Source organism: Dipodomys spectabilis, unplaced genomic scaffold (genome assembly GCF_019054845.1).
Source record: "Dipodomys spectabilis isolate Male_0828 unplaced genomic scaffold, ASM1905484v1 ptg000019l, whole genome shotgun sequence".
NCBI classification, from domain to species: Eukaryota; Metazoa; Chordata; class Mammalia; order Rodentia; family Heteromyidae; genus Dipodomys; species Dipodomys spectabilis.
In genome coordinates this window covers 23,567,140-23,711,318 of record NW_024870696.1, presented here as the reverse complement: position 1 = coordinate 23,711,318, position 144,179 = coordinate 23,567,140, and the positions used below count along the sequence as shown (strand labels likewise).

At 45.5% G+C, this 144,179-nt stretch overlaps 1 protein-coding gene across 1 annotated transcript; it reads left to right on the top strand.

Annotated features, from left to right (window-relative positions):
• Positions 1–33,209: 33,209 nt before the first annotated feature.
• On the top strand, positions 33,210–137,103 carry Prdm6 (PR/SET domain 6). Its single transcript, XM_042674501.1, has 7 exons — positions 33,210–33,850; positions 41,775–42,082; positions 102,861–102,988; positions 106,663–106,787; positions 119,576–119,918; positions 127,744–127,920; positions 136,585–137,103. The coding sequence occupies exons 1-7, from the start codon at positions 33,253–33,255 to the stop codon at positions 136,697–136,699; spliced, it is 1,794 nt and encodes a 597-aa protein (XP_042530435.1). The 5' UTR covers positions 33,210–33,252; the 3' UTR covers positions 136,700–137,103.
• Positions 137,104–144,179: the final 7,076 nt, after the last annotated feature.

The window sequence follows — 144,179 nt, the reverse complement described above, 5'->3', positions numbered from 1 at the left end:
TGCATTGTTTTTCAAATCATAATACAATCTTGAATTCTGGACTGTCCAACATAGATTTCCCCCACACACACCCCATTTTTTTTGATCCTGGGGCTTGACTCAGGGCCTGGGCAGTGTCCCTGAACATTTCTGCTCAAGGCTTGTGGTCTACAATTGTGTGAGTCACAGCTCCACTACTAGTGTTTTGATGGTTAGTTGGAGAAAAGAGTTTCTCAGACTTTTCTTCTTGGGCTGGCTTTGAACCATGATTATCAGATCTCAGCCTCCAAAGGAGCTAGGATTACAAGTGTAAGCCACTGCTACCTGGCTTGATTGGTCTTTGTATATATTACATGTGCTTTGCTGAGGTATTGTTGTTGTTGTTGTTGTTATTATGTGCCAGTCTGGGGCTTATACTCACGCCTGGGAGTGTTCCCTTAGCTTTTTTGCTGAAGACTGGCATTTAAGCCACAGCTCTACAACTTGAAATAAGAGCCTCGTGGACTTTCCTTTCTGGGCTGACTGCGAGACTCTATCCTCTGATTACAGCCTCTGCGTAGCGTAGCTAGGATTACAGGCATGAGCCACTAGTGCCTGACTTATTATTATATTAACAAACTTCCTGGACACCTATAACCAAAAGGCATTGTTCATTCCTGACAATGAGGAAAGAAACAGGTATCCCTCTGGCTTTCCAGCTAAAAGCCAGGTGATCCCCACCTGACATTTTCCTGTTGCTAATCTAATGTTTAGGATAGTTATGTAAATGGAAGCATTAGACTAGGCCTAAGTTTTCCTGTCCAGGAATTTCTGGTTGGGTTTTGCACTGGTGTTGTCCTGGCTCATTGGCAGGAGCTGTCTGACTGAAGCCAGGATTGCAGGGCTTAGCAGGGGGCTGGGCAGTAGGGTACCGTGGTTCATACCTATAATCCTACCTACTCAGTAGTCTGAGATCTGAAGGACTGCTGTTTGAAGCCCATGCCGATAAGTCTAACAAGGCTCTACCTCCAATTAACCAGCAAAAGGCCTGTCTGGAGACCTGGCTCAAGTCAGCCCAGTATTGAAAAAAAAAGAAGTTTGTAAAATTGTTACGTCTCCCTTCAATGCTTGGTAGAAGTCATTTGGGCTTGTAGTTTTCTCTTCTTTTCTTTTTTCTATTTCTTTTCTTTCTCTTCCTTTCCTTCTTCCTTTCTTTTTGTTTTTTGGCACAAGTACTGAGACTTGAACTCAGGGTCCAAGCACTACCCCTTAGCCTTCACTCAAGGCTGCTGCTCTACCGCTGGAGCCATAGCCATTATGGACACGGAACACGGAAATCTGAGGATGTGGTTCAAATCCAGCCTGGCAGGGAAGCCTACGAGATTCTTCTCTCCAGTTAACCACTAAAAAGCTGAAAGTTGAGCTGTGGTTCAAATGATAGAGTGCAAGCCTTCAACAAAAAGCCACGTGAGAGTATCAGCTCAGGCCCACCACTGTCCCTGCCAAAAAGAACAGCAAAGAGAACAGGTAGACATGGCTCTTGCATCTTAACATGAAACGAGCTGAATGAAACGTTGAGATCACTCAAGCTTAAAGGAAGTTTCTTTAGTCGGGCGGGGGCGGGGGGTGAAGTCTCATTGTGAAGACGTCTGATGATTCCACTTCATGCAGCATTGATTAGAAGGATCCAGGAATGTTCCTTGACAGTTCAGGCAACCCTGGTTTTAATTCTTTGGAGACAATCTGTTATTAAATTGATCTGTGTATTTATGTTCTGTCCTATTCACTGTTATTTACTGTTGGCCAAGGCTGCCAACTTTTAAACAGTCGTGGTATAAATGTTTGTGCCTAAACCTTTGCTGATAGATGTGTTTTATGTAACAGTTACAGAACCATTAACATGAGGCACTAAAACACAAAAAGAAACTGAAGAGATTTATAAGGACATGAAATGCCCTCAGCAGAGACAGTTGAAATAATAAATCCAAAGTCAAAGGAACATTTGCTAAGTCACCACGAACAGATTTATCTACTCTAAGTCCTGTTTCTGGGACTGAATCATACGATATATTGTGTTGAAAAGGTAAAATACAAGTTAATTCCTATTGGTAATGACTTTCCATTGTATTAGAGAAAACTGTAGAGTTGTAGAAGAGAAAAACCTTGAATATGCTATGTGAGCACTCTATCACTGAGCTATAGTGCTAGCTACATTCACCTTGGTGTGTGACAGACAGAAAGAGAGACAGAGACAGAGAGAGGAGAATAGGGATTGAATTAGGATCTTGTACTTGCTAGATAAGGTTATATCTCTTGAGCTATGCTCCTGCTTCTCCAGTCAACTTTTTCCTTCTTTGTCTTTTCTCTTTTTTTTCCTGTACCAGTACTGGGCTTGAACTCTGAGCCCCTGTCCAGCTGTCCCTTAATTCTTTCACTCAAGGTTGGTGCTCTACTACTTGAGCTACACCTCCACTTCTGGCTTTTTGCTGGTTAATTGAAGATAAGTTTCATAGACTTTTCTACCCAGGCTGTCTTTGAACTTAAATCCTCAGATTTCAGCTTGCTGAGTAGCTAGGATTACAGGCGTGAGTCACCAGCATACAGCTCTGTCACTGCCTTATTAAGAGAAATAGCCTAAATGATTTTCCTTTAAAAGTTGGAAATTTGGGGGGCTGGGAAGGTGGCTCAGTGGTAGAGCGCTTGCCTTGCATGCATGAGGCCCTGGGTTGGATTCCTCAGCACCACATAAGCAGAAAAAGCCAGAAGTGGCGCTGTGGCTCAAGTGGTAGAGTGCTAGCCTTGAGCTGAAGAGCTGAGGGACAGCGCCCAGGCCCAGAGTTCAAGCCCCACAACTGACAAAAAAAAAATTGGAAATTTGGGAAAGTTCAAAATATCAGTATTTCCAAATGACTTTAAGATACTTCCAGGGCTGTTGTTTTATACAAATGCCCAATCGTAAGCCCTGGTGGTAACAGTAAAATCTACATACATTTTTTTTTTCTTGACTGCAACTTCAGATATAATTAGTATCCCCAGAAACAACTGTCCCCCCCCCCCAACACCACCCTCCCAAGAAAAAAGTTGGCAGAGCAAAGTGGTGGCATCTGTCTCCTCGTTAAAACATCAGATTGACAAAGTCCATGTACTCTTCTGTTTCAAAAAGTTCCAGCTCTTTTAAACATTGACATTCTTATCATTTCGCATGCTTTGTCCTGGTCACTGGCTTAACAGCATCTGTATAGCTTTCCTTTGAGTATCTTCCCTCCATCTACTGATAAGCAAGTCTCTCTTGGGCTTACTGGGGAGGGCCCAGCTTAAGAAAGCAAGCAAGTACATATTTGAAATTGCTGCAGGAAAGTCCCTTCTCTTGAGTTTTGTTGGCTTGTTCTTTTTTCCCTCTATTTGAAGGCTCTTGAGGTTCCAGGTAGAGAGGGTTGGGGCTTTAGAATGGCAGCTTAAATGCTTTGCTTGGAGGGAAAAGACTTTGGTTTGTAAATCCAATCCGCGTTCACTATCACAGGTTAATCTGTGGCCATAAAATTAGAGTGGGCTGCAGGATATACTCCACAAGTCTTTACAAACAAGCTAATGAGAGTGAAAATGAAATTCTCAGTTGCATGAGACTATTTGATCAGTCTTTTAAAATAAACTTATTTTTCCTGTATGTAACATTTTTTTAAAAGCTTAGAACTAGAGGCATGGCTCACGTGGTAGTGTGCAGCCTTGAGTATAAACAGCATAAGGCTCTGAGTTCAAGCCTTTATATATTCAAAGTAAAATAAAATAGCCTGGGTGCTGCCGGTTGATGCCTGTAATCCTAGCTACTCTGGAGGCTGAGATCTGAGGACTGCGTTGGAAGCCAGCTCAGGCAGAAAGCCCGAAGTGGAGCAGTGGATAAAGTGTTAGAGCACTAGGCTTGAGCAAGAAAGCTCAAGGACAGAGTCTGGATCCTGAGTTCAAGTCCCAGGACACACTCTCTCTCTGTCTCTCTGTCTTTCTGGCTCTCTCTCTCCCTCCCTTCCTCTCTCCCTCCATCCATCCCTCCCTCTGTCTCTCTGTCTCTCTCTCTCACCCAACACACACACACACACAGAATAAAATAAAAAATCTTTTAAAAGAGTAAAATAAATAAAATTTTAAGTTCAGGAAGGAATATTCTATTTTCCAGACTCCTCAAATAAACACTACTCATATTTTTGTGCTTCCCGTTCCATTCTTTGTTTGTGTTTGATTTGATTTGAATCCAGTGACTCTCACCGAATTAAATTACTATAATTTTCTGACATCTTTTATGATGAAGGGAGATTTTTTTTGAAGCTAGTAGATAACTTATAGAAAAAAATTATTTTCCTATAACAAAATTGTTCGTTCCAAAGGTTTTTACAGCTAGGCACTGGTGACTCATACCTGTAATCCTGCCTACATAGGAGGATTGCAGTTCTGAGCCGGCCTGGGAAGAAAAACCCTCTAGATTCCATCTCAGCAAAATGCCATTGCTCAAGTGGTAGAGCACCAAGCAAGCTGAGCAAGCTGAGCAAACGTGAGACCCCAAGTTCAAACTCCAGAGCCAGCAATAATGGAAGAAGGAGGAGGAGGAGGAAGAGGAGGAGGAGGAAGAAGAGGAAGAGGAGGAGGAGGAGGAGTTGTTTTCCAAATCCCATACCACACAGCTGCTCTGCAGAGTCGGACTAAATGTAGTGGGGAGAAGTAAAAGAATCTCCACCTGGATAGGGCAGGTTTAGGGAGAACCAAGGCCCCCACCCCACCCTCCCGCTCTGGGGCACGCGCAGAAACATTCCGGTCAGTGGTGTATGCACAGAGAAGAATGTGGCACGAATGCCCGGCCCCATGCAGCCTGACGCTAGAGTCTTTCCAGGAACAACTGCAGCCCAGAAGCCCTCACTTAACGAAGAGAAAGCCGAGGTCCAGGGAAGTGAGCGGACCCAGCCCGTGTAGGGGCAGCTCTGTCAGCAGGCGGGACACTGCAGGGCCACTTTGCCTCCCTTTGCAGGTGGAGCTGCTGCCCCCAGCTGCCCCCACCTGCGGTGGCCAGAGGCAGTTGTGCAAGCAAAGGCAGAGAGAATGTTTTTAAATAGGGGTACGCTTCTACCTCCCTTGCTTTCCTACCATGAGCGCATCGTAAGTTCATTTGAATGATTCTCATGTGTGTGGTTGCGTGCGCGTGCGCATGGGCACGCTAGTACACGCTCAAGGCTGGTAATCGACCACTTGAGCCACACCTCCACTTCTGGCTTTTTTTGCTGGTTAATCAAAGCTAATATTCTCACAGGTTTTGCTGCCCAGGCTGACTTTGAACCTCTTCCTCAGATCTCAGCCTCCCGAGTACTTAGTATCACAGGCACAATTCTCCAGCACCCAGTAGCTCATTGGAATTATTCTGAAAAGCCTTGGTGTTTTCCACTCAATGAAAAACGTACCAGACACATTTGAAAACTACCATTTTCAATAACAAGACTCAAGAGAGAACTGCTAGACTTCAAGGCTTGATGTAAATCCTGGAATTCTAGATACCTGGGCCTGGAAGGGTTTCATAAAGTCCGAGCATTTAAACTATAGTTTAAAACAAAACAACCAAACAAAACCCCCCAGAGGTTATGAATCCCATTCCCAAGAGCTTTTGTTAAAGTGATGGTAAAGTGCACTGTCCAGGCACCCAAGTAACCATCCCTCTGTGATGCCTGCCAAGGATTTAGAAATTCATGAAAGGGGGAAAATATACCACACACACACACACACACACACACACACACACTCATACACACACACACACTCCACATTGTATTGCTCAGGATTTTTCAGAGAGGCAGAACCAAAAATACATATGCACATAGATAGGTAGATAGATAGATAGATAGATAGATGGATGATAGATAGATGGATGATAGATAGATAGGTTATGTTCAGAGACATTTCTCATTAGGCAAGATTCATCATGATGTAAACGTCGCCTAAACAAATTAAGAAGGCTTGCTGTCACTAGATGATATGTACTGTGTTTGAAATGTCATTGTATAATGCAAGAGGTAGTGAGAAAAATCTTGAGGTGTGCTACTTTGATAACAAGGCTTGAAAGAGGGTGGAGGGGACAGGTGTCTCAGTTCCCAAGCTACAGGCGAGCTGAGAACAAAAGACCATTTCACTTTCTTGAAGGTGAAAACTTTCTCTTAAATGCCCTAGCAACATTGTGCTTCCAGCCAACCAATCCAGACCAACAAAAACACCTGAAGGACCGCCCTCCCACCCGAACCCACCCTCGTGGCTAGTCCCGCCCCTCTCATCTACAACCTGTGAGGGTGAAATGCAAAGAATTTCTGTCTTCCTTCCCAAAATGCCAGTGATTAAAAAACACACACACACAATGTTCCTTGCTAAGCTCCATCGGAAATATTTCCAACTGCTGCTGCACAATGCTTCTGGTAAGTGTGTAGCAGGTCACAGAATCTGCTCCATTCCCGGCTAGCGTGAGTCAGGGCTTAACAAACGCAGTGATTTCAGAAATCTCTGAGGAAGGGGTTAGTTATATGCAATGTGTTTTCAACTGTTGGTATTTTCAGTTTATAGTGAGTTGGAAAAAGCATGTAATCTCATCCCCAGTTGAAGAGATCCGAACATTATTTGTGCACTCATAGTAATCCCTGTCTGCCATGTCCTGTTTAATATATAGTATTATTATAAATGGATGTATGTTCTCCTGTGATATATAAAATATATATCCTGGGCTGGGAAGTGTAGCTCAGTGGTAGAATGCTTGGCTAGCCTGTGCAAGGTCCTGGGTTCAATCTCCAGCACCACAAAAACAAAACAAAAAGATGTATGTGTATAGACAGGTATGAAACGCAAAGATGGAGAGTTGGTGCGGGGGGAGGTAAGATGCAAACGTGGAGGCCTAGCTCCAGTTGGGGACTGCAGAGTGCAGCTGCAGAGACAGGACCAGGATTCGTCGGTGTGGCTGTGTTCCATGCGGGTCACCCTCCCTTAGAGCCGGCACCAGCTCCAGCCTGTGGGGCTTCCTGCTGTGGTGGCCCCCTCTGATGCCCAGCCTGCTTTGGGTGGGCCAGGAACTCCCCCACGCCAGCACCCTGCTGTCCAGACTCCCAGCCACCGGCCCTCGGATGAGGGGTTTTTCATACCACGTGAGATATGGAAAATGGCCTCAGTTAACATCTTTTTTCAATTGCCCATTTTCCGTCCTGCTCTCTGAAGGACAATCTCTGGTCCGCAGTTAGCCCACACACCGGGTTTCCTTGCCCAAAGAAGCTGTGCCATTGGAGCCCAGGATGTCAAGCCCAGGATGCTGGCGGAGACACAGCAGATCTGCCAGAGCCGTGCGGTGGCACTGGACTTCCAGGAGCCCCGGGGCTGGAGATTCCAGAATCCGAAGCTCAGCCATCTAGCCTGTCCAGAAGTTTCTACAAGGAACCCAACACCCCTTGAACATATTGTCTCTGCTTCAACTAGCTGCCATTCAACTAGCTGCCATAAATCTGCCTTTGGCAATTACCAGTCCCGACCACCACAGATGCGCCCTGTCCCTTGGGTCCCGCAGCAGCCCGGGAAGCCCAGCCTCCGGACACGCAGTCACTGCAAGGCCATTTCCCTCCCACCCCATCTCCAGCTTCAGCCACCGAGCAAGGCTGGACAAGCAACACAAGCCCAAGGGATAGCACAGGCTGACCCCTACACATAGTTCACAGAGGCCTCGGGCTGTTAGCAGAAATAAACCAGAGAATCCACAACCAAGGGGAGCCAGGATACCCGGCCCAGACGGAATTGCATCGGTGCTTGCCTGTCATCCCTAGCTACTCAGGAAGCTGCGACCTGAGGATCGAGGTTCAAAGCCTGCTCAAGCAGAAAAGTGTGTGAGACTCTTCTCTCCAGTTGTCAAAAGGCTGACGGCGGACGTGTGGCTGCAGGTGGTAGAGTGCTCACCTTGAGTGAATAAGCCGGGGAGAGTGAGCAGCCCTGAGTTCACGCCCCAGTCGAAACAGAAGACAGATGGAATTCGTGAGTACCATCTGGCCAACTCAGTACCACTGTGAAGAACGCTGTCCCTCGCTGCAGGAATATTTGTCTTAATCGTGTTGGACAGGACAGTCCTAATCATTCCTAGGACGTGCTGCAGCATGCAGCCCCAGAGCTGCTCCCCTCCCCCTCCCAGAGAAGGAGGAAGTACTATCTCCAACCCCCCCCCATACTAGACAGATAGGATCATAATTCTTGAGAATGATATAATGAGCATATTAAATAAACTAATGTGAGATCACGAATATATTTTGTTTTAAAATGTAAAGTGAATCAGGGGCAATTTAGCTCAGTCAGCCAATGTAGCATAACAATATTTTAATTCCAAATACTGCTATGCTTTAGTGTATTAACTAATAAGATAAATCAAGCCAAGAGGAAATTGTAAAAGCAAACCAAAGTTAGGTTGCTGCCTCCTCTGACCAGCACCGTCCAGGGCCAGCCTTCCTTTGATGGACAGATGGAAGTGTGGGTGGGGACTAAGTTTTGGTGGGCGCCAAGGAAGGGAGCTGTTGCAGGCACTGGCTGCTTTGGGAAGCAATCCCATTGCACTCATGATGGGACCAGTTCAGGCGGGTGGCCATTGGAGAAGATCTTTACATAATGCCTTTTGAAGGAACAGTGCCCAAACCTGGAGAATTTCTTTGCTTGGGGCTTTAAAAAAAATCCACTTTATTTGCAACCATGCAAAGAATAGACTTTAGAATAAAGCTCTGGGGTATTGTAGCTTGGTGGTAGAGTACTTCCCTAGGAAGGCACAAGATCCTGAGTTCACCACAGTTCTGCCAAAAAAATATAAAGAAAAACCAAGTTGGGTGCTGGTAGCTTATGCCCGTTATCTAAGTACTCAGGAGGCTGATATCGGGGGATCATGGTTCAAAGCCAGGCCAGGCAGGAAAGTCTGCAAGACTCTGAGCTCCAATTAAGCACCAAAGAGTCAGAATTGGAAGGATGGCTCAAGTGGTAGAACATCAGCCTCGAGCGCAAAAGCTAAAGGACAATGTCCAGGCCCTGAATTCAAGCCCTGGGACTGGCACGAAAGGAAAATAAAAGGGTTCATCAAGGTTTGGTTATACAATCCCACATACATTATCATAGGCCGGTATTACTATACTCACCAATCTCAGATTTTTTTCCCCCTGTTCATTGTATGACTTCAATTTAAGGAAGATTTCATTCTCAATTTTATTTTCTTTTTTCCCGAAGTCATTTGTATTTTCTTTATGACAGCTTCTATTTGTGTGCCTGATGTATACCTCTGGCATTACTCTTGTGGCAAATGTTCTTAACTGCACACCTTACATGTTTCTAAATAATTCTTCCAACATCATATTTTGTTACATCCAACAAAACAAAATAAACTAAGAACGCTTTAAGCAGGAATAGTGGCTCACACCTGTAATCCCAGCACTGAGAAGACTGAAACAGGAAAGGGAAAGGTCAAGACCATTTTCTGAAACAAAACAAACTGGACAAATAAAACCTTTAGGATTACCTGACCATGCTTAAACACACAGCGGTGGGTGGCCCGCACAACTTCCAGTCACCCCTGCACAAGTACAGTACCTTCTTTGGGGGTGCAAGTCTTGGGACCGTGGACAGGAAGCTAATACCAGTGGTGCAGTCGCTTTCTCTTGTCTAGACCAGCTTGTTTCAGCCAGCACTTGTAGAACCCGATCTTCGCGCGTGATGGATTCGTGACCCAGGGGGCTGACATAGATAACGTTGGGCAGCACAGGCCCCGTGGCGCCTCTGACCGACACAGTCTTGGCAGCTCTGGTGCACATCCTGCTGACATGGAGCTGCGATCTTCAAGCCGGGATGCGCATGCCCTGCAATGCAAGGGTTGCTGATTGTCCCAGGCTAGGTCGCTGAGAAATGGAAAACCTGGACATAGACATACGGCGCTCCAAGCTCTTTCTCGCTGGCCATGAAGCTGAGCACACACGCAGGGTACCGCAGTTCCTGCCACAACCATCCCTGTCTCGTCCAGCTCTATAAGAAAAGCATGTTGAGTGAATTTCAAGTGAAATTTTCCTGACTTAGAAAAGAGCCAGACTAATACAGAGAACAACCTTTTGCTATTGGACAGGGAAAGATTGGATCACATATGTGTTCAATGAAAGCAGGCATGTGGATAATGATGTAATATGTCTTAGGCTTCTATATTTAGCAAGAAACAAAGGGAAGTAAAAGCAGAGCATCATGGAGATTCCAGTTAGGGGTCAATATGCTCCTTGTTCAAGGAATAGCCGCGCAGTCTCCTGATGCTCAAAAGCATTCCCACACCTGACAGCAGTGTTCACACCTGTAATCCCACCTACTCAGAAGGCTGAGATCTGAGGATCGTGGTTCAAATCCAGCCTAGGCAGGAAAGTCCATGAGATTCTTAGCTCCAATAATTCCACAAAAAGCCAGAAGTGGAGCTGTTGTTCAAGTGTAGAGCATCAGCCTTGAGAGAAAAACTAAGAAGCAACTGAGTTCAAGCCTGTACCTGCACACACACACACACACACACACACACACACACACACACACACACACACACGTTAAAATGTCTCTTAGAATGTCTTATTGGGACATGCCATGCCAGATTCTTCCTGTGCCCCTGGTTTGCATGTCATGAAGTGGCGCTCCATTGATGCTGTACAATATGAAATAAATGAAAAGGTAATCCCACCAGACTATTGCAGTTGGACTGCCAAAGCAACCTTCCCTGCAAGGCTGCATCTCAGTTTCTCTCTCTCCCATAGAGAAGCTCAGAGCCCCAAACAGAGGACTCCTTCTAATTTGCCAGCCAGATCAGGAATTTTCTCTTCCAAAATCCATCACCCAAGACTATGCCTCTTACTCTTGGAATCGACCCTCCATCCTATGCCACAGGCTTCTGTGAAATCGTACATCTTCCAGGTTTCTGTGAGAATCAAACTTTTTTAAAGAGATTAATAAGGTACTCCAGGAAGGTGACTTAAGTATTTATTGCATCTTGCTCCAAATGAATTAATATATTACTTGGAACTACATATATAAAAATCGTTTTCACTTTCCAGGTCCTTCTAGTGAAAACTAAACTCGCATGAGCTTTCCCCTTGTCTTCACGTTCTCGTTTATTTGAACATTGGGTTCTCCATTTTGGGGTCTTTGAATTCAGAAGGAAGTCCCATGGCTTCCGAACATTGGGGTTCCCTTAGTCTCCCCTTCCAGAACACCGCTCTCCACTAGCTTCTCTATTGGCACATTGCTTGCCAGGCCTGAGCTGTTCTTTCCTTCTTAGTCTTGCTCAAAAATCCCAGCTCCTGCTGCCAAGTCCTTGATGGCTTAGACCACCTGCCTGAACGGAGAGCAAATATCAAATAACTGTCCATCTGTGAATCAGTGTGGCCACTTGTATAATAGCTCACTGCCTGTGGTCTACAAGGAAGCTGGGACTTTTGCAATCACCCACATTAGATTAAAAGTCTTTGTCTTCTTCTACCTCCTCCCCCTCCTCCTCCTCCTCCTCCCCCTCTTCTTCTTCCTCCTCCCCCTCCTCCTCCTCCACTTCCTCCTCCTCCTCCACTTCCTCCTCCTCCTCCTCCTCCTCCTCCTCCTCCTCATCTTTCTTTCTCCTTCTTTTGTGCTGGTCCTGGGGCTGGAACTCATGGTCTGGTCAATGCCCCTGAGCTTTTGTGCTCAAGGCTAGCATTCTATCACTTGAGCCACAGCATCTCTTCTGGCTTTCTGATAGTTTATTGGAGTTAAGAGTCTCATGAATGTTCCTGCCCAGGCTGGTTTTTAACCACAATCCTCAGATCTTAGCTTCCTGAGTGGCTGGGTGTGAGCCACCAGCACCAGCTCTTCTCTTTCTCTCTTCAGCTTTGTTTTTTAAAATTCAGAGAGTCTAGTTTTTACTATTTTATCTGATATGGTTACTTAAGCTTTTAAAGGTGGTTATTTATGTAGGTATCACAATTTACATATATTCTGGGATGTGTGTGTGTGTGTGTGTGTGTGTGTGTGTGTGTGTGTGTGTTTGTGTGTGTTGGTACTGGGGCTTGAACTTAGCCTTTTCCACTCAGGGCTGGTGCTCTACCACTTAAGCCACATCTCCACTTCTGACTTTTTGCTGATTAACTTGAGATAAGAGTCTTTCAGATTTTACCACCGAGGTTGGCTTTGAACTTTCACCCTCAGATCTCAGCCTCCTGAGTTGGAGGAATTACAGGCATAGGCCACCATGCCTGGCCTCTCACATATTCTGGAATTACATACTTCATACAGCAAGCATAAGTATTTATAATAGAATTTTAAAAATCACTCACAATAGAACTTCCTAGATAAGGTTGAACACATTTGTCTAATTTAGCCTTGAAACCCAACTGTAAAATAAAGGTAAATTCACCAGGACAAATGAACGTGACAGAAATTAAGAACAGTACTGTAAGTTTCAGAGTGGGTGGCTAGGACACATCTCTGCAGAGGCAGGAGACGGAGTTCTAACCCTAGGCTGGGAGGGGCCACGGAGCAGCCTATCTGACTTGCAAGGTCCCAAGAGTCTCATGGCTTGGCAGCAGTTGGGATATCTGGAAAGGGGTTGATGAGGAGCAAAATAAGGAGACCCAACCAGGTACTGCTGCGAAGGCAAGCGGAGCTTCCACTGACTGCCTCTCCTACCCGGGACTGTTTCCCCTACCTGGGATGTTACTTCCCTGCAGAGAGTACGAGAAGGATATTTGGGCTGGACATGACCAGCCTTAGATTAGACTGATACCTGAGATTGCCCAAACCCTTTAGTCTTGCCAGGTCATTCAGAAATGAAGTTCAACCCTGGGAAGCCTAAATGAAGCACACGGGAGCTTCAACCAATGGGGTGTGAGCAGTGTCACGAACCTAGAAGTTAGAGATCAAAGTCGATCAACATGGGAAAATGGAACTAGGGAGCAATCAGAAGCAAAGCAAGAGAATGAAAGGCAAAGAAGAAAAAAAAAAAAAAGCAAAGATCAAGAACTTCCTAAATGCAAAGAAATGATTTTTGGAAATTAACAGCATAATGTCAAAAAGATATGAGGAGTGGAATTTGAAATGCTGACAAAGTTGAATGAGTCTTGTAGATTTTAGAGAAAAATAAATGGAAACTAGGAAATGAAAAGAATAAAATTAGGTAATGTATATAAATGTTTCGATTATAGGAGCTTTTTATATTTCGGAGAGAGAAATTTGTTTATAGAGGACATAAGAAAATGAAGGATAATTTGTGGAGGGGAAGGGGAAAAACAAGTCGTTTAAATAAGGATACAGGTGGACCCGTTGCAATAATGAGAAGTACAAGTTGTCATGTTGAAAACGAACTTTACAACTTTGGTGTGGGGTGGGGAGGAGGCTGGGAAGGGATGTGAAGGGTAAACAGGGGAGGAGGCTGCAATGCTTGATAAGAAATGTACGCATTATCCTGCCCATGTAATTGTAACCCCTCTGTACAGTATGTTCACAAAAAATAAAAATAAAAAATAAAGTGAAGGAAAAACATCAATTTAGTATTTTCAAAAGTTTCCCAGAACTGCAGAGTGTGATTGTAAACTAGATGGGTCTACTGGAATCAAAACGTCCCCCACAAAGCACATCACCTTAAACTTTCAAAATAAGATCGCAAAAGTCACCCCAAAATGCAAGGGGGATGGGGGACAAAACAAGTCACATCCAAAGGAGTCCAAATGGCTTTAGACTTTTCGATTGCATCACTGGAAAGAAGCCACAAAACAATGCAAGAGTAGCTCCAAATTTGGAAGAAAAATTGGTTCCAATGTAGACTGCATCCCTAGCCAAGGCACTGGTCAAACATAGAACAAAGATGTTTTCAGATATGAAAGTCTTAGACACTTACCTTCCACGCACCTGTTCTCAGTCAGCCTCTAGAGACTCTGCTCCAGCAAAGCGAGGGAGGAGGTAAGACAAGGAAGAAGATGCATGAGTCAGCAAGGAGTATGGACCAGAGTCTATAACACACTGGCTGAACGAGAGTACTGCATGAGTGAAAGGCTTTAAGGGCTTGAGTGGCCTGGGATTGTAACTCAGACACAGGGTGTATGTTTTACAGGTGCAAAGCCCTGGGTTTACTTACCAACACCGCAGAAGAAAAACAAAATAAAGCCAGGCGCCAGTGGCTCACGCCTGTCATCCTAGCTACTCACGAGGCTGAGATCTGAGGATCGTGGTTCAAAGCCAGCCCGGGCAAGAAAGTCTGTGAGACTCTTATCTCCAGTAAACCACTAGAAAACCGGAAGTGGTGCTGTGGCTCAAGCAGTAGAGCCTTGAGCTGAAGAGCACAGGGACAGCGCCCAAGCCCAGAGTTCAAGCCCCATGACCAACAAAAAAAAATAAAATAAAATAAACTAAGCAAAAAAACACCACCAAGAATATATGGTGTTGAATATATTTGATATAAAATTATACTGTCACTAGTAGATGGGAAGCAGTTGAAGAGAATGAAGTATCCTAACGGCACTGGGGGCTCACGCCTACAATCCTACCTACTCCGAGATCTGAGGGCCGCCCTGCAGAGCAAGCCAGGGCAAGAACATCTGGGAGACTCTTATTTTCAACCAACCAGTAATCTATGGCTTAAATGGTAGAATGCTAGCCTTGAGAAGGAAAAGCTACGGGACAGTACTCAGGCCCCAAGTTCAAGCCCCAGTGAGGGTGCATGCACGCGCATGCACGCACACACACGCGCGCACACACACACACACACAAATGAAATCTTCAACTCCCATAATAGAAAGACAAGGAAAAGCATCCAAAAAAGAAGCAGCAACAATACCATAAATTTATGTTTATAATTATTATATAGTATTAAGGAGGGCAGCATCGTGATGTTTAAAGGATTTATCAAAAATGTGTTATAATTATATATGGATACATAATACATAATAAAAGTGCGGCTAACAAATTATGACTTGGAAAAACTAAGAAGTGAAAAATAATTGAAAAATTAAGAAGCATAAGTGCTGAAAGCAATAGCTTAAAGAATTGTACTGTTGGTAGTGTCCTGCGGCTCACACCTGTAATCCCAGCTATTACAGCTACTCAGAAGGCCAAGATTGAGATGACCACAATTTAAGAGCAGCTGTGATAAAAAGTTTACAAGGTCCAATCTCAACCAACAAGAAGCCGGGTGAGTTGTGTGCCTCTGTTGTCCCAGCCACGCAGACAGTGTGAACACAAGGAGGTCCAGGTCAGTCTCGGTGAATAGCAAGATCCTGCGAAATAAGCAACAAAGCAAAAAGAGCTGAAGGCAGGGCTCAAATGGTACAGCACCAAACTCTAAGCTCAAACCCCAATATGGGAGGAAAAAAGTAGTATTCCCTAAAGCCAGAAAGCACAGTCAGAAACTGATGTGTGTGTGAATAATTTTAGTTCTTTTTGAGTTTTTAAACTATCTATAAGCCTTACTTGGATTACAAAGAAAAAGTGATTTAAAATTTTAAATAGGACCGGGTGCCGGTGGCTCACACGTGTAATCCTAGCTACTCAAGATCTGAGGATCATGGTTCAAAGCCAGCCTGGGCAGGAAAGTCTCTGAGACTTTTATCTCCAATTAACCTCCAGAAAACTGAAGTAGCACTGTGGCTCAAGTGGCAGAGCACTAGCCTTGAGCTGAAGAGTTCAGGGACAGCGCCCAGGCCCGGAGTTCAAGCCCCAGGACCGACCCCAAAAAAATTAAATAAAAGGGAAAAGCAGTACATTTAATATATGATGAGTTAATTGAGTGGGTGGAAAGGTGGTTCAGTGGCAGAACCCTTGCCTAACATGGGAGAGGCTGGAAAATAAACAAAAACAACAAAAAATCAAGACCCTGGATTCAGCCTCAACTCTGGAAGAAGCCGGCTGGTTCTGGATTACTGTGTGAAGAAGGTTCCTCTAGATGCCCAAGTTCAAGTCAAAGTTGCTCATACTCCATCAGACACAGGCTTACGGGTATTTCAATGTTGTCTTCTACTTCAGGACTTTAAGTGGCGGATGTGGAAAGGTTCAAAACCATTTCCAGATTATGGACGTTGGCCATTTTTCCCCCAAATTTTCATCTGTGCTTAGATTCCTCCTCCTCCTCCCATCAGCAAGAAAACATTGTATTCTAGGTTCCTAGTTGCCCATGGAAAAAAGTATGGAGCTTGTGGAACAAAATAGCTCAAGTATAGGATCATGTGGGGAATAATTTGGACTACATAGTTACACCAAAAAATCTCCAAAGTCATATTCACCAGAATTACATCCAAGAACAACGTTTTATTTAGCAACTAACCGAGATGAATAGCAGCTTCAGTAGCTCTAAGCAAAGGCTCTATTCATCAAATTTAAGGACACAGGCAAAGGAAATTGATTCATTTCTGGACCTGATTGAGTTTCCACAGTCAGATGCATTGGGTGTGGGGTGGGGGCGATGTCCTGAATGCTCCGATTCTGTGGTCATGGTCGACATGGCGTCTGGGGTGGAACACCCCGCCCTGGGGCCCCCAAGTTCAACCAGGTTCCCCACAGGGAAGCGTCTCTTATCTCGGAACTATTGGAGAATAAATGAAATCTATAAATGCCCGGGATCTTTCCGTGGAAATGCAGCTTTCCCTGGTGAGATACCAACGTGTATGAACTCGTGCATGAAGAAGAGGAAGGCCAGCCTGGCGTCTAGCACTCGGCATCTCGCCCCCGGCTCATTCCCCATCCATGCCTTATGAACCCATCGAAGGCCTCTTGTTAAACTCATTTGCCACTGCTACAAGATGAATTTTCAACTGGGCACCAATGGCTCACTCCTGTCATCCACGCTACTCAGGAGGCTGACATCTGAGCATCGCAGTTCATGGCCGGCCCAAGCAGACAATTCATGAGACTCTGATCTCCAAATAACCAGCCAAAAGCAAAAAGTGGAAGTGTGGCTCAAGTGGAAGAGCACCTACCTTGAGTGGAAAAAACAAGCATGAATACAAGGCCCTGAGTTCAAGTCCCGGCACCCACACCCACAAAGATATATTTTCTGCTTTTCCCCATCAACTTAAGGAAGAGTGCCCTTCCATGGTGTGTCCTCTCTGCACCTTCATAGTCTTTAAAGCCACTTCATCCCTGGCTCGGTGCTTTGCCCCATTTCTCGGGTCTAAGCTCCAGGCACCAACGTCAACAGTGTCTGCTTCACGTTGAACAATGCAGAGTGCCTTGTTACAAGATCATTCCCTGTTCCTGGCATCCAGTCTCGGTGCTGGCTTTCTATGTTTCGTTTGACATTCGGAAGCTGGTTGGTGCTAGCATAGTAAATGCTGTGTTCATGCATGAGCTGGGACTTGTAGGCCTTGCCATTGGAGACAGAAGACTCTTCAGTTAGCAGGATATGGTGGCCACCCGCCTGTAATCCCAGCACTTGGTATTTGGGCAAAAGTTTAGATGAGTATCTGCATAGTCCAATTTTTCTCTCTCCTTCTCTCTCTCTCTCCTTTTCCCTCCCCCTCTCTTCTTTCTCACTCTCTCTATTATATACACACGGTGTTACAGTATCTTACTGACCATCTACTGTATCAGAAGTCCCCAGTAAGCTTAGATTTTTTTTTTTGTCTACAGCTCAAGTAGACATATTAATTAGGGCTTCAGACTCTTAATAGTTCAGAGAGACAAATAGGGTTATTTTATTTTTTTGTTTGTTTTTGGTCGGTCGTGGGGCTTGAACTCTGGGCTTAGGCGCTGTCCCTCAGCTCTTCAGCTCAAGGCTAGCACTCTACCACTTGAACCACAGCACCACTTCTGTTTTTTTCAGTGGTTTATTGGAGATAAGAGTCTCATGGACTTTCTTGCCCGGGCTGACTTTGAACCATGATCCTCAGATCTCAGCCTCCTGAGTAGCTAGGAAGACAGGTGTGTGCTACTATGCCTAGCTTAGAACTTGATTTACTCACAATGACATTAACTAAAATGTTAAGTTCCCTTGGTAAATGAATCAACTTATTTCATGCTCATCATCAATCATTCTTGGACATCTTGTACTGTTAAAAATAGGGAAATGGATTCTTCAGGTATGTGTCTTGGAACGTGGAAATTCAGAGGCATGGAGCTCACGAAGTGCTCACGGTCACAGGAAGCCCTGAGGAGCCCTTGCGTTTCCCACTGCTTGCTTGGGGCCTGGCTCCCAACCCCAGAATCTTGTTGAGTATCAGAATCTGGGGTATGGGAAATTGTGGCCCATGCCTATAATCCTAGCTACTCAGGCAGCTGACATCCAGAAGATGTAGTTTCAAAGCTAGCGTGGGCAGAAAAGTCTGTGATACTCCACCTCCAGTTAACCATCAAAAAGCCAGGAAATATATATATATGTATATATATATATATATATATATACATACATATATATATATATAATTTTATTTTCTTCTTTAATTTCTAAAATTATCTTTACGTAGTTGCACAAAGGGCTTTCAATTCAACAGGCCAGTTTATGAGCACAATGCATCTTGATCGTGTCACCTTTTCCAGCATTTTCTATTACTTTTACATGACATCAGTACCCTGCAAGTCAAATAAGACATTTTGCTCCTACAATAATTCTGTGAAGTAGGTGGCCGGGACTGACACCCTGGGAGGGAGGTATGGTGCTTGACTCTAGTGAAAAAACCAGTAAGTACTTGGTGTCTGGTCCCTGCCAATTCTGAGTTGCTTTTTGTTTGTTTGGTTTTGGTTTTACCAAGTTGAAACGTATCTAACATGAGATTAGCCACTTAAGTGTGTACAATCCAGTAGCATGAGCTGCACTGTAATGGCCAGTGATGGCCAATTCCAAAAAAGCAAAAATCCCAAAGGTTGACTCTGTACCCCTTAAAGCCATCAGTGCCCCCTGTTCCCCCCCCCCCCCCATCCCGTTCCCTTTCCCAAACTGCTGGCAACCATGACATGTCTGGCAGAGGGAAACAACCGTCTCACCTCAGACTTAAGATAAGATCCTCGGGGTGGGAAGGGGCAGGAAAGCAAGGCCTAATGCAGGCTCCCTTGCCTTGATTTCCAAGAGAGCCTGAATTCAGCCTCCCCAGAGAGGGGCTGTGCTAGGGAGACCTGTGTCCCCTAAAACATCCACAAGCTAGCTCTTGGAATCTGTGCAGGTGCAGTGTTGCTGCAGGGGAGAGTGAGTGGGAAGCCTGAAGGGAGCTGAGAATCCTGGCGCCCCAGGCAGCCCGGGCTAGCCTGACTCCTTCCAAGAGGGGAGGTGGAGGAACAGGGCCTGGGAAAGGAGTCCATGGCGCTCCTTGGTAGATCTGCAGATGGAGGAAGGGGGCTGTAAAGCAAGGTCACCTGCTAGGGTGACAGAGGAGGCAAATCTCCCTCGGGACAGAGTCCTGAGGACACCTAGGTTTTCACCTGGAAGCTGTGTCTGTGACCATTGCCCTCTGGAACTGGACTCACCTGGATTTTCAACCTGACAGTTTGTGGTAGTTTGCTACAGCAGCAGTAAATGACCAGCTATGGGATCCGGGAAGACCACAGGTGTCTGGTGCCGGGTCTCATGGGTCTCTGGGTGCTGGGTCTCAGGGGTGTCGGGGTGCTGGGTCTCAGGAGTGTCTAGGTGCCGGGTCTCAGGGGTGTCTGGGTGCTGGGTCTCAGGGGTGTCGGGGTGCTGGGTCTCAGGAGTGTCTGGGTGCTGGGTCTCAGGGGTGTCGGGGTGCTGGGTCTCAGGAGTGTCTAGGTGCCGGGTCTCAGGGGTGTCTGGGTGCTGGGTCTCAGGGGTCTCTGGGTGCCGGGTCTCAGGGGTGTCTGGGTGCCGGGTCTCATGGGTGTCTGGGTGCTGGGTCTCAGGGGTGTCTGGGTGCTGGGTCTCAGGGGTGTCTGGGTGCTGGGTCTCAGGGGTGTCTGGGTGCTGGGTCTCAGGGGTGTCTGAGTGCTGGGTCTCACGGGTCTCTGGGTGCCAGGTCTCATGGCTGGGTGCTGGGTCTCCTGGGCCCACATCAAAACTCACAGCCGCAGCAGCAGGCAGCGGAGGGCTGAAGGGACACATGGGGACAAAGCTAGTGCCCTGTGATGACGCGGACACCTCCAGAAATGTCTGCCTGCCTGTCGCCATGAGAGGGTAGGGTGAAAGCACGCTGATGAAGAGTCAGATGAAGCGTCAACCGTTTACCCTGAGAGCAAGCGCTGGTTCTAGTGCTGTGAGTTCAGGGGCTGAAGCGCCCACTCTCCACCTAACAATGGCTTCTCCCGGTTCTCAGGAAGGGTCTGCCCACTCTCCACCTAACAATGGCTTCTCCCGGTTCTCAGGAAGGGTCTCCGTGGTGACACAGGCCTGCGCTGTTCATTCTCTCAGCCTAGCGAGGCAAATTCCAATCATCATCACTTTAATGTTTTTTTCCTGAAAATGTGCCAGATAGTGGGAAAGAGGCAGAGTCTGTTCCATTATTTTAAATATAAAAATTATAATGAACTCCAGGCTTAGTCAAAATTGCAATCAATTTGCTCCAAATACCACTGATCAGCTTAAGCCTCTACGGAAACAACCCACCGAGGATTTCTGCATCCTAGAAAGCACTAAGAAAACCAGTCATCTAATTATTAAACACATCAGTGAGCCGTTTGTGTTTGAAATGCAATATTATTCAGGACTCATACCAACAGCATTTTCCTTTTACACTGAAACAAATTCATGAAGACAAACATGTGTAGATGGTAAAGCCACACCACAAGTGCAAACAAAGGCTAAGCTCTGACCATTGCGCTCTCTGCCACATCTAGACCACGCTCTGCTGTGTATCACAAACTTTTCCTGTCATGCCCACAGCTTCTCAAAACCTGAGTAACCAAGAAAGTCCTGGTCAGTTTTTGTGGCCATTTGTGAAAGAGGACATGTTAGTAATTACATTGGACTCCAACCTGTTGGTACACATCTATAATCCCAGCATTTGGGACAGAAGGATCCCGAGTTGAAGACCAGCCGAGGCTCCCTCGTGAGACCCCACCTCAAACAACAACAAACCAGTATGTTGAAATAATGACTACAATTAAAATATCTGGGGCCATGAGGGACATGTGATCATTTTACTTAGAGCAGTTCTGCAATTCGGAGAAGTCAAGAAATTGTTCAAAATGGGTTGATGGATTTCTCAGACTATTTGATGCTTGGCTAGGACCAGTCAAGTTGCTGGTTCTTTCCTCTGTGTAGATTAGATCGCATAATGTTTTAAACTTAGATTTCTGGGCCCTGTGATTATACTCAGTAGGGTTCATTTAGAATGGCTCAGCCATTATCCTACATGAGATATGAGTGTATCTGCCTGTCCACAGACGTGCACTGGCATTTCCTATTAAAGAGAAAATGAACCACACATTTCTGGCTGTGCTACAAGATCTTAATGGGAATTATTAGACCAGAGGGAAAGCTTGTAAGAGATAATGGTAATGTGGTAATTTTATCAGGGTATTTCATTTGCAAGGAGGAATCTCTTAATTTTCCTTCCTTCATTGGAAGTACTGTTTATGAAGGTGCAGTTCAACAAATCAGACAGCTGAGTAGGAGATATGTACAGGCTCTGGGGCAGAGACTCCACATGCAGGAAAGAGTTAGGAGGACACTTGAGTTTGTAGCTTTTGCTTCAGGAAGTGGGTAGGCTCAGAAGATTAGGGAGGACACAGAAAACACTTCTAAAACACAGGGAGTGCACTCAAACTCCCTAGAGCACCAGCCCCATCCAGTTCTCCTGACAGGGTCTCTAAACATCGCGAGCCACCAGCTACCTTCGACTCTTGGTTTGGTTTCTGATAAGCTTTTATCTGATGAAGATTGGTCCCATTCATCCTCTATTTGCATATTGATCGAGGCACGTCCTTATCCACTCATTCATACACTGCTCCACCCTCTAATGCACTCACTCATTCCACGGTGATTCACCAAGTCCTTGATGCTATAGCGTCTATGTGCCTAACGGCATATCAACTACTCTATAATATGAAAATAAAGGCAAATCATACTCCCTGTTCTCCAGAACCTTATGGCTCGAGCTGAGAGACAAGCAGAGCACATACTACAGTTTTACATGATAGATGAAGTTCAGAGTGTCACTGCCCCAAAACGGAGCAGCTGGCGTGGGCTATGAGAGCACATGGGACGGTGAATGCGGGGTGGGAGCCATGGGGGATGTCTGGTCTGGAGGAAGAGGATTGGGCAGGATCCTGCAGGAGGTGGGCCTTTGTGAGCCTGATAGAGGGAGAGAGTCTCCAACAGAAAACACAGAAGAGGTCGTCCATCCTGTATGTTGATCTAGTATCCTGTGACCTTTTGCTGTGAGTTAATTCTAGCTTCTTAATGATCGGTTTTCATAGTTGTCTTGTGGATTCCTTAGCACTTTCTATGAAGATTAGGTCACTGATGGGTAAAGATTAAAGTGAAGGGAATTATATGGTGAATGGGAAGTTGAGCATGACATTGTCTTGATAATACAACTGTGGTTTCTTTTTCAAATGCAGTTCTTTTTCAAATCCTGCTAACTCCAGGATACCAAATAGGAAGTATAAAATCTTCTCTCTCTATATATATATATATACATATATATGTACATATTTGAATTCAGAAAGGGTAGTCAACACTAGTCTCAAGCTCATAATCCTCTTGACTCAGCCTCCCAAGTGCTGGGATTACAGGCATGTGCCTGCCTTTGAAATCTTTGTCCTTTCTTTCAGACATTATTGGTGGAAATGAAAACGAGTGCAACCACTATGGAAAACGGTGAAGCTGTCCTCCAAAAACTAAACAACAGATGTGTCTTAGGATGTAAACAAGAAAGATACCTGCTTACCCATTCTTACTGTATGTCTGTTCACAATAGTCAAACTCTGGAATCAGCTGAGGTGCCTAACGACCAATGAATAAAGAAAATATGTTACATATACATTATGAAGTATTCACAGCCATAAAGAAAAATGCAATTATGTCATTTGTAGGAAAATGGATGGAAGTGGAGAGCATCATGTTGAGTTCGATAAGCCAAGCTGAAAAAGCTTGGTGAATATTGCTGCTCATTGGTGGAATCTAGACCTACAATGATGATGGTGATGATAAATAATAACAACGGGGCATGAATGTAACGGGATCTGTTTTGGGGAGATTAGTGGGAGGAAGTGGGGGATACTGAGGAGTTAAGGGAATCAAAGTTTATTGCGCATACATATATGAAAGCAGAATGAAACAAACCAAACACTATTTGAAAAAGCAGGGGAAGGACATATAGACATATACTGGAATAGAGCCGGTGCAATTATTCACACTACGCTGTACACATTTATGGAATTATTACAATGAAACCATCTTACATTAATGTATGCTAATTAAAAATAAAATTTAAAAGCTTGTCTCAATTTTCAAAATGTTCGTGTACATAAGATGAAACATATACAATGTTTTCTGTTATGAGATTGTTTTCCTATACTACCATATTGAATATTCATAACACTAGGTTTCTACTTTTTTATTTAAGTGTGTGTGTGTGTGTGTGTGTGTGTGTGTGTGTGTGTGTGCATGTGTTTACTTGGGGATGAAGTCAGGGCCTCATACTTCACTTGACTCCTTTGCTCAAGGCTGGCATTCAACCACTTGGGCCATACCTCCACTTCTGCCTTTTAATCACCATTTAACTGGAGATCAATTGGACCTTCTTAACTGGGCTGGCTTTGAACCTCAATCCTTCTATCTCTGACAACTAGGTAGATAGGATTACATATACAGGCCATCAGTGCCTGGCTTCAACATCAAGAGTACAGAAATATTTCGTAGCTTACCTAATCTCACGAAGCCACTAATGTAAGTATTGGAGCCAGGTTTGAACCCTAATGCCCTGTCTTAGATTTATATCCATGACCGTGTGCTGACGGTCACAATTTTTGCCTCTTTTAGCAAGGATAGCTAAAATAAGGAGCCTCCAGGCAGTGGGTTGAATTAATACAACTTTTCTCTAATTGACATCATAAACTACAGAGGCAATTTACAGTTTTGTGAGATGGTTGAGCTCATATTTTGTCCAGAAGAAAATAACTATTTGTCTTGCTCAAGGAGTCTCGGGATTGGCAGGGGAAAGCAAGGATTACAACGTACATTTGTGTTCTAAGAGGAGGAAGAAGGGAAAGGGAAAGAAGAAAGTCAGAGGTCTAAAGGGCATGACAGCTATACTTTCTTCAAATCATTCTTAGAAGGAGCACTCAAGGACTTCTTGTATCTTATTGGCTCCTTCTAACAATCACAGAAAGCAACCAAAGAAGACAGGGAGCAATACTTGTCCTAAGAGTAATACTCGGTAAGGCTCTCCTGCTAGGAAACGCTTCTGGTGGGTTCCTATGGGGAGACCCGCCATCTATTCAGCCGGGACTTCTTGGTGGTAATGTTCCTTATTAACTGGGCCTGGTAGCTCTCAGCTCGCCCAGCCTTCCTGAGAAGGAGCGCCAGCTAGTTTCCGCATGCATCACCTCTCTTCCAGTAATAGCATCTTGATTTTCCTTTGGGAAACTGTTCCTGTTCCAATCTAAGTCTAGTGAACTGTGGAGACTAAGGTCTGTAACCAGCCAATAGACTCTATTCCCTTTGTCATAATTTCTCTAGGATCAGTAAGCTATCTACATTAGTTTGACAACATCTAATGAATTTTAGGAATTTTACTGGAGCTATTCAGAAACAAGTGATGTTTTTCCCCTGGAGTTGCAAGCTCAAAGAATTAAGAGGATCACTTAGAAGATTCTATGTTTGATTAAATTCAGAGGAAGCAGAACTAAGAGACGAAAGAAAGACAGATTTCATGGCACTGAACTCCTGCATCTATCTCTACCTGAAAACCATATCCTGGTTTTTTTTTTTTCCATAAGTGAGCCATTAAATCAGGTCTGTAATCTTACCTATCTACTCAGGAGTCTGAGAACTGAGGACTGAGGTTCAAAGCCAGCCCTGGAAGGAAAGTCTGTGAGACACTCATCTCCAATAAACTACTCAAAGGGCTGACAGTGGAGCTGTCACTCAAGTGTGCTAGCCTTGAGCAAAAACAGTTCAGGGATGGCACTCAGGCCCCGAGTTCAAGCCCCAGAACTGGCAAATAAAGATAAAAAAATAATAATAAGTAAGCAATGAAAAGGTTGCTACTAGTTGATTTAATTTCTGTCACTTAAAGATAAGAGTCCTCACTAATATAGGCAGATTGTATCAGCCCTGATTCTCATTACCATTCTCCAAAAAACCAGCCATAATCCTACACACATGAATGAACATATACACACAAACACACATACATAAACTTGAACCTCTCCTTTTTGTGTGTGCCAAGACTGGGGCTTGAACTCAGGGCCTCTGGTTCTCTTTTGGCTTTTTCACACCAGGCTGGCACTCTGCCACTCCCTCCCTCCCTCCCTCCCTCCCTCCCTCCCTCCCTCCCTCCCTCCCTCCCTCCCTCCTTCCCTCCCTCCCTCCCTCCCTTCCTTCCTTCCTTCCTTCTTCCCTCCCTCCTACCCTCCCTCCCTCCTACCCTCCCTCCCTCCCTCCCTCCCTTCCTCCCTCCCTCCCTTCCTTCCTTCCTCCCTTCCTTCCTTCCTTCCTTCCTTCCTTCCTTCCTTCTTCCCTCCCTCCTACCCTCCCTCCCTCCTACCCTCCCTCCCTTCTTTACTTTTTTCTCTCCCCCCTTCATCCTCTCCTCCCCTCCCTTTCTCTTCCTCTTCTCTTTTCCCTTTTTCCTTTCTTCCTTCTTTTCTTCCACCCCCTTTCTTTTCTCCCTCCCTTATCCCTCTCTCCTACCTGTTTAAAAAGAGCAAGTCCGGAATCTTAGCTTATACCATTCATCCAAACAGAGCCAGGACAGGCCTTGCCAGCTCACCAGACCATACTGCCGTGTACTGTCATGTCTGTGCTGACTTCCTCCTGGACCTTCAACTGTTCGTCAATGGCCTCCGGTGAGTGGACTGGCAGAGTTACTCATGAAAATATTTCAGATCAGAATATTCTCATAAAAGCATCTTGCTAAGTCTAGAGACTATGACTTTTGGGCCCCCAGGGTCATGGAGTAGGGGTCTTAGCAAGATTAGCTGGTGGGCTCTCCATGCATCTCACAGACTGAAGCAGAGGCTTCCTCTTCTGAACTCTGATGCGATTCATCCCAGTACATGCTGCTGGAGAGGAAAAGCTGGGCTCCTGAAATACCGACACAAGGCGAGCGCACTGGAGGTGGGACCCCGGCATGTTCACTCCCAGGTTGCCAGCCCCATGTCTTCATTCATGACCAAAGACGCGTTTGCTCATTCCCCAGAGGAAACCAGACACAGCTTCATGTTTGCTGACCGGCCAGTACACAGAAAACACAGGCTCACCAGAAACTGTCTCCAAAAGCAGCTTCGCTGACGGTGTCGCTCCAGCTCAGAGGACTGAGCTCAGGGGACAGTGTATGATCGCCTCTGTTCTGGGTCCTGCAGACCTCAGAGGCCTTGTGCCAGGGGCCTGGCTGCCTTGGGCTGTTCTTGGGAGGAAAAGCCCCGAGGCCCCTTAGGATGGGAGCAGTCGGAGGAATCACCAGGTGTCAGGGCCGCCAGGTCTCCAAATGTGACCGGATCGTGGCCGCGCTCCTAATTTCTAAGCACTGTGACCTTCCTGTCACATCTAGCATAACCTGAGGCCTAAGATAAACAGCTTCAACTGACGGTGGTGACCAGCAGAAGACGCTCTCACAATCTTGATGAACAGTGTCACAGATCATCCTAGAGATCCTGGTTGTGTGTGTGTGTGTGTGTGTGTGCCTGTGTGTGTGCGTGTGCGCGCGCACACACACACGTGCGCACCCATATGCAGGCTTGATCTCAGGGCCTAAATGCCTACATGCTGCTCTCCCTTAACCTTTTGATCAATGCTGGAGCTCTACCACTTGGGTTGCACCTTCTGGCTTTTTGCTGGTTAGTTGGAGATCAGCGATTCATCGCTTTCCTGTCCCAGCCGGCTTCAAATGTAACTTTCAGATCTCAGACTCCTGAGTAGCTTCTGGGAGCCACTGGCTCCTAGCTCTAGTATTTTGATTCTTATCAGTAGTTTTCACAGCACCATGAGCACTCATTGCTAATTATTATTATTATTGTATTATTAATGTTAATCTGTCCATTTTGGTTGGATTTTGACTCTTACAGACTCTTGGAAAAACAGAACAATTAAGATTTTCTAGCAAAGTGGTGGCTGAAAAGAGACAGTAAGGAGAATTCATGATTATTATCTAGGGGTTCCACAGATTGTTCTCTCTATTTACTTTTCTCCATCTAAGTCTTAAAAAAAAAAAAAGGAACTTCTTTTAAAAAATGAGACCAGTGTTCATTAAACCTTCATGACTCTGAACTGCCATAGATAAGTTTTTAACTTAGAAGGCCTTTGCAAAGGGCAATAGCTGATCTCCCTGCAAATGGAAGGGATATATTTAGAGGCTTTGCTGGGAGACTCAATTGGCCCCAGGGATTGGTAATGGACTATGTGGAGCCTTTCACCTCCAGGTCAGTAGGTCAAATCCAAATCAGGCCTGGAGTGGCTGAGAGGCTTTGTGTGAATGACAGCTGCTGGGTAACCAAGGTGAACGGAGTGTGTGTGTGTGGGGGGGGGGGGTCTGCAGCAGGGGCCTGCTCTGGTCCTGCCCCAGGATAGAAGCAAATGCTCACAAATAGCCTCTGCTTGGCCTCTTGGCGACATAGGCCATCTCTGACGTTGGAAAGGAAGGGGCTTGCCGTCCCAGTACCATTGTGATAAGAAGGAATTGAGGGGACATAGAAACTACCCGTGCCACTGAAAAGGTGGCTGTGTCCACGGAACGCAGGGCCCTGCTGTGTCCTCCCAGGGAAGAGCTTCTTCTAAGTGCTGAGCTGTAAGCTGCAAAGGGCTTCATGTGATCAAATGCAACTTATGGGCAGGTGCCAGTGGCTCACGCCTAATCCTAGCTACTCAGGAAGCTGAGATCTGAGGACCACAGTTCAAAGCCAGTCCAGGTAGGAGAGTCTGCGAAACTCCAATTAACTACTAATAACACACACACACACACACACACACACACACACACACACACACACACACACAGAGGAATTGTGGCTCAAAAGGTAGAGGAGTAGAGCTGGGAAGGTGGCTCAGTGGTAGAGCGCTTGCCTTGCATGCCTGAGGCCCTGGGTTCGATTCCTCAGCACCACATAAGCAAAAAGAAAAAAGCCGGAAGTGGCGCTGTGGCTCAAGTGGTAGAGCGCTAGCCTTGAGCTGAAGAGCTGAGGGACAGCGCCCAGGCCCAGAGTTCAGGCCCCACGACCAGACCCCCCCCCCCCCAAAAAAAGGTAGAGGAGTAGCCTTGAGCAAAAAAGCTCCTAGGTTCTGAAGTGCAAAAACAAAAGTAAGAGATAGTGCCCAGGTCCTGAGTTCAAGTCTAGTCACATATATACACACACCCACACACATTAAAAACATGTTATGGCTTTTTTTCCTTTTATTTTTGCCAGTCCAGAGGCTTGAATTTGGGGCCTGGGCACCGTTCCTGAGTTTTTATGCTCAAGGCCAGCATTCTCCATTTCTGGCTTTTTGATGATTAATGAGAGGGAAGAGGCTCTTGGACTTTCTTGCCTGTGCTAGCTTTGAACCACACTCTCCATATAATAATAGGATCACAGGTGTGCGCTCTTGGCACCTGGCTCAATTTGTTTTTTAGTGCACTTTATAAGCAATCGTCGCAGAGGCCCCAGGAGGTGAGATATAAAATTTATAGCAGAGCAAAGAAGGCAGAATTTGGTAGCAATTTCATGGAAAGCTTAGGATGGAAAGGCGTATTAGTTGCATCCCTTGGTTTGATCCTTGAAGAAAATGAGGCCCAAACACTTTGAAGTAGATCACGGAGTAGGGTCTCCTCACCAGCAGCAAAGCGTGTCATCTGACAGGAGCAGCACATGCTGTATGGAAGGCGCTCACAGCATCCTAAGTGAAGCTGGTGTGGCCTGTGCTTCGGGAGGCAGCTTTTTACCTGTATCCTTTGGCTCTATGTCCCTTCACATGTCACTTTCTAGGGAAAGCCTTCCTTTCCTTGGCCAGTAAATGGTCATCGGTGTCTCCTTCCTTCCAGCTGTGCATGCTCCCTTTCCCTCATCTTTCTTCCTTGCCCGGCAGAGCAACTATTAGTGTCTGTATCACTCACCATTTCCCTTTTGTCCCCATCCTTCTAGAATGTACATTTGAGGACCTGGACCGGGGAGGCTGGGTCATGCCCCACAGTGTGACTTCTGAGGGAGAGGACCTGCCAGAAGTTGCCTATCCCTGTAGGAAGGGAAGTTCCTTTCTGGGCAAATTTGGAAACACTTCCTTTGGGAACTTCTCGGCAGTGGGGTCTGGCTTTCCAGAGCTTGCCTTCCTTTGTTTGCATTCCTGGGTCCTCAGTTAGTTGGCTTCCCCAAAATCCCAGGGGGAGGGGGCTTTCTGAGCGGGCGGCTGAGCCAAGCTGGAGAAGCTGGAGAAAGGACCGGTGGAGGCCACAATCCCCGTGCTCTTCGGATGCCACATTCGCCACCAAGTTTTGCTAGCACGCCATGGGGCTCCATGCTGTAGTGCGGCGAGCTGTCACCAGCTTCTTCTCTTCCCCCATTCCCTCTTCTCTTCCCCCTCCTTCCACCTGCAGCCCAGCCCCCCCCCCCCATCCATTTCTCAGGAAAATAAATCTCTGGGTGGAGGCAGGGAGAGTAGATCTCAGAGAACCCTTCTGAATACATGTCTATATTAATGAATTATTAACTCAGCCACCCGTGACCTTAAACCTAGAAACAGGAGCAGGCTGGGCAGACAGGAGAGCCGCTGAATCCTTTATTGGCCTCCTGTCAGAGGCGGCGACCGCGCGTTCCCATCCCCCACCGGGAACAAATAATTAATATGAAAGGCAAACTTTTTAATTGCATGTCAAACGAAATCGCACAGGGGGTCCCGCGGCGGACAGGTTCCCCGGTCTCCGGCCCCTTCCCGCTCGGGCCTTTCTCCCCTCCTCGGCCCCTCCCAGCTAAGGATACAATAGGTTTCCTAAGGATAATTTTCGGGGTGTGCGTTGTGGGGGAGGGGGAGACAATGCTCAAGAACATGATGAATTTGGGTAGTTCATTTATCGACCCGGCCTCCGCTTCCCACTTGTTTTTATTTTAGAGGCCATTAATCAATGAAGAAAAACACCACCGCGCCCCCACCCCGCCACCCCCGTTTGCATTTGATACACTCGCGCTCCTCGCTTATTCCCGTGGAACAAATTCCCAGCAAATATTCACCCATCGATTCGGGAGCGATGGATTTACACACACACATACACACACACACACACACGTCCGACCGCTTCCTACGGGGTCCAAGTGATTTGTTCCTCGCGGGTCTGCGGGCTGCACGTCCTGGCGATCCGGGCACACCCCGGAGGTGAGCGCGCCGCCGCGGCGGCCCAAGCGCAGGCCGGGGTCGAGGGCGCGCGGCCGGGGCGGGCCCGGGCCGGGAGCCGCGCCACGCCGCGCCGCCCTGCGCCACGCGTCCCGGGTGTGCGCGCCACGCGCGCGCGCCCCGTCTCCAGCCTCCCCATCCGCGGGCCTTCCCAGGGCTCTCTCGCTCCCTCTGATTTTGTCCGTCTGCGCTCGGGGACCCGGAGTCGCCGCGTCTTCCGGCTGGGAGTGCTTGGGCGGGCGGGGCAGGGGCTCGAACCTGGGACTCCGTGGAGAGGAGCCGCGGGAGAGGGAGCCTTCCCCCACCTTCGCCGCCGCCTGTCCGGCCCGGGTCTCCGGCAGCACCACCCACCCCACCGCGGCCGGGCGGAGGATGGCGGGGAGGGGGGCGCGCGCGCGCGCGGGAGTTCACACCCGGCACCCCACGGACCCCGATCGGAATCGGCCTCCACCGCCCACGTCCTGAAGCTGCCGCGCTCGCCTCGCTCAGCCTCGGCGCCCCCCGGCTGGAGGCGCTGGGAGGTCGGGGAGACGCCTTTCCCCGCCGCTGCCGGGCGCACGGAGCGCGCACTGAGCGCCCGCCTCGCGTCCAAAGCCTCGTTAACCACGCGGCTCATCTCACTGAGACGAGAGGACACGCGCACGCACGCACGCACACGCGCTTCCCACGGTGCGGGTGGCAGGAGACTTCGAAGCCGTGTCTGCAGCCTGTTGGGGGGAAGGAGGCCGTGGGGGTCCGTGGGCTCTCCAGGTCCGGGCCCCGCGCGTGGAAGGGGCCGGCTCCGGGCAGACGAGAGGAGGCCGGGATGGGGGTGCGTCGCCGAGGCTCCCCGCCTCTCCCTGCGAGCGGTCACGGGCTGGCTGCGAGCACGCGGGGAGGAGGGGGGCGTTCCTCCCCCGGCCCAGCAGCCGCGCGTGCGGCGGTGCGGGCAGCAGAGGAGGACGAGGGAGGCCGGAGCCCGGTCCGCGGCCCTGCGCCGAGCGCTCGGCCGAGGGCGGCGTGGCTGCCCGCGGGCCCACGGCGGGCTGCCCTCGCGGGGGTCGCCGCTCCCGCCGGGGATGACGGGTAACCCCGTCGTGGGCACGCCGGCCGCGGCGCGCGCCGCCCAGCTCCGCTCCAACCCGGACGGAGGCGTCGCGCGTGGCCCCCCAAGTCGAAGCGCGTTTCCCGGAATCGTACCACACACGAGGGGAGCGAAGAGGAGGAAAAACATTAGACTCTTTATTAACCGTTTCGCGTGGCGACGGCTCAATAAACGTGTGTTCTGGGCGGGGTTGATCTGCGGCCGCCCGCCCGCCACGCGTGCCCGGGACAGCCGGGCCGGCGCCCGCCGGATCGTGCACGCCGCACTGCGTGGCGAGGGCGACCAGCCCGGGGCGGCGTGGGCGTCCCCCCACCCCCGCGCCACCCCCGCCGGGCGGAGGGAGCTCGCCGGTGACCCGGTCCCGGGCCAGCTGTGTCCAGACGCGGCTTTGAGTACCTGACTCGGGGCCTTGGCTGAGCTCCCGGACGTGACGACCCCACGGCGGCGCCTGCAGCACCCACCCCCGCCCCCGCGAGGATTTAGGGCAGAGGTGGTTTGGCCGCTGTGTGACTCTGACACCCCACCCCGCAGCACCCCGGGAGCATCGGAGCCGGGGACGACCCCCCCACCCCCCGCGGGCTCGGGCTCCGCACCGACTCTCCCCGCCGGCCCCGCGCGGACACGCGAGCGCTCGCGGGGACGCACGCCGCCGCCCGCGCCTCCGCGGCTTACGCGGTTCGGGCCCGGAGCCGGCGCCCGGGAAAGAGCTGGACGCACGGACAGAGGCGGCCGCAGAGCCCGGGGGCGCGCGCCGGGGAAGCGCGGGGCTGCGCGGGAGGCCCGGCCCACGACGGATCCGCGCACGAGAGGAGCCGGGGCGGTCCGTGGGTCCAGCCCAGTTAGCACTTCCTTCCCCCTCCCCTCCCCTCGGTTCAGCCAGCCGCCCGCCGCCTCCCCCTCCCCCTCCCCCCTCCCTCCCCGCCTCCCTCCCTCCGTCTCTCCGTCTCTCTCGGTCTCTCTCAGACACACACCGCACACGCACGCACACACTTGTATTTTGCGCTGTCGTAAAAGCCACGTGCGCGGCCGGGAGCTGCCAGAGCGGAGCGGCGGGGTCGGCCCGCGGCGGCTCCTTCCTGCGCCGGGGGCCCGCCCGCACCCCCGCGCCCTCCGCGGGGCCACGCAGCCCTCGCCGGGACCCCGCGGGAGGGCTCCCGGCGGCCCGATCGCCGCGGCGCTGCCCCCACGCGGCCCGGGGGCATGTAGCGCGCCCCGGACCCCCGCGCGCGCTCACGGCCGGAGTCCCCGGCCCACACGCCCGCACCCGCCGGCGGCCCGGCGGCTTCAGGTACGGGGAGGGGAGGGTCGCCCGGGGCTCGGGAGGATGGAAGTCCCGGGCTGGGGTCGGCGGCGGGGGCGGGGGCCGGGGGAGGCCCGGCGAGACCGACCCGGCGCCCGCGCCCCGGCCGGCGCTGCGCCAGTCCGCCCTGGGGTCGGCGGGCGGGCGCCGGCCGCGGGCGGGGACGGCGGCCCGCGGCTGAGCGGTGCGGGGCAGCGCCGCGTGGTCCGGCGGGCCAGGAGGGGGGACTGGGGGGGGGGGGGGGAGACGGGCAGCGCCGGGCGCGCGCCGCTTCCTGTGCGCGGCGCCGAGGCTCCGGAGTAAACTTTGCGCCCCGGCCGAGTTGTGGGCGAGGGCGAGCGGCGGACGCGGGCCGGCGGCCCGGCAGCCCCGGGGCTCCCGCCGCCCGAGCCGGGGCCCGTCTCACGCGCGCCCTCCTCGCCCTCCCCTCCCCAGCCCGAGGCGCCCGACATGCTGAAGCCCGGAGACCCCGGCGGCTCGGCCTTCCTCAAAGTGGATCCAGCCTACCTGCAGCACTGGCAGCAGCTCTTCCCCCACGCGGGCGGCGGCGGCGGCGGCCCGCTCAAGGGCGGCGGCCCCGCGGGGCCCCTGGGCGCGCCGCAGCCCCTGCCGCCGCCGCCGCCGCCGCCCCCGGAGCGCGCCGAGCCCCAGCCGGACGGCCTGCGCCCGCGGCCCGCCTCCCTCTCCTCCGCCTCGTCCGCCCCGGCGTCTTCCTCCACGGCCGCCTCCTCCGTGTCCTCCTGCGCCGCGGCCGCCGCCGCCGCCGCCGCCCTGGCGGGCCTCTCCACCCTGCCCGTGGCCCAGCTGCCCGTGTTCGCGCCCCTCGCCGTGGCCGCCACCGTGGCCGCCGAGCCGCTGCCCTCCAAGGACCTGTGCCTGGGCGCCGCCTCGGGCCCCGGGCCGGCCCAGGGCGGCGGCGGCGGCGGCGGGGACGGCCGGGGCGCCCCGCGCTTCCGCTGCAGCGCCGAAGAGCTGGATTACTACCTGTACGGCCAGCAGCGCATGGAGATCATCCCGCTCCACCCGCACACCAGCGACCCCAACAACCGTACGTAGCCGCGGGGCTCACGCCCGCCCGGGCCGCGCCGCCGCCGGAGCGGGCGCGGGTGGGCCGGGGAGGGATCGGCGGGGGTCCCGCCGGCCCGGGGGCGCCGGGGGCCGTCCTGGCGGGGAGATGGTGTCCCCGCCCGGGTCCCGCGCGCCTCTCGGGCCGATCGATCGCGGTGGCCAAAGTTTTCCGGCGTGGGAGGAGGAAGATGGGGTGGCCGCAGTGGCATCTTGGGGTTCGCCCTGTCCCATCTCTTGACCCTTCCTGCTCGCACAGCTCCGTAGGGATTGGGGGCGCTGCAGCCGCCCGTGGCCCGGCCCGGCGTCCGCCCTCCCGCCGCGCGGTGCTCCGGGACCCGCGGGTCACTGACCGGCAGCACGGGACGGGCGTGCTTCCCGGCCCCGCCGGGCCCGAGGGGGACCGGGGTGGCGTAGCGGACGCCGGGGAGCACGGAGATCGGCGATTGTTTCCCCACCCCGGGAATTAACTGTCAGGCTTGGTTTGGGGGGGGGGCGGCCTGAACCCCGGGCCTGGCGGCCCTCCTTTGGGTTGTCAGTGAGTCTGCGCCCTTCCCGAGGACAGGCCGCCATGCTTGGGTATAGTCTTAGCTGGAAAAGGAGGGAAAGAAGAGCGCCCGCTACTTCACCCCCAGGGTGTGGACGTCCGGGGCCGGGAGGGTCCTGCAGGACCCCGCATTCACCGAGCGCCCCGGTCCCGCACGCGCGTGCGGCCCACCGTGCTCCGCCTGTTTCTTTCTTTGCCTCTGAAAAGTTCCTGGTGACAGTGGTTTCCAGGAAGCGTCTTCTTCTCTGGCACCAGGGCATGGTAACCGCCTAACCTGAGATCCGGACTTCTGGGGGTCACAATCTTAAATGCTTGTCCCAAGTGCACTCTAGTGTGCTGTTTTGAAGCAGAACCCCCAGTGAAAACTCCAGAGTGTGCGTTGCTTTGTTTGTATCTGCTTCTCTCTGGGTCAACTCAGAAGCTGTGGCTTGTTTACTCCTTTTTTTGGGGGGGGGTGGTGGTTAAGTGTTACGTGTGCTTCCAGAGACCTGTGGGGATGGGGGTGAGGTCCAGGCAGGGAATCACGTTTCAGAGATCAGCCTTCCTTCATTTGTTTTCTCCAGCTCACCCTTTCGTCTGGCTTCTGTGAGGAAAAGTCATCACGAAGGTTTACTTTTTGAGATATTTTGAATAAGTTGTTTCTTGCGGAATGTCTGTTACTCCATAAATGTCTTGATTTTCTGCAGGAGAGGAGTGTCTTTAATTGGATTGCTTTGGGTTCCCAAAGTCATTGCTTCGATTCAAGGAAACCCAAACCCAAACACTGTCTAGTGACTGAGATGTATTAGTGTTTTTACAATGGTTGGAGATAATTTTTTGTGGTGGATAATAATTACCAGCAAAAAGAGCAAGTGTATTTACCCCCTCTTCCTTCTAGACTCTTGACGGTAAAGTACTGGTTTTAAATGGGAATTTCGATTCCAGTTTCCTGTGCAGTTAAGAACACTTGTGTTTCAGGGAGTCAGAACATTTCTTTTTACAATTATATTGCCTAGATAGATTTTAAAAAACGCTATTTCCTAATGAATCTCTTGCAGTTTTTGTTATCAGAATAGTTCTTTAAAACCTGTGAGATAGAAAAATAAAAATGCGTTGGAAAAGGCATTTCTTAGAGCAAAGGGAAGTAGTCATCGAAGGCTGGAAGTTTCTTATCGGGCTTGCAGTTTCTTTTCTGAATTAAATCTGTGTTGGAAAAAAAAATACCAGCAGCGTAGCCTCCACTTGAAGCGCTGGCTTTATGTCAAAGTATCTGTGTTGTTTATAATGCAGTCTTGAGGTTTAAGACATTTCGCTGAGGAGAGAGATGAATCAAGGAAGAATGAGGATGGATTACCAACTAATAGATGGCCATTGCGCCAGTTTATTACCTACGTTATCTTTTTTTCTGGATGGAGGAAATGAATTATTTTATTTAAATCACTCATATTTCATCCATCTCCTTTGGAGTGAACCAGTGTTCAGTGTTCAAGAGAAAAGATGGAAGGGAAAGGAAGTTTGGTCATCTTAAAGTTACACCTCAAGTTGCTCGCTAATTAAAGAGCTTTTAACAAAAATAAATAGAAGACTAAATTAGCTGTGGATAACATGGGAGACCAGGCCTCCCATTCTTCCAGGAACGTTTTTGAGCAAGCATACTTAGTTATTATTTTGAAACAATGGAGTGTGTTTTATTTATCAAAATGAAAAACGATTGAGTCTAACTAGGTACTTACACCAAGTCCGAAATGCAGAGACTGGAGAATATTTCCCTAGGCTTGGGAAGCTAGTAGGTGGGTACCTTGAAAGATTGAAATCAGAAGCAGATGCTCAATTCGTGTGTGTGTGTGTGTGTGTGTGTGTGTGTGTGTGTGTGGTGAGAGGCAGGGTTTGCGCAGAAAGGGGAGCATCTAGTTATGTGTAGATTTCACCAGTCTCCATTTCGCCTTTTTTTTTTCTATTGCTGTTTTGCTCTGAAAGAATTAGGTGAGTGACCCCTTTATTTTGTCACTTTTTATGTAAAAGGATGCTGACTTGTTTCACCTTTTCTTACCAGGCAGAAAAGTTCCCTCCACGGTTCCCCCTTCCTCGAGAAGAGTAACTTTGCCTGGGATTGGCAACACTCGATATTGTTGCTCTATAAGAAAAGAACTCTGCCCAACTCATTTCACTGGAGACTTGATTGGCATCCGTTGCAAATGTCACAGCAAATGATCTTGGTAGTCCTTGCACACAAAAAGCTTTTAAAAAACAACCCAAACTGCAAGTTAGCCAGAGTGAACTCTGTGCAATGATTTCTGTTATCTAACTGCATGCATCAACTTACTCGCTGATTGAGGGATACTTTCTACTGAGCTCTGTGAATGCTTAGTTGTTGCTGCTACCGTCTTCTCTTAAAAGTCAAGTGCTGTGCAGTGTAATACCTGGACAGGGGGGAAGGGAGCTCTCTTCTGGGTATTACTGCCCTCATTTGCTGCTAGGTTGCCTGAAGCCATTGATTCCCTCCGGCCCCTTCTTTTCGGGTTCTGGAAGCTGGTACCGTTGTATGAGACCTTGTCATTCCACTTAGAGGATGGAGAGAAGCAATCCCAGGAGCATCTGGGGTATGTGTGGAGGACCCGGATCTTACCTTGGCAGAGCCAATTAGCTTTTCATACCTTTGTGTGAAGTTCTTCCCTAGTTCCAGAGAAGGAAGCGTAAAAATTAAACCTGTTGGGGTGTCTTTTAAGGGGAGAGTTGGGGCGTGCAAGCAATTTCCCCAAGTGGGGAGGGGAGTCTCTAATCCCATGATGATTTAAGGGGATGCTTGTGTGCCAGAAACAGAGCCAGTGTGCACGGCAGTGTGTGCACGCCGGTGTGTGCACGCCGGTTTGTGCACAGCGTGGGTCGGAGGCTGGGTTGGCAGCAATGGTCCATTTGCTTAGGGGTTGAGAAGAGCTGGAGAGAGGAGAGCTGACCCAGGTTTGGGTTGGTTGTCTGTCTGGTTGTGGTGAGCCCTACTGTGAGATTTGGGAAAGAGACCTGGGGGGTTGGGGGGAGGCGAATGCTTTCTAGACCTTACCTTCCCCAGGATTTTCCCCTTCGGGCTGGGAAGAGGAGGTCCTGTTGGAGCAGCGTGGAGTGAGTGGTCCACCAGCCGGCCCTTCCCAGGCGCGGCCTCTGCTTCCCCCCAGCCCTGTCCAGGTTCCCTGCTGGCCTTCAGATTTCAGACCCGGCCCCCTGCGAGGAGAGGGAGTCTTTTGTGTCCTCCTTTCCCCTTTGCTCTCGTGTGCACACCCAGGACTTGGCTGTTGTGCATCGCCCCTGACCCCGCGCGCGAGTCCCCGCGTGGAGCCGGGTATGAGGGGCTAGAAGAGGCGTGACTGTGCATTTAAGGTGATAAAATGGCCCATCGGCAGTCATCCCATCGATCTGTGCCACCCGCCGTGAAGGATGAGGGGACGGGACACGGTTAATTGCCCCATGGTTTTGTAGGGGGCCGTGCAGCGGCCCAGGCCTGCTTCGATCGAGGCGCGAGGTCGGGGGCTGCGGGCCGGGCGGGGCCGGGCGGGGCAGGCCTGGCCGGGCGGGGCAGCTCCACCCAACCCCGAGTCCCCGCTCGCTCTCCACGTCCTTTATCAATACCGTCTTCCGGACGACCACACCGGGGGCTGCCCGCGATCCCCGAAGTCTGGGCTGTCTGTCAGTCCGTCCGTCCGTCCAGCCGGGACCGCGGCCGCCGCCCCGGGCTGCAGCCCCTCCCCTGACCCGGCTCTGCCTCCCGACCCCCGGCCCCGCCGTGGAGGAGGGCCGGCGGCGTGGCGGCTCCGAGGCCGGGCGCCCCCTCCTCCCCCCAACCCCGGGCGGGGCGCGCGGATCGATGGGCTCCGGCGGCCGGCTCGACCCCGGGCCCCGGGCAGCGACCCCGCAGGCGGGGAGGGAAGGCGGCCGCGGGCCTCGCGAGCCGGCTGCGGGGCCGCGCGGAGGCCTGGGACCCGGCGGGGACCCGGCGGGGACCCGGCGCGGCGCTGACTTCCCGTCCGCCCTCGGCCTCCCCCGCCTCACACCCCAGCCCCCAGGGCTTCACCTTTCACCTCTGCTCCCACCGCCAGAAGTGAAAGGCCAGAAAAGAGAAGCAGCCTGGGCACCTGTCCGTCCGTCTGTCCGTCCGTCCCCCTGCGCCGTGAACTCCACGCCTGTGCGGGGAGGATGGCGCGGGAAGCGCTGGCTGGCCTGGCCCGCACCGAGGCCCGCGCTGCCTCCCCCAGGGCCTCGGACACACGTCCTCCAGAGAGCTGGCCGTCCCAGCAGCCTCCCCGGGGCCGAGAAACTAAATCCCCTGTGAGGGGCAATGGTGAACTTGTGTGTGTGTGTGGGGGGGGGGAAGCACTGGTGTTTCTTTTTTAAACTGGGGATATTTACTCGACGCCTCGTTTAGGCTGGGGTGCTGGTGTGTTCGTCCGCGGGGAGTAACACAGCACACATCAGACAGCGGTAGGGATGTGCTTCGTAGTTGAGAGGATCTGGCCTGCTTTGTCATCAACCTTTCCCTGGCAAATGTCTGGCCTGCTGGCTAGAAAACGTGTAGAGTGCGTGTCAATCCCAAGAAACAAGCTTCTTCTGCTAAACATCTCCTAGCTCCCCTCCAAGAAACTCACTCGAGTTATATACAAGTACCTTATGATTTCGCACATTTATAAAGCAATGTTGTCCAGTGAGTGGCTCCTAGCTACTCAAGAGGCTGAGATCTGAGGACCAGGGTTTGAAGCCAGTCTGGGCAGGAAAATCCATGTGACTCTTAACCTTCAATTAACCTCCAAACAGCCAGAAATAGAGTTGTGGCTCAAGGGGTAGAGAGCATGAGCCTTGAGGAAAAACGCTCAAGGACCATAAGTTCAACCCCTGGGGTCTGCACGCTCCCACATACATGAATGCTGTAGTGTAACAGGCACTTTGGTGGCAGTTGGCTAACTTTTCTGGTAGAATGTTTTAATAGAGCATGAAGTGGTTCAAGGTTAAGACTCATATATTGGGAGGACTAATGAGTGTATCACACCTGTCTACAGTAAGACTTAAGGTACAGGTCATCTTCTAGATATTGAGAGAGCCTCCGTTTTTCAGTACTTTTTCAACACCTGAGAAATAATATTAAGCTTAAGAGGGCTTTGGAGGATTTCTTGGGAACAGGATTTAGCTATAGCTTACTGACATTCATTACAAATACTACTAGAAGTGTGCTTCTTGTCTGTGGGGGTACTGCTTGGAGTTTATTTCTCCTTATGTTATCACCCACACAGTTGACATTTCGCGTGGAGAGGATGGGAGTTGATGGAAGTCCTGATGCAGGTGGTTAGCGGTGTGAGCAGTAAATGCTTTTTTGCTTCTCATTCTTTTGCTTTGTTGAGTCTACCAGAACAGGGAAATTAATGGAGCAGTTCCTAGGGGGTGTTGCATGCTTATTTTCACGAGGAAACCACCCTTGATTATTGTCATTTGTTTTTAGCTATTTTTGCTGAGGTACTGAAAGGCTATTTCTGAAGTGAGATACTGAGATGAAAAATGACGGGCATTTTCTATTCACTTTGCTAATGTAACTTCCCCAAACCCGGGAGTGTGGGAAAGAGACGTCTCTGTAATTCAGTCACGACAGAGCACTTTTTGTGGCCTCAAAATAGTTCCATCAGTGAGATACTTTAATTCTATTGATTGAGCCACGCATCAGGGAATGAAATTCTCAGCGCTTTCATTAGTGTTCCTAAATCTGCCGGAATTGAAGGCTCGAGTCAGGCAGACCCAACGGTGATGAGCTCTTTCTCTGCCCCTTTCCAGCTTCCTGGTTCTTGGGCAGGTTACAGTCCTCACGAAGGCGGCTCGCTTGCCAAATCTGTAAAATGGGACCGTGGCACTTCAACATTAGAAGGGTGGTTGGTTTGGCAGCTGCATGCTATGTAGCTGGCCCTAAGTAATCATGAGAACGGATCCCCTTTCTTTCCATTCCCACCACGAGTGGAAGCTTGGAAGGTGACTGAGGTGTGAGTGGCCTTGCGCACTGCCCCGCGCACCCCCCGTCTAGGCCCGGGGGTCAGGCGCGGAGCCTGGGCGAGTGTTTCCGCCGGTTTGTGCCGCTGGCAGAGGGCGCTGTTTGTGCGGAAGGGAGCCCAGCCTCGACCTGCAGAAGCTGATCGTGCCGGGGGGGCCTCTCCTCGACGTCACAGCCCCGGGGCCTTGTGTTCTAAGGAGTGGACGGAGAGGCAGGCCGCGCTGGCCGGCCCCGCGCGCGCCCACAGTCGGGTCTCCCGGTCAGCGATCAGCAAATGGCAGGGGAAGGCCGTCCCCAGGCCGGGCCTGCGCTCCTGCTCCTTCACACCAAGCCCTCTCCGACCCGCTGCTTGCACACGTCGGGGCTCGTCCACGGCAATCCACCAGGCGGGCCTGTCTGCGACCGAGGCCTGGCACAGGTGTCTCCCACTGCCGCCTGGCTCTCACCGCCTTGGGGCTCCATGTCAGCAGGAGCCCCGGCCCCCGAGGGAGGCCTCGCGGGGCGCAGGGCGCGCAGACGCCGCGGCTCCGCCGGGCCCATTCATAACCCGGAGGGCGCTGCGGGCGACAGCGCGGGGGGCGCAGGCCTGCCTGGCTCCCCGCCGGCTCCCCACCCGGCCCGGCCCGGCCCTGCGTGCGGGGCGCGAGGTCACACGTGCGCGCGCTTCCCTCCAGCTCCCCGGGGTCGTCGCGGCGCCGGGGCCTGGGGGCGGCCGTGGGGCGGGGCTCGGGGCCCTCTCCCTCGAACCCGCCACGCCCATCCGGAAAGACCCGGGGCCTGGATCATTCCAATGGCTGTCCCTTCGGCCCGGGGCACGTCGGGGCGCACCTGCCCCGACAGCGCAGCCCCGCCCGTGCCCCCCTCCTCCGTGGGGCTGGAGTCCCCGGGGTGGGCGTGGAGGGGGCCCGAGGCTGCAGGCGGAGGAAGCCACGCGGGGCTTGTCTGGTACCTGCCTCGGCGGTCAGGCGTGCACACGCACACGCACGCACACGCACGAAGTCAGCCACCCCAACGCAGCACAGTCCCGCCCGTGCTGAATCCCGGCGCGCGGCAGAGGCGGGGGTCTTGGGGTGCGGGGTGGGCGGCCGGCGGGGACGCACGCGGGGCGGGAGGCCGAGCGCCCCGAGGAGGCGGCGGCCGAGGCCGGGAAGCCGCGGCTGCCCGGCGTGGAGGCTGCGCCCCAGCTCCGTTGGGGTGTGTGGGGGGGAAGATTCCGGGGTTCTGACTCCGATCAGGCCGCGCCGACGCCGCGGGGCTCACCGCTCGGGGGAGGGGGGCTCCCCCAGGCCGGCCGGCACACCCCGTCCCTGCCCCAGAGGCCGGGTTAACGCTCTCCCTTCCCCCCTCCCCGCGTGTCCCCCGCAGGTTGCGACATGTGCGCGGACAACCGCCACGGCGAGTGCCCCATGCACGGCCCGCTGCACTCGCTGCGCCGGCTCGTGGGCACCAGCAGCGCCGCGGCCGCCGCGCCCCCGCCCGAGCTGCCCGAGTGGCTGCGGGACCTGCCGCGCGAGGTGTGCCTGTGCACCAGCACCGTGCCCGGCCTGGCCTACGGCATCTGCGCGGCGCAGAGGATCCAGCAGGGCACCTGGATCGGCCCCTTCCAGGGCGTGCTGCTGCCCCCGGACAAGGTGCAGGCCGGCGCCGTCAGGAACACACAGCACCTCTGGGAGGTAAGGACCTCGCCGGCCCTGTGGCCACCCGGGCCCGGGCTCACTGGAGCAGGGGGCAGCGTTCCGGGGAGCCTTCCTTGGCCTGCCCCGGGGCTGGGGGTGGTGGTGGTCGTGGGACTGGAGAGCAGATTTTCCGGCTCTGGCCTGGCCTGTCAAGTATCCAGTCTGCAGCCCCGAGGGGCCAGGTCTGTCCCTACTAGCCACAGCCCAGCCAGGCATCCACAGCCACCGCAGTCCACCCCTGTTCACCCCTGTCCACCCCGGTGCCTGCCCGGAGCGGTTACACCCGAGAAGAGAAGGCAGCCGGGCTGTGGAGCCGAGGCGCCTGGGCCTGCGGTGTGATCCAGGCCTGCGGCCTTTGCAGGTGTTTTAACTTGGTGCCTGGAGCAGGAAGGGACCCAAGCGTGGAGAGGGAGAGGCCGAGTCAGGCTGATTTTCCCAGCCGCAAGCATCTTTCTGAATGTGGAATGTGAGACAAAGGCACGGTTCACGATATTCAGTCGGCCCAAGCACTTTAAAAATCCGAAAAAGAAAAAGATCAAAACATGGGAAAGCACAGAACTTTTGAATAACCCGGTACCGTGACATTATTGAAAAATAACGGATCTGAAAAAAAGGTTAACCAGAGAGTTCTTGAGCTTCCTGTCTGATGAGTGAGGTCCTCGCCTGAAGAGAGACACCAGTTTGGTCCACAATCTAGTCTGGAGGGCTGTAGATGCTGTAATGTTAAGGAAGGTGTAAATCTGACCACAGCCAGAATGAATGAAAGAATGAAGTAGAAATTGTCAGGGAAGGAAAGGGAGTTTGCCGGGACCTTAGGGGTCTTGCATCGGTTTCCTTGCCCGCCCTTCACACAGCTCAGAGCTTGTCAACACGATTGTTTGCACTCTGAACTGTCCTGTTCGAGTTGTACTACATAAAACTTATGACAGTCAACAACCCACTCAAGTGTACGCTGAATTCCCTTCCGGCCAGAGGTGTAGTAGGCTCTGGAGATTCAACATGAGGGAGACACAGATCAGGGGTCTCCCTCCCTCCTGTGATGGTTGGTGTTGAGGAGCTGAGGACTCTGTACAGCTTGCTTTGATGGAGGAGGGGAGAGCACCAGAATCCACAGCTCGGAAGCCCAAGGTGAAGATAGGGCAGCCCATTGGGCACCGTTCCTACGGGCATTCCTGGGGCCCCGTCCCAGGCTCCTAGGTTCATTTCATTTCACTCCTAAATTTTACTCACAGATTTAATTTCAGGAACGGCACAGGAGAAAAGTGACTTTATTTGCCATCCGTAGGTGTAGACGTTAGAGCTTTTGCCTAGGAAAGATGTCAAGTATCTAGTTTGACACATATCCTAGTTGCCTTTTGTTTCTAATTCATTAGTTGGAACCTCCAAAGTTTATAAAACACTTCCAGATAATTTTCATGTTCCAGAGATGTTGTTGGGAACTTTAATATCATGTAAAGATCTGCCAGTACTTTCCTGGGGGAAATTATCAAGCAGTTGTTCAAGTGGTCCAGATTGGTTCTGTGTGAAAGTGTTAAACTGAACACTTTGCTGATGCCCTGTGATGCTATTTTTAGGGTGCAGAGGGCAAAATGTGAACAAAATTCCATAGTTCATGTTCTTTCCTAGAAGGTTTTGAATGGTTAGGATATTGACAGGAGGCCACTATGTATGCACACAGGAAATCAGTATATATATATATATATATATATATATATATATATATATATACACACACACACACACACACACATATGTTCACATATACGTATATGCACATATACATATGTATATACTTTTACCTATACATACTTTTATACTTTTACCTATACATAATGAAGTCAAAATTCTGAGTAGCAAAGACACTGGGGGAATTTGCTCATTATTTACTCCTTTTCTGGATATTGCTGTGGCTATACAGTAAGTTTTGCCTATTGTCTGGGATATATGAGTTGTATGTATCAGAGAACTACAGAGCTGGTCCTACATTGAAAAAAATACTTGCTCAGTGTCTGCTTGGATGAGCTATAGGTCTTTAATTCAGGGCATCATTTTTATTTTTATCTTCTGTAACAACAATTAGAATAGAATTCATTTGGGGCCATTCATTGGGACCATTTCAGCCATGCAAAATTGTCTCGGGAGAGCATAAAAAAAGTGACTAGGGGTCAGGTAATTCCCTGCAAATGACTATGTGTAAAAAACACTTTAAAAACACATTTTTGATTTTTATTAGTATAATAGCTTTTAAGCTATGGAGTATGCATTTACTTTTATTTTAAGCATCGTGATTTATAAAACAAGACTACTTGAACTAAGTTACATTTATAACAGAAGATTTTAAATGTTGAATTTCTCCTCTTCTTTTAGTCTTTCAGGCCTAACTTCTATTGTGGAAAACTTTTAATCATTGTATTATTTATATTAGAAGGGATCAGTCATTGGAATCCAGTGTAAATACACTGTAAATCTATATGGGAAAGAGCTGGCAATGATTGTTTAATGACTCATGTAATAATTATCCACTTAACATATGTTCTTATTAGATATCTTCCAGAATATCAGAGTGACATAAAGCAGATTTTTTAAAAGAAAAATTAAAAGCAGTTGAATTGTGGTGAATTCATTTGAAAAGCCAACTGTAATTGTGTCTCTTCCTCATGGTCTTTCAAGTCCTTTGCTGATGAAGAAATGTCTTTATATTTAAAGTTCAATAGTCAGGTCCCGATAGATCTTACCAGGGTTACTTATCTTTATTTCAGCACAATAAATGGATCACTAATCTTTTCCTGTCACTGTTTCCAGCAGATGATGGATTTCTGCTTCAGTTCTTAGTCCATTGTTTTTACTCTGGTTGTATTTTATTATAAACATGAAGGCTTATTACAGAAACAAACAGATTCACCTTACTCATTGCTTTTGTTTAATCATTAGAATACTGTTTTCTGTGTCGAAGAACGGTGTTTTAATATCTAGTATACATCAATACATAGTGTCTGGCTGGTTTTGCAAGCATGCCATTCTTTTTTTTCAGAAAGCGAGTATTTGGGGGGTAGGGCTTCCGTTCTTTAAGATTCAGCACTTTAAAGAAAGTGAAAGATCATTTCACTACTTTAAATATATTTTGAATCTTTTGGGTATTTATGGAAAAAATCTAAAGAGTTTTTCTCCCTCCTCCCACTTTAGCAATTATCCAAGGTAATTCTGTTTTCTAGTTTAAGAAGATGAGCAAGCTAAAATCCAAATGAGTCATTTTGGAGGGTGTGTGTGTGGCAATTTATTTTAGAATCAGAATGTTAATGTGTTTTTTAACAGCAATATTGTAAAACAAAAACATTACAGGTTACATTAAAAACTTTTTAGTTCTATACATTTATGCAACAAGACTCAGTTGTATGATTCATTTTTAACTATTTGAATATTGGGGGAAAAAAGAAAACAGAATTTTTCTCAGCAGTTGGATCTTATTGATAAGAACAAGATATTTTTATCCTAATGTGCTTTCTAATAAAGAACTGAAAGGCACATTTGATTCCAACATTATGAAAATATTATCTCAGTTATTAATGTGTTCTTTTCCCCTTGAGATAAATTAATCTAGCTGTACATGTTTTCCCCTTCTGCTTAACATCAGCATTTAATGTGACTAGACCTTAGGAATGTACATAGTGTGTATCTAAAATTCTACTGGAATAATATACAGGAGTTTAAAATAAAGTTATAATTTAAGATTGCCTAGAATTATACCATTCAACTGGTGAAGTCTGGTTTGACAAGAAATGTTAGCAACAATGACAAAATAAATTGCATTTGTTTTCAACCTAAGAAAAGATTCCGCTAATTGAGATAATGTAGTTACTTGTTAGGATTATTGTCAAGGAACTAGAAAGATATTTAACTTTATAAGACCTGTCTTCTCTTTGCCTGAGTAAATTTGAATGTGTCAACCTAATTTGCACTAGGTGGGAACCTTCACTATTTTTTGTCAGAAAACCAATAGGGTAACATAATGTGGGCCTTTTTGTGGTTTGATTCTGTGCCATGATATTTTAGATTTAATAAGAGTTTCACTTTTAAGCAAATGGCCTATTTTTCATCATTACCATTTAGCTTAAGTCAAAAGATATTAATGAAAACCAATATTAAAAATATATTACCTACTGCTAAATGTTTATATTTGAAAGCCATCAGAAGTAATTGGTACTAGAAGGAAATAAATTGAGTTCATATTTTAAATGTGCTATGTGTATGGTTTTATAAATGAGTTGATTCCACATATACCATACTGAACCCATTTGTATGTATTTAGATGTTTAAAATAATATTAAGTTACTATTTAAAATCAAATTAAAATGATTGAAAATTAGTTTAGTGGTAGCCTTGTAATCAATATTTTGCTTTGTAGACTTTGTCTCATTTGGGTCTAATTTATCAAGACACCAAAAGATAGAATGCATGGCTGTCATAGTTATGCTGAAGGAAAAATTGTTTCCCAGCCACTTCTCATTTAATCTACAGCTCTGCCTGAAAGTTGGTCTTTGAACATGTCAATTTTATGAAATAAAAATAATTTCTCCTTAAACATAAGCCATGGCCTTGTTGCTCCCGCATTAAATTATGCATCGTAACAGCTGGTGCATCTCTCTGGCTTTGCCTCATTGAATTGGAAGATGTCTTTTATAGTGGTGCCCATTTGATAGAGTGTGACCATTTTGTAGTTTTACATAAACTCTAAAACCATCTGCTGCCTCTTGGAAGGGTTTCCAGCATTGTGTTAAAATCAAAACTTAGTGCTTGGAGTTGGCTTTGAAGAGATCTGTTGAAAGCCCTCGCCCCTTTTGATCAGGCTGCTTGTTGCACCCTTGGTGATCTAAGTCCCCACATAACTTGGTTTTAAACACACACACACACACACACACACACACACACACACACACACACACACACACACACACACACACACACACACACACACACTATCCCTGTAGAAATCTTTATGTTCGTGAGGTTTAATCCTAACCTGTCTTTAACACTGATGTACCTTAGGTGCAAGCATTTTATAAAGTCTGGTGTGTTTGGGACCAACAGGATTATTTTTTGTTGGTGTGTGTGTGTGTGTGTGTGTGTGTGTGTGCTGGTACTGGGGTTTGAACTCAGGGCCTGAGTGTTGTGCCTAAGGGTTTTGTTTTTTGTTTTTTTTGCTCAAGGTTGGCACTCTACCACTTGAGACACACCTCTACTTCCAGCTTTCTACTGGTTAATTGGAGAAAAGAGTCTCATAGACTTTCCTGCCTAGGCTGGCTTGGAATTGTAATGGACAGTCCTCAGATCTCAGCCTCCTGAGTAGCTAGGATTTCAGGCATGAGCCACTAGCCCAGCTCATTTGTTGATTTTTAAACTCATAACCTTTTGTCCATGTGAAGAAAATCTGCCTGACCACAGTCACTGCAGAAAGCGAGGGATGGAAATCCTGTTATGCCCTGAGAAGTGGCAGGAAAGCCTTCTTATGTATGTGTGTGATAACACTGTTTAACGGAGAGAATCTGTGTTGTTTCTTTGGAATCAGCGTGGGAAGGTAATCTTAGGGATCAAGGTTGTGATTGAATATGAAAAACGGAGTCAGGTCCCTTCTCGGAGAAAGGCTGGAGACACTGGCTGCGGGGGGGGGGGGGGGGGGGGGGGATGAGGAAGGCTGCATATAGAATGACTAGAGCCCACTTCCCTCTCTCTTTCCCTTTCTTGCTTTTTTAGACGCTTACATACTCCAGGATGACATGAATTCAGACATTCCTTGTGTATTTACACAAGAACTACAGATTCTGGTACAAGTACTTAGCATAAAAGCCAGAGAAACCAGAGCAGAATATGCCTTTCCCCGTAAGCATTTGCCACCTCCCTTAGATAAGTTGCAGAATTCCATTATCCAAATTGTTACACATGTGTGACAGAGGTTGACCTTTCGTCATGTCAATCCTTTCTGTGTAGGCCCCAGGCTCCAGCCTAATGGCTCAAACCCTGATTTACTCACTGTAATAAGGGCAGGAGGTCGAGCAATTGTCAGGCTGCCTGTTCCTACTCTTCTTGGAGCCTGGTTGAAGGCTGTTAACACAAAGCTTTTCAAAGTGAATTTACAACTAGCACCACTGACAGAGGCCAATCAGTGCACCATAAATGTCAGGTTAGTGAGATTGAGCAGTAAGTAAAATACTGACAGCACACTATTGGCTGGAATCAATTGGTCAAGGTTTAACTGCGAAGAACAATCTCTGTGTGGTGGGCTTGGGGACCGAGCTAATGTGCAGCCTGGGTGTCCAGGTGGACTCTGTGATTTACCTGGGCGTGGGAATGGAAGGTTTGGGACATCACACAATTTGCTTTAGCGCACCTCGTAGCGCCCGTGTTGAAGCCAGTCACTGCCGGGGAGTTCAGAGTGGCCAAGCATGCTGACTTAGGCTTGGGAGTTAAAAACAAGAAAAGAAAAAAAGGGGCACAGCATTTAATAAAAGGAGATCGAGAAAAACTGTCAGAATACGAGGCTGTGCGAACGAGGGGGTGCTTCTGCATTCCCGTTCATTGGCAAGGCATTTGTCTCCATCCCAAAACGAACAGGGTTTGCACAAAGATGCAGATACAAATCTGCTCGCTCGTTGGATCCTCCTGCAGCTCAGCACTGTGCAACTTTTCGTGGTCGTCACTAATGAGTGATTATGGGTTGAGGGTCTGAATATCCATGAGATGTGGTTTCCCAGCCGACGCGATGTTTTTATCATTTTGTGTAATGACAGCCCAGACAACAATTCATTTAACTCCGAGGGCATCAGCATTAAAGCGGAGGGATCCATTAAAGTGCTGTATGCAAGGATTTATAAATTAGGCAATTTTCTTGATTATTGCAATCATTTACAAAATTGATCGTTCCAGTGTGGTATAGACAGATTTCAGCAATGATCATTGACACAAGCGCATTCACTGATATCTATAGCTATTGGTCACGCCCCTCTCCTCCCCCCCTGGCTGTTCTAGCTCTCAAGGTCAGGCAGATGCTTATAGTGATGAAGTTCCATTTGCCTTCAGAAAAGATCCAGCTAGACCATGAGAGTAAGAGCAGGTTGTCCTAAAGGCTGTAGCGTCACTTTTCAATTTGAATCCTAGTTTGGGAGAAGGTATCGATAATATGGTGCTTCCGGTCAGCAGCCCGGATTTTGATACAGTGACAGTTTAAAAGGAAATAACATTTTCAAATTGCAGCTGTAAAATCTTTGTGTGATTGAATATCTAAAAGTCAATAATGTGTTTTATTTGTTGGTCCTTCGAGTTCTAATTATCCAATAGATATATCGTAGACTCACTGGATTTTAGGTCAATTAATTCTGGAAGGCATAATGAAGACATTGTTACAAAGTGTGAAATGCTCAAAAGGATGCAGATTTTCCTATACAAGAAGACACACGCGCGTGCACACGCACACACACACACACAACAAGTTCACTTGGTGCTTAGTCACTAACCACAAACCACAAAGTTGCCTTTATTCCTGAAATCACAGCCAGGGGTGTGCCAAATGTGTCCACAGGGCTCCATCCAGTGAAAGCTACCCGTGCGGTTTCCGCTTAGTACGAAATAACTGACTTAGAACATTTGTTTTTAATCATCATTTTGTTTTTAATCATCATTCCCCCCCTTTTGAAACTTCAACACAAACTGGAGCTCATAAAATAACAAACCTTTTGAGAATGCTTGGCAGTGTTGGTAGACAACAATAGCAACAAAAAGCCTGATTTCTGTCCTGATTGTGAATGCACACTACTTGGATGTGAAAGCACTTCTTTGATTAAAAGGGAAAATACTGTATTTCAGAAAGCCAAAGAACTTGGTGACACCTTGCATTTGTGTGGCTATTGGTGCCTACTAAGTCAGAATTATTATTATTCATTATTAACCAAAGCATTTTGCGGTGTGTGTGTGTGTGTGTGTGTGTGTGTGTGTGTGTGTGTGTGTACATTGGGGCTTGAACTCAGGGCTTGGGTGTTTTCCTTTATTTTCCTTGCTGAAGGCTAGCACTCTACCACTTGAGAGCCACAGTTCCACTTCTAGCATTTTGGTGGTCAATTGGAGATAAGAGTCTCAGGGACTTCCCTGCCCAGGCTGGCTTTAAGCTGCAGTCCTCAGATCTCAGCCTACTGAGTAGCTAGGATTTCAGGCATGAGCCACGGGTGCCCAGCCGTGGTATTTGTTGTTGTTGTTTATTTGTATGTATCCTAAGACATTAAAAACTATGTGGTAAGATCTGTCTTGGGTGAACTGTGAGTATTATTGATGTCCCTTCCCTCCCGGAACTCCTGTATATTTCTTTACTAAGCCAAATATACAGCATGCAATTGTGAAATAAATGATACTGGATTAAACCCATTTTGTTAAAATGAACAGTGTTTTTCACTCTCTCTGATCATTTTAAATTAATGCTGTCTCAGATAATAAAGTGTCTTCCATAGAAACATTCAGTGTAATCTAAATCCGTAGAACTTTCATAAGTGTTTTTTAATTGGAATCAAATTAAATGTAACCAAGTCATGTTTTCAGTGTCTTGTAAAGTGTTGTTAGCATACTTGGGAATATTAATGTTTATCACAAAAGTAACAGTTCTAAATTTTCAAATCTCTCTTCCCATTACAAATAGTAGATAGCTCCTAAGTGTATGTACATTTTAGGTTAGAATACAATGGTTTTGGACTCTTTTGCTTTTGTCTCAAAATAATACTAGTATTGGTATTTAATATAAAATACCATACTTCATATCTTTCCTGAGGGAGTTAACACTTAATTCCAATTTATTGAGTATAACATTTGACCCAGATAATCTACAAAGTATACAATTTCAGGCTTTAAAATGGTAGAAATGGATTTCCATATTAAAAGTAACTAATGTAGATCATAAGGAATTGAATTTATGTGGAAGTATGCACCAGTGTTGATTTTCACAATGACCTTTTCAGCACAACTATGTAATTTATTTCATTGTATCACCGTTTTGTTAAACGATGTTTGCACGATTACCTTGATATGCAAAAACACATTTTAAAGCAGCGGGCAGTAGGAATGTTTTCAAGAGGTGTCCTGCAAATGTTTAAATTTGACTCACCCTGGAATAGATTTTATGTCTAATCTCATTCTCCCCCCTCTACCCTTTCTCGGTGAGAAATGTAATTAACAGCCAGCAGACTCTATTGGTATTGTAGAAACACTTGTACTGATAATTTTCATATGCTTTACAGCACATGTCTTTAATAAAACCAGAGCCTTTCTCATGTCCATGAGGAGACAGTAATGACCCTCTAAAACGAAGGAGAAAAAGCTGTTTTCCTTTCTCTCTATAAAAGTTTTAACAACAAAGGATAAAAAAATTTAGGTTGGAAGGCATTATTTATCTTGGTATGTATAAGACTTTACAGAAACTACTTAATTTCTTTGTATTCCTATTTCTCCACATATAAAATAGTAAGATAGTAAATAGTTCCATAAAGAGGAAATAGTATGATTTTTACATAATAAATGAGAGTTTTTCCTCTGTATTTTTTTTTAGTGCTAATAGTAAATATTGCTTCTAGTGAGTTTGGTGTATAAATATGAAGACTTACCACTTATTTGCTAAAACAAAAGATTATACAGACTAGACAATGACTCCTTTGGAGTTAATTACTACAGAATCAAGTTTAAATAATATTTCAATGCAAATTTACCAGCATGGCTCACAAGTAAGAAAGATTCTGAGCTGAGGAGGTACTATACAATATGGAGATCTTCAAAATCGTGGGTGGCATTCTTTTTAAATTTTAATTAAAAATGTTTTGAATTGACACAGTTATAGATACTTATTGGGTATTATAAGATAATTTGATATGTACACATACTGTTTCAGTCACATTAAATATAGCTAGTTCTTCATTTCTCATTTCTTAGCATTAAAAACAGCCAATACATTTCTAGCTTCTTGAATTATGTATATACTGTATATGATTTTTGTTTATAGCCACTGAACAGTACCATAGAAAACCAGAACTTGTTTCTCTTTAACTATGTATAACATTATCAGAAAAGGAAAGTCAACTTGGGGGAGGGATGTAGAGGTGGGGAGAGTGTTGAACTCAGGGCTGCATGCTTGCATGGCCGGTTCTGTACCTCACCTGCCTGTCTCCATCGCTTTAGGCTATGGTTAGTTTTGGGACAGTGTCTAGGGTGTGTGTGTGTGTGTGTGTGTGTGTGTGTGTGTGTGTGTGTGTGTGTGTGTGTGTGTGTGTGTGCGCGCGCTTGCGCGTGTGTGTGCTGGTACTGTAATTGAACCCAGGGACTGGGTGCTGTCCCTTAGCTGTTTTGCTTAAGGCTGTCACTGTACCACTTGAGTCACAGTGCCACTTCAGGCTTTTTGCTGGTTAATTGGAGATAAGAGTCTCACAGACTCGACTGCTTAGGCTGGCTTCAAACCGCTATCCTCAGATCTCAGCCTTACTGAGTAGCTAGGATTGCAGATGTGAGCCACTGGCATCCCACTGTTTTGTTTTTTGCCCAGTCTGGCATAGGCCATGAGCCTGCCATTGGTAGGATGACAGCTACATACCACTGCATCTAGCCACCGGTTGAGAATGGTGTCTCGTGAGCACTTTCTCTGTGCTGGCCTTGAACCATTCTCTAGATCTCTACCTTCTGAGTAGTGAGAATTCCAAGTGTGAGCCATTGGTTCCTGGCTTATTTTAAAACTATGTATTTTGCTTTCAGTGAAGCATGGTGGCGCATTCCTGTAATCTCAGCCTTCAAGGAGGCTGAGACAGGAATATTATAAATTCAAGATTAGCCTCGACTGGCCGCTGGTGGCTCATGCCTGCAATCCTTGCTACTTAGGAGGCTGAGATCTGAGGATCACAGTTCAAAGCCAGCTCATGCAGGAAAGTCAGTGAAACTCTTACCTCCAGTTAATCAGCAAAAAGCCAGAAGTAGAGCTGTGGCTTCAAGTGGTAGAGTGTTAGCTTTGGGCAAAAGAGCTCAGAGACAGCACCCAGGCCCTGAGTTCAAACCCACAACCAACGAAACACCACCAACAAACCCCCCAAAATGATTAGCCTGGGTTACATAGCGAGTCAGCTGGAGTTGTAGAAAGCCCTCCTCCCTCCGAAAAAGAGCAAACAAAAAATCACAATTTTTCAGGGAGGATAATAGGAATTACTTAATTATAATTAGAATATTAACAATAGCTTAATTTCAGTAATATTGGGCATGTAAAGAACATTTCTTTCTTGGATGTACATGATTTCAGTAAGAATACCAACTCACAGTCTTTACAACAAAGCACTGGTTTGCAATGTGAAAAGGTAAAGGTAGTTCCAAAACAGAAAGGCCTCCTGAGCACGGGTCTCAAATTAGGAGCAGTTCAGTGAGGTGTTCTGACACTGGGTCCTGGACTCTGAGTAGAAAAACATCTCATTGTCAACATATTGTGACTTGTCAAAAAATACTAAGTGACAAAGCAACACAATTGCACAATTCCTCCATCCATAAAAATGCGTGCATAGATATGAACTGCTAAATACACATTCAGAGTGTTGGCTCTTTGAAAAGCAAGAATCCCACAAACTTCATAGACCAAGATAATGACAATTTGCCTTGTAAAGGTTAAAATGTGTTTGTGACTTTAAGCATCACTACCCTGCAATACTGTGGAATTTGTGACATTTATGTAATCACTTAATCTCAATTAAAAATATTTTTTTAAAAAGAAAGAAAGACCACCATGGACAATGCCAAGGAAGAGAACCACAGGCTGAATGGCAGGGAAACAATGAGGTTCGTGTCTCCAGTTCTCCACTACATACAGAAAAGAGTTTACGTTCCTCCCTGGTCCATAAGGATAAACCCAAACCAATAAGCTACTCAGAGATGCCTTTTACTCTTGGGTTGTAAGGATAAAGGGATCTACTTGGTGACACAGGAAGTTTAGGCTGAAAAAAGAAGTGACCTCTGTGGTTTGATTTAAATCTTTCACTTTTGAATAGTGGCAAAGAAGTCTGTGGGAACTACCTACCTGCAGCCAAGTGTTACCATGTGTGAAGGGAGGAAAGTTGTTAAAGCCTATGTATGTACTTTTTTTAAAGCCAGAATTCCAAGTGACAGACTGCAGCTAGATATTACATGAAAGAATAGGCACAAATGCCAACCACCATATAAAGGATAAAACCTAAGACTAACATTTAAGTCTTTCAAGTATATGTATATTCACATTAATCATTTTGATTGCAGTACCTGGATCCTTTTATTTGATGGCAAAGAATCAAAACAGATCTCAACCAACCCCTTACCTCTGCCTCATCTAAGTAGTTGAGTAGTGTCTGTGTTTTATGGCCTGCATGTCAGCTCTGGATATAGCCACCCAAGCTTTGGCAAAGCTTTAAGCAAAAAGTAAACATTGAAGAATAATGACCTATACAATGCATAGAATTTCAGATTTGCAAGATGAAAATGTTCTCGAGATAGGTTACAGAAGAATCAGACGATACTTCACACACCTGGAAAATATGCCTGAAAATGTTTATGAGGATAAATTTTAGTGAAAATTTTTAGTAAAGAGGATATTTTTTTATTGTGAAAATACTGTACAGAAGGGTTACAATTACATGGGCAAGATAATGAGTACATTTCTTATCAAGCATTGTAGCCTCCTCCTTTGCTTCCCCTTCCCATCCCATCCTCTCCCCGTCCCCCCCCAACCCTCCCCCCCACCAAAGTTGTAAAGTTCGTTTTTGACATAACGACTTGTACGTCTCATTGTTGCAATGGGTCCACCTGTATCCCTATTTAATAGGTTTGTTTTTTTCCCTTCCCCTCCACAAATTATACAGACATCAAATACAGTGAAAGCAGGGATTATACTGTGGGGGAGGGACATACAAAGCAATAAAGAAATAATCTTATAAATGTGTTAGAAACAATCTCATGAAAGAAAAAAAACATTTGAGTACATATCTTAGGGTTCATTTTCCTAACATCAACTTATCTGACCATTTCTGCTTGTCTCAGACATATACTAGTTTTGCAAATAAGGGAAACCATGGGACCTATGTTTCTTTGGGCCTGGCTTACTTCACTTAATATAATTTTTTCAAGTCTTTCCATTTCCTAACAAATGGGGCAATGTCATCTTTCTGATGGAGGCAAGAGGGTACATTTTATGTTAAGTGATTATAGAATTTTAAGAGAATCCATCTTTCCATGCTCTTCCTCTCCCTCAGTAGTTCTCCAATGCTGATATAAGAATCTCCAGCAGCAAGAGGTCATGTTCTTAAAATCTGGGGATTTAACTCAAATGCTTTTGATTCTGGAGTTCTGGGTTAGAGTCTGGCAATCTACTTTTCTTAACTCCAGGCACTGTTTCTGAGTTTTTTGTTTTTTTTGTTTTCAGTTTAAGGTTAGGGCTCTATCACTTGAGCCAGAGCTCCACTTCTGGCTTTTTGGTGCTTACTTGGAGGTAAGAATCTCATGAACTTTCCTTCCTCGGTTAGCAGGCTTTGAGCCTTGATCCTCAGATCTCAGCCTCCTGAGTAGCTAGGATGACAAGCGTGGTCCACTAGCATAGGACTCCTTTGCTATCTTGATCTCACCTGGCCTTTCTTCTTCTTCTGTGCCCTTCCTGGTCTCTTCCTGATCTTGGGTAAATTCTAGGCATAATTTTACTTCATCCCCACTATACTATTCCTTTTGTTGTTGTTGTTTACCACATTCTCCTACCCCTCAGATGTAGATAGATGATAGGTGGGTAGGTGTATAGATGGAGAGATGATAAAGAGAGAGGAAAATGGTATCACTATTAAAGAATTATGAACAGATAGCTAAAGGCGTCAGGGCTGCGTTCTGTCTCTCCCTGGGCCTGAGCTATGTGATCGCTTGCAGGGTACCCTAAGTCCGTGAACTCTCACCAGCCACACGGTCCTTCCCACGTCTCCTGCCAGCCTCTCTGTGCAGCCTGTGTCCTGTGGAGCGGCATATGCTCCTGACACTTGTCGCTCGGGCTCTGTGAACTTTCTATATGCCAGCAGTATCAACTGGTGGATCACATTCCCACGCAGCTTCCTGCCGCCGCCTGTGACTGGAGGTAGTCTGGGCGTGCACCGGCTCCTCCTCTGCTCTTCGCACGCGTGGGGAGCTCACTTGTTCTTGTGGTCCCGGTTGTTGCTTCTGAGCAGTGTGCCCTGACTCCGTTTCCTATGTGGACCTCTGGAGCCCAGTATTCTCAGTTGTCTAATGGGACATTCCCATGGGAATATGCCGGTGTTTCAAGTTGAGTAGACTAACTGGCCACGCCCCGTAGCTCCCCACGTAGGTATCTCCTTATCTTTATCTTTTAGTTTTTGGGGACGATGAGTCCAACATTTTTGGAGACAGCAGAGTGGCTTTCAAAATAGTTATATTTGTAGGGCTGAGTATCTAAGGAAGGAAGGTGCTTAATGCATGATCTGATGGCTAACACACTTGATTTGAAACCATGGGCAGGCACATTAAGAGCCCCGTGGTCCCTACCTTAACGCATCCTCCCGGTAGCTAAGGGCAGAGAGACTGTCGGGTGAAGGTTACAGGTAGCAAAGGTCGGAATTCCCCAGAGTCCTGGCAGCTAACCAGTCTGCTCTCTGCTGTCTGTCCACTTCACACGGTGTCCCTTCACACGGTGACGCCTCAGGACTTGGGCGCTGTCCCTGAGCCTTTGTGCTCTACCCCTTGAGCTACAGCTCTACCTCTGGATTTTTGGCAATTAATTGGAGATAAGAGCCTCAAGGACTTTTCTGCCCTGCCTTGCTTTGAACTGCGGTCTTAACATCTCAGCTCCTGAGTAGCTAAGATTACAGACATGAGCTACTAGCATCCAGATAAATGATGTTTCTCTAGAAAGAATGTGCTTCCTTTTTACTTGGGTCCTTTGGCTGAGGTGTAGCTCTCAGGAATCCTAGGTCTCCTCTATTTTCTTCCCGTCTACTCTTTCTTTGACAGCAGTGGAGTTCCCCTCTCTTGCTATTGTTTTAGCCTCTACTCCTTGGGTCAGTTCATATTTAGGATGCATTATGCTAAATATTTATTTACTGTATATCTGTAATTCAGCGTTGACCATATTTCCTGCCTTTTTTGCTAAATGGCACTGTATTTAAAACTGAGGGACAAGTGGGGACAGATGAATGAGGTTGGGACCGGTGAGGCTAGTGTGCCCAAAGCCTGGTGAGTTTGGAGGAGCATGGCGGGTTGTAACGTGAAAGAAGCCCTGGCTAGGTAAGTTAGATGGCCAAGACTCTGCCATTTATTGAGTGAAGTACGTTTTGCATGGAATAGTAGCACACGCAGACCTGTTTTAAAAGGCCCGCTCTGGGTGTGGTGTGGAGAGTAGGCTGTGGTGCGTCAGCGGTGGTGGTCAGAGGACCTCAGAGGGCAGGATATGGCTGGAGAAAGGTTTACTGAGTTGCAGGTGCATGTCTGTTGTTTAAAGCTGGGGAAGTCGTAGTCGAAGCCTTCTGGGGCTGGGGGTAGGCAGAGCTTAGATTAGGTAGAGGTGGGCTGTGGCGTCTCTCTTGTGTGCATCTCTGGCTTGGATCTCTAGACGACTGACCATGTCCTTAGGTGGCTGATGATTATATTGCTAGGTGTACTGTGAGTGCGTCTTCTCATTCCCTTTCTCTGCCAGGAAGAGAGCCATTTTTTTTGTTTTAATGCTCACTAGCATTAGTGTGGTGACATGAATTTTGTGTGTGTGTGTGTGTGTGTGTGTGTGTGTGTGTGTGTCGGTCGTGGGCTTGGACTCTGGTAGTTAATATTTTTTTAAAGGATATAGAATAAAAATCATAGAATTTTCAGTTTAAGAGCATATGGCATGTTTTCATTTATATATTTAAAGAAATACAATTGCAATAAGAAAGAATTATGGAACAAATTAATTATGGCTCCTTTATTTTTCTTTTTGAAGAATTTTTCTAGCCAGGCACTGAAGGCTCATGTCTGTAATCCTAGCTACTCAGAAGACTAAGATCGGAGAATCACAGTCTGAAATCAGTCAGGACAAATAAATCAGAGAGACTTATCTCTAATTAATCAGCAAAAAGCTGGTTAAGGTATGGCTTAAGTGGTAGAGTGCCATCCTTGAACAGAGTAGAAAATGCTGAGCAAGATAGTGAGACCCTGAGTTCAAGTCCCAGTTACCAGCATGCACGCGCGCGCGCACACACACACACACACCAACATCTTTTTTCTGCCTAGTCTAAATTTCCTTTAAAGTATTTCAACCTTTGTAATCTTAAAAATATTGGCTATACAATGGGACATGACAAAATACACAAAATTCTAGACACTCACTACAGTGAGACCAAAGAGGATATAGTCTTAGGAGAAAATCACAAAGGTGTAATACCCAAGCACCTTGTCATATGTTTATAAAATAGGATATATACTCAAACGAATTCCAAAGATATGGGAACAAAGGACTTTGTTCTTATTTTTTTCTGATGGCTCTGTACTCTTTACCTTATATATGGTGTATTCACGTGCACATCTGTGGGAGGGGGAGGGGAGGACACAGAATCCGAGGAAAAAGGGTGAACAAGTGCCGCAGAGGAGCGCACTGGACATGGATGAAAGTGAACTGTGCGACTCGTGGGTGGAGACGGGAGGGAGGGAATGGGAGAGAAGGAGGGAGCAGACGACACTGTGTGGAAGGAAATGTGCTTATTACCTGACGTTTGTGAAGGTGTCCCTGCTGTATATCTCCTCTGAAACAACAATAAAGTAAATTAGAGAAAGAGAAAACGAAGACATGCATGGGGTATTGGGCCATCGGGTGAAAATCCTCCCTGAGACCACGGCTTGTTTTGTAGAAGTGGTATGTTATATTTCTGGAATAATGCTGTTTCATTTGCTCTAAAATGTTATGCGTTTTCTGACTATATAGCTAATATATATTCAGAGGAAATTGAAAAAAAAAAGCTATAAAGGAACCACAGGAAATGCTGTGAAAAGTTAAGACAACAATGGGTTGGTGTGCATCCATATACAGTTGCAAACAGGTGTCGCTAGGAACAAAGGCTCTAAGTGAGATTTTTGGTAGAATGTTTAGGTTAACGAATTAAGTATCCCTCCAATTGGGAAAAGGTTCAGGGATAGGCTGTAGTTGGAACATATAATGGCTGCATGATTCGTATACGCTAACACATTTAAGAGTGTATGCAAAAGCCTAACTCATATATACTGCTTTTTATTTTTTTGGGCCTGGGGCTTGAACTCTGGGCCTGGGCGCTGTCCCTGAGCTCTTCAGCCCAAGGTGAGAACTCTACTACTTGAACCACAGCACCATTTCTGGTTTTCTGGTGGTTCATTGGAGATAAGAGTCTCACAGGCTTTCCTGCCCTGGCTGGCTTTGAACTCAGATCCTTAGCTCCTCAGATCCTCGGGATTACAGGTGTGAATCACCAGCGCTGGCTTTCATAGACACTCCTAATACGGTTTTCTGTTATTGTCATGTATTTGTGATGGTCCTTCTTACCTTCCTCCCTCTTTCCCTCTTTCTCCCTTTCTGTTTCTCCCTCCTCTTTCCCTTTCTCCCTTTTTCTCTCTCCCGCTTTCCCTCCTTCTTTCTCCTTTGATCCTTCCTTCATTTCTTTCCCTCCTTTCTTCCCCTCTCCCTCCCTCTTTCCCTCCTTCTCTCCTTTCTCTGTTTCTTTCTTGGTTTCTGTCTATCTGTCTCTACATTTTCCCTCACTTGGCAAAACATAATCAATTGATCTCATGTCCATGTTGGATCATGCTAGCCAAAATACCTTCAGGAGCCCCCCCCCTTTCCCCCAAGAAACTTTCTTTATAGTAAGACTACTAGGGGAATACTAGGAAGAACAGCGGACATTTGTGTACCACTTTTTAAATTACATGCAAATTCACAGCCAGCTCAGCGGCTGGTTTTGTTGTGCTTTTGCTGACGCGCGTGCGCGTGCTCTGGTGTATCTGAGCTGGGGCCGTGGTGGCTCCATTTTGCCTGTTGCCTTCCTGCTCTGAGCTGTAGGGTAGAACTGCCTTTTCTGCCCTGCGTGCTCCCGGGGAGCTTTCCATCTGTCCAGATGTCGGCTGGGCACTAAACGCCTCCACACAGTGCTAAAATCCCTAACCAATGTAGTGACAACGCTGAACATAAGGCCTTGATTTTTTTTTTTCAAATTGCTCGCGTTTACAGTTAATTCAGTTTGAATCGTAAGTCCCTTCCGTGTGAGTGACTCATGCACTCATTATCATGAGCTTTATTTTCAGAAGCGACCAAACCAGAGAGAAAGAAGTTGGGTCACAAAGTGTATGTAGCCAAGGTGCTGTTGAACTGGTTTCAAGGTAAGAAAGTTATTTCATGTCACTACGCATCTTGTGTGTCAGATCTTCCCTTCTCAAAGGGAACTGAAATAATTGTAAGACACATTGGATCACAGTCCGCAGTGGTTATCAGAGGGGATAAATACACAGACTAAACATAATTGTCCCACAAGCACATTTTTTTTTTTTCTATTCTAGGGCATTGCCTTTAGGCAGTTAGAACTCTTTTCTAGGAGCCGGGAGGGCAGGAAGACAAGGCATTGTAGATTGTGACCGTAGCAGCTCATACCTGTAATCCTAGCTATTCAGGAGGCTGAGATCTAAGGATTGCAGTTCAAAGCCAGCCCAGGCAGGAAAGTGTAAGACTCCATCTTCCATTAACTACCAAAAAACCTGGAAGTGGAACTGTGGCTCAAGTTATAGAATGCCAGCCTTGAGCAAAATAGCTAAAGGACAGCACCCAGACTAGACCCTAAGTTCAGGTCCCCCGGTACTGCTGCCCCCTTCCCCCAACAACAACAACAAAAAAGTGTGAGGGAATGTTTTCAGCAACAAATACTTTTTATACCGTATAAAAGACTGGAGGGAAACAGTCAGGAAATGTCCAGACAACAACCATATAAACAGATAATTGCTGAAATACTTGGATAATTTTGAGAATAAATACAGGCTAAATTTTTGGACAGTGAAATCAGCTTTCCATAATAACTCCGTCTCCTAGCCAGTAATTTCCTTGTTCTTCCTAATTTCCTTCACTTCTCTGTAGCTGGCAAATTCCTGTGTTCCGTACCTTGAACAAACTGGCTGTCCAGCGAGCAAGTTCTGTTGGGGGACTCTGGTCTCGCGTCTTGTTTGCTGCACATAAGCTGGGTTTTGCCACCTCGCCAGAAAACTCTGGAGCTTTGACAGAGCTTTGGGTTTTGTGATGACTTTTCCCAGAGGGCCTTCAGAGCTGTGCAGCAACCTAACAGTTCATTGAAGTTTGGATCCAAGTCCCGAATCAGTCGAGAGTTATGCAATGTTAACCATCTAGAGGTCTTAAAAGGGTTGTGTTTGGGTGCACGGAGTGAACGTCCTGATACCCTGGCGGCGGTCTCTGCTAGGGAGCAAATACTAATAGCTGGAGGAATCTCAGCCAAGGTTGGCCTGCCCTAGAAGGCAGGAGGCCATTTCAGGTCCCTTTGGTAGGCAGCATGCTTTTTCCTGGCCAAAGAAGAGGAGCAGCAGTGGCTTCTGCTTCTGAGAACTCCTCGCTGAACCGGCTGGCACCATGGAATTTGTAATGCTTTTCCCTTTGGGACACAGTGAGTTTGTGTTTGTGTGTTGAAAATAAAAATGGACCTTGTAGGAAGTGCCAGCTAATGAAGGAGCTGAGCTGTGTGGTCGTCTTGTCTTTGGAGCGCCTTCTCTTCAGGCTTGCTGCCTTCGCTCTCCTCCTTTTCCAACCTGGTTAGAATGTTGAGTTAATCCCAAAGCCATGATAGGGTTCACGCATCCGGAAGGAACTGTGCATCCTGACAGATCGCGCCCAGTTAAGAAGGACTGTGCCTTAGTGTTGAAATTGCTGGGGCTCCAGAGACGTCTCCGACTTTTATCATGGTCTTTGTCAGTTCAAATGAAAGGAAGAACATTGATGTTGTGAAAACATGTTTTCTACATTTTTGCCAGCTGGAAGCTTACCCGTTGGGGTCAACCCTGTGTCCTCATCAGCACTAATCGGTTCTCCTCGTTTCCCTCCTATGAGGTCATAGTTCTATTTTTACCTCAAATCTCCTTCCTGGCCAGAAGTCCACTGGTGTGATTCTCTTCTTAGTACTACCTCTCTTTGAGATACCCACCCTTCAACTCAACTTTGTGTGTGTGTGTGTGTGGGTGTGGGTGTGTTGTGAGTGTGTGGGTGTTTGCACATGTGCACACTCATCCTTGGGCTTGAACTCAGGACCTTGACACTGTCCTTGAGCTTTTGTCTCCGTTAGTACTCTATCCCTTGAGCCATGGCTCTACTTCTGGCTTTTTGGTACTTAATTGGAGATAAGCGTCTCATGGACTTTCCTGCCTAAGATGGCTTCAAACCACAATCCTCTGAGCTCAGCCTCCTGAGTAGCTAGGATTACAAGTATGAGCCACCAGTGCCCGACTTCAAGTCAACTTTTAAACGAATTCTTGCTTACCATTGTTCTGAGCTTTTGCACTCAGTGGGTTTCTTTTTGGCATCTCCATCACCTCTCCTGTTTGGTTAGAGTCATTGATGGCTGGCTTTTTCTCAGCTTCACTTAGCCAGGAGAAGATCTCTTGTGATGGGGGACCTGGTTAATCTTGCCATTTTAAGTTGCCAGGGTAAGGAGATCCCTTCAGAGGTCTGTGGATCCCTTCAGAGATCTGTGGACTTTGTCTCACAGCGGGGAATGTGAAGTCCTGGAGCGTATTTGCCTGGCATGTGTGGTGATCAGTATCCTACGAACCAGATGAGAAATCATGGAATTGTGGAAGGAGTTAAAGAGAAAGCTCAGTTGGGGAGGAGTTCATGGTGTCTCTGGGTTGAGCCATTCATTCAGTTCTTCAACTTCTACTCACAGAAACTCTCCAGGTACCGCCGTGTGTGGGGCTGGAGAATAGAGCTCTGGCCAAGGAAGAACTGATGGTTTATGAGCAGGGCATCAGAGAGCCAAACACATTAAATTCCTTCAGTACCTTAATTGACAACAATAGAGCACCTGATGATAAAGACCCAGAGGGTAATGAGGAGGTGGACAGAGGACATCGAAGGAGCCGAGTCATTCATTAAGCTCTTCAAGAAGTCCATTTGCAACCGAGCGTTCCAGAATTAGTGAACATGGAATAGTAGCTAAGAGGGGCGATAAAATTCACCATAAGACAGAGGCCAGTGTGGGATTCCCGAGTAAGAATTGGTTTAGCAGTTGACTTGGAGGGTAGGTATCTTTAGGAGGGGAACTTGAGGAGACCAAGTTACAGAGGAAGAGGACACAAGTTTGACCCAATGGGTAAGCTTTTAGCTGGTAAAAAAATGTAGAAAACATGGGTTTTCACATCATCAGATTACATTTGAACTGACAAAGATTATGATAAAGTTGGGGATGTCTCTGGATCCCCAGAAATCTCAACACCAAAGCATAATGCATCTTACCTGTGAGCTCTCTGTCACGATGCATGGTGCTTTGCGTTCAGGCCTTTTGCATAGTGTCATGGCTTAGATTGGGGATGTAACTCAGTTAACATTCTAACTAGTTAGACAAGGAGGAGAGGGGCAGCATGTTGGAAGGGAATGTGCCAGAGGGACTTAGAAGAATTTTTTGCTGAGTTTTTTTTTCTTTCTCTTTTGGTGAGGATCGTGGTCAAGCTGTTTGGTTATACTATCTTCTGCTGGAGCAGAGGGTGGCCTGGGTTTTGTGCTCCAGGCTTGCATCCTGCCACATACAGTATCTGTGTAGTTCTCTAGCAAGCAACGCTGGGCTATGGGTAAAGGAGGAGGAAACCAACCAACCAAGACCCCTCCCCTCCCCCAGTAGAACCTCAGAGTTGAAGGATGGAGAATTCATTCATGGGAAACGTCAGCAAACCTTAGAATGTGCTGCGGCAATTGCTGGGTGTCTGGGAGCATTGGCGGTTTTTATGGCCTTGATACCAAGAAATGAAAGAAAGAAACTAACTTCAATTAGCTACACGCCAATAAGAAAACTAATGACTATACATTTTCAAGCAAGTAGAGATTAAAGCAAGGGAAGAAGGAAAGGTCTAAAAATAAGTGAGAGGAGGGGTGGGAGAGTACAGTCATAATGTAATGTGCATATGTGAAGATGGAATCAGGCAAATCGAGGAGAAGGGTGTGTTGGATGACATGGGGTAGAATGATGGAAGGAATATCGTTGGCCAAGTACTCAGAAACTGACAGGTTGAATTGAAACCACTTCATACAAATACAGATAGTACATTTTTTTTTTAGTAAACGAGGAAACAAGAGCTAAAAGAAGGATGAAGTTTAGGATTTGAGATCTGGGCCAAAGGATGGCAGTTTCTGAGTTGGTGACTGTGGAATTCTAAGGGATGGGCTCAGTGGCAGAAGCCTGTAATACAAGCTGCATGGGAAGCCAAGATTAAGATGTCATAGTTTGAGGCCAGTCTTGAGGGAAGGGGGGAGAGAGGTGTGAGATTCAATCTTAATGCAATGGCCAAGTGTGGTAGCAAAAGCCTGTCTGTCCAGCCATGTGGGAAAGCAAAGATAGAGCTGCAATCCAAGGTGCCCAGGTATAAAGCAAGACCCTAGCTCAAAAAACAAAAACAAAACCCCAGAAGAGTTGACCGAGTGGCTCAAGTGGTAGAGCATCTGACTAATAACAAGTGTGAGTTCAAACGCCAGTACCTGGCACCTGGCTCTCCAGGACCTCAGGATGAAGTTTGAGCCGGCCGGCCACTTTCATGCCTTGTGTTCTTCAGGCCTGCTGCAGTGACCCAGCCTCTGCCTGCTGTCTGGCCCTGCCCCCGCTTGGAATTAGTGGAATGCATTTGTTTGTGGGCTGAAGATTAGAGTCCAGGCAGGACTGCTAGGAACGTTCTTTTTGGGTGGCCAGAGCAGACCCGCTTCAGACCCTACGCTGATTCTTCCAAACTTCCTTCCCTGATAATCTATATTATTCTGTTTTTAGAACTACATTGCCAGCGGTGTCAGAGAGACCCTTCTCCGATGATTCATCCCCTTAAAACTAGCAGTAATATCTCTTGTTTGGAAATTAAGCAACAGAAAGGAATTCAAGCAGGGAAGCTTAAGTGGAGACATTTTTTTTTTTTTTGTCAGTGGAGGGGCTTGAACTCTGGGCTTGGGCGCTGTCCCTGTGCTCTTCAGCTCAAGTTAAGTAGAGACATTTTGAATTTAAGGATAGCCATGGTTCTGCTACCGAATCAAACCATGCCAGTTTTATTCCCGAACATTCAACATGATTTAGAAATTGTATTTCATTTTATATCTCAACTTGAAAATTTTGAGTTAAAAAATTAAAAAAAAAAACAAAAACATTTCCCCCTCAAAATGTCTCCCATATTACTCTATATCCTTAGGTGGTGGTGTTTTTTTTTTTTTTTTAAATTATTGGTTCACTTTGAATATTTTTCATTTTATTAAGGGTGTTTATTTTTTTTTATCCTCAATTCACCTTGTTCTAAAAAAGATTTAAAATGGATCTTAGAAAGTTGACGTTGAGAGATGAATAAATATTTTGAGATGATGAAAATGGAAAATTTTAAACAGAAACAAATGTGCAGTTTGAAAATATTCTAGATTGTTTTGATGCCGGACTGTAATATCCAAATAAGAATTGTTTTGGCCCAGGTACCTGACATGGTCCTCCCCCAGGAGCTCTGGTGTTGGTTTGAGAATGGCCCTGGTGAAGTTCAGTCCCATGGATGGAATCCAGTTAGGCCTGGTATGGGGCATGTTGAAGACCAGCAGAGAGCAATGCAGCGTTTCTCTGTTCAATTTAAACGGTTTTGCTGTTGTTGTGTTTGCCTTCCTGGAGGAGATTCATGGTCATTACCAAAACTTCAAAAAACACAGATACTTTCTGTGATACTTAATGATAAATGTTCATAGCTTGTTACCAAATGTATTTTTTTTGGATCCGGTTGTGGGGCCTGAACTCTGGGCTTGGGTGCTGTCCCTCAGCTCTTCAGCTCAAGGCTAGTGCTCTACCACTTGAGCCACAGCGCCACTTCCAGCTTTTTTTTTTTTTTTTTGCTTATGTGGTGCTGAGGAATCGAACCTAGGGCCTCATGCATGCAAGGCAAGCACTCTACCACTGAGCCACCTTCCCAGCCCCACCAAATGTATTTTTAAACTAGAAAATTTTGTATGTATGTATGTATAGGTATTTTATATTGAAATCCTTTGTGTATGAAATTATTATAAATCTGTCTTAGTAAAATTAATATTTCTAATGTATGTGTGTGTGTGTCTGTGTGTGTTTGTCTCTGTGTATGTTTGTGTATGTATGTGTGTACCAGTAATAAGGCTTGAACTCAGGGCCTGGGCATTGTCCCTTAGCTTTGTTAGTCAAGGCTGGCACTGTACCATTTGAGTATATCTCTACTTCCAGCCTTTTGCTTGTTAATTAGACATGAAAATCTCACAGGCTTTCCTGTCCCAGCTGGCTTTGAACTGCTTGTCAGTTCTTAGCCTCCTGAGTAGCTAGGATTTCAGGCATGAGCCAACACTCTACTATAATTATGATTCTTTGTAAATATTATATTTAATATCCTACCAAGGTAATGAATAAGTCAGAAAAATTTCCTTGTTAGATATTTCACATGCAGCCCGTTAGTAGATTTTCATTATTTTACTGGCGATATTTGAATTAGTTACTGCTCTTTCTGGCACTACACTTTTGACTTCCATGTGTTATGATTTATTTCTCTTTTACAGGGTTATTGTATTGGAAACAGTAAATAAGGCAATATTTGATAAATAATAGGTGCTTAGGCCTATTTTCCTTAACATTGGTTTTTAACGGACTAATTTAAGGATTGACACATTGATACTTAGAAATATTAAGTAACTGGTGTTTGTGAAAGTGCTAGTTACAAAAATATAAGTTTCTTTAATTGATACAAGATTTAATTTATCTTTTACAAATTGGCTTTTTGACGAAAGACCTCATTCTGTAGGGGAGGCTGGCCTTGTTTGATCCTCTCTCCTCAGCCTCAGTGCTGGGATTATAAGCATGCACCGCTGTGCCCAAGGAAGAGCGCAGATCTTGAGAAATTGCTGTCCATCCTTGCTGTTTTGTAAGTGGAAAGCAAATGTTCTTTTTCACGGGGTGTGCTAGGAATCCAACGCAGTTCTGCCGCACACATCCTAGGTGTATTCTGCCGTGAGCTCCATCCCACCCTCTGAAACCAGGGGCCAGCGGTTTCCCAGCCACTCGGGAACTCCTTTTTTATTCAAACCTACTGAAAGGTAATATGAAATCATCTTATGCCATTCATTTATTTTTTTTTTTCTTTTTTCTTTTGCTGGTCGTGGGGCCTGAACTCTGGGCCTGGGCGCTGTCCCTCAGCTCTTCAGCTCAAGGCTAGCACTCTATCACTTGAGCCACAGTGCTACTTCCAGCTTTTTTTTCCCCCTGCTTATGTGGTGCTGAGGAATCGAACCCAGGGCCTCATGCATGCAAGGCAAGCACTCTACCACTGAGCCACCTTCCCAGCCCCCCATCATTTATTTTTGAATAAGTTTCTGTTTCCTCTGTTCTCGCCAGCTGTTTCTTCTGATTTGTTTTGGATTATTGTTTGTGGAGTATTTTAATGAAAAAAATCCCTGTCATTTTGCATATATATATATATATATATGTATATATATATTCATTATCCCTGTAAGATTAGGATTTAAAAAAACATACCATATAACCATATCATTATCAGCGCATCTGACAATAGCTGCAATAACTTTTTAATAACAATGTGCTTTTTTGGTCTCATTTCTCATTTGTTGAGACCGAGCTTCACAGATAGAGTCTGAATGCATATATTTTATATATCTCTACTGTGTAGAGTATGTGTGTGTGTGTGTGTGTGTTTATGTGTGTCCATGCGTGCATGCGCATATTTGCATGCCAGTACTAGGGTTTGAACACAAGGCCTTTGCTTTTGCTTCACTTTTTTGCTCTATCACTTGAGCCACAGATCTGCTTCTAGCATTTGGCCAGGAGATAACTTTCCTGCCCAGACTGGCTTTGAATTTAACTAGTGTTAGAGCATGAGCCACTAGTGCCTACTTTTTATTGTAGATTTTGATGGAAAGACAGCTTTGAGAATATCTATACAAAAGAGTAAAAAAAAAAATGTTGTGTGTGTGCCAGTCCTGGTGCTTGAACTCAGGGCCTGAGTGCTGTTCCTGATCTTTTGTGCTCAAGGCTAGTACTCTACCACTTTGAGTCATAGCACCATTTCTGGCTTTTTGGTAGTTGATTGGAGAAAAGAGTCTCACCGACTTTCCTTCCTGGGCTGGCTTTGAACGTTGATCCTCAGTTCTCAGCCTCCTGAGTAGCTAAGTGTGATGTCCAGTATAAAGGAGTAAATTTAAGACACTTTGAAATTAGTTTTCCATTAGGGGAATAAACTTTTTCAGATATAATTATCTTCGAATTCCCTAGTTTATTCCTTTTACGAATGTGACCCTTTCTTTGTCTACGGTTTCTTTTCCCAAGGTGGGACTCTTTCCTTAAGCAGATGATGACTGGGATGGGAAACTGTCAGCTACTTCCTACTACCTTGCCCTTTTCCTTCCGGTTGGCCTTGGTTATGGGCGATTTCAGTGTTTCCTGTTTTATGCTCTATTTAAATCCCTCAATCTTGGTTGTATTGTGTCTGTTTTATGCATCTTTTGCCTTTGCAATTTCTTTTTCCTGGTTAGAGAAGATGATTGTTACAGAAAAATGGATTATGTACGGACAGAGGAAGAAAATAAAAATCAATAAGCTTAAAAAAAGAAAACAAGTTTGAAATCTTACCACAAAATTCTTGTAACTTTCAAAACATAAGGTACTGTAGTTTCTTTTAATGATGAAACATTCTCCACCTCAAGTTTAATGGCTGCCTAGTATCCCTGAGTGTGGATTTTGATATTTGACTCACTTCAGTTTTTCCCTGGTATAAAGATTCTTGTTAGAACTTTTATAGAGCTTTTCTGCATACCTATACTTTTTTGTTCTTGGCATACATTATTGTTTCTGAGTTAAAATTTGACCCAGTTAACCTTCAGAAGAGGGCTTGTTTCTCTCGTCCCTTGTCCAGACTACAGCTGTTAGGTTGTTATAAATCATTTGTGTCTCCTTTACTCTTTATATTAACAGGTTATTATTATTATCATTATTATTGCTATATTTTTGTAGTAGCAGGGTTTGAACTCCGGGTGTGAGGCTTGCTAGGCTGGCGCAGTCCTGCAGAACTATGCATCTAGCCCATTTTTTTTTTTTAAGTTTCTTTTTTTTTTGGGTCCGGTCGTGGGGCCTGAACTCTGGGCCTGGGCACTGTCCCTCAGCTCTTCAGCTCAAGGCTAGCACTCTACCACTTGAGCCACAGTGCCACTTCCGGCTTTTTTCTTTTTGCTTATGTGGTGCTGAGGAATCGAACCCAGGGCTTCATGCATGCAAGGCAAGCGCTCTACCACTGAGCCACCTTCCCAGCCCCTGATCTAGCCTATTTTTCACTGCTGATGTTTCACTGATGATGCCCTACTCCAGGGCATGCTTGATCCTCATTCTGCCTACCTTCGGCTTTCCTGGGATTCATTAGGATTATTAGTTAGGAAATAGTTAGGCTTTCCTGGGACTCGTTAGGATTATTTGTTAGGAAATCGTTAGGATTTCCCTGGGATTGCAGGTGTGAACCATCTTGTCCTTCCAGCTTCCCTTCCATGGAGAAAGTCTCACAGACTCTGGGTTGGCCTTGAACCCAAACCCTCCCATTCTCGGCTTCCTAAATAGGTGAGATTACAGGTGTGAGCCACAGGTACCGAAGTTTATAGTAAAAGATTTGGTAGGGAATGTTGATTATGCTTTTGAGTCACATCATTGATGACTCAGGATTGTGTTGTTTTGACTCTTCAGTGTTAAGAAAATACCCAGAAGCCTGGGAAGCTACCTGCTGTTGGCTCTCATGAGAGGGATTCAGGATGATTAGAACCAGGTGGCTGGGTCTTGAGCTTTTAATTTAGTTGATCACTTTTAGATCTTGTATTGTAGCAGAGCTATTGAAATGTCGTGGTTTAGAGGGGTCTGTATTTTATCGGCTCATTTTAAAATGCATTCAGGTGCTCATCCCTATAATCCCTATAATCCTAGTTACTCAAGAGGCTTAGATTTGAGGATCCCAGTTCAAAGCCAGTCCAAGTAACTACCAAAAAGCCAGAAGTAGAGTTTGGGCCCAAGTAATAGAGCACATGCACCAAAAAACCCCCAAATGATCCCCCCCCTCTCCCCGCTCTCCCCACCCCCTTCCCCGCCATGCAGGGAGGCTGGGCTGGGAAAATGACTTGAACAGGAGGAGTTGGAGACTGCCTTGGCAGCCATAGTAACATCTCCATCTCAAAAGAAATTTTTTTTAATCCAAAATGAACAAGCCTCTGTTATTTTTAAGATCTTTGGGGTCCAAGTTTGCAGAAAAAAATGTATTTTACAATTGATGACATTGTTTCCATTCGTATGGTACTGTGTTCACTGATCTAAAAACGGGCAAAGGGTCTCTTGCTTCTTCCCTGCAATCTGGTACACCACTCTGGTGATACTGGAAACTTGGGTCCCCTGTGATCCAAGCCCTGAGACATGACCCCTGATGTCTTATTTGGCTTTTTTCTCTGCATCTTGTATCAGGTATGAGTTCTTTATGGGATATCCTTACAGGAAGACTGAAGACAGAATAACCTGGAGAAGAAAAGGAGAGATTTGAAGTGTAGGTAGGAAGGAAAGAGCTGAGCTATTTGAATATTTTGAAAAATTGGAGAAATGCATGGTTTGCAGTAGGTTCTATCCTTAAACAGAGCTCATCATGAGCTAGGCAGAGAAGACAAGAGCTCTGTCAATTTTTTTTTTTTTTTTGGTTGGTTGTGGGACTTGAACTCTGGGCCTGGGTGCTGGCCCTCAGCTCTTCAGCTCAAGGTAAGCACTCTACCACTTGAGCCACAGTACCACTTCTGGTTTTCTGGTGGTTAATTGGAGATAAAAGTCTCAGGGATTTTCCTTTCTGGCCCCGGCTGCCTTTGAACCGGGATCCTCAGATCTCAGCCTCCTGAGTAGCTAGGATTACAGGTGTGAGCCTCCAGCGCCCAGCCTCTCAAATTTTGATTTCATCAGTGGCAGGGCAGCTGAGAGACTGATCTACCCTGCTATATGGTTGTGTCAGTAAGAAGGCAGGCAGGCTGAGTTGTGAATATTTTTTTCCCCACCAGTGATGGGGTTTGGATTCAGGGCCAGGACACTCTTCCTTAGCTTTTTTGCTCAGGGCTGGCACTCTACCACTTGAGCCACAGCTCTATTTCCAGCTTTTTGCTTGTTAATTGAAGATAAGTCTCATGGACGTTTCTGTCAAGGGTTGGTTTTGAACTTTGAACCTCAGATCTCAGCTTCCTGAATAGCCTAGGATTACAGGCATGGACCCCCAGTGCCATACATAAGATTGTTTGTCTGTTAATATCCTGAAACAGAGCAACCGCACCAAAGCTCTTTACATTGGTGCTGGTCTATGCAGTATGATGGGAAGGGCCAGTTTGGTGGCTGTCTAAATAATTATTTCAGTTTAGTGGCCAAAAGGACTATTCAGACTCCAACAGAACTATTTTTATCTTAAATTATCCAGTTTAGCCACTCAGATTGGTAAAAATGCATACTGCCAAATTTCAGTTTACTTTTGTGCTGTGTAGACACACTTCAGCTGCTGCTTTGTTTTAAAAGACCTCAGAATGGTCTTAGGGACTAGATATGAGCGGTTTGGTTTTCAAGGGCAAAGGCAAAAATATTATCATTCCATTGATAAAGGTATCTGTTCCAATCTCTCTTTACAACAGTAGGCCAGCGTAGAGCCGGCATTCGGTGGAATAAGTCGGACTTCCACAGATGCTGAACGTAGAAACTGTTTGGGGCAGTCACACTGCCTTGATTGAAGCGGGACAGGAGTCAGGAATTAAAATGGAAGCAAGCAGACAAGTTTGACGAGGAAAAACAAGGCATTGCTGCATCTAAAACACTTGTAGTTCAGGCTAAAGAAGTCTGGAAAGTTGGACAACTATGTCACTTATTGGTTTATTAGCTTATGTAATGTGTTTTACTCCTTTTTGGTAGGTCACGGGGCTTGAACTCAGGGCCTGAGGGCTGTCCCTGAGCTTTTCTGTTCAAAGCTAGTCCTCTAATCCTTTGAGTCATATCTCAGCTTCTAGTTTTCTGGTGGTTAATTGGAGACACAAGTCTCACTGCCTTTCCTGCTGGGACTGGCTTTGAACCACAGTCCTCAGATCTCAGCCTCCTGAGTAGCAGATATTACAGGCATGAGCTACTGGCACCACACTTAAGTATTTTATTTTTGAGGACTGACCTGTGACCTTTGAGAGGATGTGTCTTCAAGCTTTGAATTTTTCTACATGCAAAATATGATTGACGTAGTTTTCTAAAAGCAAGAAAGGAATTTATTTAAAAGGTTTGCGACAGTGCGTCCAGGTCTGTGAGAGTGAGTTGCTGTGCTTACTCTCTTCTTTGCATCTCTACATCTCAGAGGTTTGATGTGAGAACTTCATGTTACCCTGGAGACTGATGTGTGTAACTTACACAATTGTACTTGAAAAAGTTTGTTCTGCATTTTCATGAAACCTCTTGCGGTACCCTGCTGAATCCGTGTAACCACCTACCCACACCCACACCCACACCCACCCACCCACCCCCACACATACACACCCACACCCACACCCACACCCACCCCCCTCCCCCCCCACACACACACCTGACAACAAAGCACCAGGAGCCACCCTCATCGCTGCTCACACAGCTGGGCTCACAGTACAGTTTACGTCTTGATAACTCATAGTCTATTTGTTTTGTTGCCTCATTTAAATTGAGGTATCATAAATCACTCTATTTTTTAATCATTTGAGTAGCAAACACCCCAAAGCATTAGAGTTAAACAATGTTAATGGGATTTACTTTGGATGCCATTGTTTTAATATGAAAGACGGCCATACATCACGCTGCGTAGCACAGTTTATTTATGCAGACATAATTAGGCCTTTGAAATGAAGTATCCAGTGAACCATTTGCCAGAAACGCAGTGTGCTTGACACAGCCCTTCCTCCAAACTTACTCCTCCATGACCGAGATTTCTTCAAGTCTCCTTGTAAGCTAGAATGCTCTTGGTTTGGGGAAGTTGCCACTAGACTTATGGAAGAAGTCAGCTGATGTTTGTGGTGGAATATTTCCTTCTCTGCATGTTGGGCCTTTGTGTGTGCATGTGCACGCGTGTGTGTACGTGTGTGTGTGTGTGTGTGTGTGTGTGTGTGTGTGTTCCAGTGGGAGAGACTTGAAAGTTGGGAGGAAAATTATTTCAGTTTCATACAACTGAAGAAGAGGAAGTGTTTGATCTCACTGGGGGGGGGGAGGGGTAAGAAAGGGGGAAAGTGAGAGAAAGAGATAAAGAGAGAGATAGAATTAAAGAGACAGAAAACGAGAGGCAGAGATAAAGGATGAGAGAAAGACAATGCAAGAGTGACAGAGAGAGAAGATGAGAGAAAGACAGATGGGGAAAAGGAGAATGAGAGACGACGAGACAGAGATGGAGAATGAGAGACAAAGGTAGGACATGAATGAGCAATAGATATAGACAGAGACAGACAGGATGAGAGAGAGGCAGCAACAGGGAGAAGGGACAGATTATGAGAGCTGGACAGTGAGAGACGGACAGCAGGCAGACAGACAGATATGGAGACAGAGAGATGAAATACTCTGAAGATAGTGCCCATGCGCATGCTCTGGAGAGACACTGGAGAAATCCATGGTTTCTCAGGTATCTCAGAGAATGAGATACACAAGGTCATCTTCAGGATCTTGTTCAGACTGCACAGGGCCTTTATCCCTGTCTATATGTATTTCCTCTGTTGTATGTGGGAGATTGAAGTTTGTCTGTGGTTGGACAGGTACTGTTTTTAGGTTTGATTACTTCTATTCTAGGAAGTAGAACTAAATGGCAAACAAGAGAGTTCTGGGAATGGGGAAACAATTTGTAAGGATTTATCTTACCCTGGCTCTTATTCCTGCACAGGTAAGCTCGGTCTTCCTCCCGAGTCAGGGAGGGAGTCAGGTAGTATCAGCCAATCAGAGAGGGGCCAGGACTGCCCCAGGATTCCTCCTCACACTTGTGGCACTTGGTGAATCTCCTTTGCTGGGGATGAAATGTCAAAGCAGATGGGTGACCAGGTCTTCCTATGGGAAACTGTGGGCCGGAATTGCTCCTGACTTCCCTGGTGAAGTTAGTGTAGCTGCGCGGTGGTAACAGAGGCTCCAGGACCTTTGTTGGCAACCCGTGGAGCAGATCCACGAGGATGAACATTTTCTCTTGGCTCAGATAGTGAGTTATGGAACTAAGTGAAGAAAAATCAGAAAATGCAGTGTTTCAAACTCAAGCAGATTTCTAAAAAAATAAAAGTATCTGGGAAAAACAAGTCATTTAAGGATACAGGTGGACCCATTGCAACTATGAGAAGTACAAGTTGTCATGTCGAAAACAAACTTTACAACTTTGGTTGGGGGGGTGGGGGGATTGGTGGGGGCGGGAGAAGGCTGGGAAGGGATGTGAAGGGTAAACAAAGGAGGAGGCTGCAATGCTTGATAAGAAATGTACTCATTATCTTGCCCATGTAATTGTAACCCCTCTGTACAGTATGTTCACAAAAAATAAAAAAAAATTAAAGTATCTGAACGGAGTGGTAGGTCATTTTCCTCCTTACCTCCCTTTCTCTTTCCTCCTTCCCTTTGTCCTTTTCCTCATCCATCTTCCTGTTCCCTCCGTCCTTCCTTCTTTCCCTCTCACTTTGCCTCATCTCCTTTGCTCTTTCCCTTCTTCTCTGAGCAGATGATAGCAGTTATTTATTGGTACTGAGGGCTTACTGGGTAGGAGACATTTAGGGTTTCATTTCACTCTGCTCCTGATCACAACTATGTCCTTAGATTACTTATATAGACTTTTTTTTCCCATGTGCCTTAAAGACAAAATGGACACAATAATATTTCCACAAGGCATTTCAGAGTGAAATGAATTAAAAAACATAAAGCACTTCAAATAGTGCCTAACATGGAGCAAATGGCTAACTGTTACAACCTGAGCGTGATTTTCTGAATTATGTTCTCCTTTGACCACCCATCTTCTTGATGTCCTACCATGGAAAGACTCAAACTTCCTTTGCTTATGTTTCAAGTGATATTTCTGTATTGTGGTCTCTTCAGGGTTAAGAATCCCATCTATTAGGGTCTGAGTTTATAAATGGGGAAAAACATGTCAGGCCTTTCGAAATTAGAAATCTTGTTTGCTCATATTTCTCATCGTCAAGATAAACAAATTCCCGTGATGAAGTAACAGCACGGTATGTGTGTTGTTCTTCCGTGTGTGTTTATTTCCTCTTGCTAACATATCAAAAAGAAATTTCCAGATCTTGGGTTTCTGAATGGGTTTCTCTCCAAGAGCAGGTATACCATCTCCACGTCTCTGGTGAGTACTGCGAACACATGCTGGCATTTCAGGAAGCCTGGATTATTCCTAGATGCTTCCGCAGGTTTTGCTAAGTGGTCAGTCCACACAGAATTGTTTCCAAGTCTGATTTCTAATGTTGTGGAGTGGCAGGTGTATAAACACCTGTGTATTGCAGGTCAATACCTCTAAGAAGACCCTGCCTTTTTCTTAATATTACTTTGGTGGGCTTAATCGTGACTTTTTTTTTCTTTTCCTTCTATAATTAGCTGTTTTCACAGCATGTGGAAAGTAAGCCTTCCACTTTTTAAAGTTTGGTACACAATTTCATACTATCTTGAACAAATATTATTTTGACCCTTCAATTCTCCTAACCCACCAGCATAGCAATAGTCCTACAGTTGTCTTACTAGTAAAAACAACAGAGTTGTTCTGTGTTTTGGAAGATAGAACCAGCCAAGCTCTGAGCGAGAGGGCTGTGAACATGAAAAAAGAAAATAATTGCTTGCAAAAATAGGGTATAATGTTGTTTTTATCACAAGCTCTTCTTTTTTGGTCATAAAACACAATGTTGTCTTAATTGTTTTTCTAGTTATCTTTAAGTGGGTGTATGAAGGGGTTTCAATTGAACTTCAGTTTCTAAGTGCCATGCGCCTTGGTCTACGCTATTCCTTCCATCCTTCTCCCCCATCTCTCCCAACCCCATCCATCAACTCAAGTTGCCGAGTTCCATTTTCACCTGTGAACATTGGATATTATGACTGTATCCACCCACTCTTCCTCTCTCCATTCGTCTTTCTGATCACTTGTGAGACTCCGCGTTTGATCCGTAGCACACGGGAGAAATCCCTAGCACCTTTCTCTCCTAAGATTAAGGGAAATGACCATCTTTAGTAGGATTAGCATTCTGGTCTTTTGAAATAGAATCAATGTCCAAGCTTCCGTCTAAGCCATGCTAAAAGAGTTGTAATCATTTATCACACTTTGCCAAAAGGGGTGGGAGGGAGGGAGAAATTCACGCAAAAACCACAACCAAAGCATCCTTTTTTAAAATTAAAAATCAGAATTACCATTGCAAATACAGTCCAGAACTCCAGAGCTGTCACTTAGGGTGAACTTTTTGATAAATTGGATCTTGATATTTACAAAATCTATTAAAATACAAGCAATAGTGTGTTTGTTTATATGTTGACAAGATGATATACACCCGAAGGGTCAAAGGTGATGTGAACTGTTATTGTGTTCTCCTCAAAGGAGCTAAAAACAAAGGAGGAGGGAGCTATTAAAAAAGTTTTGATGGAATAATGGCTTTAATTAATTTGAAGGGAGACTCATGCTTATCAATCAATCAAGAAGAAAAGAAAAGGAAAAGGAAAGACGGAAAATGTAAAATAGAAAAGTTTCTTCTTCCGTCTGTAACTTGTTAGGAAATTGGCAGCTCAAATGGAAACACAAATAGTGAAATTAAGCAGAAAAGCTCTGATTTAACAACTTGGGTGGTTTATCAAATGCCACAGAGAACTTTTCTTTCTGTCTTGTCATTTATTAATTACCCCCTTAATTAAACCGGTTGAGGATCAGTTTACAAGCTTTTGGGTTATTTTTGTGTGAATACTTCCAATAAATCCCAGAGTCACTTTGTCTTTTTACTAAATATTTTTCTTTGCTAACCAAATTGTACTTTTTCTCCCTATAAAAACTCAAATTGTATCTGAACATAAATGTGGGATTTAACTAATATTCTTCCTGGCATGATTCTATACTGTTTTCAGGTTGCTTGGCCTCTTTTTCTTCACATTTGTGATAGCCTTAATTACTGGAAACTTTAGTGAAAACAATTAACACAGAAAGGAATGTAGATAAATCAAAGTCCCTTAAGCTTTTTGTTTTTGTTTTTGGTAAAGATTGTTCTGTTAGTGCTTCAAACTAACATATAGAATAAATAAAGTAAGAAAAAAGTCCTTGTTAAATTCATAAAAAATGGAACAGGGCTGGTACAGTTTATTAAATCAACTTTGAATTAAGAAGATAGATTTGTAGGTAGATAGTAGATAGGTCTCCATCTATTTAGAAAACATGGAAAAGGTTGTGTATGTTAAACTTACAGTACCATACAAAGAGAGCTAATTTATAGGCATGTTTAAATATTTTTTTTAAAAAAATACTGAACCTTTTCTCTATCACAAGATAGATTAAATAAATAACCAAATAAGCCCTAATAATCATACGTAAGCAGAAAATTACTAACTTCATATCTCCACTAATCATTTTCAGTTAGGATTCCTGCTGAACAGTTTGGTGGAGCTCCTAGAAATGAAAATGTTGAGTACATTTCAGTAAATTAGATCATCTCAAGTTATGGCTCCGGGAGAGACATGAAAAGGATGTTACATAAGAGAGCAGTGTGTGAAGAAGCTGAGCACATCTCTATCAGTGCAGGGACATGCAACCAACACTGCTGGACACGTTCACTCACGATTTTCTAAGACTACATCTTATAAAAATAATACCTGCCAAGAATTCAAGTATAAAAGAGTAAAAGTGTGTGTGTGTGTGTGTGTGTGTGTGTGTGTGTGTGTCGGATCTAGGGCTTTTTTCCACTCAAAGCGAATTGCTGTATCACTTGAGCCACACCTCTACTTCTAGATTTTTTGGAGATAGGAATCATACCCCTCCCCCAGGTTGGCTTTGAACCTCCATCTTCAGATGTCAGCCTACTGAGTAGCTAGGATTATAGACATGTGTCCACACTCCCCAGCAGAGTTACATTTATGTTTTAAAGAAAACGCAGAGATTGCCGAGCTCCTTTAAGTAATGAAAAACGCCACTGAAAACCAGTGAGGGCTATGGTTGTCTTGATTTAAAGCCCAGGGGCAACCCAGAGTTAGCAGTTGTGAGATGGCTTACACAGGAGGAAACAACATGGAAGTAAACTACATGACAGTGTGTCTAACACTAGGAAGTCTTTCCTAAGTACAGTTGTCATCGGAGCATTAAGATGCCTTTTTGTGCAGCTAAAACATGTAGCTCATTCTATCTGATGAAGGTTAGAAATCAGCCACTCACTCAGAGTTAGTGGAAAATCTTTAAAGCAGTATGGAACTTGTGAAATTGGCCAGGCAGAAAAAACGAGGGCTGATTCCCCAAACAATAACAACACAGAGCAAAAGCATGCTCCTCCTTTGGCAACCAGTGACCGGGAGGAGTTTCTTCCCCGTGGTGGTTCTCTCAGTGTACATACAAGTCTTGGGGCTAAAGGATCTCGGGACCTTAACACCCCTGAGGGTAATAACACTTGAGGGTGTGCCCGTGAATAGTTGATCTAGATGAGAAGCTGGCTATGCACTGTTAACGCTCACCTCCACGAATCCCCAGCCCAGAGCCTCCCGACCTGTGTCTAAACTCAGACTATTACTAAGGCTGATGAATCAAGCCTGACTCCTTTGAAATAAAGCAACTTAAGAATTAACGTTTCTGCATCCCATTATCAAACGTGTGAAGTCATCTGAAACTGTTGAATTTTGGATGCATTTCTAAATTCCTAGGATTAGGACTCTATTCATACATACTCGCCCCCACACACATATTTATCCATGATACACAAATATTAAAATAACCAGACCGATCCATTTGGACAGCAGAGCTCAACATTATTGCTTTAACATTTCCTTGTTTGTCTTTTTTTTTTTTTTTAAACTGTTACTTTGCCTTGGGATGTTTAATTTTTTTTTTTTTAAATTGCTTTTGCTCTCTCACTAAAGCAAAGGAAATTAAGAGTATTAAAATTATGTTTTCAGATGGTTTCCGATTTTACAGAAGAAATGAGACTTGCTAGTTAGGTCAGCTTTTGAGGCTGGGCTTTTCATGGTTTTTACATGGGTTTTTCAGAGGCCTGTGAGAAGTGGGAACAAATCTATTTCTTGTGCCAATTTAGGGGACGTTCCCGGCATAAGATTATATTTCAGCTATCTCACTCTGAAGTCAAACCTTATCTTCTTTTGGAAATCATTTTATATATGAGCCTAACTACTCAGGAGGCTGAGATCTGAGGATCACAGCTTGAAGCCAGCTTGGGCAAGAAAATTCATGAGACTCTTATCTCCAATTCAGGACCTCCCTCCCCACAAAGAAAAGGCCCGAGTGGAGCTATGGCTCAAGTGATAGAGCACCAGCCTTGAGCAAAAAAGCTAAGAGACACTGAGTTTTTAAGCCTTAGTATTGGCACATGCGTTCACCCCACCAACCCCCCCCCAATATTGTATGTATTTTTTGGCATATTATGTGGTGATGCAACTAATGGCTTTTTTTATTTCTGCCTTGGTCATTTTAATAATAACTTATGAGAGATCGTGTTAGTTGAAAGTCATAATGAGGATGTTACTCACACATTAGCAGTATTTTACAGAGTAGATACCAAGGAGGCCAGTTAAAATGTTTCTAATTGTGATTATTTTCTTTGGTAGAAAGTATGAAAATAGGAAAAGAAAAAAATGAATTAGGCATTGTTTAAGTAGCCAATCTAAGAGCTCACACATGTACTTCAGCCCATTAGTGTATTTTTGAAGTCCTTTGGGCACAGTTCTGTTCTGTTTTCTTTTTACTTTTAGTTTTCTCTCTTATGTGGCAAGAAGCAGGAAATACTTGGATTACTGGAATTTTCTTAGCTGTAGGAAAAGGTTTAACATTGCTGATCTTTTCTGTTTTGTTTGGTCGTGGGGCTTGAGCTCTGGGCCTGGGTGCTGTCCTTCAGCTCTTCAGCTCAAGGCTAGCGTGCTCTATCACTTGAGCCACAGCACCACTTCTGGTTTTCTGGTGGTTAATTGGAGATAAGAGTCTCACAGACTTTCCTTTCCTGCAGGGGCTGGCTTTGAACCGAGATCCTCAGATCTCAGCCTCCTGGGTACAGGAATGAGCCACCGACACCCGGCTTGCTGGTCTTATTTATGATGACTTTAATTTAAAAAATGCATTTCAGTATTTTTATTTTTTAGTGTCTTTACCATTTTCCAGCTGCCATGCACTTCCTGCATTGTTGCTTGGTCTTTTCTCTCCTGTGTCTGCTTCTCAGGGCTCCAGCAGCTCCTTGTGCTTGGGAGCCTCACCTGCTGAGAGGCTGCAGAGAGGCGGTTTGGTGGCAAAAGTCACCAAAGCTCACGTCTCAGTAACATCTCTGCCTCACGCTCTAATCGCGTACAGGATTCTTGCCTCCATTTGTCACCCATGCAGGAGGTGAGAGAATTTCATGGCGATGCAGTGAGGTAATAGGGGAACTGCCTTGGACGTGCCCTAGATGATTGCTCTGTGGGAATTTATCGACGGCCCCTTTCCAGATCACTTGGAAGCATGAAATGGGGATGCCAGCACTAGGATCTGTCTTGGGCTCTGCCTGTGTTTGTTGTGCAAGGTGATGGGCACGTCACTCTTGGAGTTCTAGGATGGTGGAATTTAGAATTTAGACACTTACCTCTCCCTCCCTTTCCCCACTTCCTTCCCCTCCGCCTCCCTCCCTTCCTCTCTTCCTCCCTCTCTTCCTTTGTTTTCAATACTAGGCTTCAACTCAGGGAACCACCCTTGCTGGGCAGACACTCTTACACGGAGCCATGCCATGCCTCTAGCCCTGTTTTCTGCTGGTTTCTTTTGAGATATGGTCTCACTTTCTGCCTAGGCCCCATGCTGGGCAAGAACCTATGTTAGGCTTCCTGCTATATTCTATTTGTGGATGAACAAACCCAGAGATCTCAAGCCCTTAAAATGACGTAAGCCATCATAAGGCATAAATAAGCTAGCCATTAGAAGCAGTGCAGTGATCTTGCTTCTTGGGCCAGTGTTCTCTGGTAGCGGCCTTCCACAGGGTAGCATTCACATTAATTTAGGTGGTATGCTCACCCCGAAAGTCTAAAAATACATCTAGTAAATTGAACTCATACTTTTACAAACACTGTCGACAAAAGTGGGTTAGGGGATCATGAATAAATTGATTTAAAGGCATTTTAAGAATAATAGCAGATGCGCAGTGGTTCAGGTAGTGTAGAGATGGCAAACAGAATGTAGACGCTGACTCTGGCTCCGCTCCACCTCCTTCCTAATAGAACACGCAATTATGTGACATCACTCAGTTTCTATAACAGATCACTCAGTTTCTGTGATGTGCTTTAGGATAAGAATCTTCAGGCAGGTACCAGTGGCTCATGCCTGTAATTGTAGCTATTCAGGAGACTGAGATCTGAGGATCATGGTTCAAAGCCAGCCCGGGCTGGAAAGTCTATGAGACTCTTATATCCAATTAACTACCAGAAAACTGGAAGTGGAGCTATGGCTCAAAGTGGTAGAGTTCTAGCCTTGAACACAAAAGCTCCTAGCCCCTGAGTTCAAGCCCTACTAAAGACCAAAAGAAAAAGCAAGAATCTTCTTAGGCCTGAGAAGTATGTCCTATTCCAATTTTACCAACATCTATTAGTTGTACAATGGAGTTGCATTATATTTTCATATAAGACTATGCAAAAATCTACTGCACTTTGGTTGTTGCTCTTTGTCTCACTTCTCCCCTTTTCCCTTTTTAGCTAAGTTTTTAGTGAGTTTCTTTATGTTTTGTTCACACACACACACACACACACACACACACACAGAATGCACTTCAATCCTATTCACTCTGGTCATCCTCATCTGCCTCGCCCATCCTGCTGCTTCCCCCAGCCCTGATTAGGGCACACGTGCTTATAGGCTCATCGTCGTGACAGCTGTTCTAGAACCCAAGAGCAGAGCGAAGTGGTGGTTGCTGGCAACTGAAGGAAGTGTGAATTGTACTTTAGAAGGAAAAGGCAGATAGGAGCACCGAAATGTCAGGAATGGTCTGATAGTGGGCTATCTTATCACCGCGTAGGAGCGTTTGCTTGCTTAATCTCAGCCAAGATTAAGTGCCTGGATAGCTTCTTTCCTTTATCTGTGTGGATATACAGGTAGACCTTCACACAGTAGCACTATTTTTGAAACCTTACGACTTGGACTGCTTTAGAGCTCTGGGATGTTACGTGTTTTAGGGAACACGAGTTGAACTTTTTTGTCAAGCAAAACGATTCCTTTAGCACTTTTGTAAATTTGCATTTTTGTGGATGTGTTGAGATTCTGAACTCAGTGCCTCACACTTGCTCAGGAGATGCTGTGCCATTTGATTTGCACCCTCAGTGAATTTAGGCTTTTATATATCATGTTTTCTTAAAGTAAAAAGAGATGCAACCAGGTAATGTTGAATACTGGGCATATTAGAGAACAGGTATTTGGTTTTGGTTTTGTCATTGGCTTTGAGTCGTGTAAGGAAGCCATTGGAAATTTTAGTGGGAGTAGTAGAGAAGTAACCCAACCCTTCCCTAAACCATTTTTTTTTCTTTTGTCCATGGTGGGGCTTGAACTCAAGGCCTGGGCACTGTCCATGAGCTCTTTTGCTCAAGACTAGCACTCTACCACTTGAGCCACAGCAGTAGTTAATTTGAGATAGTTGCACAGACTTTCCTGTCCTAACCCTTCCTAACCACCATGCTTACTCCAGGCTCCTTATAATGTAGGCTGGACCAGTCTTTAAATAAATGAGATTTCTAATAGAAAATTTTCCGTTCTTTGATTAATAAGAACAAGATCTCAATTAAAAGAGTTAACCTCGCTGAAATGAACTTTAAAATACATTGAATACGGAATCTCTTGGTGAGTTGCATATTAGAAATATGTCTCTTCAGGTAATCTGTGAATTGATCTTACAGAAACATTCAGAAGAATTGCAGATAGGAGAGGGGAGGGGAGGAGAGGAGAGGGGAGTTCTGTGTGTGTGTGTGTGTGTGTGTGTGTGAGTGTGTGAGTGTGTGGAGACTGGTATGGTGTTATCCAGAGAGGAGGGTTTGAACCGTGTGGTCCAGAGAGCTTCAGACATTCCTGAGAGTGTCTTTGGAAGTCCCCTCCCCTCCCTTCCCCTTCCCTTCTGTCTTTACCTCTTCCCTTCTTCTCTCTCTCCGCTCCCCTCTTCTCCTTTCTCTCCCCTTTTCCTTCTTCCCTCACGTTCTCTTCCCTCCCTCTTCTCTTCTTTCTCTTTTCCTCTTCCTTTCTTTCACCTTACTTCCTCCCTTCTTTCCTCCTTCTCTCCCTCCTTCCCTCCTCATCCTGGGGATGAACTGAGGCCTTGCGCATGCTATCGTATATGTCAAAAAACGACACGCGTACAGTAAGAAAGTTTGTGCACTTGTAAAAACTGTGGGATACAGGCGATGTGGCTTTCCTGTAATCATTTCCCTTCAGAATAATACCAAGGTACCTAAGGATTTCCTGGCCCACATAAAAGTATATGACCTATCCTTTAATTTACAGAGTGCCAACCAACTGCTGTGCTGTCTTTATCTGTGGGGTGTGTGTGTGTGTGTGTGTGTGTGTGTGTGTGTGTGTGTTGTGTGGTATTGGTGGTTGTACTTAGGGAACTTGCCCTTGATAGACAGACACTTTACCTCTCGATTCCTTTTTGCCTTCCTATTTTTCAGACAAGGTCGTACATGTATGCTTGAGCCAGCCTCAACTGTAATCTACCTATTTACACTTTCTACTTAGCCAGAATGACAAGTACCAGAGACTGCTTCAACTACTGACTGAGATAAGGGTATCTTATCTCAATCCTTAAACTGTGATTCGTCTGATCTCTGCCTCCCAAGTATCTGGGATTACAAGTGTAAACCACCAGTGCCCAACTGTTGTATAATATTGATCTGTGTCTCATCATCTTGGTTTCCTGTTTTAGCATCTGTTTTCAAAACTATTCATGTTTAATATTCATCTGTGTGCATAGTCTTCATCTATACAGACCTATATACATATATGCATGTCCACGTACAGAATAAACCCATTCCTTTTGGATCTGTGGCATCATTATTTCTCACAAGCTCCCTTTTGTTAAGATTTTATCAAATATATTAACACTTAAAAATTTTATCGGGGCTGGGAAGGTGGCTCAGTGGTAGAGCGCTTGCCTTGCATGCATGAGGCCCTGGGTTCGATTCCTCAGCACCACATAAGCAGAAAAAAAAAAGCTAGAAGTGGTGCTGTGGCTCAAGTGGTAGAGCGCTAACCTTGAGCTGAAGAGCTGAGGGACAGTGCCCAGGCCCAGAGTTCAGGCCCCACGACAGGACCAAAAAAAAAAATGCTTTTATCCAAATAAGTTATACTTTGTATCATATTGCGCATGACAATTCTGAAAGTTGGAGCACTGAATCCTGTGTTTACAATGGCGGCAGACGCTGACCTTGAAATAGGTACCCTATGCCCTCTGCTTCTTTTCTGTCATAAACCCCCAGACAGCCACGCCTATGCTGCCTTCTGCTCTGGAAAATATGGTAGATGGTGTTAAAAGTGGGGTTGCAGCTACCTCAAACTACAGTACGAATGGCATTTGCTCAGACAGAGAAAAAATATTAACATGCACTAAGCACGTGCCCTACCATTTGAGCTATGTCCCCACTTTTTTTTTTTTTAAAGATGTTAGAAAAGTTTATTTGAAGACAAATAGGAGTCAGGAGGAGAGTATATGGCATCAATGTGTCCCAGGGAAGAGGGGTCTACAGCAGTCGGCAGTCTTCTTTGTTTTCACTTTGAGATAGGGCTTCACTGTTACCTGTGCCTGGAGATTCTCCTTCCTCCCCCTCCTTGGCAGATCGGGGAGTCATTGCATTGGCTGTGAATGCCAAACCAACCCTTGGAGCTGCAGGGCTGCATTCCCGGGATGCAGGCAGTGATGGAATCTGGTGGCTAATTTTACGAGTTTGCTGCACCTACTGTGTTGATTCCACTGACAGATCCAGCCATTACCGAACACGAAATTTGAGAACTTGGGGTTAGTACAGGTGCAGAGTTCAACGGAAAGAGGTCAGAGATTCTAGAATCTAGATGAGCTTGGATTGAATCAGCTAGAAGAACACAAGGCATGATCTGGATGTAGCCGCAGGATGACTCAAAGCAGGAAGGATTGTAGCAAAAAGAAAGCTGAAGGAGCTAGACACCAGTGGCCCAAGCCTGGAATCCTAGCTGCTCAGGTCAGAAAAGTCTGAGAGACATTATCTCCAAAATAACCAGGAAAAAGCTGGATTGGAGGCATGCTTTAAGCGGTAGAATGCCAGCCAAGCAAACACGAGGCCCCGAGTCCAGTACTACCGAAGAAAAAACAAAAACAAAAAAACCCCCAAAAAGCAACAACAAAATCAGAGCTGCATTTGATATGTTAAGCCCCCATCCTTGCTTTCAGTTATCCACTGGCAACTACAGAGTGTCCCAGTGCACACAGTACAATATGAGAAGGGTGTGTGTGGAGGGGAGAAAATAGTCGTGTAGCTTTTATATAAAAGCATATTGAATTATTCTGTTTCATTATTAATCTCTTGCTGTGACCAAGTTATAGATTAAACTTTATTATAGATATGTATGTAATAAGAAAAAAAGATGGTTTGTATCGGGTTCGTGTTATCTGCTTTAGACATCCATTCAGGGCCTTAGATCTGCTCCCTGGGATATATCCCCACGGATACAGGGAGACTACTGTAATGGTTTTTATGATTTGTTTGTGAAAAGATGCTGACACGACTGTAACCCTTATTTAAATGGCAGTAAACCCTGACTTTGATTTTTTTAAAAAGAAACTGTAACTGGTAGTCATAGTTTATATCGAGCCATTAAAAACATTCTAAGCATGATTGCAAGTTCACAGACTTCCTAAATGATATCATAATTACTGTGGCCTATGAAAGAATGGGCTTAGCTTTAAGATATAATAACATCTTTAATCTGAAGTTGTCTGTACTTGGCCAAATCAGCCTGCCTGTATTTTCTTTCATAAAACATTTGGTCTCAATTGTACTTTTCTTTCTTCAAAAAAAAAAAAAAAAAAAAAAAAAGGTCAGAAAAAGTTCAAAATGACAGGATGGAATATAGATTTGTTTGGAAAAATGATCTGGTTATTGCCATAGCTATATTACATTTTTAGGGTTATGTGATATAGTTTTTATATTAATACCATCTTTGAAATTTATTTACATGATGTAACAGCTCTGATGGTTACATTACATCCTTGAAAGCAGAAACAGACAAACTAGCCAAGATTTATATAGCTTCTCAGCAGGGCAAAATTATTCAATATGAAGAATAAAAAAAAAAGATTTGTTGAGTTTCAGTTATGCCGTTTAGAATTAGACTTGTATTTAATTTATTGCAAAAAACAATTTCAAAGATGGCTCACTGGAAAAAAAAATACGCTTACCTAATGAAAAAGGTACATATCTTGGTAAGGCAGGTTTTTTTGGTTTTTGTTTTGTGCTGGTTCTGGGGCTTGAACTCAAGGCCTGGGCATTGCCCTTGAGCCTTTTTTGCTCAAGGCTAGTGCTCTGCAGCTTGGGCCCCAGCTCCACTATGGCTTTTTGGTGGTAAGTGGGAGATAAAAGTCACACGGACTTTACTGCCCAGGCTGTTGGAATCTTGATCCTCAGATCTCAGCCTCTTGAATAGCCAAGATTACAGGCGTGAGCCACTGGCAGTGTCTGACCATTTCTGATGAAATTGTTTCAGTGCCAACGTGTGAAGAATTGTCATGATGAGAATGAAACCTTCTATTCAGTTTTCCCTGGCTGTGACATGTACTTACTTTGGCTGAGACTGGGCTTTGTAAAGGAATTACTGATATAGAGAAAGGCTCTTCAGTTCCTACTCCTTGAATAAATTATAATTCCAGATATTAGTGCTACTCACATGATTTAGGGCCTATTCTTTTATTGGTTATATCCAACTTTAAACCCCAGATTCTAAGTTAAAAATGAACTCAGTTATTTTTTAGAGTGACTTCTGGTAGTTATTACAATAGTGCTGATAAAAGATAAACAGAGAAAAATATAAATCCTGTGAAACTTATCATGACTTTACCTCCTTGGAGATAGGAATTTTGAGTAAAGAATCCCAATCTTAGAATTTTCTAAATGTAAATACATCAGGTTCTGGTTGTTATGATGGTGTTGGGAGCTATGTTATTTTTTCCTTTTAAAATATTTTAAGTTACAAAGAAATACCATTTTATCCAGTGAGATAAATCTGAGATGATTTTCAAGTATAAATGTGCCTCAATTAATGTTTTTAAATGTCAGCACTTTTATATAGATTACATAGATTTTTAAAAAATATATTTATTAGTGCTAGGATTGAACTCGGGACCTTGCTCTCAAAGGCAAGGCAGTCTACCACTTTAGCCACACCACCAGCCCACTAACTGAGCTATAGAAAAGAGTCAGCGCTCAGCTTAGATCTGATTCCCACTCTGACACATTCCAGCTGATATGTAGCACTCCAGGGCCTTAAATTCTGGGTCATTTTCTTCTGTATTTAATTTTTATTCTAATTTTAATTAATTTTTCAGGAATATTGAAGTAGAGGGAAATCAAATCAAAACCCACCAGTAAAAACCATGATAGAGGTGCTATTTATTGAGCTGTGTCTGGGGGTGGTTGGACACTTAGGTGGAATACCTTATTTCATCTTCGTAGAAACTTTCTAAAGGGGTTAATGTTACAATTAGCCTTATCTCACAAATGAGTGTTTTTCCCAAAGTGACACTGCTTATAACTGCTTAATCTTGGGTCCCGATCCAGTCTATGAGCCCAATCTACTACAAGGCCCGTTCAGTTTAATCTTTAGTGTGTTGATTATAAATTTCCACAATTGAGTTCCATTTCAATTACATGGAATTTTCACAAGTATAACTTTGTAAGAGTTTATTCTTTGCATAGCTCTAATAAATGATGGTTTCAATTTGATTATGTTATTCCATTTCTCCCTAACTGATATTGAACCCCCCCCCCCCTTTTAAATCAGTCATGGGGCTTGAATTCAAGTCCTGGGCACTGTCCCTGAGCTACTTTTTACTCAAGGCTAACAGTCTACCACTTTGAGCCACAGCATTGCTTCCTGTTTTCTGGTGGTTAATTGGACATAGGAGTCTCACAAACTTTTCTTCCCAGACTGTTTTTGAACCACAGTCCTCAGATCTCTGCCTCTTGAGTAGCTAGGATTACAGATGTGAGCTACCAGAGCCCAGCTTGAAAACACCTTTTTTATACTTAAAATGGTTGCATTATAGCTGTAATCCTTCTGATTCTCCTCATGGGGTCATAGAAGTTGGGCTGGAGGATTCAAAGCATCACTAGGTTAAGGTTCCTGCTTTTCACCAGAAGACATGAGGAGCCAGGAGACCTGTCAGGACACACAGCCAGCACTACCATTTGGAACCAACGTAAGAGCTCAGGGTTCTGGATGTGCATCTCATCTGCCAACTAATTTACTATGAAATGTAAGGCCATAAGCTAAGGGAAGATAAATAATGCCTTAATTTATATTAAAAAAATCTTTTACAGCTTAGAAAGCCAATAATTTTTGAGGAGTAGACTAATGTAATTTAATTATATGTTTTCTTTGGCGCTTCAAATAATGGTGGCACTGAGGATTTGAAGCTGAAAAGGAAGGCTTTGTCATATTAATAACCATTGACTCACTAAATCCATCAACAGACAGTGCTAAGTGTTCATGAAACTGGAACTCTGAGCAACCCAGTGTAATCTGCCTACTCACATGATTTCTAACCTAAAAATACCTGTCTTAAGAAATAAACCCAACTAGATGACTCTATGCAATTTGTGTTTTCTAGTGGTTCCAGTAACATGGTCAGAGATGGAAGAAAAACCAATACATCAGAACACAATCGCAATCACATACAGAATGAAGGTAGCAAGAAAGAAAGAAACTTAGGAAGCCCAGAGCTGAGAGAGAGAGAGAGAGAGAGAGAAAGACAGGGGAGAAAATACATATCTGAGATATCTCAGAGATCAAAGAAACCTGCCACTTTTTAAAAGCAGCTGAAGAATTCTAACTCATCCACAGATGTTCTCATTTCTGCTTTTCCATGCAGTACTACTACTTCTATTTGAAAGTGTGGGCTTTGGCAGTCATTTTTAGTGTGTTTGTGCACACATCCCCTTTGAGAATGTCCTAAAAAACTGTGAACTTTCTTCCCAGAGGGTGTTCATGTACATTCACCATGTTCTTGAGATTTCAGGGCATTTTGCAGCCTTGTCTGAAGCTTCTCCATGGAGTCCAATGGAAAAGATTCCGTTCCTTTTTCCTCCCATTGGACTATGATGCTTTCTGTGGTGGGTGGGGGCGGGGGGGAGGGAGAGAATCTTAAGTTATGTCTAAAAACTAGGAAGCTGATTTTATTGCAATGTAGCAATTAGGCGGTTGCTTTTCTTTGGAGGTTCACATTAGTTATAACCTCTGCTAACCAAATGTGTGGCAGATGTTCAGGTTTACTGGATCTTTGGGAACACATCTTGTGGACTTGCATGCTTACCCAGAAGCACAGGACTGACTGTGGAAGAGCTTGTGTCCCAACACTGTGGTGCATGGCCAGCCCTCTGGCCCAGCTGTCTGAATGGAGCTTTATTAGCAAGTCCAAAGCAAGCCTGGACCACTTCCATTTTTCAAGGCTCATATGGCTATACTGAAAAATGAAAGAAAAAGAAAAGGCAAAGCAGAGTTACAGAAACAGCGGTATACTTTAAATGTTTCCCTTTCACAACTTAACGCCTAATACTACACATCTGTAATTGTGCTATTCATAAGGTAATTACAGGATTGATAGAAAGGCTTGTCTATGGCTTGATCCCTCATAGCCTTCTACTGTAGAGATGTGTAAAGCAAACCTCCTTCCTCCAGTCCTGTCAGGCTGCGAGTCTGTGATTCTACTACAGCCTCGTTTGGAAATGACTTCAAAGGTCTCAGTTAGATGCTCTTTATGATGGGGGTGAACGGCCCTGCTACCACCTCCCTTGGAGAGAAGCTGCAGAAAGAGAAGCTCCTCTTCGGTGGAGGAGCTGGGGTTGTTCCTTCACCAGGTGTCTACTCCTCTCCCTTCGCGCCCTCCCTCCCGCCTCTTCCTGAGCCCAGGCCCCTGTCCATCAGCTGTAGCATCCAGCTCTACCAGGCCCAGACCTCCCAGACATGCTCATTTGCCTTCTCTAGGTGGTAGGTGCCATCAGACCTTGCAGGGCACTTGAAATTCCATTAAAAGATCATTACTCCCTTCCAAACTTCTCTTAGAGACAATTCTCCAAGATACTCTTTACAGGAGTGTCACCTTGCTCTGTAATTTCCATCTAGGTGTAAACCATGCCTCTCATCTCCTTCGAGGACAGAGGCAGGGAAGAAATGGAGGGATGATGAAACCATGGCAAGGGACGCGTCCTCAGCACGTGGCAGTTTGGGGACCGGATTTTGAGACGGGGAAGTGGCATTGGGAGTGAGGTTAGCGCATGCTGGGCTTTGAGATGTTTGCAGTAGCCGTCGCTTGACAGAGGCTGCTTGAAACTTTTAAAGGAGATGTTACTATTAGCTATGGAGACAAAGCATATTTTCAACAGCAACACTTCACCCCTATGTAGCTATGTAGCTGTGATTACAGATGTGAGGCCCTGGTGCCTGTGTCGTACTCTGACTCTCTTGAGCACCCTTGAAGAGTGAGCTTCAACTCTGTATTGCCCCATGACCTAGAGCAAGGGGGTGTAAATTGAATTCATGCTCAGCACTGTCTCCCAAGTTGATGGCAGCAATGTTTCCTAAATTATTTCGGGTCTGGCAATTTGCTTTCTGTCCTTCCTAGATGGTCACTTTCTCCATAATAAAGCAGGCTTGACAATTACACCACTGGCGTGGCTCAGAAAAGAATGTTGTAGACCTAGAAAAACATAATAATTTTAAAGAATGACACATTTCAGCCAAGAAATAAAGCAATAGACTGCTTTGAAAAGAAGTGAAAACCATAGGAAACCATGACTTCATTGGGACAAACATTTGATGCCTTCAGAAAGTTCTTGCCTACGAAAAAAGGGAGAGAAGTGAGCTGTGGGGCATGGTGTCTTGTGTGTCCCCACACTTAGAGGTAGTCTCTGATTTTTAGGGGCATTCCCTTTACAAATACCTAACAGTGCTTTGTTTGTATTTAATATGATTGCTGTCTAATACAGCAATTTGCATCTAGGCTTTGGTCCAAGCTATTTCTTGGAAGTCATATTCTTCAGTAGTCATTATGCTGAGGTGCACAATCACTAACAGTTTTCACCAAGATCTATATGATGTCGTTCTCACCAGAATACATAAATCAAAACCTTCCCTACAGTGGAGGATTGAATAGCACTCTGTCAGATGTGTACTGTGAGCTGTAAGGAGGTTTCCCAGTGTGTATCCAAATATGTGCATTATCTTGAATGTGCTATTTTATAGTTTTAAGTGCATGAATGTTTGGTATCGTACTATAAAAGGGCAATGTGCACACTCCATCGGTTCACATTATTTGTAGGGTTGTTTTGAACAAAATAATGATCCTCGCTCCTGTGTGGTAGAAAATTAAGACTTTGTTTTTCCAAATGACACAGAGTGTGAAGTCCAGCTTCTCTGTGGTTTATTTTCCAAAATTTATACTTTCTCATGTGGTACACACCTCATCCCACTGAGGTCAGTCACGAGACAAGATGCCCTGGTGCCAAGTGCCAAGATCGTGTTCCCAGGACCGTTTCCATCTCAGCAACAGGCAAAATGAGAGCAGGAGACATCCAAGCAGGACAGAAGAGAAGCGGGAAACTGGGGTGTTCGCCTAGGACTCTCGGGACAGAAGAAAAACATGACAATGAAAGGTGCCCAGTGTTTACAATATCCACAGTTCATGACAGAAATCTTTATATGCCCCTTCATGGCACTCAATAAATAAAAGGAGATATGGCTCTTCTTGATGACTTAGATCTCAGTGTTTACTCAATCTTTCGAGGGAGTTTTTTTAAAATCATTTATCATTATGTAGATGATCATCTCCCTCCCCCAATCCTCCACCCCTCACCCCGTGTACTCAGTATATATAAACCCAGTTTTCACATGCTCCAAAATTACTTCTCCTGGAAATCTATTTAGGAGAGGTCAGGACTGAGTTGCCTTGATTAAAACTGAAGTTTTTAAAGAAACGGGATTTAACTAATTTTTAAATGGACTGGGTCAACTTATTTTATATTTTGTGCACTATTTTAACATAGATACTCTGACAGAAAGAAAGACAGTGAGACGGGGGAGGGGGGGAGACAGGGGAAGGAGAGAGAGAGGAAAAAGGAGGAGGAGGAAGAGGATGAATTGCTGTGAGCAAATATTTCTAAGGTTGTTCTTAGCAATGTAGGATTACCAATATTTTCCTTTCTGGTGTTGGTGTTGTTGACAGAAGATAGGTTTGCAGCACAGCTTGTAGATGGCACCAAGCCAGTGCCCTGAAAAATGGCAAACATGTCACAGCTAACAGCTGGATGCAGAAATATTTCTCTTTAATTTGGACGGATAAAATTTTTTTCACAGCGGGGCGCTCTCGAAAGAGTACAACATCAAAGAGGGCGGGTCTCCAGTCAGCCATCAGCTGGCCCCAGGACCGAGGAAAATGAATGAAGTGTCAGGACTTTTCCAGCGTAGATGCCTCGGCCAAGTGAGAAGTGAAAGGTCCAGTGGCTTGTTCAGATCACAGACGAAATCCTGATAATGGAAGGCCGATTCCCCAACGTCCTGCTCTGATCAACAGACAGGGCATGTCTGAGGAAGACTGCAGATTGATGGATGGCAGGCTTCCTATCGAGGGCGCAGATAAGCGGGACTCGCCGAGGGCTCCCATGGACCACTCCTAGGAGTCACCCATCTCCTCTGCTGAGCTGACGGTCGGCGGCAGCAGCCCCCACTGCGGGACCCCAGACCCCATTTCCATCTCTTCACATGGCTGCTCTCTGAGCGAGGCTTTGCCAACCCCGCCATGAGTGTTTTACAGTTTATTGACACTTTTCAACTGTTTTTCTGATTACCATATTTCAGTCTTGACTTATATGTTAGTATTATCTGCAAACTCAACATAAACCCGTAATGATTTTCTAATATTTCTGGGACTTGATGAATGTGAATTGACAAAGTACAGTATATAGCTTGATATCAGCATTACTGAAAATACCGCAACGGTGTATATAATCATTACTCATTTATTTTATGGGGGCATTTATTGCTTGACCTTTGGAGACTTGCTTTAGAATCTTGACATCCCTAAATATTTCAAAATAAAGGGAGGGGAAAGCAGTTTTGGTTAAAAAAGGAACAATGAAAGGAAGTAAATTCTTTTTTTTTCTTTTTTGTGGTTGTGGGGTTTGAATTCTGGGCCTGGGCGCTGTCCCTTAGCTCTTCAGCTCTACCACTTGAGTCACAGCACCACTTCCAGTTTTCTGGTGGTTTATTGGAGATAAGATTCTCATGGACTTTCCTACCCGGGCTGGCTTTGAACTGTGATCCTCAGATCTCAGCCTCCTGAGTAGCTAGGATGACAGGCGTGAGCCACCGGCGCCCGGCTAAAAGGAAGTAAATTCTAATGGGAAGGGGAGGGAAGAACTATCCAAATGAGAGAAAAATCTATAGGATTATCTATTTGAGAATGAAGTCTTAAACTGTACCCAAATAATGTGGACACAGGAGCTGAAATTTGCTTTCATGAAGGAACTTCGCTGGTAGCATGTGTGTCTTCATCCTCCGACTCCTGCCTTTTTCCTTTTCTGACGTCCTGGCCATTCTGGCTCGTGTCCAATCTAGAGTGCTGTCACATAGAACTGGGATTTATGTCTGTATTCATTGCATGGCCGCTGGTTGTATAAATTTTACTCACAGATTAAGTAATTCTCTCTAAATTGACATTTGCTCTGAAAATAGGAATTTGTTTGATAAATGACAGTATTAATCATTAGGAACATTTTTATGACCCTCATTTGGAAAATTTTAGATGCTTTTAAAGAAAAAGCTCTACTGTTTCTCTCTGGTCGGACAAATGGGATGTGATTTAAAAAGCAGTATAACATGGCGGGCAGTAGTGCTCAGCGTGTGACGGCAGAAAGTCACGCCAGCGTCCTCAGCTCACAGTTCCTTAGGTGTGAAACAGAATGGCGTTTGTAGCATCCCTCTTGGGCCAGATACAAGGAATACATTAGCCTGCAAAAGCATTTTAGAAACTCAAATGCTGAGCTGGACACCAGTCACTCATATCGGTATGATATGAGTATACTCCAAGAATGTTCTGAAAGACCTGGTATGTGCCTACGTCTTTGGACATAAACTTAAAATTATTTAAATGTAGGCATGGAAAGTGTAGGGCCAATGCTGTGCTTCTGCGTGGTTTTCCAGACATGATATACGTTCAGGGGCCCAAGGTGTGGTTTCTTTGTTTGTTTGTTTGCCAGTCCTGGGACTTGTACTTAGGGCCAGGGTACTGTCCCTAAACTTTTGCTCAACTTAGGGCCAGGGCACAGTCACTAAACTTCTTTTGCTCAAGGCTAGCACTCTACCACTTGAGGCACAGCACCACTTCTGGCTTTTTATGTGGTGCTGAGGAATCGAACCCAGGGTTTCATGCATGCTAGGCAAGCACTCTACCACTGAGCCACATTCCCAGCCCCCGGAGGGGCCCAAGTTTTGGGAAGGATAAATTCATGTTTTAAGTTAGGATTCAAATTTCTGTTGTTTTAGGGTCCATGGGTCTCCTTGAGATAGATAGTGCTAGAAGGAGATGCAGCCTCTGCACACTTGCAGAGAGGAAGCAGGAGACGGGGCTGTGGGAGCAGAGGCTGGGGAGGAGGCCCGGCTCCGGCCTGGACGGCGTGGCCTGGTAGTGGCACTTTGCTTGTCACCGACCTCGTTTTCATGTGTGTGAACGGGTCAGGTTGGAACAGATGGTCTCTGGTTTCTCGTCCAGATCTGATTTTCCAAGGCTCTAAATTTAGCCTTGGTACTCTGAGTTCTCACAGAACTGGTGACTTCAGTTTTCGTGGAGACTTTGTCTGCTGGAGGAAATGCCTTGCGTGTGGCTTTTCACACAGCCCTCATTTTGCCACAGAAGCCCTAGCAATGTCTGTAGAACGGGCTCAAGAGCCACAGTGAGGTTGGCTGAGTTGGTGGGGTACTTCCACGAACCCCTCCTTCTTCAGCTAGGGCGGTTTTCCTCTGCTTTAATACTGGAATTACATTTCAGACGTCTTTGAGTTAAACGGGATCCTTCGTTTTTGGAGGCCGTTGTAGCTGGTGGTGGTGCTGCCTGCTTATAACCTCAGCTCCTCGGGAGGTAGAGGCAGGAAGATCAAGAGTTTGAGGCCAGACCGGGCAAAGTTAGCAAGACCCTATCTCAGAAACAAAATCAAAACAAAAGGGCCCAGGGTATTGCTGAAGTCGTAGACTGGGCAAACAAAGCAAAGCAAAGCAAAGCAAAAAGTCTTCGAAGAACCTAACCTGGGGGAAAAAAATGTGTGTGTTGAGGGAGGATTCTGTTCTTCTTGTAAAAGGAAAACTTCAAGAGAGAGAGCCTGGGTCCTGGGCCAGATGGAAGCCTCTTTCCAGGTATGTAGAATAGTGGCTATTTTGTGTTTTTAGGCTATTACAAAGAGCACTGTGCTCTTTGAAAACCAGCAGCTTGGTCATTTCTTTTGGGCTGAGGTGACAAATGCAAATGTTTAATGAGGCCAAGCAGGTGAGTACATGAATGAAGTCAAACAACAGGGCACTCGTGGGGACTGTGGAAAATTGGAAAAACAGTCGGTCTAAAGGGGTCTGCTTTTTTCTCACCTTCAGGAAATTCTCACAAGATTAGGAACACACTTTTTGGAAATCTACTGAGGTAAACTGGATAAGAAAAATGAAAACGGTCTATTGCTTGAATGCAACCCAAGAGCTATTCATTTGCAAAACTTGCTTTAGAGAAACAGTTTTCAGAAGCACGTGTGCACACAGATTCCCCTCCTTGGGAAAAACAGCTTCTTACTTTCAGTGAGTTCACATCAACTCCTGCCTTCCATTGATTTATGGTTATCAGTGCTAATGTAAGTTGGCAGCACTAATAAGCGACAAAGCTGTGGACAAACCACTCAGGAGTAGCCGTGACAGCACACTGCATGTGGTGTGGGACTCCTGAACTTCTCATCTGGAGTTTTCTGGAAAGAACGGTCCTTCGAGAGCTGGCACTTTCTGCATGTCCTGCCTTGCTCAGAGGGATTTTCAGCAAATGCCCTACATGGTGTGTAATGAATGAGAATGTGTGCAACGATTGTTTCCTGGATGATGCTGACGGTCGTGTGAAGCACGTGTGTGGTGTCTCAGTAGATACCGTTGGATTGAAACCCTTAAGATCTCTTTAAAAAGTCAGAATTAGCTCTCCCCTTACTTATCTTCCACTGCTGTTGGTATAAGATAAAAGAGAAAGTACAGACCCAGAAGCAAAGGTTTTAAAATAGCAGCAACAGCTATCACAAAACAATCAAAGGCTGATAGTGCAGTGATGATATATATTGCAAATATTTTCCTTGGAGCCTCAGATAAGATGCTTGACTTTGGTTGACAGTCAGCTGTGCGTGCATGCATGCATGCAAAAACAGAAGTACGAAACAAAACAAAGGATAGCGTTTCTATTTATTTATCTGTTTAACTTTCAAAGACATAAAAAAGGAAACAATGTCAGGGGCAGGTGGCTTGTCATCCTAGCTACTCTAGAGATTTGAGGATGGCAGTTTGAAGCCAGCCTGGGCAGGAAAGTCCATGAGTCTCTTCTCTCTAATTAACCACCAGAAAACTGGAAGTGGTGCTGTGGCTCAAAGTGGTACAGCAGTAGCCTTGAGTGGAAAAAGCTCAGGGGCAGCACCCAGGCCCAGAGTTTAAGCCCCACAATGACGATGACCACCACCACCACATCAGAAAAGCACGAAGGAGAGTTGGAGGCGGGGAGGATGGGTCAGAGGTAGATGTAGGGGAGTGGTAAAGTTCCTGCTTAAAATGTATAAGACATTGGGTTTAGTTTACAGTACAAACCATATGTGTATAAAAAAGATCTCAGCTGGGCGCTGGTGGCTCACGCCTGTAATCCTAGCTACACAGGAGGCTGATAGGAGGATTGCAGTTCAAAGCCAACCTGGGCAGAAAAAGTCTATGAGACTCTTTTCTTCCAATAAATCACCAGAAAACTGGAAGTGGCGCTGTGGCTCAAGTGGTAGAGCGCTAGCCTTGAGCTGAAGAGCTGAGGGACAGCGCCCAGGCCCAGAGTAAAAGCCCATGACCGACAATTAAAAAAAAAAAAAAGGAACCAAAGATCTCATGTACAGAAAAGGTGAACAAGTATAACACTTTGCCATTGTTTGTGTTAAGTTATTTTTCCTTTTCTTTTTCTTTCCTTGGCCATACTGGGGTTTGAACTCGGCATTGTATGTGCCAGGTAGGTCCTCTATTACTTGGCCACGCGTCTACATTTCTAGCTCTTTCAGCTTTAATTATTTCTTGAGTAGGATCTCTTTCCTGGAGTTTGCCTGGACTTGGTTCTTCCTCTTCATGCTTCTCGTATAGTAGGGATGACCATGCATGCCCCATGCCCAGCTACTGGTTGACTTGGTGTCTTAGAAACTTTGTCCACTCAAACTGCTGTCCTGGTATCAGCCTCCTCTAGCTACAGTGTTTCTCTTTCTTAACAAGTAAAACATGCAAGGCAAAAGATAACTTCCATCTCCTTTTCCTCCATTGCTTGATTTCTGAAGACCACTACTATGAAGGTTGTCAGGAATCCTTCCAGTCCAGGGATATGTTATTGGTTATTGGTTATGTTATAAGGATATTATAATATGCATATCACAATATGCACCGTTGTGAAACATAATACAAGAGAATTATTTTCAGTATTTTACCAGTGATCAATGATTGTTTGCAACTATTTTCTCTATCAATTTATGTTTTGAATATTTATAACAACTAGATCTTAAACAGATCTAGTTTGTTGATTTCAGGGAAGTTATATAAATGGTTTTGAATGAATAAAATGAATTATTTATTCCTTCAGTGATGAATATTCCCATTATTTTCACTGCTGCTACAAATAGTGCTACAGAATGCTCTTGAACTTGTCTCCTGGTTTACAGGAGTAATTTCCTAGAGGTGAAATTGCTGATTCAAAGCATACATTCATCCCAGATTGTCAGTGTCTCTCTGTGTGGTCATTATACTTCTTTTTGGCAATGCAGCAACTAGTTTTCTAAGACAAAGGTACTTTCTACTGCAAATTTGCTATTACAGAATTTACATACACCCCCACCAAATTTCCTATGTTTTTTTCTCATGCCTTTAAGAGTTCTTTTGTTGGGCTGGGAAGGTGGCTCAGGGTTAAAGCGCTTGCCTCACATGCATGAGGCCCGGGGTTCTATTCCTCAGCACCACATAAACAGAAAAAGCCACAAGTGGCTCTGTGGACCAAGTAGTAGAGCACTAACCTTGAGCTGGAGAGCTGAGGGACAGCACACAGGCCCAGAGATCAGGCCCCAGGACCAACCAAAAAAAAAAAAAGTTTCTTTGTTGACTTTCTTAGGAAGAAAACATAGGGAAAATATCAAAACTTTATTGTTTGTATTTATTCAGAATACAGAGTACATTTTTAAGCAAAGCCTTGTTATAGCCAACTGCTGTTTCAGGCTCAATCTTTTCCTTAATCCAAATGTGACACTTGCCTTCATTCTCACCATTGAATGAATGACATTTCTGACTTTTTCCCGGAATTTTCATAGGCCCTAGGAGGTTGTTTGAACAATTTTTGCCTATTTATATAAAAAAATTCCTATTTATTTTAACTCTTCTGAAAGTTAATAAAAATAATTCTTAGGCTTGGCACACCTATGTGTATTCCTTAAGAATACCTGGTATCCAACTTAAAGTTTCATTTTAGCATCCATCAAACGGGAATGTTAATTCAGTCTCCAAGAACAATTTCCTGAACTCAGTTACTGTCAGCTGTCACCTGGCGAATTGTCCCTCCTCCAAGTGGTCCTTTCTTACCTTCTTGGGGAAGCACTAGCTTGTCTCTGAGATCAACTGCATACAGGCAGGTGTTTTGGAATATTTTTTTAATTGAGCTCTTAAATGGTAACAAAGCTGAGCTCATGACAGAGAACACCAGGAAGACTCTTAGTACCTCGAGCTTTTTAGAGATGTGTTTAGCTCCTTTGTAGCCCTCACATTTGGGTACCCCGACTCCACTTTTTCTGAACAGATAGACGATGCATTAAAATTGGCCCATTTTTTGGTCTTATAAGAAACAATGGTTGGGTATCTGTGGCTCAGGTTTGTAATCCTGGAGGAGGCTGAGATCTGAGGAGCGTGGTTCAAAGCCAGCCCAGGCAGGAAAGTCCATGAGACTCGTATCTCCAATGAACCACCAGGAAACTGGAAGTGGAACTGTGGCTCAAGTGATAAAGTGCTCACCTTGAGCAAAAGAGTTCAGGGGTGGTGCCCAGACCGTGAGTTCAAGCCCCACAACTGACAAAAACAAAAACCCAAAAAACAACTATGATGTATTTTGGGGAAGCCAGCATCGCGGCATGTACTTTCAGTGCATGATGTTTAATGGTAAATAACCACTACTTTTTCTTCAAGGTGAGTGGCTTTATATTAGGGAGCAACACTAGGGGTTTCCTGGTTATCAAAATATATTTAATTAAGGAGGTTATTGCTGGAAGGAGGTGGACTGGCTAGTGGGTGTTGTTCAGGTGAGCAGACATTCCTACCAGGCCCTTCCCTCTAACTGTCAGTGTCACTTGCGGCTCCAGAGGTTGGCTAGCGATGATGCAGAGCTTAGCTATGAGCCCTTGCTTCACTGTAATTTTCACCAGCAGCCCCTGTGGAAGATTTGTGGGGGGAGGGCGTGGGAGGGGGCTGGGCCATTCATTTTGTGTGTGTGTGTGTGTGTGTGTGTGTGTATGGGCACACGCATGCATGCCAGACCTAGGGCTTAAACTCAGGGCCTGGGTGCTTTTCTTCAGCTTTTTTAGCTCAAGGTTGGCACTCTACAACTTGAGCCACAGCTCTACTTCCAGCTTTTTGCTCACAGACTTTTCTGCCCCATATGGCTTCAAATCATGATCCCCAGATCTCAGCCTCCTGAGTAGCTAGGATGACAGGTGTGAGCCACCAGCAACTAACTCTCCAGATATTTTTAAATTCTATTAATGGTCAATAGGGTTGTTTAGTGACCCAGAGGGCTTTGTTCAATGTTGCTTGGTTGTCGACCACAGGCTCAGAGTTGCAATGCTGAATCTTCTAGAAACAACTCCCCCCTCCCCCTTCAACAAAAACAACTAGTATAATCTAATTTAAATGTGGTGTCTGTCTTTGGCTTGTTCCCGCAGCTGATTTATTCACCGCATAAAATATTCCACTTCTGTACCCTGACCCGAAAAGCTAAGAACTGAAAGACATCATTAGCCTTAAATGGAACATTAAGCTGCTCTTCTTGGATGGAATGGATTATCAGCAGCGATCATCACCTTGATGTGTTTACAAAGCCGTAACTTCTCAAACGATTGCCCTTATGAGATGAATGTTTCTCTTTTTAATTTGTAGGGGTTAGTGGAAAGGTTGGAGGTGAAGAGGAATGAATTTGAGAGCACCAAGAAATAAAATTCACTCAAAAACACAAAAAATAACTGGTGATAGTTAAAAGCAACCGTCATCACTAATCCCCGCGGTTCTCAGAATAGAAGTGCTGCACTCAATTAATATGAATGACCATGCTAATTTTAGGACCTCAGTGTAACCAGCGAGGATCTCCGTAAGATTTATTCTCCGGGTTTATTTGGAGAAGAAAAGTGGGAGGGCTTAATAGAGAGAATAAGAGTCAGACTTTCTCAGGATGCTGAGACTCCAGCGCCGGCCGCGCTGGCTCTGTTACCGCTGCAGCTACTCAGTGAGTCGTATCATGGTTCTTTGGAGAACTGTACCCCTAAGAAACCTTTTTATTGTGGTACTGGGGGTGGAACCCAGGCCTCCCCCATACTGAACAAGCACTCTGCTCACTTGAGCCATGACCTTAGTCCTTTCTCAAACTTTTTCTTTTTCCTTTTGAGGCAGGGCCTCACTAATTTTTGTCCTACCCAACCTCAAACCGGTGATCCTCTCACCTCTGTCTCCCACGAGCTGGAATGACAGGCATCCACCACCATGCCCATCCCCAAAACTCTTTTCTCTGTGCTACCCAGATGCCTCTAAATGTGGGGGAAGCATTCTACAATAGCTGTAGATAGGTAACTGTCCTTTTGTACCTCTAGGTAACTGGTTCTCCCCCCTTCCCCGCCCCCGAACACTCTAGATCTGAAGTGGCCTCTGGAAGAAGAACTACTGTTTGTGCCACAAGCAATCACTCAGCGTGGGAGTGGGTAGCGAGTTCTTTCACCTGCTGCCTTGGTTTGAGGAAGATTCTTCTTGTGTGATACCTTGGGAAACATCAGCTTGGGCTGGCCTGTAGCAGCTGTATAACAGCAGCCTCAGGAAGGAAATGGAGCGTTCATAGGAAACGGCCATGTTCTTCTTTCCCTTTTTGAACTTCTCTCATATTAACGATTTTTCTCCTCATAGTTTCGCTGGAAACGGGGTGTCCATTTACCTTATCCCACACACAGTCTATTTAAACTAGGGATTTTTTTTAAGTTCGAGAAAAGGTCCCTCTTGCTGTGCGTCTGAGGTTATCCTTGAACTCAAATCCCCGGCCTCAGCCTTCTGCATTCTGGGATTACAGGGTTGTACCCCTGGGTCTGACTTTTCCAGTTCTGTACAGCTTCACCGCTCCCTGGCCGCTGCCCTGTAGGTGCCACGGCTTGCTGGCAGCCGATGCGTGCTTGCGAAGCCCAGCCGTTGAGCAGTGGTGGAGCGGCGGGTGCGGAGCTCCAGCTCCGTCAGCACGGCCTTCTCCTTTCAGCTTGCTTTGTGTACTCAGCAGCTCATTACTTAAAACTAGCCCGTCAAAATAGCTCAACTAGGCCTTGGGAAATACGCTCACATCCTTGGGAGACCACAACTATGTTTAATAACAGCAGATTGGCTTGATAAGGGGGGGAGAAAACGGGCTCAACTTGCATCGCCCCGAACTATTTTGCTGTAGCTTGCACCCGCATCAATAAGCCGGAGCAAGCCTGAGAGCCATAAATCGCCATAGCTGACAAGAAGACCACGCTAGGGGAAGCCGGGAAAATGATTGCTGATGATTCGTTCTAACTACTTGACCTTCTGACCTCTTCTCTAGATATATGACCAAGATGGGACACTACAGCACTTTATTGATGGTGGGGAACCTAGTAAGTCGAGCTGGATGAGGTATATCCGATGTGCAAGGCACTGTGGAGAGCAGAATCTAACAGTAGTTCAGTACAGGTAAGGTATGCCTTGATTTACCACTTACACAGCTGAAGCCCCTTTGGCTTGCGTACGCAAATTCAGGCTGGCTGCTGGTGGGGCTGCAAATGCATTGTGCAGAACTCTGCATAGCTGGGCAGGGAGGTTTGGGGGGGTGCAGCAGGGAGGGTTGTGGGGGAAAGGCTAGGTTTTGTGAGTTTTCAGAAACAAAGATGCTAGTAGATGGCCTCTTGTGGTCTGTGCACATAGCGAAGGGATTCTCCATCCTCAGCTCCTCCACAGACGGGACAGTGCAGAGGCTTGGGCCCACTCCTGCTGCAGAGCAGTAGTAGGAGTTCAGAGCGTTGGCCCTTCCTTCCAGACTCCTTTGGGCTCTGTTCCTGGGAGAGCAGGTTCCTCTGGACAAAAATCCTGGGACTCCAGGGAGTCTCCACCTTCCTGAGATTCCCTTTCCAACCCCGCCATGCTCAGCCAGAGGGCGGAGAAAGAGGGCTCCCCCTCGCCCCGCCCCGAGGTACCAGAGCTTTGGGATGTGGCTGGGGAGGCTTCTAGCTATTCTTCAGGTGATAAAATCATTTCCCAAGCCCAAAGCAGACAAAGGCAAGGTGGGGGGTCACCCCCATCTCTCAGGTGGCAGCTTGGGAGGCCTGTGGAAAACTGAGAAGTAAGTAAGATGAGCTTTAGGATGCTCAGCCCGGCCCGGCTGGGTGCACCTGCCAACAGGTGATGCCACCAAGTGACCAAGAAGGTGGGTGTGGAGACCTGGAGGCCCAAACAGATGACACAGGGAAAGAAGGCCCCCCCCCCACGCCTCCTTGCCCCAGAAGTCCTCAAAAAACACGGGCCGTATAAATCTATGAGCTCAGTTATAAACAGCCCTGTTCCCTTTAGAATCAGAAGCAACTGTTTAGCTTTATTAGGCACCACAGACACATCAAAGCCCGGGGCCGGGGCTCAGGCCCTTGGAGCTCTGCCTGAGGACATTTATTTTCCTTTCTTTAAAAAATTTTTTTTTTTTAAAAAAGCATTTTCCCCCTTGTAGTTAAGGTTGCACAAATTTGGTTTGCTCTCTGAAAACCTCCAATTAGAAAAAAAAAAAAAAAAAAAAGGCGGGGGAAACAGCACTGGATTTCTTACTGTGATTTCCTACGCGATGTTATTTTATTAACTAAGAATAGAATAGGACAGGACAGTAATTAGTTCAACTAGTGTCTATGGGCTTTGGTCACCTTTCCTGCCAAGATGTTTTGTGGGGTGTTTTTGTTGTTGTTGTTACTATTTTGTTGTTGCCTTAAAAAAACAAACCCACCAAATTTCTGAAGTAGAAAAATCAGTAAGACGGTGCTTGGCAGTCAGCAAGAGATAGCTTGGCTGTTTCTCTAATGAGTACCCAGGGAGCTCTTAAGGCAAATTCTGAATTTGGGGAAAGAAACCCCTAAGAGGGGGTTCAAGTGAGTCATTAGCTATCTGTCGATGGCAAGCGGGTTTTACAGCTGCCCGTTCCTGATGGCGGTGGAGCCAGGCACCCCCTCTGCCGATCTGTTTTCGATTACTTCAGGTCCTTATAAAATGAACTACAAAAACACAATTTTAAAAACTGGCATCTATCCCTGGTGAGCCCGTCCAAAAGTAAGAAAATAGAAAAGTTGGGCCCCGAAGAGCCAGCCTAATTTTTATTATACATGAATGTCCTCTTCACAAAAAGTCAGCTGGTTTAAATTCATTCTGTTATGATTTGTAATATCTAAATGGAATTTTCTTCAAAGCGCTCTTGATTGATTGACCCTTAGCTGAACGTTTTGTTTTTATTTTGAGGCTGACAGTAATGTTTGTTGGCATGCATTCTGCTCAGCTGCATTGGACGCCATGAAGCTATCTTTATGAGTCATCCAACCACAATACTAAATACATGTCAGCAAAGGAAATATTATCTGAAAAGGGAAAAATCTCTTTGATGTGCTTCAACATGCAGAGATTTCTGCGAGTTTTGGAAGCTCAGCCCGTTTGTAAGGAATGGTGTATGCTTACACATTTCTCCCCCCTTCGGCCGACTCAGAAGACCACCCATTGCTTGAAAACAGTTCTTCTCTTTCAGCGGTAAAGTGTGTCATTTGGTTTTAGCACATTCATTTGCTGGGCGCTGTGTTTATATTAAAGGAAGCCAAGCCGAGAGATGAAATGTTACAAGGGTGAAGTACAAAGTAGACTCAATTTTTCTCAAGTTAGGAGATGCCAGTGATTTATAACTCGGCTCCGATTTTGATTTCTTTTTTTTTTAATTTTTTTATGGAGCAGTGGAAAGAATTAATAAAATGCACAGCTCTCCGAGATGCCGAGGGGGGCAGCAACGTTGGGGGCTGGACTGGCTGGAGTTTTTGTCAGATATTCATAGAATGTCGGGGGGAAGCCATTCTGCTTAGCTAGCAGTGCCCTCATGAGACAGAACGGCAGCAAGTGGGGAAAAGAACAAGATAAATGAAATTTTTGCAGCTGCAAGTAAAATATTGAGAATCTGCACTTTTTTATTGATCTTTATGATCCTATTGCCAAGAGCCACTTTGTGGTGACAAAATATGTTGACAAGTGCATCTCTCACCACCATGAAAAATGCGGAGAAGGATTTGCCTTATGTCTGCAGTGTTATACAAGGAACAAATTGCCCTGCTACAGCCCATTCCTTACAGAGAGAGGCGAAATTTAAGGCCTACCAACCCTACACACTTTTATCTGGGACTTGAGGCTAATATCTGTAGCCATCCTTCATTGAGAAAACCAGTCGCAGTCTCCTCATATTTTTTCTTTAAATCTGTAGATTTTTCTACAGTACCAAAGCTGTTATTTAAAAAAAGAAAAAAGTTTATTTCTTGGTCCCTTCATTGGATCATTTCAGAGTATAATCTTTCAGCCAGCGAACAGCAGTCCTCTTGTTTCATTGAATTTCTATCCATTCCACAGAAGAACGTTTTTCTCTCTTCCTCCTACATCAAACTTCGGAGAGCTTTTATTTCTCTTGCTCTTTACATTATAAAGCTGCTGCATTTTATTGCAAATTTGGGAACTCCCAAAGCCAAGTTGCCAGAATACATTTAGTCTTTTTTTTTTCTTCAAATAAGTGATCAATAGAATTAATTTATATATGATGTTGAGGCACCCTTGCCTTTGCAGCTTGCCAAGAGAAAGAATTTTCTCATTTGTGTGAGATGGAATTTTTTTTTTTTAAATGAACTTTTCCAGCCAGGCTCCAGGGACTCTCAGTTATAATCCTACATAACTCTGCAAGCTATGACTTAGAAGATCCCAGTTCAGAGTCAGCCTGCACAGAAAAGTCTGAGCGATTCCATCTTCAACAAACCAGCTAAAAGCTGTACTGGAACCCTGGCTCAAGTGGTAGAGCACCAGCAAGCAAACTGAGCATACGGCCCTGAATTCGAGCTCTGATAACTGGCACTAAAAAAGGGGAGAAAAATCTACTGTCTCTTGTGCCATGCTCTGTGTCTTTAAGACCCTCTGTGGAAAGCCACTGTGGGATAAACCGTATCCATATTGAGTTACAGGCCTCATGATTTAGGGTCCATTTATTGTAACCAACAGTCTAGGTGGAGCTGGGCGGAACATTTGTGTAGCAATAAAGATGTAATGGGGCTTTGAGTGCTACTAAGTTACTAAGCTGGGTTTTCTTTTGTTTTGAATAGGTCGAATATATTCTACCGAGCCTGTATAGATATCCCCAGGGGCACCGAGCTTCTGGTGTGGTACAATGACAGCTATACGTCTTTCTTTGGGATCCCCTTACAGTGCATTGCCCAGGATGAAAACTGTAAGAACTTATTTCAGCTCTCACTTCACGTCTCAAAATACCTATTTGAAAGCTAACTTGAAACGAGTGTCTTTCCAGAAGTGTCTGAAAGGTGGTTTTCTGTGACACCCAATGCCAGCGTGCTGAGGGCCAGCCTCTCCCTTTTCCCCCTGTGGGTGAAGCAGCTTCACCTGCTTTGGCCAAACTTGTTCCTCTGTGCACACTTCCACAGCCCTTGCCAGCGTCTGAAAGAATGGCTGACCGCGAACTTACCTATAGAGAGCACCCACTGGGCATCTGCTTCTGTGCTCGCCACCTGTAGGGGGTTGTGAGAACCGCATAAAATACAACTTCTGAGCCAGGTGTGGTAGTTCACACCTGTCAGCCATCCCAGCTCCCTTAGGAGGTAGAACAAGAGGATCTTGATCTGGACACCATTCCTGGAAAGGTCAGGGAGAGCTCATCTCACAAACACAGTAAGCACTAGGAGGAGGTTCAAGAGCTCTATCACTGAATAGGAAATGCCAGTAGAAGCTGGACACAAGACTGAGGAATTACATCTCTCATGTTCTGTCTGAAACCAGAATGATGCCATGTCCATCGTGTGTGAGAGAGTGTGTGTGTGTGTGTGGTGTGTGCGTGCACTGCTCTTGGAACTGGAGCTCAGTGCCTGGGCATTCTCCCTGAGCATTTCTTCAGTGCTAGAGCTCCACCACTTGAGTCACAGCTCCAATTCTGGCTTTTGGGGAGTGGTTGATTGGAGATAAGTCCTTAGACTTTCCTGCCCAGGCTGGCTTTAAACCAAGATCCTCAAATCTCAGCCTTCAGAATAGCTAGAGTCATGAGTGTGAACCCACAGCTGTTTGTTTGTTTGTTTGTTTGTTTATTTTTATTTATTGGTCGTGGGGCCTGAACTCTGGGCCTGAGCAATGTCCCTCAGCTCTTCAGCCCAAAGCTAACGCTCTACCACTTAAGCCACAGCGCCACTTCCAGCTTTTTCTGCTTATGTGATACTGAGGAATCAAACTCAGGGCCTCAGGCATGCAAGGCAAGCACTGTACCACTGAGCCACCTTCCCAGCCCTCAACAGCTATTTTTAAAAGAATACTGTAAAAAAGAATATGGGTGCCAATGGCTCACAACTGTAATTCTACTTACTCAGAAGCCTGAGGATGAAGGTTCCACGCCAGCCTGGGCAGAAAAGTCTGTTTGACACTTAGCTACAACCCACCAACAAAAAGCTGGAAGTGTAGATGTTTCAAGTAGTAGAGTACTAGCTTTGAGCTGAAAAGCTGAAGCAGTGCCCAGGCCCTGAGTTCAAGCCCCAACATCAGCACCAAGAAACAAAAAACAAAAAATACGGTAACATTTGTATCAACTTTTATTTAAACCTTACATTTTGTTTAGTATTTTTTTGGAAAATATTAAAACATACTTTCCAGTATTGTGCACAAAATTAAGTAATTCGGGTGTGCCTCACTAAGCAAGGCTGGTGTCAGAAGTTGTGTTTATTTGTCACTAAATTGTGAACGGATGGGGCTGGGAAGGTGGCTCAGTGGTAGAGCGCTTGCCTTTGCATGCCTGAGGCCCTGGGTTCGATTCCTCAGCACCACATAAGCAAAAAGAAAAAAGCCGGAAGTGGCGCTGTGGCTCAAGTGATAGAACGCTAGTCTTGAGCTGAAGAGCTGAGGGACAGCGCCCAGGCCCAGAGTTCAGCCCCCATGACCAGACCCAAAAATAAATAAATAAATAAATTGTGAATGGATAATTTCATATTATGCTGTAAGAAATAGATAACAGATCTATTTTGTTAGTAGATAGAAAATTTGATTTTGAGGAAAAGTATTATTTTCATTCTTCCTTCTTGATTTACTTTCTTTTACATACATGTTACATACATAATAAACGCCAATAAAAAATTCTCATGTAACTTGTAGGCAAATGCTAATGGTCAGGTATTTCTTTCCCATGTTGTCTTTAATTTCTTTGTCCAAAGCAAAATCTCACTGGAGCCTACAACTATCATTTTCCTTTTCTATTTTAGTCTAACTCCAAACCAATCTCAAATTTTAAAACATGAGTCTTGGACCAATAATACATTCCTCTTCCCAAATTTCCCTTGGAAAGTTTCTTTTCTGCGGTGATCCTCTTGTCTGGTAAGTTCCATCTTCCTAAGAGGAAATCTCAGTGTTGGAAATGAGGGTGTCCCATCGGTTTGGGGTAGATCTGGGCATGGAGGTCACTGCTCTACCATCTTCAGAACAATGCCAAGCCTCCTCCTCTGAAACTAGGTCTAGGGTCTTATATGCCAGGGCCCCTATCAGCCCTCTGGCATGCCAACCAGATCTCATCTCCTGAATTGTTGATGTTGACTCAAAAGGATTGTAGACATCCTATAAGGATCCCAGTTTCCTGCATTAGTACAACCTCTGCAGACGTTGGAGATGTTGTGCAGTGTGTGTTCAGGATTCTCTAGAAGTAAACATTATGACCTAGAATTCTAAAGTACATACGTAGCTTATTGCTCATTCATTCATCTGTTTTGTGTTTGCACGTTCTCCTTCGTTCATTCCTGCATATGTATTGAATACCTACTGTGGGCCAGTGTCTTTGGTAGGTCAGAACATGTAGAAGCAGAAAATAATCCCTACCCTTCTACCCTTATGGAGTTTACAGTGAGAGGGATGCTCAAATGTATAAGTAGTTGTTTAGGTGGCGATATAATATGGAGCTAATAAATCAGAACAGGAGGAAAATAGGGCCAGGCTTTAGGGGCCACCCATTGGGAAAGCGATTGAGTAGTCCCCACTTGGGGAGGTGGTCTTTGGGTAAACACTTAAGAAAGCAAACAAATTGGAGACGATCCTTCCAGGCAGTCAGATTAAAGACAGAGCGGCCTCATGGTGGAAATATTTCTAGTGTGTGGAGGAGCCTCACACAGATGGCCTGAGTGAGCAGAATGAAGGAAGAGAAGACAACTCAGGTGTGGATGGATGGGGGACGGGGATGCGCATGGGCCCTGGAGGGCTCTGCTTTTCCTCCCTAGGAACTGGATGACAGGGCTGGTGGGGATGTGCACTGTAAGGAGATGATCCTGCTGAAGATATAATAGTATTCTTCTGCTCACTGAGTGGAGGGAGGTAGACAAGATGTCCAGTCAGAGCACTCAGGAGACTAGGGGAAAGACAATGATAACAGGCCAGTACAGGTGGTAGAAGTAGTTGGAGTCTGGGTATATTTTGAAGTAAGGCCAACAGCCTTTCCTGGCACATTAGATACTGAGTAAGAGAAAGGAATCAAGGATGAGGCCAAGGCTTTTTGTCCAGGGAGCTAGAAGGACCATTTGCCAAGTTCTGGAACAAATGGAAGCCATGAGGAATGACTATTCAGGGCCTGCCTTTCTTATTCGTGACACGGTTACTCTAGAGTGGACGCATCCATCTACTCGCTGTTTGCTTCCTCCTCACGGTGTTCTTGCACAGAGGGGAGGGTGGGAGGGCTGGGGGTGGACTGTCTTGAAATCCATCATTTACAGTCACGTGGCAATGAGTATACCATGTGTGCTTCAGACCCTACACAAAACAAATTCGTACTTTCTGGAAACAACGCCGCAGTTTGCTTTTCGGTTCTTCTTTTCCCTATGATTCTCCCTGTGCGATGCAGTCTTGAGGTAGCTGATAATAAGAATAAACTCTAACATTCTCAAGCTCTACCAGCAAGCTCCTCAAATTCTTTGTGAAGAAAGCTTATAAAGCCATAGCAGTGTGATGAAGAACAATGCGATTGTTCTTTGGGGTTTTGTTCTTAGAATTCTAAGCAAGGGTTGAAGGGAACTGAGAGGGAATTAAGTCATCATGAACTAAAAGCTCAACAGTGACAACACCTGGTTCCCTAAGGCATGATGGGAATTTTAGTTCGCTTCTCGTCTCAAAGTCATACATCTGTCATGTGTTTGGCCACCCAAGAAACAAAGGTTTTATCAGATAGTGAAGGGAGATCTGTGACTCTGATTCTATGCTGGATTCTCATTTCTTCTGATTCACAGAGGGACCTTGGGAAAGCTCTCTAATGAGGGTTCCAGATGCCGTGCAGAAAAAATACTTGGTGTGATTTACAGTACCCTTGTGTGAATGGGCAGGGCAGAGAATTTAACACCTCTCCAAGCCCTGAGTCATTTAAGTCATCTAAATTAGCAATTCCATGACAACGTTTGCCCTTCTGTTGCTAGTCACCAAACACATTTAACTATCTTAAAAAGAAGTTTCTTTAAATCAAAGCGTTACTGAGTAAAAGACCTATCCAGGGGTTGGAGGCGTGGCTCAGTTGGTAGAGTGCCAGCCAATGAGTAAAAATGTCAGGAGTCCCAAAAAAACAAAACAAGCAAAATAATATGGAGAAAAGACTGCAATCTCCTTCACATAGCACTGGACAAACAATTAAGTGCTCACTATATAAATATAAGAGTTTTGTTGTTGTTGTTGTTGTTGTTGTTATTGTTTTGTTTTTTTGTGGGGCCTGGGGCTTAACCTGAGAGCCTGGGCACTGTCCAGGAGCCCCTTGGTGCTGGAGGCTGGCTTTCTACCACCTGAGCCACAGGGCCACTTCCAGCTCTGTCTGAGTAGATTATTGGGGATAAAAGTCTTACAGGCTTTCCTGCCCAGGCTAGTTTCAAACCAGGATCCTCAGCTCTCATCCTCTCGAGTAGCTAGGATGACAGGTGTGAGCCACTGGTACCCAGCTAATGTAAGACGTTTTATTGTGACTCGTAGGAGAGATTAAATTTTTAAGCCAGATTTTTCTTTGCTAATGAAATTGATACCTGGACCAAGATGTTGAAGGGAAATGTGATTTTATTTTTACTTAGTGAAGAATACTTATGAAGCACATTCATTTATTTAAAAAAATGTCATTTTCTTCCTATGGTTCTTTCAACAAAGTATTCACTTCCCACTGAGCATGTGTGGTGGGCTTCGGCCTCAGTCTGTACCCCTCCCCCACAGGCAGAGGTGGGCAGCAGCATTCACGCGGGAAGTGTTAGCACCCAGGAGAAGGCAGCACTTCACACAGGCACTTGGATCTGGAAGCAATTCCTCTGTTGTTTTCTCTTTAAAGACTCCTGGTTAGAAATGCAGTGGAGCTCCGAGGAGAGTCTCCCGTGCCATGCAGCCTTTCACAAGGGCCTGCAGGAAGACTTGTGTCGACAGATCACATCCTGCAAGAAGGAATGAGCCCCCAGAAGCTTCCAGTGGGGGCTGAGCTCCTGCCGAGTGCGGAGACCTCCGTGTGTTCATATTCATTTCAGAGGAAATTAAAAAAACAACCTTGGGAATAAACGTTAAACAAGTCCTAGAAGCTGAGGTGGCAGAATGTGAGACTGGACGCGGCCCGGTGTTGGGCGTGAGGAGCCCTGGCCCTGAGGAGCCTGCCTGCTTCTTTTGATTTTTAACGAAGAACACAGAGGGAATCTTGGCACGGTGCCCCTCGCCCCTCCGTCCTGCCAGCAGGGTGAAGCAGACCCTACCGAAGCTTTTGCCCAGTGTCAGTGGGCTGTAGGAGACCCGGGAAGAGTTCACTGGAACAGAAAGGTCTGTACTCAAAGCCCCAGCCGCAGCGCGAGGCCCTGTCCTGAATTTGTAAGGACAGAACAAGTCACATGGATTCACAGTCCCGCTCTGACAGCTGCTGGGGAGGGAGTCTCAACTGGGCTGAGGAGGAAGTGGCAGGCTGAGGTTGATCAGGAAGAGCACAGCTCCAGCCACTGTGCGCAGGGGAAAATGGGTTTGATTCCTGTCCAAGAACGAGAGGATTCTAACTTGTTCCTGCCTGGGGTCTGGATACATGGCCCTCTCTAGCTCAGGTCCTCTGTGAAGCCAGGCACACGCTAAAATCTATCTGTGGCTGTAGAATCGTATGGGGCTTCATTTTGCATTACCTGTTGGGTTCAAAGGAGACCAAGAATCTTGGAACCAGGTGCCAGTAAGCTCATGCTTATAATCCTAGCTTCTCAGGAGGCTGAGATCTGAGGATTGCAATTCAAGGCCAGCCCGGCAAGAAAAGTTTGTGAGACTTTATCTACAACCAACCAGCAAAAAGCCAAAAGTGGAGGTGTCACTCAGGTGGTAGAATGACAGACTTGAGCAAAAAAACAGCTAAAGTAGTGCCTAAGGCCCTGAGTTCAATACCAGTATGGATCCAAAACCAAACAATCAATTAACCCCTTTGGGTTTCTTGAAAGAGTAAAATAGAAATGGTTGCACAGGGACACCTCTGGAACCGCACAGGGGAGGCAGCTGCCCACTGGAGATGTAGTGTGCACAGCGAAAAGAGACAGAACATGACCACGAGAGATTTGTCTTCTGATTCAGTAGAGTACTGCGCTCTGCCCCATCCCAGTTGTGCTGTGGGATCAGGAGTATTCCTTCCCCAGGTTCCGGGGCACCTGAGTGGCTGAGGCGAGCATCTCTCCAGGAATTACCTTCGGCCTAAAATGGTGCACCGTGGCCATCCATTCCCCTTCCTACAGTGGTCTATGGCCAATTGTGCTCAGTGTGCAGGAGAAAGGACCCGTTAGTTCCCTTCTCTCAAAACAGGACAATTCAGAAGCGCATTTCTAGCTCTAGACCTGGGAAAAACCCTTCCTTAGCCCGATCTTATTCACCTGACTCCAGGGCCTGCCACAACACACACACACACACACACACACACTCACACACACACACACACACACTCACTCACTCATGCCAAATCTCCTTTCCAGACTCTGATTCTCAGATACCCTAACTTAACACAGGATCTCTCAGGTCTGTGTTTTCAACCCTGGCTTGTGTGCCAAGCCCTGGACTCCTATCTTGTGTTCTCCTCCCCATCTTAATGTTGTGTCACACGGGCATCTCACACTAAGCACAACCAACAGCCCTTTGCCCGCTCCCACAGACTGCCTCTCCCCGGTCCCCAGTTGAAGTTCGCTGGCTCCCGGTCATCCAGTTGCTGGATGACTCTTGGAAAACTCGCCTTTTTGTCGTCAGGTGCTGCTGCTGTATTCTTCACGCATTTCTTCTGTCTCTGCTGTCTGTTCACATCACCTCTCTCTGGACTGGATTACTGTAGCGACCTCCTGCATGGCCCCACACCCCTCTTTAGTAGCACAGCCTGGGGATGTCGGAGTAGAGAAGTTCCAGGGGCTTGCTTTGATGGTGGTGGTGGTTGTAGAGCTTGAACTCTGGGCCTGGGCACTGTCACTGAGCTCTTTTTGCTCAAGGCCAGCGTTCTGTCACTCGAGCTACAGCACCACCTCCTTTTTTTCTGGTGGTTCATTGGAGATAAGAGTCTCACAGAATGCTTGATAAGAAATGTACTCATTATCTTGCCCATGTAATTGTAATTCCTCTGTACAGTATTTTCACAATAAAAAAATATGATAATAAAAAAAGAGTCTCACAGACTTTCCTGCCCGGGCTGGCTTTGAACTGTGACCCTCAGATCTCAGCCTCCTGAGTAGGTAGGATTACAGGCATGAGCCACCAGCACCCAGCTCCATGAGACTCTTATCTCCCATTAACCAAGAGTAAACCAGAAAAAAAGCCTTCAAGCCTTTGAGACTCCATCTTCTTCCCTTAAGCTGTGTCTTCATAGACTGAGGAGACTTACCAGCTCAATGCTGCTTCAGGAAAAACACTTCATCTCTTTGGTCATGCTAGCCTCTATCTCTGGACCTTGTCTGTGGTGTTTTGCTTGAGTTAAGATGACAGCATTTTCCCATTCATTTTTATTTTGCTGGTACTGGGACTTGAACTCAGGACCTCACATTCTCATTCTGCTTTTTCACATTCTGCTTAAAAAAAAACTTTTCAGATCTCTTGGCTCCTAAGGAAGAATTCAGAAACTCCACAGGACAGCTTAGAAATCAGATATGCTTGCTTTTGTGAAAAATGTTCAACTGTAACTTACTTTCCCTTCCTTTTAAGTGATATGGCTCAGTTTCATTTAGGAGAATTAAATTTATTTATAAGTACAATAAAGAGCCATCCCCAAAGTAGAATACAGGGTATAGGTGTTGCTACCTTTTAGTTGGAAAACCTTTGTTTATGAGTTTCTTTTTTTGTTGTTGTTGTTGGTTGTGGGGCTTGAACTCTGGGCCTGGACGCTGTCCCTCAGCTCTTCAGCTCATGGCTAGCGCTGTACCACTTGAGCCATAGTGTACTTTGGCCTTTTCTGCTTATGTGGTGCTGAGGAATCGAACCCAGGGCCTCATGCATGCAAGGCGAGCACTCTACCACTGAGCCACCTTCCCAGCCCTGTTTATGAGTTTCTTGGAAAAGAACCTGACCTTCCCTCTTTTTACTGCCTACATATTCGTTTGTTGTCATTGTACTCAGTCCTCCAGCCCCATGTTATGCGCTATCATCTGTAACTCGGATCTCACATATCCTGGACTATTATACAGACTTTTAGAGACATAAATACAAAACTTTCTTTCCTACAATTTGCCAATGGTCCTTAAACTTATAAAAATTCATTGGCTTGCTAGTGCTGGTGGCTCACACCCATAATCCTAGCCAACTCAAAAGGCTGAGAGAGAGCTGAGGATTGCAGTTTGAAGCCAGAATGGGCAAGAAAGTCCATGAGACACTAATCTCCAATTAATTACAAAAAAAAAAGCCAGAAATGGAGCTGGGGCTCAAGTGGTAGAGCACCAGCCTTGAGTCAAAACAGCTCAGGGGGGCTGGGAAGGTGGCTCAGTGGTAGAGTGCTTGCCTTGCATGCCTGAGGCCCTGGGTTCGATTCCTCAGCACCACATAAGCAAAAAAAAAAAAAACAGCTCAGGGACAGCACCCATGCCCCGAGTTCAAGCCCCGTGACACATACACACACACACACACACACACACACACACACACACACACATTGACTTACAAATTTTTGTGCTGCTATATAAATATTATATGGCCTTGTAACAAAAAAGATGAAGCAGTTTGTTTACTTCCCATGTGAAGCCTGAATCTGTCCTCTGTATTGTCTGAGTTGTTTTCTCATTAGCCTCGTCCAGCAGCAAAGCTTCCATCCGGTCTCCCGTCCCCTGTGCCTTAGGATGGCTGCCCTCCGTCTTCCCATGGTGCATCTTTCCCTTTACTCTGCAGTGTCCCGGCTGCCTAGACCTTAGAATAGCTTGAAAACTTGGTTTCCTTGTGTCTGGTCCCTTCTAGACTGGTCATGAGAGTGCTGAGCAAGGCTCCATCCTGGACTCTGACAAATGTTGCTGCTTTTAGTTTAGATTAAAAATGGCCAGGCACCGGTGGCTTATGCCTGTAATCCTAGCTACTCAGGAGGCTGAGATGTGAGGATCACGGTTCAAAGCCAGCCCGGGCAGGAAAGTCCTTGAGACTCTGATCTCCAATAAACCACTCAGAAAACTGGAAGTGGCGCTGTAGCTCAAGTGGTAGAGCGTTCACCTTGAGCTGAAGAGCTGAGGGACAGCGCCCAGGCCCAGAGTTCAAGCCCACCACTGACCAAAAACAAAAACAAAAAACCAAATATGGCCAAATATTCTTCTTCATATTTCAATGCCTGTTTAAAAAGTAATGGCCCCTGGCAAGTAAATTTTTTTTCTAAAAATGTAGAAAATAGCCATATTGTTTGATTGCTCACACCTGTAACCCTAGCTACATTAGAGGCCAAGATCTGAGGATCATGATTAGAAGTCAGCCTGCCAGGAAAATCTGTGAGATTTTTTTTTTTTTTTTTTTGTAGGCTGTGGGGCTTGAACTTAGGGCCTGGGCACTGTCCTGGAACTCTTTTACGTAAGGCTAGTGCTCTACCACTTTGAGCCATAGCCTCACTTCCATTATTTAGGTGGTTAATTGGAGATAAGTCTCATGGCCTTTCCTGCCCAGGCTGCTTTGAAACGTGATTCTCAGATCTCAGCCTCCTGAGTAGCTAGGATTACAGGCATGAGCCACCAGCTCCTGGTATCCACGAGATTCTTATTTTCAATTAACCACCAGAAAACTGGAAGTAGAGCTGTGGCTCAAAGTGGTAGAGTGTTAACCTTGAGCAGAAAAGTTCAGGGACAGTGCCCAGGCCCCGAGTTCAAGCCCCATAACTGACAAAAAAAAATGTATAAAATATCTGCATATTTCATATTGATTATACACATTTGCTTCAAAAGTTTAAATGATATGTATTAGACAGTATAAACATACAAAATACACAAAAATGAGTTAATAGATGCATATATAAATATATATATGCATAACATAGGATTTGATGTGTGTGATACACATACACAATGCTGTATTCTCTGTGAAATATCCTTTTCACTTTTGAAACAGAGCGTTGAAGCAGAGGTAGTATAGGTCTGTGTCCAGTAACAAAATGTCCTGTAAATCAGAAAGCAAAAGCCTTCAGCCTGGATTGTCCTTAATTGAACATGTGCCTTATGCAAGTTATTGTACCTTCTTGGGATTCAGTTTTGCCTGCTTTCCTTTCCTTTTCCTTCCCTCCTTCCCTCCTTCCCTCCCTCCCTCCCTCCCTCCCTCCCTCTCCTTCTTTCCTTGTCAAGGTCTCACCTTGCAGTCCAGGCCATGCACTCTAGGCTCTCCTGCTTCAGCACCCCAACACTAGAATTATAGATGTGTGCCATCATACCTGGCTTAGTCCTGTGATTTCTAAACAGAAAGAGTAGAGTTAGATCAGTGATTCTCAACCCTGATTTTACTTTGGAAGCACTTGGTGAATTTGAAAGAATGTAGATGCTCAGGACTCACTGAGAAATGGTGGTGTGTGTGTGTGTGTGTGTGTGTGTGTGTGTGTGTATGTGTGTGGGCTGTTACTAAGGCTTGACCTCAGAGCCTGGGTGCTGTCTCTTAGCATTTTTACTCAAGGCTAGCGCTGTACCACTTGAGCCACAGCTCCGCTTCTAGCTTTGGTGCTTAACTTGAGATAAGAGTCTCATGGACTTTCCTACCTAGGCTGGCTTAGAACCACAGCCTTCAAATCTCAGCCTCCAGAGTATATACAATTACAGGCAGGAGTCATTGGTGCCTGGCCATGAATTACTTTTTAAACTGGGTTTACCCTAGCCAGGCACTCGTGGCTCATAGCTGTAATCCTAGCCACTTAGGAGGCTGAGATCTAAGGATCACAGTTCAAAGCCAGCCGGGGCAGGAAAGACTGTGAGATTCTTATCTCCAATAAACCACCAGAAAATTGGAAGTGCTGCTGTGGCTCAAGTGGTAGAGCACTAGCCTTGAGCTGAAGAGCTGAGGGACAGCGCCCAGGCCCAGAGTTCAGGCCCCACAACTGACAAAAAAATAAAAATAAAATATAATAAAAATAAAAAAAGGCTTTACCTGTATCTTGTAGGATCTCATCACCTTCAGACCCTCGGAATGATCTGAAGACTTCATAAATAGTATTAACATAATAAGAACGTTAAAAAGAAGACATGCCATGTGAATTAGATTTCTTTCCTCCAAAAACTGTTTCTTGTTTCCAGTTCCTTCTCCCCCCACCCCCATGCCAACCATCTCCCCGGATTCTAGTCTCTGCTTCCTCCATCCCGGTGGGCGTGGTGCTGCTGTGGTCAGCAGGCCTGGGCTGCACACTTGCACAAAGCCCAGACCTCTCAACAGGAGCGCAGAGCGCCACACTGCTGCCCCGCATAGCTCTCGCTCCCGACCCAATGCAGTTGTACACGGTCTCAGTCATTATTAGAGTGGCCATTTTGTGTTTCACCAAGAACTAGATTACAGGTTGAGACTGCCCACATCCACAAGGCTGGCAACGAGCAGAGGGAAAATCTAGGCCATCTCAGCCACAAAGCCATGCTGCTGTGGTGTTTAGGATGGCTTCGGCCTCTGTTTTCCCAGGAGGGAGGCAGGTCCCAGTAGTGAGTGACTCATCCGAGGTCACGCGCTAATCAAAGCAGAGTCAGGATTCCACCCTGGGTCTTTCTTGACATCTTCGCGACAAGCACTGTCTCTATTGGCCTTACACTCTTATTTTATATCCATTACCTACCCATCTGTTTTCCCCTCTTGAGCTTCTTCCTGAACTCTGTTTCCTTTCTGCTCCATTTTCTAGGCTGTCATGTATGCATGTGTTTAGTTGGACTTTGAAGGCACGCTGAGGTCTGTCTTCTCTAATCCTTCCTTTGAAAGTCCCCAGAAACTTGTGTCCTTCCTCTCTACCAGCCTTTGATCTTTCCTTCACCCTCTCAACCAGCCCCTCTGAGCAGACACCCTCACCTAGTCCCCCTGAATCCACCCTGCTGGGACGCCCCGTGCTGGCAAAGATCATATAAGAACAATCCGGCAGGGCGCGGGTGGCTCACACCTGTCATCCTAGCTCCTCAAGGAGGCTGAGATCTGATGATTGTGGTTCAAAGCCAGCTGGGGCAGGAAAGTCCATGAGACTCTTATCTCCAATAAACCACCAGAAAACCAGAAGTGGCTCTGTGGCTCAAGTGGTAGAGCGTTCGCCTTGAGCTGAAAAGCACAGGGACAGCGCCCAGGCCCAGAGTTCAAGCCCCAAGACCACCACCACCACCAACAACAAAAAAGAACAGGCCTGGTAGTTGTTTGACCAGTGGTGTTGGATGAGTTCTGAATTCGTAATGCAGGTGCTGGGATGTAGCTCCGTGGCGGAGTGCTTCCCCTGTACCACAAAAGAATAAAAGAATTACACTGTGTTTGTTTTAAATCCAGCAAAGCTTTGCGATGTCCGTTCATAGGGCTTTACAAACGCTCTGTGTGTTCTTCTGCTGCCTCCCGCATGGCCAGGCTGACGGCTCACTGTCCTTGTTCTCCTAGTAAACGTGCCCTCCCCGGTCATGGAAGCCATGTGCCGACAAGACGCGCTGCAGCCCTTCGGGAAGAGCAGCAAGCTGCCCCCCACCGTCCAGCAGCGCTCCGTGGTCTTCCCCCAGGCGCCCTGCAGCCGGAGCTTCTCTCTCCTGGACAAGGCGGGGCCCATGGAGCCAGGGTTTAACCAGATCAACGTGAAAAACCAGCGCGTCCTGGCCAGCCCGACCTCCACCAGCCAGCTGCACTCAGAGTTCAGTGACTGGCATCTCTGGAAGTGCGGCCAGTGCTTTAAGACCTTCACCCAGCGGATCCTCCTCCAGATGCACGTGTGCACGCAGAACCCGGACAGGTAACCCCACCTCCCACCCATCTCTGGGTTGGCTCAGCCAGATCCGCCGCTTATCTCCTGCTGGCTTCCCGACAACCTCCAAGCGCTTAGCCGCACCTTGGGGTTCCCCCCCCCCAGGCTTGAACAGGTGCCTCAGTCGCTGACAGAGCTGCACAGACAGGTTGGTGGCTCCATGCACTGTCCAGACATCTGTCTGGGTGCCCGTGGCTCACGCCTGTCACCCTGGCTACTCAGGTGGCTGAGATCTGAGGATCGTGGTTCAAAGCCAGCCCAGGGCAGGGAAGTCTGAGATTCTTAACTCCAGTTAACCAGCAAAAAAGTGGAGCATGGCTCAAGTGGTAGAGTGAGAGCCTTGAGTGCTAAAGCTAATAGGATAACGCCCTGAGTTCAAACCCTGGTACTGGCGTGCACGCATGCACGCACACACACACACACACACAAAGGAGCAAGAATAGAAAGAACATTTATGAATATCATAGGTGGGAAATGAGGTTAGGACAATTATAATCCTCTCTGTCTTCCAAAGATAATATAGCTGGCTGCGAGGGGCTGTCAGAGTCATTTCAGAGTTCATCTCCAGTGTGCTGTGGGTATGAACTTAATTAAGTACTAAGAGGTAATGAATTGGAATTTTTTGCTTAGTACTATTTTTCTTCCGAGCATGCAAACCCATAAATCCTGCGGAGCTGTCAGAAGGGAATACCTACTCTGCTGGTGATGTGGAGGAAAACAGATGCCACTTATTCAATAAACTAATATCTACACAGAAGAAAAATGTTGACTAGATACCTCAGAGTCAAAGTTGGTTTGAAAGTTTGTCAATAAAGAATTTTATGGCCATGAACTGAGGATGAAATTTAGCTGAACAAGTGAATTAAAATTTCAGGTACTCTGACAAGTGGGATGGTAGATATAATGGAACTATTATTTATGAATCAAAACTGGTTTATTCGACAGTCTGGATAGCTGGGAGCGCCAAAGACAAAAATCAAATTAATTCAATATGAAAGGATTGTGGGGTTTTATCTCTTCGTCATGTCCTGTGAAAACTTGATTAAAACCAAAATACCTCAGAAGAGCATTGAAAATGCACTTTGAATAGAAAAGCAGGAAATAATTTTTAGAACTAAGAGTGGAGATTCAGAAGCAGATTTCTTGAATTACTTTCTTAGTTTGGCCACTGAATTATCTTAATTAAGGCAAGCCAATTAACCCTCTTTGCCTAATGGTATATAGTCTGCTTTTTTTTTTCTTCCTACATCTCAGAGCCTGAGTGCTTTCCCTTAGCTGTTTTTGCTCAGGGGTGCTGCTCTACCACTTGAGTCACAACTCAAGTTGTGAAGTTAAATTGGAGATAAAAGGCTCATGGACTTCCTTGCCTGGGCTAGTTTCAGAAACCACGCTCTTCAGATCTCAGCCTCCTGAGTAGCTAGCATTACAGGTGTGAGTCATGATCTCAGCTACATTAAGCTCTTCCCTTCCAGGTGGGCCTAGAAAATCCAAGCAAGGACAGACAGGATGGAGATGTGGTGGGAGAGGATGGAAATACTCCCAAATCATAGTTTTAAGGTTATTGCACACATTTGCGGGTATACATGTTTTCTTATTGTTGTCATTCTAGAAATAGCTTGTAGCCTGAAGCATTGCCGCAGCTATTTAATTTTGAAACATTTAGATCAGGGCCGCTATGGCAGCTGTGTCTTGGTGAAAGTAAAAATAGACTTGTGTGCCTGTGTGTACGGTCCTTTCGGCTGTATAAGTGATACAGCAAAGTGTGAAAGCGATGTCCTGTGAACTCAGAGCTTTGTGCTCTTCTTAACTTTCTCACACAAGGCTTGACCACTTGAGCCACACCTCCATTTCCAGCTTTGGGCTGGTTAGCTGGAAATAAGAGCTTCTCAGATTTGTATGTACAGGAGGACTTTGAACTGTGATCCTCAGATCTCAGCCCCCTGTGTAGCTAGAATTACAGGCATGAGCTGGCTTTATTGTAATAGGTTTAAAAAAAAAATAAAATACACATCAAAATCACAAGCCTGCTTTGTAAATGAAGCAAGTTCAAATGTATGGCTCTATTCTTTGCCGAGGTGTGTTTTTGTCACAGTAACTGAACCCTCAAGGTGAAGTGAAGTGATAGTTTCTGAATCATGGCACTCATGCTTGGCTTTGAGTGTGACTTGACTTCATGCTGAGTGTCATAAAAAAACCAATGAAAGTATTTTATGTCAAGTAGAAGATTCTGAAAGACTGTTTTGTCTGACCCTATTTACACTTAGAATGTCACATATATGGTGGTCTAAGGTCTAAAGTTTGTTATAGAAAACAGTCGTGCTATAATTCTTGTTACATTTTAAAAAAACTATCAGAAAAAAATCTTAGGAATTAGCCTATGTGTACAAATTATGCACAAAATAATTTAATAGGAGCTAAGTTAGTGTAATTGGCACAAATCCAGGTGGTGTGAGCTTCCTAGCTGTCCTCAGCCCCTCAGGTGCGGCGTGGCTAGCCTTCCCAAAGTGATGGAGAACGGGATCTAGCCAGCGCGGGAGCAGAGCTCCAGGCATGGCTTTCTTGCTTCTCACTTCCCTGCTTTATGTGGCTAAAGAAAGACTTGGGAGGAGGTCAACAGGATTCATTTAGAAGTTAAAATTAAGAATCATGACGTCATGATATCAGTCTCCTTTGTACTCAAAGCACAATGTTAGTTAGCAACAAGGGACGTAGACGAGAATTTGATAGGAGCTGCGTGTGGACGGCAAGAGGAAATAGATGGAGATGTCCAGACATCAGACCTGCTCATTTTACATATATAATTTGCTGTTAGCATATAGTACCAGAATAGCTTTATTTTTTTTAGCTCTGGAACCTAGAATATTCTCTCTGTATCAGAAAGTTGGGCAGTAAGTGAAAGATGCAATTTGTAGCTACATGGTTAAAATGCATATAGACAAGGGTAAGCAAAACCTTCAGTTACAGTGGATTTGTGTGTGTGTGTGTGTGTGTGTGTGTGTGTGTGTGTGTGTGTGTGTGTGTGTAAGTATGTATGTGTTCTGATAGTAGGGTTTTTAACTCAGAGCCTGGGCACTGTCCCTTTGTGTGTATGTGTGCGTGTGTGTACGTGTGTGTGTGTGTGTGTGTGTGTGTGTGTGTGTGTGTGTTCTGATACTAGGATTTTTAACTCAGGGCCCGGGCATTGTCCCTTAGTGTGGGACAAGGAAAGGGCGTAATCCCAATGGGAGAATTTTTGTCCCGGAAGTTTTTCATGCCATGGGAAAAAAAAAAAATCAAGGAAGGATTAATCATTTTAAACCAAACCACACTTCATTTTGTGAAATGCTTCATCCTTCCTCTGTGTACACCAAACCAATTTCAGACTCAGAGCAAAGGAATTGGACATTTTACTGCTGTAATCCTTGGCAGAGCAGCTTCCAGTGCCAGAGAATGCCAGGGAATAGATGAAACTGATTTACCAACATTTCCATGATAACTAAATTCAAACATACCTTGTCTTTTTTCACTTATTTTTCTTTACTTGAATATGGAACACTTTCTAGTTTTTCATGAAGACTGATCTTTCTGTGTTGGAAACAGTCACAAGGGACTAATTATATTTAATTGAATTGAAATTAAGTAAAAGTACTTACGTTTCTTGGTTGCACTGACCACATTTCAAGAGCTCAACTGTGTTGTGTGGCTCCTGGCTGGATACTTAGGTAATTCAGTCCATTAGTGGACGATGATTGCTAGAGGTCTCAGGTAGAAACAAGTTTGAGATGTGGTCCCTTGTGCTTGCTTTGAGATCAGTGAAATGCTTTTTGTGCTTTATGAGTTAAAAGTATGTTAGGAAGGAAGCTCCTAAATGCATCGCTGGGAGATCATGGAAGGGGTAGAGCTAAACGCAGCAGCCGTGGGTGTCAATCCTGAGAGCTTGTATGGTGGTCTAACAGGAAAGCACGGCTACCGGTGTGCCCTTGACAGAGGCGCTCACAGCTGCAGAAGGGACACATGCAGAGTAGTGACAAAGAGAGGCATGCATGCCTGACAGCCAGATCTCTCCCATCCAGAGGGCAGATAGGGCAGCCAGATCATCCTCTCAGCCCTGGGGTGGTCAGTTCTTCTGTGTTTTTCTAGTATGGCACATCAAAAAGAGGCAGAACTTTGGAGTTAAGGTTGATTGGGCGTAAAACTTTAATGAATCTAGCCTTATCTCTCTTTTTTTGGTGCCAGATGTTGAGATGAGTGGAAAACGTTGGTCGTTACACCATGAAAATCTGATTAATGGCCACTAAGTCTGTGTCCCTTAGGCATTGTGGCTTGAGATCGACAGGCTGCACTGGTAGGAATTTTCACACAGTCTTAACTCCTGCGACCTCTGCCTCCCAACAGTTGTGATATCTGAACTTCCCAAGACCTAAGTAATGTTCTCTAAGCCCCGCTGAAGACTTGGTTCAGTCTTGAATATATTCTTCTTGAATATATTCTTAGAATAAACCCTAGGTACACAATCAATTATAAATTACATTTTAATCGTTTTTAGTTCATTTTTAAAGGAATTTCTGAAAACGCAGAAAAACAGGGTAGAGGAATTTTGTCTACTGATTGTACAACGTCAGTACTTTCTGATGGCTAATTTTCTGTAAGTTTCTAGGCTGAGAGAGACTTTTATGGAGGCAAGAATTCACTTAAATTGCCAACTTGAAACAAAATCAAGCCCTGCAAAAGTGAATATGACCCAATGATCAGAACTTTATATTTTAATGTACCTAAGAATGAGGGGAAATAGCGTTGCTTTTGGAACTTAACAAAAACGTAATATTTGCTCCCATGTTTTAGTACTAGATTCTCTTGTTGCTTGAAATTTTCAACATTTTACCTGTACATTAAAACTTTCCATATTCTAGTGGATTGTGTGCATGCCTGCACACACATACACGCAGAAAACCCCATGGCTAAGAAGCTGGCTAGAACACACCATCCAAGATGGAGACCAGATTGGTGATGCTGTGTCTTGAAAGTATGTGTTGGGTAGATCCTCAGGCCAGGCTCACTGGCCTGCACAAAAGCAGGAGAAAAGCATGATGGGATGCGAGAGAACATCTGGATCAGTCTATACCCCTTTCCAGATAGAACAGGAATGGAGGTCAGGGGAGGAGTTGATTGACTTGTCCATATCCAACAGCTGACGTCAATCAGTAGCTGGAGTAGACTCACCTCTATTCTCTTTCTTTTCTCCCTCCCACTCTCCTCTCCCCCACTCATTCTAGGCTCTTCTTTTTAGCCAAGCTGAATCCTGTAAGACCACCTAGATCACTGGTTTGCTCACAAATGCCTTATGCTGGTCCTAGGAAGAAAGTTGTTTTAGAATCCTATTCACCGTTCATTGCTGTTAACTTGATGAAAATTCTACATCGGCCTCTGTGATTATTTCTGTTTTCCTGTGTGTAAATCTTTACCACTGTGACAATTAACATAAAAAGGATGGATTGACTTCTGACTGTGGGAAATAAATCACCCCAACTTTTGACAGAAGAGCTAGAAAAAAGAGAGAAGATTAATTGGTTTTATTTAGTGGCTTATTGTTTATAGTGATAGCTATTAAAAATAGATAACCAGAGGCTAATAAATGTTAATGGTCCCTTCACTATTAGAAAAATCAATTGTCAGTGGATATAGCATATATATTAATATATTATTTTGTTTATAGTCTTCAATAGTGTTTAAAATTTTATCCCTGAGAGAATTACTTTTTAAGGGATCTTGAAAGGTTAACATTTCTACCAAGAACAGATTTAGCAAGAGGACATTTTCTCTACATATAATCTTAAGGGCTTTCAAGGCATTATTTCATAATTGTAATAAAATGCATTTGTAATTTGTCAAGATGGATAAACGCCTCACCAATAACTCTTATATATTTCTTTGAAACTTGTTTGAGAGCAGTTAGATAGATTTCTAAATGTAAGTAATTAAAATTGTATAGTATTGAGTTATTGACTAATGCTGGACTATTAATCAAGCTAAAAAATTCTACAATCAGTGCTCAGTGTGCTGAAGCCTAGTAAAATAATAGTATTTGTGTTCAGTGAGGCAAGTAGCCACAATTAAGCACTTCACTTGACAAATGAGAGGGTCCACTTTATTTTGCACTTAATTGAATTGTTGTACATGCGCGCTCACCATTGTCTCCAAGCCCTTCATTTTGGTTGCTAGTCATTGGTGCTTGTGCATTTGTTAACGGTGGAGCAATTAAGTCAGCTTTCTCAATTGTCAGCAGCATCGGGACCACAAACCAAGCCTTGGTGAATGCTGTTAATATCCCCCATGACAGATTATTCATTCTCTGAACAAAATTTTTGCTAAACAAATTAGAGCCCTGTCAAGGGATGTACGAAATAGCTTTGGATAGGGAAAACTCCTCAGGTTTTATATCACTCACTGCTGTCTGCTTAAGTAAGCAGGAGAACTTCTGTAGAGAAGTTTTTAATTTTAAGTTATTTTATGAGAACCCCAAATTGATCGACTTACTATGAGTTGCAGAGAATGTGCTGTGGTAATCTTGCTAATTATCAGGATTTGTCACGGCTGCCTTCCATTCGCTCCTGCAATGAAGCCTTCTTCCTGCGCGCACAGTGACATTCTGTCATTTCTGGGCTGTTGTAAATCATTCTTCTGGCCACCAGTCAGGAGAAAGACTTCATGGATTAATATTTGGGGGGAGGAGGTGTAGAAGATAGAAGCCAGAATTTCTTTATCCTTTCCATTTTGGGTACCGGGCGTGGTATTTCTACTCAGCTTTCTTGCTCTTGTGGCTACTACTTGAGCCACACCTCCAGTCTGACTCTTTGCTGATTCATTGGGGATTCACTGCCCAGGCTTGTTTTGAACCTCGGCCTGTGGATCTTAGCCTCCGGAATGGCTAGGATTGTAGATGTGAGCTATTGCCAACAAAGTCTGCGTTCCCTGGGCTATATCAGTGGCTGTGCTTTGAGTGGACCCCAGTTCAGTATTTATGAAACCATGCAAGTAACTTGCCCACCTGTCTGCATGTTCGCCAGACACCCTAAGACCACCTCTGTATCAACAGCTTATGAAGAACTCTGAGGACAGTTTGTCCTCAGTTTTCTGAACTGACAGATAACAACCACGGCCTTCCTTATCCCAGAAGATTACTGCAAGATTAAGCTAGATAATTGATTTGAAAGCACTTTGGAAAGTTACAAATGTCACGGAAACATAAGAGACGGTTACACATATTTTTCCCTAGTAACGTTTGGCTTAATTAAGCCTGTGCTTTTAAAGCTTACAAAAATACACTGATATTTGCTTATGGGAGATCAAGACAAGAAAGCAGGAGTTTCTTGACATGGCCGTGATTCATACTGGAAGGGAATGTTCATTTGGGAAATGATGTGTCTCAGCAGCCTTGAACTGGGTTCCCCTGGCACAGCCAAAGCTCTCTTACGGAAGAAACTAGCCAGCTCTGCTGGCTCACACCAGTAAATCCTCGCTCCTGGGGAGGCTGAGATCTGAGGACTACAGTTCAAAGCTAGCCCGGGCAGAAAAGTCCAGGAGACTCTGGTTTCCAATGAACCAGCAAAAAGCCCGAAGTGAAGCTGTGGCTCAGACGGTCAAAGCACCATCCCTGAGTGAAAAAGCAAAAGGACAGCACCCAAGCCCTGAGTTCAAGCCCCAGAACCAGCACACCCACACTCACACACACACACACACACACACACGTGAGAAAATGTCATCGGAATGTACCTCACGCTTCCAACCGGCGCAGCAGCCTAGAAAGCACTGACCGGCTTCTGTTTGTGTGTTTCAGACCCTACCAGTGTGGCCATTGCTCTCAGTCCTTTTCGCAGCCTTCAGAACTGAGGAATCACGTGGTCACTCACTCCAGTGACCGGCCTTTCAAGTGTGGCTACTGCGGCCGAGCCTTCGCGGGAGCCACCACCCTGAACAACCACATCCGAACCCACACTGGAGAGAAGCCCTTCAAGTAAGTAGCGGGTTCCTGTCTCAGCCTCTCCTGAGAGCTGGCAGAGGTGCTCGGCTGGGAGAAGGCTCCTTGGCAGGTCAGAGTCCAGGCTGCCAAAGGATCTCTTGGCTCAGTGCCTGACATTTGGAAAACGAAGTCAGGAGATTTACATCCTGGTCCTGGCTCAAGTTTTGCAATCCTGGGCATGAGATGATCTTTCTGAGTGTTTTTCTCATCCGTAAAGGACAGCGATCTGAGTGAATAATTTCCATGTTCTCAACAGTGCGCGAGGATCTAGGAGTCACACAGAGCTCTTAGAACCACAGGAAAGGTGGCCCTGTGTTCAGGACAGGTGAACAAGCCTCTCTTTGAGAACTTGAGCCCTCCAGGATGCTGCCAAGCTACATCCTCCTCTTTCTTAAGGTGCTGAAGCATTTGAACTGATTGTCATAGCCAGTCTGTGACTTTGTACTACTGTGTGTTTTGGACTTTAAACTGGCCATAGTAGCCAGGTGCCAGTGACACGTGCCTGTCACCAGTCAGAAGGCTGAGATCTGAGAATCATACTTTGAAAGCAGCTCAGCAAGAAGGCTTCTGCAGTGTTTATCTCCAATTAACTACCAGAAACACCACACACACACACACACACACACACACACACACACACACACACACACACACACACACACACACACACACACACACACACACACACACACACACACACACACACACACACACACACACACACACACACACACACACACACCCCAAACACACAGAAGTGGAACTATGGCTGAAGGCTCAAGTGACATGGCTCAAGTGACAGAGTGCTAACCTTGAGCAAAAAATTTTAAGCCCCCTGTACTGGCACAAAAAATGAAATAAAATTAAAAAAAAAAAAAAAGGAGTAGCATTACCATGGTGAAAACCAAAAATAAGGCCAAACACAAGCACATGGCGCATTTTTTCTTTAAAAGGATTCAGGAGATATGGGAAAAGGTAAAAATGAGTTCTCAAATTATGGGCCAGGTAAGGGGGCATGTCTTTCAAGAGTTAGCCTGACCGTCTGAATCGTGTACTGGGACTTTTCTCTCCACGTCTTTGTGCTTCCATTCCTTCATTCCTTCAATTATGTGTATTCATTTGTTTAGCAGATATTCACAGAGCATCTACTTTTACATTAGATACCTTGCTACCTACCCCGAGTAACAGAGAAGTAGAGTAATCAATACTAGGTGGAAGATGATGTGTTGAAGATATGTTTTGATTTGCCAGAAATACTGTGAGAGCTCAAACAGCATGTGAAAAGGTTTGGGGACCAGGGAGCCAGCTGGTAGTCTCAGAGAAGTTTTTACTGTTTTTTGTTTGTTTTTTTAAAATAATTTTGCCTTCTACCCTCTTACATCTCTCTCTTCCTCATACTGGCTTTCTCCAATTGAGAAGGAAAATTGCAGTACATGGGATGTCCAGCCTTAAATTACCTTGGGAGGGAAAGAGTCAAGGAAGAGAGGAAGTGCTTGGAGCAGTGGGAAGAGGTTGCTTAGGTCTCAGCTAATTAGTCTTTCTAGACTCTTGTGGCCCCTGACTTTCTCTCTGGACCCGCTGCTGGGGGGACGGGGTGGGGTGGGGAGGGGGACGCGGTATTCCTTCGGAGTCAGTGATGGCATAGGGCAGCAGCGGCTCACTGGCCTGGGCACTCCCCCTCAGTTGTCTGATAGCAGAAGGAGGAACTCATAAAGAGCCACCTTCTTTGCTCAGTCCCCCAAGGATTAGTTACTTCATTGAATCATTTTCCATAATACTTTCATCGATGCTGTTAACACTCAAAGCGGCGGTAGCTTTTGTCTGTAAGCCTAGGTGCTGCTTGATCACTGCATGAAATCTCCTGGCTAAGGAGACCAGGGGCCTAACACTGGGCCTACAACGTACCAGCCAGGCTACACAGCCAAAGGCTCCCCGTTCTCTCATGCACCCTGAGGGGCTAGCTGGCTTGCCTCATTCTTAGCTGTTTCCAGTGCACTGCCCAGGAGATCTGGTCATCTCTCTAAAGCCTGCCCATGCACTGACATGGCTTCCCCCTGATCTAGAGGCAGAAGCTAACAATGGCGTATTGCGTACATCTTCGAGATGGAGGGCTGTTGAAAAACAGCGGTATGGGACAATTGAGGCTCTCCCGGTCTCACACATTGGAGAGCTGGCAGCCAGACAGCTACTGTGCCAAGACTCACATTGATTTTTATCTTGTTGCTGTGTAAATAGATTTTAGTAATTAATTGAAGAGGTTTCAGGGTCAAAATGGGAAATAGATTTCTATTAATGTTAAGGTGTTACTTACGTGTAACCTTGTTGATTCCACTCAATTTTTTCCTTTAACTTCCTGTTTTTGTCATGTTTCCAATAGGGTTGCCATCTTAATTTTAATTCATCAGCTTAATATCTGAAGGGGTTCGTGATTTTATTTCCCCCTTCCCAACAGTAGCTTTTGTGATCATGCCTGATTTCTTTTTATTTATTTCTTTATTTTATTATTTAATTTTTTAATTGTGAAAATACCATACAGAAGAGTTACAATTACATGGGCAAGGTAACGAGTACATTTCTTATCAAGCATTGTTACCTCCTCCTTTGTTTCCCCTTCCCAGCCCTTCCCATCCCTCCTGCCCCTCCCCCTCCCCCCTCCCCCCGGCCAAATTTGTAAAGTTTGTTTTTAGACATAACATCTTGTACATCTCATTGTTGCAATAGGTCCACTTATATCCCTATTTAAACAATTTGTTATTTCCCTTCCCTCCACAAAATATACCAACATCAAATACAGTGAAAACAGGGATTATACTATGGGGGAGGGACCTACAAAGCAACAAAGAAATCATCTTATAAATATGTCAGAGACAATCCATGCCTGATTTCTTCTGGGGAAAAAAAATAAACTAATGAAAAATGAAGGAGAAGGCTGGGTGCTGGTGGCTCACACCTATAGTCCTAGCTTCTGTGGAGGCTGAGATCTGTGGATTGAAGTTTGTAGCCAAACAGGGCAGAAAAGTATGATATTCTTGTCTCTACTCAACCAGAAAAAAACTGGAATTGGAGCTGTGGCTCAAGTGATAGAGCACCAGCTTTGAGTAACAAAAGCCAAGCAAGAGTGTGAGTTTAAGCCCCAGTACTGATTCAAAAAAGGTGATACCACTAGGGTTACTGGATTAGAGTCTGTGTGCATGATCTAGTTCCTTCTGCTCCTGCTCTGATCAAATAGCCACAGGCTATAATATTTTAGGTTCTTTAAAAAAATTTTATCAACTTTAGTGGGGGGGAGGATCGGGTAGGGGAGATAGGAGGGGGGTTATGGGAAGGGCTGGGAAGGGGAAACAAAGGAGGAGGCAACAATGCTTGATAAGAAATGTATTCGTTATCTTGCCCGTGTAATTGTAACCCCTCTGTACTCTATTTTCACAATAAAAATTTTTTAATCAAATATATATCAGCTCTCCAGGGGAGAGCTGAGTGCGTGCTTATTTTGAAAGTGCGAGATTTAAACATCTTCTAGGAAATGGAAAGATAGATCCTTTAGTGTATACAACCAGGTCTTTCAGGATTGAAGTGTCCCAAGGGGATGTGGGAATCTTCCAACCATAGCTCATGCATACCCAGCCCGTGGACATTTGTAAATATTATGAAGATACCCTTTTACAAGCTTATAAAACAAACATTCAGAAAAACTTTGGTCGCAGATTAGTCAATAAAAAAGGGATTTCTTCACAACAGATACTTTTACTACTTCAACTAATGGGTATTGGCTTAAACAATGTTGTAGAGGAGACATATCTTGTAAAGATACACAACCTTCAACTATCTGCCCGGGGCATCTTCCAAAGAGATGGCCTCAAATGGCTCTGTCCCCAGATTCTCATTCTCTCTGTCTCTCTGTCTCTCTCTCTCTCTCACTCACTCACACACACACACACACACACACACACACACACACACACACACACACACACACACACAAGCATTTAGAAGGCCTTTGCAGAATCCTTAGCTCCCGTCTGGGAATCATGGGAAAGCGTCTCCAAGGTCTAAAATCTTCTTCAGAGAAGTGCAGTTTGCAGGCAGCTCAAGTATCCAGAGGAGCCTGGAGAGTTGGCAGTAAGAGGCCAGCCTGCATTCCAGGCTTTTCCTCACAGTCTGATTAGCTGGAGTCCCACGGAAAGAACTCATGTCCCCAGATCTAGGGAGCTCACGGACCTGTTGACAGCTACAGACTCACATTTTCTAAGATGAAGGGGTGCCTTGCGAATCTGGAGACAGGGTCATACTGAAGATCTTGGCTCGTGGTCTGTTCTGTGAGACTGAAAGTCATGGAGAGCAAGGAGGGAAAGCAAGGCAGCGTTTCATGTACCAGCAGTGGCCCAGTGCGTTGTTGCTGGAAGGAAAGGAGGGAGAGGAGTTGACAGGCTAAAATCTATTCCTCACAGTGAGGGCCCCTCCTCTCCCTGCAGATTGCTAACAGAATCTCTCAGCTTTCAAATAGACCACTCTGCCGGGTGTGCAAGTGTGCAAAGACTGGTGTGAACAGTGCTGGGCTCCTGCACGTGAGCAGGTCAGGACTCTCTCTAGGAAACCCTCTTCATCCTTCTTGTAATAAAGGAGATATGGGGGGAAAAACTACTAGTTTTTGTTTTGGAAAAGGGATTTTAGCACAGGATAAAAAAAATCAAAAGGATATTTTGAAGGATGTCCAATATTTGAATAAAAACTAGACCAAAAGAATGACGATCGAAAAAAACAAATCAGTGAATATGCACCGCACACATTACATGCACAAAACCCGGCGCGATTTGGCCCAGTTCAAGATGTGTTTTGGGCGGATTACAGATGTGCAGAGAACTTCTTACAGGATGACTTCGCATCACTTGGTAAACTCCCAGTATGCCGTACCATTCAGTCATCACAGCATCTAAGAAAAGATCTTTACCTGAAAAGGGACATCAGGTCTACTTGAGGCTCTTATGCCTGTAGAAAGCGGAGAACACGTTTTCTGCAGGAATATCTGGAAGCCTTTCCACTTGTGTGTTCCAGTGCTGTTTCCTTCAAGGCCGTGACATAGCACCGTGGCCAAGGGCTGATACGGCAAAGAAGACCTTGGGGCAAGAGCGTCGCTTTCCTCCTGGCTCTTTCCTTCTTCAGCCTCACCCCAGAGTCCAGGGTTCCTCATAAGCGTGCATTCCTGGCGTATCTGAGATTGTAATTTAGGGTTAACTAAAGGCAGACTCTGCTTCATTCCAGCCCCTACCTCCCAGAGCCAAAGTACTTGACCTAGTCTTTTCTCATAAGTTCTATGAAGCTGTTGCTTTTTCTTCTTAGATTTCTCTAAAATTTAAGATGCTGAGTATAACTTAGGTTTTTCTTTATATATATATATATATAAAGTAGGAGCCAGGAGCTGGTGACTCCTATGTGATCCTAGCTATTCAAATGGTTGAAATCTGAGGATCCAGGTTTGAAGCCAGCCTAGGCGGGAAAGTCCTTGAGACTCTTATCTCCAATAAACCACCAAAAATCCAGATGTAGAGCTATAGCTCAAGTAGTAGAGTGCCAGCCTTGACAAGCTAAGGGTTAGCACCCAGGTCTCAAGTTCAAGCCCCAGTACTGGCCTGTGTGAGCACATGTACACACACACACACAGTGGTTTTATATCTTGTTGTCTTAGTATATTTGTGTGACTCCCAGACTACACAGATATTAATTTTATGAGCCTACGAGGAAATATCTGGGGAAAAGATCTAAATTTAGATGGTGTCTACACATCTCCATATGGTTTTTCCTCTCATACTTAGTGAGGAGATGGTCCCTGTCATGATTTTTCAGCAATGATTGCTTCCTACCTACACCCTGTAGATAAGAAGAGTTTCTTGACTATTACAACACATCGTTCTACGCACATAAACATCAGTGAGACATTTAGGCAAACCCTTCCTCCGAGCATCTCCATGCAGTGGTATTTGAATGTGTTTTGCCTTGCCTAGAGCACTAAGCTTCCCACTTACACATTTGTCACATTCTAATATCCAAGATCAGAAAGGCAGAAGTCTGGCCCAGGTAAATTGTTTTTCCTCACCATTGTTCAAATTCCTTTGCTCTCTTTGAAATTGATTCTAGAGCTTCAAATTAGAAAGAAAAAAAAACACGGCGGGGAGGGGGAGGGGAGGAATATAATAATTTAAAAGTTTGTCAGGTAGTGAAAGGTAGTATATTCTGACACACTAATCCAGTAACTAATCCGTTTCCTAATAAACAATCAGCCGCTCACTAACGTGTCATCAGCCCTGCAGCCGCCCCGGAGCGGGCAGAGCGGCCTGCGGATGTTAATGAATACACCAAAAATCATTAGGTGATCAATACTTCTGAGTTATTTTCATTGAGCTGATAGGTCTGATACATTAAGGCTGACATTCTACATTTGTCAAGATCACAGTGCAGTTTTTTAACAGTAGAACAGGCTGCTAAGAATATCTCCTGAAAGACAATCAGAGAAACACAACTTTTTCATCCTGACGCCCGCAACTAGAGAAGAAATCTGGAAACTTCCAGTATGTAGGCAGACTCAAGCCTGGCAGCATCTCCAAATGTACAAGGACCCCCCCCCCCCCCCACACACACACAGACACTTTCTGTAGATGACTATGTGTGTGGTGTGGTGGGGCCACGCTCTAGGTTTGCGACAGAGAAGAAGGAGGAAGGCTCACTGAACAAGATGGGTGGTGTTGTCCGACACAGAGTGGTGTGGCGGAGAGTTTCTCGTGTTGGTTTTGTCCCTGTCCTCTCAGTGGGTGCCTGAGATTGCAGTATTTTTAAATTATCTGAGTTCTCAAATACCAGTTTCCTCAACGCTTTGAAGAGAGGAGATTCAGGGAACAGCAGAAGTCATTTCTGGGTCTTCCCAGTGCTGGACGGGTGCACCATGCAGCCCAAAGAAGTACCGCAATGGTGAAGGTCGGGAGTCTTGGGGTACTGGGGAATCCTGTAGGAATGAGGACGCCGACTAGAAAGGAACTCAGCCATGCAAAGTTCACTTCCACAGACGGCGGCAGCTACTTACAGGAAGCCAAGAAAGCCATGGCGCTGGGCAGAACTGAACACCTCCCAGGTTTTCTCCCCAGTGCGGTACTGGCTTTTGTTCCGATTGGTCAGGACTAAGGTTCATGCTCTTGCATGTTTAGCTCATTTAAAAAGGGTTAAAAGTTTACCTGAGCAGTCAACCAAAACCAGAACACTTGCTAAGGTTATGAGAAAAACAGTTCCTACTCAGCGGTAGTTCTGCCACTCGGGCCATGCCTCCCGCCCCCAGGAAAACCGTTCTTGTAACAGGATGTGGTTTAACTAAAACAGACGACCCTTAAAATGGCAACGCAACCCCTTTGACAGAAAAGATGTAACTCCTCCACGAGGAAGCCACTGTCTGTGCCCAGCTTGCTGCCACCATTCATCTGTGTGTGGTGGGTGTGTGGGCACAGCATTAAATGACTGACAATCAGCCAGACATGACCACCATAGAAAAAGTGGAGCACCACTAGATTGCCTGGTGTGTGTGTGTGTGTGTGTGTGTGTGTGTGTGTGTGTATTATAGTGCCATCTGTGGCCCCAGAAGTGATCCCTTTTCAGTCTTTCTCCATGCCTCTGTATGTATGCAGAGTGTGTGTTTATATACAAACATACAGAGAAAAATTATCTATCTATCTATCTATCTACCTACCTACCTACCTACCTAGCTCTGTGTGTACACACAGAGTAGCTATCCAGCTACTCTGGATAGGACCGTTTGGGAGATAGGGATGGGCCTAGGGTCTCTAGATTCCAATCTTTATTACTTTTCCTCTTTAAGTGAAGGACAGGAGATTTTCTTGGAGCCTGAAGCCCTTTCTCCCCTGGGCACCCTTGCCTTCATTTTGGCCTCCACATCCTGATTGCTACAGTAACTTCCTGCGGAGGCCAATCTCTTGAACTACTCAAACATCCATCCTTGCTGGTTTTTTTCTCAGCCGTCCCCTACCCTTCACCCCTGACCACAAATTCTAGTTTTGTAAATTGTTTTAACCATCTATTTGGTTGGGCTAGGACGCTAAATGAGCTTTGTGGGGGGGAGGGGGGGGGGCGAGCAGCCACCCATGCCCACGCCACCTCCAACAGTGAGGGCAGACTCAGGTTTTACTTCCTGTAGTTTCCAAAATTCCCTCTTTTTTTTTTTTCCTTGTGGTGGTTGTGCTGAGGGGAGTAGAATTCTGGGTTTTAAATCAGCAGCAGGTGAAATTCTATTTGTCATCAATTTCTCTTTGGGGTTACGGAGCAGAAAACTGCAGACAAGCTGCTTCTTTGATGGCTCACTCCTAAAAATCTCTTTTTGTTCTTTATCTATTTGAAGTGACAGTGATCAGAGCTGCAGCAGGGCAGGGCTCTCTGGAGAAATCACCTTCCTCCTGCTTATTGACAGATTCCTCTGTTCTGCATCAGACCCGGCTTTGTCCCATCCAGGCGTCCGGCCTCGGAAGGAGCCGCCATTAAACCTCTTGAGCCGGGAAAATCTGAAGCCACTTTGGAGTGTCTGCTCCGATTAGGCAGGATGAGAGGAAGCCCGTCACCCTGCAGGCCCCGCTCCCCGGTCTCAATTTTCTCTCTTGCCTCCACCAGGTGCGAGAGGTGCGAAAGGAGCTTCACGCAGGCCACCCAGCTGAGCCGACACCAGCGGATGCCCAATGAGTGCAAGCCAATAACCGAGAGCCCAGAATCAATCGAAGTGGATTAACGGATTGACTGGTTGGAATTAAACTGCAAGGAAAGTCATGATTAAATGTCACGGACACTTAAGCAAAACCAAAGATTTCCTCTGAGCAACTTTCAATCAGTCCCAGAAAACCAAAAGCAGTAATAAAATAAGTAAGATGTTAAGAGATATTGATCCTGGCATGGAAGTCAGACCAGGAAAGAGATTATTTATTTATGACTAGGGATGAGACTGAGTTCAGTGGACCGCTGACCTGGGAGGCCCGCTCCCAGCAGTCCCACCATGTATTTGCTTTGTTTCTAAAAAGCTTTTTTTAAAAAAAACAAACAAACAAAACAAGAACCCAAACTGTTATTTAATACCAAAGGGAGGAATCTAACGAGTTCTTCTGCCCACAGTGGAGACTGCGGATGCACAGAGACTTGATCCGCACTGTATCATAGCATGTGTTTCAAGGGGCCCCAGTGGACAGCCTTCCTCCTGCTGTCTCTGTGCGGCCGGCCCTGCAGGTGGCCGCCGCCCTGGGGGCGACCACGGAAGCGGAATGGAGAGCCGGGCCCAGGCAGAGCCATCAGCAGCCCGTTTCCATAGTCTTTCTTCGCGAGCACTTTCACGTGGCTCCTTCCACGCGACCACCTGGTATTGGTGCAGGATACCCTGGAAAAGGAAGAAAATGATTTCACTTTCAAAAGGCGAAGGAGAGAGAGAGAGAAGAGGGCGTTCCTTTCTCTTGTCAGATTTCACAGACAGCCCAAATGGACGGCGCGACTTCATGCAGTGCATTGTTCCAAAGCAGCTAGTTGAGACAAAAAAAAAATGTTGTTTTCAATACCATTTTAGCTTAAATGAAAACAGAAATAAAATTCTTTGGCCTGAGGCTGAGTACAAGGTATTAGGCTTCAAGTACTTCTTCTTCTTTTAATTGTTTCCGAGCAAATGGAGTACCCGGGCTGTGGTGGAGGCCGCTCACTGTCCAGCGGCTTCTTCATGCAGGGGCGGCTGGGGAGACCCCTTTCCACCACCCGCTGCTCGGCAGAAGTCCTTCTGCAAAATTTGGTGAAATTGGATGAGAAACAGACAAGAAGAGCCACAGGAAGGGCCGGGGTTTCAGCAGATGGCCCGGGAGCAGCTCCTTTTGTCGATAGGAATTACCTTTTCTTTCTTGAGATTGATTAATCAAAAGGGAGAGAATTATGTACCAGTCGCAGTCATCTTTGATTGAGTGCTTGGAAATTGAGTTTCACTTCGGCTGGCCTTTTGGTGGTTCAACCACGCGGTGCTCGATAACAGTGGATCACGTCCCCTGGACATGATCAGCCCTGGGGAGAAACGATGGCTCACAGCTCTGAGTCTCGTAGCTCCCAGCAACTCCCAGGCTGCTGGGTCTAACCCCATGGCTCGTTTCTACTACCATTCGTGTAGAATGCTTAATAACAACAATTCTACTTGCAGATTTAAAAAGAAATACTAGCTGATATTTGTTGTCATCTGATAACTGGGCACAGCCCTGTAAAGCTCTCTTTTGAGTACTCCTGTTGTCTTCTCTCAAAAAGTGTGTATGGGAGGGAGTGGGGGAAAGGATACTGCGTGGTTCCATTTATTTGATCATGTATTTTTTTTTCTCCAGAAACCTTTCTTTTTGTGTGCACATGCTAGTGTTGGGGCTTGAACGCCAGGCCTGGCTGCTCTCCCTTAGCCTTTTCATTGGAGGCTGGCATTCTGCCCTTGATCTACAGCTCTACTTTGGGTGTTTTGGTGGTTAATTCGAGCTGAGTCTCACGGACTTTCCTCCCCAGGCTGGTTTCAAACTGCATTCCTTAGATCTCAACCTTCTAGTAGCTAGAATTACAGGCTCTGCTTCTATTTCCCTCGGCACCCAACTTCCACACTGATAACAAGATAAAATAGAGCACCATTAACCGTATTTGTAAGTAGAATAGTCTGTAGGATTGTGGGCCGCAAAGAGAAACTTGGTTAGTTTCGATGTCTACTGCCCAGCCCTGAGTAGTTTGTCTAAAATCTCCCGTCGGCTCTAGCTGGCTCCTTGTAAGGGCGTCATGAGTGGTCGGTGTTAGTGTCATGGTTGCTGAGTGGGAGTTCATGGGAAACAATGCATTCCGGTTTCACAGTTCTGTGATCCAAATGACAGAGACGTTTCCCAGCAGTGTGTATCACTGGAAAGTGTGGAAAGACGGTGTAGTCATATTGACCAAACCTGCAGGAAAACGACAGGGCAGCTGCACAGGTAGACACACGGTTCCATACATTAAGCCTGAAACATCTGGCTGGACTTTCTGAAAATGACAATAGGGGATTCACCTTTTTCTTCTTTCTACAATATTTTCATTTGTAATTGTTTTGGTGCCAGTCCTGGGGCTTGAACTCAGGGCCTGAACACTGTCCATGAGCTTTTTGTGCTCAAGGCTACAACGCTACCACTTGAGCCATAGCTCTACTTTTGGCTTTTTGATTGTTAAGAGAAAGTAGGAGTCTCAGGGACTTTCCTGCCTGGGTTAGCTTTGAACTACAGTCCTCAGATCACAGCCTCCTGAGTATCTAAGATTACAGACATGAGCCACCAACATCCAGCTGATATATACATATATTATATACATACATCTATATGTATATAAACCATATGTTTAAATGAGAGCAAGCAGCTTAGCTCATTGCTCCGTTTCTCAAGTGAACACAAGGTAGTTCCCGCCTGGCTCTGGTGTGGAAAGAGTTTCCATCACAATGGTCTTTGCCTCTGATGGCTTCGCTAGCCAGTCCCAACTTCCCAACTCCACTCACGGGGCAATCACCTTTTTCAAAAGAATCTTCTAGCAGTCTCCATTTGAGTCTAATTTTTCTCCTTTCCTATGAAGAAAAAAATTCATATACATTTATATCCTGTCAACTTTGGTCAGAAAATACTTTCTGCTTAACACATAGAAAACTGGCTTCTCTAAACGCCCCGGTGTTGGGGGACGCTCAGGTTCCACATTGCCTTGCGTGCAGCAGACGGGCGCAGGATCGGTCCACAGACGGGTAGCACCTGCAGCTCTGGGGTATGTGCTGGGATCATTTGGGTCCCCAAACAGCTTTTAAGAAATATGTGTGCTTGGAAGGGAGTTTCTCCTTGGAGCTTCCCAACAATAGAAAGGCTTAGAATTGGACGTCGTCCACTCTCCCTCATTAGCCATTTCCTAACTAAGGATGGTGGAGAGGGAGTCGGTGCTGTGACTCCACCGGCTCCACTGCAGATGAGAAAGGGAGCTGGTACCTGGTACCGGCATGGAGCCAGGGCCTGGGGGCGGGGCTGGGGTGGCAGAGCACGTGCAAATTCAGATTCCAGGACCTGGGGCTGGGAAGGTGGCTCAGTGGTAGAGCGCTTGCCTTGCATGCCTGAGGCCCTGGGTTCGATTCCTCAGCACCACATAAGCAAAAAGAAAAAAGCCGGAAGTGGCGCTGTGGCTCAAGTGGTAGAGCTCTAGCCTTGAGCTGAAGAGCTGAGGGACAGCGCCCAGGCCCAGAGTTCAGGCCCCACGACCAGACACCCCCCAAAAAAACAAAAAACAAAACAGATTCCAGGACCCGGAAGGAAACAAAACCAACACAGAATTAAGGTTTGTTTCTTGGGTACAATCCTTCTTCATGCTTTTCTGTCAATGGGGTTGGAAGAATTCCTTTCACAATAAGGTGTCTATCCAGCATGAGCTCACTTCTTTTGCTAAGAGTCCATGCTAAAGAGTGCTGCCAGATAACAACCTGAAGGAAAGCTAAATATTTTCTCCAGAAAAGGTGCATTCGTTTCTTTTTCAGATAAGCTCTTCATTTATCTTTATACTTACTTTCCTCCCCTACCCCCCTGCCCAGGGAGCTATGCTTTATGTAAGGTTACTACGTGGATATTTAAAGCTGTACAGCTTAATATTATGTAATTTGGATTATTAGTTATTTTTTATGGAGTGCTCATTGAAGTCCAGTACTTTGGGGAAACAGTGAACAATAGGAAAAGCCCTGTTCTCACAGGGCTTACTGTCCGTGGCTTGTACCCTAGAAAAACTTCATTCATTCCTCAGCCTGTCAGTTTTTTCCACCAGTTGACTGGTTCATTGTCTCATTCATAATTATTTTTTAATTTCATGTCAAGACTGCATGGCAGGTGTTTGCAGGAAGCAGCATTATTTAAGTAACTACTGTTGAGAAATGGCCCCTTTCCTCTGACTAGCTAGTAGCATGCATAGTTATAGTCCTGTGGACCATTATCATAGAGATTGTTCCAACTAGAGGAACTCAGCTGGAGCCCAGAAATTAGTATCTTTCAAAGCATTTAGATGTATTAACTTGAGTGTCTTTGTGTGTGTGTGTTTGTGTGTGTGTGTGTGTGTGTGTGTGTGTGTGTGTGTGCACGTGCCAGGCAGTACTAGGGCTTGAATTCAGGCCATAAGCATGTTATCCCTTAGTTTTTGTGCTCAAGACAAGCTCTGTACCACGTGAGCCACAGTTCCACTTCTGGCTTTTTAGTGGTTAATTGGAGCTATGTGTCTCACAGACTTTCCTGTCTGGGCTGACTTTGAACCACGATCCTCAGTTCTCAGCCTCCTGAGTGGCTAGGATGACAGCGACAACCACTGATGTCCTGCCAGCTTGGTTGTTTTTGCTTAACCCACCAGCCTGTTAGATCTCAGCAATGATGTTAAGAGAACATGACTCAGGCCAGTGGCTTAATTTTCCATGGCCCTGTTCCACTGACAAACAATGGGAACCCAGCTGGGGTTGACTCAGGAAGGAGCTCCGCAGACCCCGGATGAGCCCAAGGTGTCTCCTTAGCGACCCACGGCGGTGACACGGTCCACCTGTCCTCAGGGTGGCTGCAGCAGTCATCTTCAAAAGGCGTCTCCTACTCAGGTGCTTTGGAAAGCCCTCTCGGAGCAGATGTTTCGCAGTGGTTTACACACGGCGGGTGTTTGGTTAGCTTTTGTATTTTAATCTGACAGTCCGACTCTTACACTTTATGGAGAGAGGATCTTCCTCTTCATGACACCACTGTCTCAGAACCCTAGACCTGTTGTGCGTCACTGCAAAAGTAAGCGCTAATAATTGGTTATTAGCGTTCATAAAACGAAGACTCGGTTGCTCTTCACAAGAAAAAAAAAACCCAAAAACAAAAAACAGCATCATTACTTGAGATTCTTGCACTACTTGGGAAAAAAAATCAAGTGCCAGAATCACTTTAAAATGAGAAGCATGACGCATCTCGCACGTAGGGTGTTTACAGAGCGGGGATCGTGGAGAGCATGCACAAGCTGTCTTTAGGCAGAGCCCTGTTCTCCTGTGAGGGTGATGTGGACCCCGAGAACCAGCCCAGGAAGAACAATAAGTGGATGTAATTTGCTATCCTTTAGTTTTCCATATTTCTTAACATCACATCCTGATGGTATTGAGACAGAAGCTTTGTTAAGTGACAATAATAGGTTCTAGTAATGTTGTTCGTTTGCACATTCCTTTCAAAGTGAAGAACCAGAGCCAGGCTTGGTGGCCATGCCTGTAACCCCTTCCCCCCCTCCCTCAGGAGGCTGATGTAGAAGAATCCACATTTGAAGGTCAGCCTTGGCTACGTAGTGAGACCTTGTCTCAACGAAACTAAACAAAACAAAAAAACAGTAAGTGAAGAGTCCCTGGAGATTTTTTTTTTTTTTTTAATGAAGAAACTAGATGTTTGGGTACTTGTTCATCTAAGAATTGGAGGTCTTCTCCTCACAAGTACTTATCTGAACAACCACAAAATAACAACTGCAGAGTCCTTGGCAAAGGCATTCATTTCAGGTTAAATTCTAGAAACCCAGAGATGAGCTGTGAGGCACAGCTGCATAGAGAGAATCAAGCTGAGAAGAATATTCTTTTATCTCTGGAAGCCTTGCCACGGCACTTAGCTCCTAATCTGAGACTGCATTTAACATTTGAAATACTTCTTTAGTTCCGTCTTTTTAAGTAACGACATTAGATGGTTTAGATCAACATGTAAAGTGAGAAAAAAATCAAAACTGTTAGAAAACAGGACGAGGGCATGAAGGATGAAGGACTGTGTTGTCTAAACACTGAAGATGCTGCTGTAGTGAATTAGACCCCAAAAAAGAATCTGTGGAGTCAATGTTGATGGGAAAATGAGGATCCTTGGAGCTCATCCCCTCTGCTTCTGAGGAAGATGAATAATGATCACAGTGTACACTGTGCAGATCCTGTCAAGCCCCGTTCTAAGTGCTTACCGTGGATAAGCTAACTTAATCCTCTCTCGGACACAGATACTCTCCCTCGCCTTGCTCATACTTACTCAACAGTTTTAGCTCCGCTGCTTCCTTCCTTCCCTCTTCCAAACCCTTTTTCAAAGGGGAAACTGCTTCCCCAGGCAGAGATTCTTTTTGAGCACCAGCACTTTTTAAAATGAACAAACACAAGTATCATTTATTTATGAAGTGTGTTTGTAAAGACAGTATAAAAGTACTCTTTAAACTGCGTACCAAGGTCCTTAACTGATTACTTTGGTAATCTTCAGTTCTGTGCAGCTGGCAACAGAGTTTCAAACATCTCGCTGGCAGGCACCTTTTGCTTTTCTAAACACGCAACTAAAATTCCACATTAAAGGGAAAATAATAACTCTCCAATGTGCACAACACACTAGGAGAGATGCCAAGGGCCGTGGTGTTGGAGAGGGGCCAGAAGAGGAGAACTGGGCGCGAATCCACTGACAAGAACAACCATATCCCAATTCTAGCTGTTCAGGAGGCTGAGACCTGAGGATTGCGGTTCAACTGCGGTTCAACACTAACCTAAGCAGGAAAGTCTGTGAGACTCAGCTCGCAGAAGCCCAACATAGCAGAGTGCTAGCCTTGAGCAAAAAATCTCAGGGAACCAGATTCTGAGTTCAAGCCTTAGAAGCAGCGTGCATGTGCGCGCTCGCACATACACACAAACACACACACACACACACACACACACACACACACACAATGGAGTGAGGCAAAAATAATCCAGGGCTCTCTTTTTGTTTGTTTCCACTGAAGAGTAAGGGAGTTCCTTTCCAGGCATCAATGGAGCAATTATGCAGTTCTGTCCATTAGGATGGTTGACTGTGTGGTTTACCTGTTACTTTAAAGCAGCATAGTCAGCATAGATTTGGTTTATCAAAGGCACAAAGAATGTAGTCACATGCAAGAGGCCCTGCAGGAACCCGTTCAGTTTCTCGAGCGTAATCTAGATGAAAGTGTGTGTGAGGTTTGTTTGGAAAGTGCTTTTATACTATTCCTTCACGAGCTGACTTTATTACCAAGCCCTTCTCCACTGCAGTGCTAAAACCACAGCACATGCTGGCGTTCCCAGGTTCTGATTGTAACAGGGACGTGTGTTAACATTCCCATGTCCGCCGCAGTCGAACCTGGCAGGCTCCTGCTTGGTATTTCCTGTTTCCTGCCCTGCAAAACATCTCTGCTGTTCCCTGTCTCCCCCAAAGCTTGGC

What these genes read in the sequence shown, in the direction of transcription:
- Prdm6 (XM_042674501.1), top strand. Translation starts at nt 33,253, where the DNA reads ATGCTGAAGCCCGGAGACCCCGGCGGCTCGGCCTTCCTCAAAGTGGAT. An exon ending in CTAACAGTAGTTCAGTACAG is followed by an intron (nt 102,989 to 106,662) that starts GTAAGGTATGCC and finishes TGTTTTGAATAG; the next exon opens with GTCGAATATATTCTACCGAG. An exon ending in ACTGGAGAGAAGCCCTTCAA is followed by an intron (nt 127,921 to 136,584) that starts GTAAGTAGCGGG and finishes TGCCTCCACCAG; the next exon opens with GTGCGAGAGGTGCGAAAGGA.